Source organism: Sus scrofa, chromosome 1, assembly GCF_054392235.1.
Source record: "Sus scrofa isolate SSC_HxYL_T2T_F1_AM1 chromosome 1, Sscrofa_HxYL_maternal_Yorkshire_Landrace_v2.0, whole genome shotgun sequence".
Lineage (NCBI taxonomy): Eukaryota > Metazoa > Chordata > Mammalia > Artiodactyla > Suidae > Sus > Sus scrofa.
Window position 1 is genome coordinate 163215068 of NC_139383.1, and position 144179 is coordinate 163359246.

Here is a 144179-nt window from a genome sequence, read left to right on the forward strand (position 1 = left end):
GATCATTGTACAACTATAAATGTAATAAATTCATTGAGTAATAAAAAAAATAAACTACTAAGCATAAGAAGAGGAGAGGACAAATGCAGAACATTGAAAATGGATTTGAAATTAAGGGGACCAGCAAGAAGAAACAATTCTGCACACATATAGATGTATATATCAAAATATACATATATCAAAATAAGGGGAATCACTAGTCAAATAACTATGGTGGTCACACACATAAAAAAGAAAAACCAAGCCAAACATAACACTAAACATGGTAAAATCAAAAGAAAAGACAACAAAAAGAGGAAGGGAAGAAAAATACCCAAAATAGCAATGCCCCCCCAAAAAAATATAAGTAAATGACAATAAATATATATTTATCCACAATCACATTGAATGTAAATGGATTAAATGCTCCAACTAAAAGAAAAAGACTACCTGAATGGATTCAAAAGCAAGACCCATACTATGCTGTCTACAGGAGACCCACTTCAGACCTAACGACATATATAGACAAAGTGAGGGGATGGAATAAAATACTGCATGCAAATGGAAATTATAGAAAAGCAGGAATAACAATACTCATACCAGATAAAATAGATTTTAAAATAAAGAAGGTCACAGGAGACAAAGAAGGATGTTACATAATGATCAAAGGATCAATACAAGAAGAAGAAATAAAAATTTTATATATATATAAACCCAGAGAATGTAAGCTGGTACAACCACTATGGAGAACAGTATGGTGGTACCTTAGAAAACTATACATAGAACTACCATATGACCCAGCAATCCCACTCTTGGGCATATACCCGGACAAAACTTTCCTTGAAAAAGACACATGCACCTGCATGTTCATTGCAGCACTATTCACAATAGACAAGACTTGGAAACAACCCAAATGTCCATCGACAGATGATTGGATTAGGAAGAGGGTATATATACACAATGGAAGACTACTCAGCTATTTTAAAAAATGTCATTTGCAGCAACATGGATGGAACTAGAGACTCTCATACTGAGTGAAATAAGTCAGAAAGAGAAAGACAAATACCATATGATATCACTTATATCTGGAGTCTAGCATATAGCACAAAGGAACCTTTCCACTGAAAAGAAAATCATGGACTTGGAGAATAGACTTGTGGTGGCCAAGGGGGAGGGGGAGGGAGTGGGATGGACTGGGAGTTTGGGGCTAATAGATGCAAACTATTGCCTTTGGAATGGATAAGCAATGAGATCCTGCCCTGTGGCACTGGGAACTGTTTAGTCACTTATGATAGAGCATGATAATGTAAGAAAAAAGAATGTATACATGTATGTGTAACTGGGTCACCATGCTGTACAGTAGAAAAAAAATGTATTGGGGAAATAACAAAAAAAGCACTAACTATATATGCAACCAACATAGGAGCAGCACAAGATATAGGACAACTACTAACAGTCATAAGAGGGGAAAATTGACAGTAACACAATAACAGTGGGGGACTTTAACACCCCAGTTACAGCAATGGACAGATCATCCAGGCAGAAAATCAGCAATGAAACACAGGCCTTAAGCAATACACTAGATCAAATAGACTTAACTGATATCTACAGAATTTTTCATCCCAAAGCAGCAGAATATACTTTCTTCTCATGTGAACCCAGAACATTCTCCAGGATAAACGACTTCTTGGGCCACAGATCAAGCCTTGATAAATTTTTTAAAACTGAAATTATTTCAAGCATTTTTTCTGATCACAATGCTATGAGACTAGAAATAAACCAAGAGAAAAAAAAAAAAACAAACTCTAAGAAGCTAAGGAATATGCTACTAAACAACCAATGGGTCATTAAAGAAATCAAAGAGGAAATTAAAAGATAATAGAGACAAATGACAATGAAGATACAACAATCCAATATCTATATGACACAGCAGAAGCAGTTCTGAGAGGGAAGCTTTTATAGCAAAGCAATCTTATCTCAGGAAAGAAGAAAAAAATGCAAATAAACAACCTAACCTTACACCTTAAACATGTAGAGAAGGAAGAACAGACAAAGCCCAAAATTAGTCGAAGGAAAGAAATCGTAAAGGTTAGAGCAGAAATTAATAACATAGAGACAAAGAAAACAATTGAGAAATCAAAGAAACCAAAAGTTGGTTCTTTGAAAAGATCAACAAAATTAATAAACCATTAGCCAGCCTCATCAAGAAAAAAAGGGAGAGGGCTCAACTCTATAAAGTTAGAAATGAAAAATGAGAAGTACCGACTGCCACTGCAGAAATACAAAGTATCATGAGATACCACTATGAGCAACTGTACACCAGTAAAATGGACAACCTAGAAGAAATGGACAGATTCCTACAAAAATACAACCTACCAAGACTGAACCAGGAAGAAAAAGAAACTATGAATAGACCGACCAATCACAAGTACTGAAATTGAAAATGTGATTTAAAAACTTCCAAAAAACAGGAGTTCCCATCGTGGCTCAGTGGTTAACGAAACCGACTAGGAACCAATGAGGTTGTGGGTTCGATCCCTGGCCTTGCTCAGTGGGTTATGGATCCGGCATTGCTGTGAGCTGTGATGTGGGTTGCAGACGTGGCTCGGATCCCAAGTTGCTGTGGCTCTGGTGTAGGCCAGCGGCTACAGCTCTGATTCAACCCCTAGCCTGGGAACCTCCATATGCCGCAGGAGCAGCCCAAGAAATTGCAAAAAGACCCCAAAAAAATAAAAAATAAAAAAATAAAAACTTCCAAAAAACAAAAGTCCAGGACCCGATAGTTTCACAGCTGAGTTCTACCAAACTTTCAGAGAAGAGTTAACACCTCTTCTTCTGCATGATTTTTAATGCTGTTGGTACATGAGATTAAGACGATGAATTTAAAGTTTAAATAACACATATCTCTGGCCTAGGTCTAATAACAGCATTAGAAATATGAAATTTATAAATTATATGAAATGTAATTTATATGTAAACAATATGCATTTACATATAAATAATTATAGAAATGAAATTATGATTAACATGAATCAAAGAATTCATGAAGTTGTTTCTTCAACTGACCAATAATATTCAATAAATTTGCTTGTTATGTTTTTACATAATAAACAAAACCTCTCAAAAATCATACAGACTTTTAAAAAAATGTTTCAAGTTAATATGACTACATCTCTAAGAAATTTTTTTGGTGATAAAATTCAAGTAAACATTTTTTGGCTTTAAAGTATTCACTATACAAAATTTTAAAACAAATACAAATATAAAAGAATAGTAGTGAACTCCCTGTTACTCATCACCCAGCTTCAATATTTTTCCAGTCATGGCTATTATTCTTTTCTTACTCTCACCCAACACCCCACCTTCCTGTTTTCGTGCAAATCCGAGATATATCATTTCATCTGTAAACAGGATAAGTACTTAATATTTTAAATTGTGCCTGGTTAGGATATCTTATGAAATCAATAAATGATGAGTTTAAATTTTAAAATGTTTTGAAAACTGAATAAGAAATGAATATTTGAAGTAAAGTTGGACTGTCAGTATTCATCCTACAGGAAAAATGACAATTTTCAAGAGATTAGGGAGTTATCATTTTGTAATCAATATGCTTATGGCAAAATCATTGCTATTAATTCATTAGTGACTCAATAGTATTAACCTGGCTTAAGCCACTGGGTATTATCTTTTTATTGCTTAAATCACAGCTAATTTCAAAACACTAAAACAGTCTTGTATATATTTAAAATAATAACCTGTGATTTAATTTCTTAAATTTATTTACTAATTCAAAATGGGTCTCTATCCATTGATCAAAACCAGCAACATTTTATAATAAGTATAAGCTAAGCCTTTAAATGACAAAATACAAAAATATATAAGTCATAGTCCCATTCATTCCACAATAATTTATCAGTCACTTATGATCCAGTCAGGAATGTATTAGAGGCTCCCATCTTCATGGAGCTTATAATCTGGTGGAAAACAGACAAATACGAAACAGAATTATAAATCTATCATATAATATCACCCAGCAGTAAGTCCTATAAAGAAAGTTAAAGTCAAGGAAGGTGGCAGTCATTGACTTGGGGGAGGGCCAGTTTGACTTATGGATTCCTTGGGAGGAAACCTGTGTGTAGTAACTTGAATGAGGTAAGGGAGTGAGCCCTGCAAGGATACTGGAGAATATAGCAAGAGCAAAGAGCAAAAGCTTTGAAAGGGAAACAAAACACATTCTTAAAGGCACTGCAGGAAGACCACTGAGCTCACATGGAGCAGGAAGGTAGAAAGCTGGAAGAGGTGAGGTCTGCGACATCGTCAGAATCCACATTATGTAAGAACTGATAGGCTATGGGGTTTATTCTGTTTTAGTCTATTTTCATTTATTTTATTTTATTCTATTTTATGGGTTTTATTCTGAGTGTGATGACCCATTAAAGGATTACAAGCAGGGAAGGGAAGTGATCTCATTTTTAGGTTCAAAAGAGCACTCTGGCTTCTATATGAAGAATTTACCACAGAGCAACCACTATGGAAGCAAAGAGATATATTGAAATGCACCTGAAGTGTCCATAGAAGAAACAAGAGCTTGGCAAGGGTGGTGGACCCAAAGATAATGAGTTGTCAGACTTAGATTTTTCAAGAAGACCTATAGAGCTTGGCGATGGACTGGATACAGAATTGTGTGGGCAAGAAAAGGTCAAGGAAGACTTAGGTTTGTCACCTGAGAACTAAGTAGATGATGATGCTCTTTTAATCAATAAGAAGAACAAGGGGAAAGTAGATGTGTAGAAAGCAAATCAAGAATTCTATTTTGGTCATGTTAATCTTGAGATGCCTATGAGAGTAGGTTTGTTTTAATGAGAACATCAGAAGGGGGTTGGGGCTGGACAGCTGCAGCTCAGATTCAGTCCCTCGCCAGGGAACTTCCATATTATGTAGGTGTAGCTGAAAAAGAAAAGACAAAAAGAGAGGGAGAAAGCATGGAGATGAATGAGGTCACCTAGAGAGGGAGGGTAGATGGAAAAGAAAATCGGCCTAAGGACTAGTTTCTGTGAAGATGAGGACCTGAGAAGGAGCAAGCAGAGGGAAAAAAGGAAAACCAGAGAGCATGCTGTTTGGAAGCCAAGTGACGAAGGTGCTTCCAAAAGGATGGAGTGAATACCTGCCCCCAACGCTTCTGCAAAGGCAAGTTGAGAACCGAATGTTGATTACACATTTTTCCTAGGAGGAAGGTCACTGGTCAACTGCCAATGGTCCTTTGAGAGGAATGGCAGAAAGGAAAAAATTCTTGAAGAAAAGTAAGTTAGAATAATAGGATAAAGGAAGCAGAGAAAGGTAACATAAAACTTCCGAAGACTTTTGGTAGAAATGGTACCAAAGAAAAAAATTATTATTTGGAGATTTGGTGGGTTTATGTTTGATTTTTTCTTTTTCTTAAGATGAGAGGAAACAGAGCATGTTGGAAGGCTAATTAGAATGCTGGTGTAGAGAGGAAGAAAATGGTTATGCAGAAAAAAAGATAATTTCAGGAATCTGAAGGAATAGATGTGAGTGTATGCATAACTGATTTCTTTGCTGTACACCTGAAACTAATGCAACTTTGTGAGTCAACTTTACTCCAATAAAATTTACAGAAAGAAAGCAAAACAAAACAAAAGAATAATTTCAGAGGAAAGCCATTGAGTAAGCTAAAAGACGTGAGCTCTAGGCACCGCAGTCCATCCAGAAATTCAGGTATGTTCATAGACCGTAGAAAAGGAAACAAACAGCATGCTCACTTGGGTGGTCTGTCTATTGCCATGATTCTTGACCAACAGATCATGAACATCAAGTTCTCCTTTCAGAACCACCCCTTATCCCCCTGCTCCTAGCACCACGCAGGAGGTTTCAGGTACATCAGCTGCAAAGCAGGGTCCCCAAAGTAAATGCAGCAGCATGACAAGGGTACTTTTTGGAAAAACAATTTCTCAGACCCTATCCGAGACTAACTAAATCAGAGACTCTGGGGATGGGGCCCAGTGATCTGTGTATTAACAGACCTTCCAGATATGCTGATGCATGCTAAAGTTTGAAAGTTACTCTTCCAGAGTATCAGGGAAAAGCTGTGCAGGCAGTTTCTAAAACTACCCCTAGCCCCAAGATTTCCAAGCAACAATTCCTCCCAGATTCACAGGCTTGCTATGAGTAGGGTTCTCTGTGTAAGTTCTTATTACCTCCCAAACCACCTCCCCTTTAGCAGGCTTCAAGAGCAATCCTGAAGCCTCAATGGATTAAAAAAAAATTATCCTTCCTATTCTATATTCTTGCAGTGACCATATTCATACCTGTAAACACTGTTTCTATACTAAAAAGCAAAGTTTCTCATTTTTATGAAAACTCAATTTGACTTAAGCAAAGAGCTATTTGCAAATGATTTATTTTTCTATTAGCAAGTCCATTCCAGTCATCAATAGATTTCATATGTCAGGAAAATAAAATATGTTTATCTTTCAGGATATTAAGGGCTTTTATCATAATTATCTATATCTAAAATATCACTACAAGACCAGGAGTATTTTCTTTTTCTGCCACTGCTATCAGGGGAGGAAACATGGATATCAATTCTTTTGCCAAGTCAAGGAAAATGAATGAATCTGTCTTCTCACCACTCAGAGTAGGGTTTGCATCTTGTTTTCCTAAGACTTCAGCAAATAAATTCTTCTGGAGGCGACACGGTCTGTAGAGATAGGTGAGTACACTAAGTATCTGACATATGATAAGCTTACGATCTCAAGACAGTATTTAAAATTAATTCTGGTTTCTACTTGGACTGATCACATTTTTAAATGTAAAGAATAGCTCTCTTCTCATTTTAAATGCTAACGCTCATCTCAGTGGGAAGTATTATAAACTCTGGTTAATGTGCTTCCTTTATAACGTGAGCACCACCTTTGTCATATTAAAATCCTTTATAGAAAGATAAGATTAAAAAGAACTCCAGCGAATATAATTAAAAACTTGGACTATATGTCTTCCAAAGAACCAAGTGATTTCCGCACTGTGGGGAGTCCTATATGCTTTCCCACCGAGGCTAAGTTCATAAGTGCAGTTGAAAGGATCCGTGCTGATCATAATTACATTTTAAATTAGCCAATATTAGCACTGCGCCAAATAATTCACATAGCATGGTTTCCATGTTAGACAATCAATTACCATTCAGATGAATCCATGCAAAAATCCATAATTTTTACTTAAGATCACAGTTTTTTATAATTTAACATATTATTATAGCCGAGGCTTCAAAAGGTCAGGCAGAACAATGAAGAGCAATTTCCAGTTAGTAAATGCACCTTTACTGTCACAAGAGGGCGAGAAAGCTGATTATGTCCACATGCATGACAGGATCAGAATTTTAATTTATTTTGACATTCGCCTTCCAGAATACTTTAAAATAGGGAACAATTCTATTTAAGAGCTGTCGAAAATCCACACAAGGTGTACCATGCTGATACATGTCTCCTGTTTGGCTCCCCTGTGCTGACAAATCCATCGGGCAGTTGTAGGAGTGGAGAAGAAACACCACAGGACACCACACCAGGCAACTGAGTACCTACTAGGAAGCCCAGCCGACAAGTTTCATACTTTTTCCAAATGTGAGAATTTAGCAGCACCCTGCTGCCCCCAGGAGTTCTACCTATTGCAACGGCACAGGAATCATTCCATAAAATTCTGTGGTTTCTCATCTCCATGCCAATGTATTTGACTTGAAGAACTATCTTTCTTTCAATATAGAGAGTATGCTCTGAACACCAAACTAATAGGTTAAATGTTGTCCCTCAGTTCCTATGATACAGCGAAAAGAAAAACAAACCAATTGTTTTCATACATAAAGATAAGAATCTTATTTCTGATCAGGGAAGGTAAGATTGACAAGATTTCTCTAAGATTTTAAAATGAGCCATCATCAGAACCTCCATATTACAGAGTAACCTGGAAACAGACCCCACCTGGAGTGTGTGTCTACAACAAAGGAGACAGGAGACAATAAACTATGGATGAGTAAGAGAATTAATTGCATGAGGCCGCTAAGCCTGGATATTTAGACCAGAGAGGGTGGAAATTAGCAAAGTCATGTACATAAAACTGCCCCACCCCCAGACCTTGACTCTGAACAGTCAGAGCCTCTCCTTGGAACAAAGCATCATCTGGAAAAGCCCTTGTTGAAACACTTAAGTCTGAGGAGGAAAGACAGTCAGTCATGAAGAACTCCTGACACATTAGCTGCTGTTTTCCTTCTGTGAGTTCTGAGGACCAGCTCTGGAAAAAAAAGAATAGGAGAAGAGGAATGATCAAGGCTATGAGACCCAATCTGAGAGGGACAAGCTCAGAGGCACATTTTCCAGAAGGCGTGAACTGTGCAGAGGTGGTGAGCACGACCAGACCAGACAGGGGAAGATAATTTCCCTGGGGAGGGCTTGAGCTGTAGAGGGTTAGACCTGGATGTGTGGGCCAGGCTACTTGGGTTCATATCCAACCTCAGTCTGCTTACGAGAAGCAAGGATACAGCAAATCTTAAACTCTCTGTGCCTCCGTTTTCCTCATCTGTAAAATGGGAGTAATAACAGCATCCCCTGTGAGGAGAAAACACCTGTTTGGTGTTGCTGCATTTGGAACTGGCATTTCACAGTGTGACAACACTGTCACACCAGAGTCAATACATTTAGAGAAGGACCTCAGCGTAGGATTTCTGCTCCCAGTTCCCACTTTTCTCTCCTTGGTCACCTTTGAAAACAACCCCTTACAGTTGAATCCATGAAAAGTTAGTGAACTCTGCCCCCCTCCTACTCTGAGTAACAGGGGCTTGCTACCCTGCTCCCTCTCCTGCTTGCTCTGACCTGGGACAGAACTGCCCTTCCACGCATAACTGCCTCCCCCCACCCCTGTTTCTGAGATCTATAAGTAGTAAATCTTGTCACTGCACCTCCTTGTGCAAATGTATTAAAATTGTCCCTTCAATCCAAACAAATTGGGGCTTTCACTTCCCCTAAGCAGGAGCTTGGATGCCGAGGGGGCTACTGATGGCCCCACGTGGGTAGCTTGTGCAGGTCATACTCACGCAGCAGGTCACACTCTTAAAATACTAGCTACAGATTATTAGAGAAATGCAAATCAAGACTACAATGAGGTATCACCTCATATCAGTCAGAATGGCCATTATTAAAAAGTGTACAAATGACAAATGCTGGAGAGGCTGTGAAAAATAGGGATGTACGCCTATGTTCATAACAGCAGTATTTACAATAGCCGAGACATAAAAGCAATCTAAATGTCCATCAGAGATGAATGGATAAAAAATGTGGTGTGTATATATATATATATATATATATGTATATATATATATATATATAAAATGTATATAAAATGTGGTGTGTATTATATATATATATAATTACTTTGCTATAAAAAATGATAAAATAATGCCATTTTCAGCAAGATGGCTGGACCTAGAGATTCATACTAAGTGAAGTAAATCAGAAAGAGAAAGACAAATACAATACAACATCACTCGTATGTGGAATCTAAAATATGACACAAACGAACCTATCTACAGAACAGAAACAGACTCATAGACATATAGAACAGGCTTGTGCTTGCCAAGGCGGGCAGAGGTGAAGGAAGGATACACTGGGTGTTTGGGATAAGCAGATACAAAGTAGTATATATAGAATGGATAAACAACAAAGTCTACTGTATACAGTACAGGAAGCTATATTCAATATCCTTTAATAAGCCATAATGGAAAAGAAAAATATATCAGGTACTGGCCCCCCAACCCACTCCTTATAAACACACACTGGGTGGCCATGAGGATCCGAATTGTAAAGCCTTCAATCCACACTTTGTCGTGGTTAACAACCACAGAAGTGATGCTCTTGTTCTCATTATTACCTGAAGTTGCCTTGCCTTAAAATTAAAGACACATGTCCTGAACCTGGTACCTAGTGTAAAAGAGAGAAAGGATGAAGACACTGGTTTTTTTGGTTGGTTGGTTGGTTGCGGGGGGCGGGGTGGGGGGGTTGGTTGGGGTTTTTTGTGTTTTTTCATAATATATTTTAATTGTTATTTCCCCAATAAAAAAAATTTTTGTACTGTACAGCATGGTGACCCAGTTACACATACATGTATACATTCTTTTTTCTCACATTATCATGCTCCATCATAAGCGACTAAACATAGTTCCCAGTGCTACATGGCAGGATCTCATTGCTTATCCATTCCAAAGGCAATAGTTTGCATCTATTAGCCCCCAAACTCCCAGTCCATCCCACTCCCTCCCCCTCCCCCTTGGCCACCACAAGTCTATTCTCCAATGATTTTCTTTTCTGTGGAAAGGTTCCTTTGTGCTATATGCTAGACTCCAGATATAAGTGATATCATATGGTATTTGTCTTTCTCTTTCTGACTTATTTCACTCAGTATGAGAGTCTCTAGTTCCATCCATGTTGCTGCAAATGGCATTATTTTGTTCTTTTTTTGTTTTGTTTGCTTCTGGTGTTTGCTTTTTCTCCTGGCGTCATCTGGTTATGGTAACTCCAGTAAACTGGCATTAGTTGGGGAATGTAGTAAACCAGGTGGAAAGTGGTTTGGGTTGAGTTTACTTGAGTCACTAGATGAATGTTTCTGCTCTCAGCTTTCCTCTGCACAATTTCCTGCTCTTGTATTAAAAAGTGGCCAAGGCACTAGCCAGGGTTGATGCACCTCCCTCAGCACCAAGCCGCCAGAGGGGAATGATATGGGTGCCGAGAAGCATTAGGCTCATTAATTGCTCAGGATTACTAGCTAAACTCTTTTTCACTCCTGGCTCGCCTCTTTTGTTTGTGATGTGTTTTCATTGCTGTTGCTTCTTTGGGGATTTGTATTTTATGGGAAAGAAAAAAAATGTTTAAAACCCTTAAGAAATATTTCAAGAAATGCAACTGTTTTTAGGTTACAAAAATGTACTAAATCATAAAGACACAAAATAAATAATACATAATAAATACAAAGGTCTTTCCTTCTATTTTATTTAAAGAGCTTAGGATTTTGTCTTTTAAAAACCAGTGGAGAAGAAATGAGTTATTCCAAGCTATGAAACACAAACAGGAAACATGTAAAATATACCACATATGGCAATTTGGAAAAGCAGGTAATTTTTCTCTAAAGTGTAATTCTCTGTGTTAATAAACACTGATTGAGTGCCTCCTGCATGTCAGGTACTCCCGTGGGTGCTGGTGATAGAGTCATAAACTGAAGCTTATCTTCCAGGACATGTATCTGTATAGGGAAGGGGGGGGGGTGGTAAGGAGATGGAGGTCAGAATTCAAGGAAAAATAGGTAAAGTACCTAACACAACAGATGGTGATGATGGCTATGGAGTAAACCTCAGCAGGCAAGGGCAAGAGGGAAAAAACCAAGAGTTTGATGAAATAGGGGGAGGTTACAATTTTAAATAAGGGGCCAGACATGAACTTGGCCTCAGTGAGAAGGTGGCATTTGAGCAAAGGCTGAGGAATGGGGGTGGAGGGGGTCATTCAAGGCAGAGGACACTAAGGACAAAAACCCCCTGAAGCCAGCACAAGCCTGGGATGCTTGACACATGGCCAGGAAAATAGTGTCACTGGAGCAGAGGGCACAAGGAGACAACAAGTCCATAGGATATCAGGGGACCACATAGTGTAGGGTCTTAAATGCCACTGTAAGTCTTTTCTCTGAAGGAGCAAAGAAGCCCAGGAAGGGATGCAGGAGAGAAGGGGAGTTCCTGGGCTGATGTCCTTGAGCACAGGGAAGAGGTCTAGGGTGCAAAGCCAGAAGTGGAGACAGAGCAGGTTCGGCAACAGTTGAACAACAGTTGAAGATGCAAGTGCATGTGTACGGTTCTCCTGCTGGTAGGTAATGGATAATGAGAACTTGTGGAAATTCTCTTCTGATTACTTTTATTTTCTCGGTAATATGATAGTAAGCAAGGTCACCAGCAAAAATTGACACCTACACATAAAAATGCCCAACCACACATTTGCCCAGATAGTCAAGGAGCTCTGATTTATCCTAGAGAAAATATGAAAGTTAAGGTTCAACATCAGAAATAACACTTTAATGAAGATAACCTGTCCAACAGTTCAATCAGAAGAAACTGAAAAAATTGGAGAGTAAGACAGCCTGGATAGAGAGGAAGGACACAGGTTCTGGGAAATGTGCAAAGGGTGACAAGTCTCTGTGATCCAAGGGCATATGTCTAGGCCTCCACCAAGACAATTCTGATGTGTGTTCAGTTATCTGATGACCACTCCTGCGTCTCTACTCAGGAACATGGAACACTGGCTTTAGCCACAAGATATGAAACTGTGGAGTCTACACACTATAATTTTTACCAAACAAAAATGATGGGAAGCTAACTAATGCCTGGTTCCTCTTCTCAGAGTGATCTCAAAGGAAGCATTATTTTTTTTTTAATTTTCCCACTGTACAGCAAGGAGATCAAGTTATCCTTACATGTATACATTACCATTACATTTTTTCCCCACCCTTTGTTCTGTTGCAACATGAGTATCTAGACAAAGTTCTCCACGCTATTCAGCAGGATCTCCTTGTAAATCTATTTTAAGTTGTGTCTGATAAGCCCACTGATGGGAGGGGGAGGGAGTGGGGGGGATCGGGAGCTTGGGCTTATCAGGAAGCATTATTTAAACATTATTCACAATGTGAGGAGTCCACCCTCATCTCTGGCCTCATGCTCTCCTCCCCTCCCCCACCCACAGCATCCCCACCTGCAATATTCCCCACACAAAAGCATCCCCACAAACCTGCAAGCCAATTTATCCAATTTTCTTTGTTGAGGTGCACTTACCTATGCTCAATATTTTTATGAAGAGCAATTTCCAATCCTCCTATCAGTTTAAACATTACAAGTATAGTTGTGTTTTCCCTCTCATTTGCCTGATTTCGTGGCAAATAAGACAGAAAGGGAAAGTGTGACCTTCCTTTCAAAGGCCCTCCATACAGGCATGAGTCATAAGTATCTTCAGAAATCAACCACCAAAGTCATTTTCTTGTCCGCCTTCAGTTAAGGCTCACTAACCATCTTCTAAATGTTCTCAGATGCTGTTTGCCAAGCTCCCACACTGTCAAATAACTCATAGAGCGCTCTGCGGGAACTGTACTAACAATTCCTATTTTTAGCATCTTTAAATGGAGCAAGAGTGTTTGCAAGTATGACCCAGGGTCTCCAAATATAATTACAAACTGTAATTGATATTGTGAACTCTAAGGGTTTCACTGTATGATCTAAAACAGTCCTCGAATGTTTGCCTTAAAAATGTTATCAGGCCATTGCAAGAGATGACACAGAAATACCAATTAATTGCTAGTATTAGTACTTATAACCCACTTACCACCTAGTTGTGCTTTATATTTACACAATAGAGTGACGGAATTTTTTAAAAGTAACTTTGTATTTAGGGTCATATTTTATTAACTTCTTCCATTTCCACCACCATCATACCTACATAAATCAATTGCAAAATATATGGTCCTCGTAATTTCATTTATGGACCATCAAGCTTGCCTTTGAAAGATAAAATTATTAAAGAGCTTTCTACTAAAGTTCCAGAAAAGTAGGATTTGAAAATAATTAGGTAGCCAACCAAATCATAGCGATGATTTCCATTTTTCTTCAGCCATTAATGAGACCAGAAATAATTGCCTTTCTGGCTTTCTCCAGATGATTAGAAACGTTTCCAGGCTAACGTCCAATTTCCTCAGCAACACTTGGGTCCAATACAGACAGAACTTGGGCATTTTTCGGGTCAGAATCAATGAACACATGAAGACAAAGCGGAGTGAAAGGCTTATTACAGCGGCTTCGATCTGCCAGTCTTTCAAAGATGACATATTTTAGGACCCCAAACACACAACTGTGCCAGCAGAGATTTTTTTTTTTAATTAGCTTTCTGGTCTAACAGCAATAATGGAGGGGACAGAACCTGAGTCACTACTTAGTGTGCTTTGGATCCTTTGAAAACTGACTTTTGTTCTGTCGTGAGCCGTGGCACTGACTGCCCTGAGTTACTGCCCTGTGTCCCTCCACAGGACCTTCACAGAGTGACAAATCAGCTGTGGGACAAACAGTTGCTAATTAACAGTGACAGGATATTGACTGGAATAACAACGGTTTGGTGGAGGCCAAAGAAAACTTTGAGGGCCATGAATTTTCATTACATTCAGAGGTGATTATTTTCTTAAGATTCCAGCTTGATCATTATCTTTCTACCACAGATATTAGAAAAGCCCCTTTTGGAAAAATTTTACTGTTTCAGCTTAGATGGAGGAAATGCATGAAATGCACCATCACCAATCAATGGTCAATCTCGCCATGAATCAGTTCTACTTCTAGGAGAATCTTTAAAAAATGCATTACTTACAAAACATCGGGATCTCCGGCCATCAAACTGCGTTTTTTTTCCCCAAAGGATATCACATGGTGAATATCACACTCTAAATTCTTCAGCATAGACCTTTTCCTCTTCTTTCTGACACTAGCCTTTAAGTAGCTTAATGCTACTACCGAAAATCACAGCTGGAGTTCCCATTGTGGCTCAGTGGTTAAAAAAAAAAAAAAAAAAAAAAAAAAAAAAAAAAAAAAAACCCGACTAGTGTCCATGAGGATGCGGGTTCAATCCTGGCTTCACTCAGTGAGTTAAGGATCCAGCATTGCCCTGCAGGTCACAGATAGGGCTCAGATCCCAAGTTGCTGTGACTGTGGTGTAGGCCGACAGCTATAGTTCTGACTAGACCCCTAGCCTGGGAACTTCCACATGCCACTGGTGCAGTCCTATACAGACAAAAAAAAAAAAAAAAAAAAAAAAAAAAAAATCTCAGCTGAATACTTGTTTCTGGTCCCTCAAGTACCCAGAAAGCTCCAGGTCCCTCAGAACAACTACCTTAAAATGAAGAGGGTCCCCAAGTCATTTCATAGGCCCCAGAGAGAGGGTCAGTCTGACTTCGCAAATCATTGAATACTACATACCTGTACAAGAAATATTTGATTCCTGCTTTTTTTGAGATTTTTTGTTTTAAGAAGAAAGGTTCAGTCCATCCTAAGATGTTCTAGAAGTCACCTGAATTCTAGAAATACGACCGAGAATAGTCGCTTTCCAACTGGGTCTTATAAAGCCCTCAGGTTCTTCTAAAATAACTGAAACAACCTCACTAGGGAGGAGGCAGGGAGAGAGGAACTGCAGGAACACCCTGTCTTCCTTTACCCAAACACCTCCAGGGTGGTGGTCCCAGTCCTGACCAGGTGTCCTGGGGGCTCCTCAATCAGCAAGGACACCTCCCCTCACCTGTGAACAGATGGCAGTTTATCAGACTGACATCAGCCCTGAGCGGACCGGCTTGCACTGTACTGGAGATGGGGTTCCAAGTAATGTTAGTCATCAAAAAGTATTCACAGTTAAAAAAAAACAAAAACAAAACAAAACTTTAAAAAACTACGTTCATCTAAAAAGAAATGCTTCCATTTTTACCTGCTGCAATTGAGCTACACCACACCTAGTGAAAACCCAATAACTGTGACATGGTATACAATCAATTTCCTCCACTATTTATAATAAAGTTACAGCCTCAGAAGCAGAAAAAGCTTCATATAGCCAACTAGTTCAACTACCCACATGACCTTTGAATTCCCTTTACCACCTCCCTGCTAGTTAACAACCAAGACTACAGACAGCTTCAGAGATGGGGGTGTCCTAGGGATAAGGAACAGCAGAGGAAGAGATCCTAATGCAGGGACATGCCTGGCTCATTTGAGGAAAAACAAGGAGGCAGTGTTACTGGTATGGGGTGTGTAAGAGTGAGAAGTAACAGTGAAGGTCAGAGAGGCAACCAGAAAGGGGTGAGCTGATGGTTCTTCTCAGTGAGATAGAAGCAAAAGGTTTGGGGCAAATAAGGAACATGAACAGACACATCTTCACATGATCATCTGGCTGTGAACAGACAGAAGAGAGGACAAGGCCAGAAGCAGGAAAACCAGTTGGGAGGATAACCCAGTAACCTGGGCAAATTTTGACAGAAGATTCAACCTGGGCATTAGCAGAGGAGAAAGTGAGTAGTTAAATCCCCAAGATACATTTAAGGTAGAACCAATAGAATTCTGGTACATGGAACATGGTCCCTGTGAGAAGAGTAAAGCACCCAGAGTTTTATCTCAAACTGGAAAGATGGCACTGACATTTACTGAGCTGAGGAAGCCTAAGGGATGAGCAGGCTCGCTTGGATTGAATCAGGAATAATCAGGTTTCAGGTGCTCATCCGAGTGGACACATGAGAAAGGGACAGGGATAGGCAATGGGTGCTCAGGGGAGAGGTCAGGTTGGAGGTTTAAATGGGGACCCCTCTGAGTCTGAGCCCCGGGGCCTCCATCACCCAGAAGAAAGGGAAACAACCAGCAGGGGAGACTGAGAAAGAAAGGAGGGAAACCAGTGCCCGAGCCAAATGAAGACCACGTTTCGAGGAGCACAGAACAAGCTGCTGCCTTGGATGCTGCTCTGGCCCCAGAATCTGAGAATCAATTCCCTCACAGGACACAGGAGGTGGGGCCTTGATGGGCAGCCTCGCGGCAGCATCCATAACTTTAGGAGGAGAGGCGCGGTCCGAATGAGGCATACAGGCTGTTGGGAATCTGTGTCAATTGTACATTTGTAACAACTTTGCAAATAGGTATTAGTCCACCTCTTCATTGAGGAAACTCAGGTTCTGAAGAAGTAGGTTAAAATCCTAAGGCAATGGAACCACAGCTCCCGCCACAGCACGTCCAGTTTTTGCATCTCTGCTTCCATTAAATAAAACCTGTGGTTAATAAGAATATCGCAACAACCCTAATGTCAGTAATATCAACTTCAATCCTGTTCATCTCTTCTGAGAACTCATCTCTCTCTCATCCTTTACTGCACTGCTATTTAGAATTCTACTTTTGTCCTAATAAATTTTCTTTTTTATCATTTTTTAGAGTATAGTTGTTTTACAATGCTGTGCCAATTTCTGCTGTACACAGTGACTCAATTATATGTATATATACATTCTTTTTTTCTAATCAATTTTCATTCTGTTAGAGTCATTTCATTATCCCTGCCTGTTGATTTTCAGAATCCTGATTCTGTCATTATACATATTTGTTATTTTCCCTTATTTTAGGTAATCCAAATATGTCAAGTGGATATAACTGTTTTCCCTTTTGTTTTCCTGAGGATTCTGGTACTTGCATTTCATCTCAATTTTTCTTAAAAATATGTAAATGTCTAGAACTTTCTCTCTGATTAACCTAAATTCTCACACTGTAATTTTTGCCTCCTTCTCATCTAGACAATACTTTTAAGAATTCTGGTCTTTTCTATAGATCATGAAATATTATTAACTCTGAAAAACATCAAATGAAGGTGTTAGCATTCATCATTCTTCCCAGTTTGTCTTTTTAGGGCATGATATTATAAATCAACTATAATTTTTAACATGTAAAAAAAGAAAATCAACTTTTATTCATGTGTGATTTATACATATACTTATGTATATAACTGAATCACTTTGCTGTACACCTGAAACCATCACAACATTGTAAATCAACTATACTTCAATTTAAAAAGCCTATATGGGAGCGCCCATCATGGCGCAGAGGAAACAAATCCGACTAGGAACCATGACGTTGCAGGTTCAATTCCTGGCCTCGCTCAGTGGGTTAAGGATCCTGCAGTGCCATGAGCTGTGGTGTAGGTTGCAGACGCGGCTCAGATCTGGCGTTGCTGTGGCTCTGGCGTAGGCCAGCGGCTACAGCTCTGATTAGACCCCTAGCCTGGGAACCTCCATATGCCGCGGGTGCATCCCTAAAAAGACAAAAAAAAGACCAAAAAAAAAATCCTACATATATCAAAATATATGCAAATATATTTGTGCAAACTTGTATACTATATGTGAACACGGAAGTCCATAATTAATATAGATGAGAAAAATTATGAATTGATTGAGGGAAAATTGTTAATAGTGGTTACCTTTGGAGAACGTCATTGTAGGAGAAAAAACATGACATAAACTGCCATTCTCATACACATGTCATTTAAACATTTAAAGGACGTTTTTAAATAAAATGCTATTTCCCAACCTACTTTCCAAAGAGCTTTGCTGTGAAGATAAAATTGGATGTGATATTCCCCTGTAATATTATCTCAAGTGCTATAAAATTCAGTATATTTTTATTATTCCTTTAGCATGAATAATAACATATTAACAAGATCCCTTAAAAACCAAAAAAAAAAAGAAACTAAATAAGGTTACATAAATAGAAGAGTAATCAGCTCAGATAACCATTCTGATCATTCTGATGGCTGACATGGAGTTAGCATAACAGATTTGTAAGAATTAACAACCCAGAGTCATTAGGAAACTCCTTGTGTTTCACTCATATATTATTTTCTAGCCAGTGAAACAATGATAGATTATCAAAAACTGCAGTAACTCTTACACTTAGAAATAAATTTAAATTCTCTATTTGTTTTCACTACTTACTAAACTGTTAGTAAGACGTTTACTCCATTTCACTCCTAAATTTATCATCCAGAGAAGGGCTATCCAGTGCCTTCATTTTCAAGCTACATCTCAGCTGCCTCTAAAATTCATGCATATTTTATGAAAACCGATATACAAATAATTTCATACAAACATACACACACACACACACACACAGAGAAGATATTCGACCCGTCCTTGCTGCAGTTCTGAAGAGCCCAATATGCTTCAGCAATATGCTTGAAAATTGGTTTTATCGAAAGCATAAAATAAAATGTAAGAAATCAATACTGAAGCAGATTGCATAACTCGATGGCATAGTGCCTCTTGTCATACATGTGTATATATTTGGGGAACAACCAGTTCTCCTATTGGAACCCCTATTAGTGCTTAGACCTCGCTGAGTCTTAAGTCATTAGAGTAAGAGGCACATCTGAAAGTACTGTAGAAATCAAATTACAACTTTGAAATTGTCAAAAAAAAATAAGAGTATACAATTTTACTCTTTTTAAGGCAATTATAAGAACAAGAAGCAATTTTTACAATGCGATTTTCAGTTTGCTTGGCAATCATTATCAGGAAAATAGAACCCGAGATGGGAACTTCTCTGATAGTTACCAGAATAACTTTGTAAGTTTTAGTCTAATAATTGATCTTTTTCCCTACCATTCATCTAATTTCTTTTAGTTTTTCAACAAATCTGAAAATTACACTTTATACTTCTTTAACGACATCCTTAAAATTAAATTGAAAAGTCGAATCAGTGAAATACTTTCATAAAGAATAATTTTATCATTCATATTATTAATCTAGTGTATATATATATGTGTGTGTGTACATATATATATTTCCTATACTTTGGTGTCTTAGAGGATTAGTCATTTTCAAAGTTTTCATAAGTTTATAATCAATAAGATTTCAAGGGACAAATAAATCAATAAAAATTTCTAGTGTATCAACTTCTACAAGTCTTTTCTAAATATGAAAGATCCTCACTTTTTTTATGGTTTAACTATAAAATAGCAGAAAATACCTGATGGCCAGTTAAAGGCTTGTTCCCCCCTGGATCTATGTGACAGCCAAGAAATAACCAAATAAGAAGTCTTCCCCAGGAATAAAAATGCACTCCTGGTGTTTACATTCTAGAATTGCCCCTGGGAAGCAGTGTTCTACTTACTCAGAGATTGTCAGTGAAGCATTGTTAATCCCACAGACAATTTAAGCACTCTGATATCTTATTAAATTGCTCTATAATGAAAAAATAGTGTTTAAAAGATTATCCGAATGTGCCCAGATACCCACCGAGTCAGGGATAATTTAAATATTAAGACAGATTATGACCAGCCTTCACGGAACTCTACCAAGAGGAGAAATATATTTATGGAAAAAGGCAGGATCTGGGCATTTGACAGAGAATAGAAAAACCAACTGTTATTCCTATAAATTTCCCTAATGATGGGATGGGCAGTGGGAGGAGATAGGCATTGGTCTAAAACATGAATACACTAAAGAAATGTTTGCCTTTTTTTAATCTCGTTTTCTGTGTTTCCTTTCCTTTAGGGACAAGAACTAGCTCTAGGACAGAGTCTCAATCACTAAGACTCACTCTGCAAAATCTCTCTGATGTTGAAGAATGTCATGGTTTGCCCTGTCGTCCAGAACGTTGTCAGTCATTCAGTTTACGTCTGACCGGCCAGATTCACCCACCGTCAAATGAGAGATTACGTGTTGGCCGAGTTAAAGCAAGAGGTCTAGGAGATTCCTAAACCAAGGTATCCCACTGGAGCAGAAATCAGGGCAATCCAAGCAGATGGAAGTCTCGTGGGCACCACGAGCCAGGTGCAATGAGGAAATTACCACGACACTTTAAGGGCAGAAAGGCAGGGGACATTTGACTGTTTGACACTGGTTGGCACGCCAATCAGTGAGGACAAAGATCAGTGAAGGAGCTTGATGGAGGTCCTTGTTCCCCTTCACTGAGCCTTCACATCAAGCAGACTTGAGAGGAGAGCTCAAAGAAACTGTCAAGTTCCCAAAAACTGCTCAACCTTTACACTCTTAAGTGTCGTGTGGTCTGAGTTGACTGGAGACTTTTTATCTTCCCAAAATGGTTTCCTGGGTTTATTCTAGACAGACTAGAGGACCCCGAAAACCCTTTGGCACTTCCCTTGGTTTCCTCAGAAAGACCAATGACAGAAATCAATTAACAAAAGGGATATCTCTTCTCCTTTGGTTTCTGAACTTTTTAAAATCGATGTAATAGTCTTAGATTACTCTACAGATGGGCCCATCCCATAGAGGCATGGCTAAAAATCTCTGTAAGGAATCACTGCAGTCCTAGCCAGGTTTGGTTGGCCCTAAATAACTCAAGAGGTAGCTGAGGAAAACCAATACCATGGGATGAATGTTTTTAAGTCAGGCTAAAAAAGAATGCAGATGAAACCAAGGTAGACATAGGAGCAACCAACTCATGGATTATTGCTAGGAGCCTTGCACACCCCTTCTGCTGCCACCTCTGTTCTCCATGCACAGCCCTTTCTGCTATCCACAGTTATTATAGTCCAGAAGATCACTTCTCTGTGTGACTCACTTCACTCAGTATAATACTCTCCAGATCCATCTATCTTGCTGCAAATGGCATTATTTCATTCTTTTTTTATGGCTGAGTCATATTCCATTGTATATCTGTACCACACCTTCTTTATTCATCCTCTGTTGATGGACAATTGGGTTGCTTCCATCTCTTGACCATCATGAATAGTGCTGCAGTGAACACTGGGATTTACATACCTTTCTGAATTATGATTTTTTCTGGATAGGTGCCCAGGAGTGGGATTGCTGGATCACATGGTAGTTCTATATTTAGTTTTTTTGTTTTTTGTTTTTTTTTTTTGTCTTTTTTGCTATCTCTTGGGCCGCTGCCGTGGCATATGGAGGTTCCCAGGCTAGGGGTCGAATTGGAGCTGTAGCCACCGGCTTACACCAGAGCCACAGCAACGCGGGATCTGAGCCGCATCTGCAACCTACACCACAGCTCACGACAACCGGATCATTAACCCACTGAGCAAGGGCAGGGACCGAACCTGCAACCTCATGGTTCCTAGTCGGATTCGTTAACCACTGCACCATGACAGGAACTCCCTATATTTAGTTTTTTAAGGAACACTGTCCTCCATAGTAGTTACATCAATTTACATTCCCACCAACAGTGCAAAAGGATATCACTTATATGCAGAATCTAATTTTAAAAAGGACACTAAAGCACTAATTTATAAAACAGAAACAAACTCACACATTTCAAAACCACTTGCATGGTTACCATAGGTGAAACCACTGGGGGGAGGGAAGAACTGGGAGGATAGGAATAACATATACACACTACTGTATAAAATAGATGATTAACAAGAACGTACTATACAACACAGGAAAATCTACTCAATAGTTTGTAATAACCTATATGGGTATATTTATATATATGACTGATTCACTCTACTGTACACCTGGAATTAAAACAATATTGTAAATCAACTATACTCCAATAAAATTAAATTTAAAAAACAAAATTAAAAGAAATCTTTAAGTCACCTATGACATGGAATTAGTGAATCCTGAACTACTGCTCTTCAGGAAAAGACAAGAATATATTCCTTGAGTCTCAGGTATATTCATTAAGAAATCCAATATATCCTGACAGTCTTCTACATTCAGCTGAGTCCTTGCAAGGAGGATTCACTCTATCCTCAAGTTTAGGTCTTGTTTATTTTCACCTCCTATCACTGCAGCTACTGTTGACAGAGTTTTCCCCAAATCTGTTTATTTTTATAAAAGAATGCTTTTCGACCTACTTTTATGTCAAATAGAATCATGCTCAAATTCGAGGAAAAAACCTGCACTGTAAGTTCACATGCACCTTCTGTTTATGAATATCCCAAACATCCTAAACAAGGTAACTATCCTATGAGACTGAGCATCCCAAAGAAATGTCTGGTACATTAATATTAGAAGAGAGAGAAAATCTATACAAAGGAATACAAGGAGTGGCTTGGGAGAGAAATAAGGGGGAAAGCCTCAAATACCTCTCCCAGCAATGTGGACCCTCACAAGCTTCTCAGTAGCCCCACTTCCTTACCATCATTATCTTTTTAAAATGCAACTTTTATCTAAGAAAATAGAAAGAAATAGAGTTGCTCTAAATAAGTACAATGATTGGAACACATGTATTGGAAAATAAACTAAAAGGTTAAGAACACGAATGAAAAATTCTGAAAGCTAGGTATAAAATATGAAAAAAATCAAGGAAGTATGGATGATTCAAATATCTTTAAAGTAAGAAAATTAAAATATTTTAAAATGAAAAGGGAGAAATTAAGAGCATGAAGACAAGCCAAGTGCATTTAAATTTAACAAAGAAGTGGAAAAGTTTTGAAATAGAAAGTAACTAAACATTTACAAAAGAAATTAAAAATAAGAAATGATAAACAATAAAGGACTGCATGAAATAAGTGAAAAATAAGAAGCAATATGAAATGGGAAGCAAATTGGTAATAGAAAAATAACTAAATAATAGCAGTTTCAATAAGGTAAGTATACCCAAAAAAAGGTGCATATATAGAAGTGTAAATGAAAAGGCATTTCACATCTTTTTAAAGCTTTATTGAAGTATAGTTGATTCACAAGGTTGTGATAATTTCTGCTGTACAACAAAGTGATTCAGTTATAAATGCACACACATCCATTCTCTTTCAGATTATTTTCCCACATAGATTATCACATAATATTGGGTACAGTTCCCCTTGCTATACAGCAGGTCACCATTGGCCAATCATTCTATATACCTCGGTGTGCATATGCCAATCCCCAACCTCCAGTCCAGCCCTCCCCTCCTCCACCTGTCCATTTTGGTAGATGTTTTTCAAAGTCTGTGAGTCTGTCTCTGTTCTGCAAATAAGTTCATTTGTATCCTTTTTTAAGATTCCACATGCTTGGTTTTCTAATTTGCAAACTAACTGAAGTAACAATTTGTTGAAGTGAAATAAAGAAATCATGGCTAACACCTCAAAAACGTGTACATTGAATGTGTAACCACAGAAATCATTGAGCTCAATCTCCCTCTTTAGCATATAATCTTGTAGAAGGTCCCAGAAGCAGGATGAAATGCACAGCCCTGATTTCCCCTCCCCTGCCCTTGGCACAGACTGGGGCCACCACACATCGGGTGACTCTTCTGGAACACTCCTGCAAATCAGACCAGCATAATCCACAAGAATACCCCTGACCAAGCAGGAAGGCAAACTCATAAGTTGGTCCTACACAAGGAAGAGGGCTCCAAATAGAATACTTCATGGAAAAGAAACCAGCACAGTGAAATTTCCACATAAAACTCTACTAAGGGGTTGACACTTTCATGATGATTATTTCACCAATGAAAAGTGTTCACACACAATCCTAATTTTTTAAGTCTATATCAAGCAACATCAAATATTACTGAAGCAAGAATAGAAAGGTAATTTGTTTCAATAACATTTATGAGAATCATAGATGGCACCCATTTCAATTTATTAAATGAAATCACTAGTCCATAGCACCCCAAATTCAGAGAACCAACACACACACACACACACACACACACACACACACACACACACTCCCTAAGCAAAACTATCCTGGGATCAAGAAAGTAAAAATTCCAGGCCATGGCATGGATGAAACCAAGCCAACAATTCAAGGAGCAGATTATGGGTATAAAAAGACAGGTGATGTTTCTCTTTTTAGTCCTCTCTATACAGAGGATCTAAATGTCTCCAAGGAGTCATAAATGAAATACATACACACTCAAAATTAGGGCAAAATAATATATGACATATTACTCAATTATTTATACTACTTTCAATGTAAGATTTAATAATGCCTTTTATTCATTACGACACTATCACGTAGCCTGAGCTGGAAAATAACTTTCTTTCTCAATGACTATATATTCGTTGTAATTCTCCAATGTAAGAAACGTAGCTAACAGCCACCGTGATTACCCTTTCTTCCCATAGTGAGAACACACAGGTGAGTAAAATGTAGAGGAACAACCATGAAAGTAAGGCCCTTATCACACTCTAAAAGAGATGTGCACTTTTAACTTCCTGGCACTTTAGCAATTACTCTCAATTTCCTCCTGCTTATTGACTTATTCTTCAGTTTTTCCCACTCGAAGGGAAGCTCTGCATGGTCTGAAATTGCACTTTTTCATTTTAAATTTGTCCTTTTTCTCATGGGTTAGTATGCTTTGCAGCTCAGCAAGCCAGACACACGTGTGACCTGTAGCTAATACCCACCCCTGAGGAATACCCCACCATTGACTGCAATGCTGGTCACCCTCCCCTCCTCTGCCACAGTCTCAGATCTTCATCTTGCACATGGGAATAAGAATATAGCAAGTCCTACAGCATTGCTTTGCAAAGATTTAATGCTCATGAAATCCATGTGTCTCTATCTTTTGATTATTATCTTATTAAGTGAACAGTAAGAATTCTAGAACAACATTGTATTGAATGTGCTCTACAATGTGGCGACCTCATCGTCTATTTCATTATTTTAATAATCAAGATATAATCATAAAATGATAAGAAGGCAACTACAGCTCTACTGAGGTAGAAGTGGATGCAGAACATGTGATTATGATTTTGGGGGCTAGTGCTCCAGCAGTGGTTAAGGGGTAGATAAGTCTACAGTGGCGGGGGTGGGGGGAGGTGGGCTATGCCAGTTCTGTTTTTAAACAAGCTGCTTTCCTCATTTGTCCTTGATTTATATCCTTTCTTACTTAAATGTAAGATGTTAGTATCAAGTCAATGCTGTAATAATAAGCTGATAATTCTGTCTTCACATTTTTCAAAGCTGCATTCAACAGTCCTTTGAAAAACATCCTTGATTTTCCATTAAAATTCAATTTGTTGATTTATGTATTTCAAGATGGAACTTCAGAGATCATTTTAAGAAATCAAAAGCTCTATTTTTTGAGACACGGTTCTTTGAAAAGCTTCTTGATCCATTGGGTACATACTGGTTTTCAAATTTGGTTGCTGTTTCCTTTAAAAAATATAAATTCCCTAAGATAAAAAAGTATTCCTGCATGGGTTCACTTTGAAGACAGATCTTTTCAATAGCACATTCTTAAAATGGCAAATTCATCTTTTAGCTGATCTAAAGAATTCAAAGGAAGTTAACATATGCTTTTTTCAAGATCATAAATGTTTCTTTTTTCACACAAGGATCAGAAAAAAATCTTGATTGCCAAAAATACTTTTTAAATTCTACTATATATGTATAGGTTATGGGAGAAGAAAAGGTCAAAGTCATAAAATTTTTGACAAGATAAAATAGATAAAAGAGTACACTTTAGATTCATGGTAGTTGTGGCCACCATGTAAACGTTAAGTGCCCAAATTAAATGTCATCGGACTCTTGGGTCAGTGTTTACTTTAGAGTTTCACTCCTTTTGTAGGATTCACAAAAGAAAGACAGTGCCTCAAAAGGTTCCTTGGTCTAAACGATTCCTCAGAGGAAAACACCTAAGAGGAAGATTACATTTTAAAGAAAGAAAACCAAATCTACAAAGATAAGGCAGAACCATCAGATGCATCTGTAGAAGTGAATATCTAGTCTGAAAAAGGTGTATTCTTTTCTAAGAATTGTTGTTATTTAAAAAAAAAAAGTGGGATCCCTTAGATGTGAACTTGTTTAGTCCTGATTCAAACAAACAAAAAGAAACATGTGCAGAGCAATTGGGGAAAATCTGAATCCTGACAAACTATTACATAACATTAGGGAATCACTGCTAATTTTTAATTGTGATAATAGTAGGTAATAGTAGGAGAACTTTCTTCTTAGAGATGCATGCTGGAGTAGTTGTGAAAGAACTGCTATCATGTCTGATATCTGCCTCAAAATAATCCCCTGATGGAGGAGAGTATTTAAGAATTTAGATGAAACAAGACTGTCATATGCTAATAGTCACTGCAACTAAGTGAATGGGACTTATTGGTTCCTAATATCTCTAATTTTATACGTTTGGAAGTTTTATTAACAAAAATGCTTTTAATATACATTATCCCTTCTTTAATATTTTTCCCTGGGATAAATACTACAATTCAATTTGAAACAGCCTAAATTATATTTGATGACTTCAATCCTTTAAATTTGAGACTGGGTTGGTTCATTATTAAATAAATCATCCTTAATATAGCACTCTACCACTCCTAGTAGGTAAATTGCACAAAGAAAAATTCGCAATGCTTTCTTTTCATTCTTAAAAAGTAGCATAACCTGTCCCATCATCTACTAATATGATATACTTACAAGTGTGCAGTATGCTATGTGCTTCATGTACTACCACTTGCAAACAAGTTGGTTAAAACATACTAGTATATAAATATAGATATATTCAATAACCTGTAAAATAAATATATTCTTATATAATGAAATGCAAGGAGATCAGTGCCCTGAGATGTAATACCATCCAAAGCCCATTATCCATAAACTCACTTCTGAACTGCACTTCACTTTTTCATTTAATCATCCATTAGGGAGAAGCTTTCAAAAGAAACAACAGTTTACTAAGAATTTTCTGCTAGGGTATTTTTTGTCTTTTTTGACTCAACTTTGATGCTCCCTTTGGCACTTGACTTCATTTTTTTCTCTAGAAACACTAAAAAAAACCTCACAGAAACAGGACTTGAGTGACTGTTCTTTTGGGGCGGAGGGTTTACTCTTGTGAGGATGTGAAAAGTTCAAGATATGGCTGCTCAGAAGGAAATCTGTTGGAAACTCTGAGCATGTAGGAAAGAGTGGGCTGGAGAAACATAGGTAGGAAAGTTGGTTCAGACTTTTTAAAAATTTTTATTGGAATATAGCTGACAATGTATCAGTTTCAGGTATACAGCAAAATGAATCAGACTAGATAGGTAGTAGGTAGGTAGATAATCTCCATTCTTTTTTCCCATATAGGTTATTACAAACTATCCATTTTTAAACTATTTTTAACACTCCTTCCCTCACACTTCTAGTTCTCATTTATACCCAGTCATCTGGCTGCTGACTCTGTGCTTGTTTCCCTTCTTAACCATGAGTTTCTTATTTAGGGATAACTATATTCAAAATCACAGCTTGAGGAGTTCCCTTCATGGCTCAGCAGTTAATGAACCAAACTAGAATCCATGAGGATGCAGGTTCGATCCCTGGCCTCGCTCAGTGGGTTAAGGATCCATCATTGCCATAAGCTGTGGTGTAAGTCGCAGATGCAGCTTGGATCTGGCATTGCTGTGGCTGTGGCGTAGGCCCGCAGCAGTAGCTCCGATTTGACCCCTAGCGTGGGAACTTCCACACGCTACAGGTGCAGCCCAAGATACTCATGTTGCAACAGAACAAAGGGTGGGGGAAAAAATGTAATTGTAATGTATACATGTAAGGATAACCTGACCCCCTTGCTGTACACTGGGAAAATAAAAAATAAAAAAAATACAGCTTGATGTTAAGCAATAAAGAAAATAAATGGTGTTGATAACAATTATAGGAGTAACTGAAATTTAATATAATCTTTTAGCACCCACCAGCACAGGAGTTTGGAATCATAAGTACCATCAAATCATTTCAAAATGTGCAATTTTTTCCCCTATTTTCTCTGATTTACTTACAGGTCCTCTATTTTATACACTTGAATGCTGCTGCTAGGGGAAAAAAAAAAAACAATCCTAATGGGTACCACTGCACATTTTATCTTTTTTATTTTTATTTATTTATTTATTTTATTTTTGCTTTTTAGGGTTGCACCTGTGGCATATGGGAAGTTCCCAGGCTAGCATCTGAATGGGAGCTGCAGCTGCCAGCCTATGCCCACACCTACAGCAACTCAGGATCCAAGCCATATCTGTGACCTACATGACAGTTCACGGCCGTACTTAATCCTTAACCAACTGAGCCAGGGATCGAACCCACCTCCTCAGGAATACTAGTTGGGTTTGTTACCACTGAGCCATAACAGGAAAGCCGCACATTTTAAACGAAAACCAAATAAAGGGACAGGTCTTAAAAGTTGAGCAGAAAATCTGAGTTTTTCCTAGGAATTTTTAATAATTGTGTGCTACAGTTAGACTTCCTAGTTTCAAACACATTGATTTACTATGCAACTCTCCCATTTATGAATGGAAAAAAGATACATCATTCATTTAGCTCATCACCTGCTCCATTTTGCGTGTACTGTAGCCTACAAAAATTTATGCATTATTTTCATTTCTCCCTATGTTGCAGGCCACTGCAGGAAACAAACGATAGGGATTCATCATGTAATCAATATCTTGTACATTAAAACCTCAGCATCTCTCTATGCAGCCTCAGAACATTTAATCACTGTCACCAGCCAGGTGTAATTCTAGAACATGCAGTGTACTCCTCCATCAATATTTTATGTTTCTCTTTAGAGGTTTATTTCTATAACCTCTGAAACACCTGGAAAGTAGCCTCTTCATTGTTCTTTGCTTCTGTAGCCATTAGTACAGCATTTATCTCCTGCCTCGGAATGAATCTGAACTTGTGATTCTTGGTTTAACCTACAAATATAGGAACATTTTTATCTTGCCCTGGTACCTGTTTCCAAAGTGCTCCATAGTGGTTTGATCTTGTGAAAATTGTTTGAACAGTGTTTGAATTCTTAAGAGCTTCTCAGAGGAGTTCCCATAATGGCTTTGTTGTTTAAGAGTATCTTGTCACATCCATTTTTAAAGGTAGATTAATGACCATGGAAAGAAGGTATTCTCACTGAGGTTTTCCTGAACACTTATCAGACTCAAGTAAATAAAACTGAAACCACACAAAGTAAAAGTAAGATTAAGTCTAAACTGCCCTTTGATTTCAAATAATGCAATAGCAACAGAAATAAAGAGCTTTTTCACTAAAAAAAAAAAAAAAAAAACTACTTCCTTAGACCAGAACTCTCTCAGTAGCATGTGACTAACAGTTAACTCTATTTATTTTATTTTGTTTGTAATAAGAAAAAATAGAAAATGTTATACACTTTATTTCTTGACTTAAAAAAAAATCCACATCATTGTTTTACCTGACAATTATTTGAAGGTAAATCAACTAAGATAAGTGATGTTTTTATGAGTCCATTTGCCCTACACTAAGTAGCTGGACAAAATACAAAGCATCTGATTCATGAAGCTGGAAACATATTGTCCTTACAGAAGGAGAGGATGGTAATTTACTATATGCAGCTAGGAAAGACACACTTTACAAAACAGATTTGCAGTTTTTAACCTGGAAACTTAATAGCAAAAGCAATCCTGCTTTACTGTGCTTCCCTTCAAATCCAAAAGAAAGCAGTATTGACTTTGTTACAAAACAGAGCAGGCAATATTTTATATCACCATAGTCAATTATGTCAGGCTGTGTAACCTTTTCCAGCTATTATAATCTTCAAATCTTTCTGTACTAATGTTACCAACACAATACAGAAGCGGCTTCAAAGCCTCTTTGCAGGGCTCGAAAGAGAAGACAGCTGGTGCTGCTCAGAGAGTAAGCTGAGATGACCAGATTTCTAATTTATAAAACTGGGGCAGCACGCGTCAGGGGGACATCATCGAGGCTTTTGTGAAAATATATCGCCAGCTATTTCCTTTTGTCAGGTAAAGACTTGTTTACCCAACATAGAAAAAGGAAAAAAAAAAAAAAACTCTAAGAGGTTTCGTTGAGAGAAGCAGGGAAAAGAAAACAACCCCCCAAACCCCATCTTATATTAGCAAGAAGACTACAAGAATCAATATTCACATTCAAACCAATGCTGTGCTCTGATGCACAGATTTGAGAGAATTCTATCAACATGTTTGATCGAGAGACATACAAATTCATCAGTCTCACCTCCAAACCTTCCAAACTAATGAGACCTTGGATATAACAAAACAGTCACTGCAGGAAGGATGTGATACAGCTGTAAAAACCACAGCTTCCCAATTGTTAGTAACTGCTGATGATCTCTTGCTTCATTCTGAACGAGGCTCCATCGGATGTATCTTGTGAACTCTTTAACTCCTGGTAACTCCAGAAATCCACCTTGGAAAGGGCAGAGACAGGGTAACGGAGGTTGAAATATGCAAACTAGGAGCATCCGTCTGGCGATGAGGGTGGGAGTACTGGCAACAGAGACAACATATTCAGTTTATTTAATAAAATATTTCACACCGTTTTATGGATTGTCTCAACTTTTCATTAGTTTTGCGGATAGCTGTTTCCAAATGCCAACTCACCTAAGGCCATCTTTGGTTTTCGCAAATCAGGAGAATGTTGAGCAAATGTCAGTTTGTCCATTTCAAAGAAGAGGAAATTCAGATTCAAACAAGCTGGTGCCTTTTCTCAAGTCACACAGTTACAGAGCAGAGGATCTGGGACCAGAATTCTGCTCTTGTAACCCTTAGATGGCTGCATTTTCTTCTAACTTCTTGCAATGGATTTGGGGAACACCAAATATTAGGATTACACATTCATAATCCTCTAGGGGACCGTGTTTCAGACATTTTCCCAAAAGAAAAGCAGAGAAATGCTGCTAAGGTGTATATGAACAAGATAGAACAGTGCTTTTCATAGAATGATTCTGAGCCGTTTAAACCATACTGTTTTGTTCCTACAGACAGATTACTTACAACTTATATAACAATTCCCTTGATCTTTAGAAAAAGGGAAATGTAAAACATCCATCATGACTCATACCAGGAGCTCTGTTTTAAATGCAAATGCCTCATGTGGTTATGTTTAAACTCTGCAATATATTAATGTTCAGAAGCCTAATTGAGAAATTAGTTCTCAAACATTAGACTCACAATGGGGTACCAAAACAGATAAGCTTTATTTAGCGCTCAATATGAAGGTTTTCACACGATATAATGAAATAGCCAAGATGAAATCATGGCCTGAGCGTGTGACACTTTTCGAGATATTTTTCATGCAATGATAGAGGTGCATTCCTCCTTACACTTTTATTTTGTTTTTCCATACAGCTTATAGCCAGTGCCTCAGCTCACATATCAAAGCTTCTGCAATGGACTGTTCTTTGGATAACACCACCGTTATTCTATGACTGTCAAACAACAAAAATATGAACGCAACACTGAAACTGACTGTGGTCCTACTTACAAATTGTCAGCATCCTCTGGAAACAATGACAGCTCTTAACTTGATAACCAGCGTATCCTGTAAAGAATTGTCTTTGTCCTTCTATCTTACATTTTTATGATCTTAATTGAAACAGTATATCCTTCATGTAGATACTGAACCCAATGTCCAAGACATGTAATATCAAAGAGATGATTCATTCACAGGGCATTACAGTATTGGAAGCATAATGGTAAGTCTACACCAGGACAGAGAATACTAGTTTTGCTACATCTTTGACCATAAGAATATCTGCTACCAAGCCTCATCCTGAATATGAAAGTTGTAACATCCCATAAGCCAACTTGTAAAATAAATATCATCGGGCTCTAGAATCTGATGACCTGGGCTGGTCCTACTCATCTGCCTCTGCAGTACCCTCTTCTTCCCTGTTCTGTGGACATGCCCTTAATTTGAGTTAACTCCACATGCACATATATTTCAGTACTTCTCATCAGTTTAAATTAGAATTTGCAGATATAAATGTGCGAGGATTAAACATAACCTCCACAAACTCAATGCTATTGGAACAGGTGTGCCACTGTCAGACTATCAAGTAGGATGTGAACATTTTCATGTCATAGTTGAACATGGATGCCCTCTCGAATCCTCATGGTAACGAGCTGATTTAAGGTGTTAGCTGCCATGACACCATCGGAAAAGATAATCAGATCCTGAACCCCCACCCTTAAGATCACCAAAATTTTACTCCACCTCACTAGACTCCTCATTATCCATGATTTTATCAGTCTCCTTTACCTCATCTCAACACTCCTCATAGTTCTAAGCAGAAATGATGACTACTTCCATGTCTCTATCAGCCATTTATCACCCTCCCGAGTTTGGTCATACAAGACTAAGGGATCTTTCTTCATCCTTCTTGATCTAAACATAAAATGCCTCAATTTCTGTTCTTTGACTCAATATTTGTATATATCACAAAATGATCATCTCAGTAAGTCTAGTTAATATCCATCATCTCACATAGTTACAAAATGTTTTCTTGTGATGAAAATCTTTAAGATTGACTCTCTTAGCTACTCTCAAATATGCAATACAGGAGTTCCCGTCATGGGGCAGTGGTTAGCGAATCCAACTAGGAACCATGAGGTTGTGGGTTCGATCCCTGGTCTTGCTCAGTGCGTTAAGGATCCGGCGTTGCTGTGGCTCTGGCATAGGTCGGTGGCTGCAGCTCCGATTCGACCCCTAGCCTGGGAACCTCCATATGCGGTGGGAAGCGGCCCTAGAAAAGGCAAAAAAAGACAAAAATATATATATATGCACTACAGTCACAGTCACCATAGCCAACATGCTATACTTTCCTTCCCCGTGATATATTTATTTTACAGATGATCATTTCTATCCCTTTACATTTCTGTGGTATTACTACTCAGGGGGCAGTGAATAGATAGAGAATGAATTCATGGATGCCTAAATGGAAAAGATAAAGAATGGCAGGAAATACTGATTTTTATCATTGGTCGAGAGTTGATTATATCACGCCTCTTCCCCTCACACAACTGCCCAAGACTCATCCCATGAGGTATCAGTCCCATGTCCAAACAGCAAAAAAGAGGTTTGGTACCTAAGGAGCAGAAGGCTACCACTATTTCTCTTTGGCACATGGAGTGGCTACCGTGAGTGATCCTATGCCACCTGATGTATGATGCTTTTCTACTGATGCCAGGATGCCCTTTCTGGTCTAGGTCCTCCATTGGATGTTAAACTACAGTTTGTTTAATCTCACACTCTCATGCTCAGCTAGGGCCCTATTAGAGGAAACACTTTACTAGGATGACTGAATTGGAGAAACTTCCAGTGTCAGTTGTGTTGGAATCATTTCACTCCTTGGCCTCTAGAGTTTGGGTCACCAGCCTAGACATACACTTTTCTCAACAAAGTTATATTTCAAGTGGTTTCATTCCTTTTCCTGCCACTAGACCTCAGCCAATGTTACCATAATTCACTCTGCCAGCTCTGACAGCCGATCTTGGAGAGAATTTTGGTACCTAACCTCCATAAACATTCTGGGGTTCCCAATATAAAGTGATCCACTCCCCAGTGACCAGCTTCATACATTCTGTCCAATAAAGTCACAAAAAAATTGTTATACCAAATCCCAGAAAAATGGCTGCTAAGCTGCAAACTCTTGCATAACTTGGAGAAGTGTTTGAGTAACACTTTCAATATAAAAGTACCTCTTGTTCCCATTACATAATCACAGAGTGAAGAAACTTAAAGTACGGACATGTTTTCAAGTTAAAAAAAAAAAAAAAAAAAAAAAACCTCTGCAAAAAAAAAAAAAGATACACGAACCTGCTATAAGTATATTATGGTCATGTAAACAGCCACTCAAACTTTCCCAGAGAAAACAATATTGAAAAATGAGTAGCTAAGAACTCTGATTTCATTTATTTTTCTATCTGGAACTTTCTATTTATAAAATGAGTTCTAGTCATTTTCAGCACCCTCTGGAAACAAGGCAACTCTTAACTTGGTAACCAGTATATCCTGTAAAGAACTGTCTTTGTCGTTCTGTCTTATATCACAAACATGGAGTTCCCATTCTAGTCTCCAGCCATAGAGCTCCAGAACATTGGTCTATGGTGTTTCCCCAGAGCCATTTTTTTAGGGCCTCACCTGCAGCATATGGAAGTTCCCAGGCTAGGGATCGAATCAGAGCTGCAGCTGCTGGCCTCTGCCACAGCTCACGACAACGCCAGATCCTTAACCCACTGAGTAAGTCCAGGGGTCAAACCCACATCCTCATGGATACTAGTCGACTTCATTACCACTGAGACACAACGGGAGCTTCATGTTTGTGATTTTTAGAAGGAGTGATGGGCACACACACTGAAGCCCCTTCCTCGGCTCCTTCACTCCATGAAAACCCAAATGCATGAAATTGTCTGGGCTGGAATACAAGCCAAGACTAGGAGCAATCCATTTTTCAAAGTGGCACTTTTCTACCTGGAGGGATTTAGAGTTTTCAGGACAAGTAACACACTACACATTTACTTGATGTGGCAATGAAATATCTGAAGCGAACAGAAAAGAGGAAGAGAGTTTTGATCCATCTGGACCCTTTCCATTCTCCTCCTCCTTCCCAGGGTGAGAGCAAACTGAAAGGAGGATCATGTCAGCAAGGCCACAAAGAACTCTTGCATGGTGGAGCTGAATAAAAGCTTGAAGTGACATCCTAGAGGGACAACGCAAGACAAGGTGGACCTTTCAAGGTCACAAAAGAAAAACACTTGATGCCAAGATTTCTGGAAAGAATGTGAGTTGGTTAAAGAAACCTTGTATTATTTCTGCATTGACCACCTTTAGCAACAGGGTTTCACCTCACCATCCACAGAATGAGTAACCATAGGAATGCACTTCCAGGATTTATTACCCAGGCATTGTGTGTATGAGGGACACGGGCTTGAGAAGAAAGAGCACACATGCAGTCACTGCCTGACCTCTATTATGCATAAGTCATTTAGCCACAGACATAACTTTTGTTTAAAAAAGAAAAAAGTCTGAACATAGCATATAATTGGAAGAGAAAAATAAGAAACAAAAACGCTATAGCCTTGGAGGGAAATACTCTTTGGGCCTCTTGATATTTCCATAGCACTCACATCACAGGGGCAATTCAACCCACAGGAAATTTTGTCTCCTCTGCATCACCACTCAAACCCTCCTCTCTCAGTCTACATTCCTCTGAAAGTTTTGCCTCTAGTTATCTTGCCACAAGGTGAGAAAGGAAGAGGTATAATATTTATTTATGTCACAATTTCAGTACTAAGTATAATTTTTACATCTTAAATATATTAAATGTTAGGTAATCTCTGCAAAGGCAAGAGAGTGAATTTTATACTTTAAAAAAAAAAGATACGCAGACCCACTCACTCAATTATACATATGCTTCAACTATGAACTTAGAACACTAAAACAATCCTTCCTTTATCATGCACCAAATGTGGGAAAGATCTTTTTTGACATATAATACACAGGAAGCCCTGGGCTCTTCTATTATCTCAAGGAGCCATGTGAGTTTCTTTTCAGATCACCCCACACCTGTTTTTGCAGCAGTCACATAAATAAACAACACCCAGCCTCCATGGAAAATGATAGAAGCTTTGTCAGCAAAACTTCCTGAAGATTCTCTTTTCTTGTGAAAACCTACCATGATTAAAAAGTAGAGACAGGATCTGTGAAGAAACCTTCCCAGTCAGAATCAAACACTTGCACAAAGGTTTGAAGGGCTCAGTCCCTGTGGGGTTGCCCACAGACCAGTCTGCTGTGCTTCCATCACCAAGCTTTCACCCTGGTCTCCCTTTCTCTCTCTGTCATTTTATTTCCACAAAGTGGAAATTCTTTGTCCACAAAAACCTAAGTCAAAGTAACATTTTAGTAGAAGAAATAATATGGCCAAATTAAGTCTAACAAGGGAGTCTTTTAAGAAGAAACTGTAAGGTCAGCTGAAGAAGCTATCATAACCCAGAGATAAATGCATTTTTTACTAAGTTACACAAACCTCTTTCAGGAGGGCACTAAAATCTGGATGACATCACTGACAAGATGTCTGGCTTTCTTGACATCTAAGGGAAGACCACCAGTAAATCATCAGGATGGCATTTCATTTTAATGTAGATTATTGAGCCATAATTCCTATTTTCTAAGATTAGAAACCAAACCAGACTTACCCCTACATTCTAGTCCCAGTGGGGAACCCGAAGGAAAGGTTCTGGCTGCAACGCTAGAGTCCTGCTGAGTTTTGTGGCCCTGTTGAATGGGTGATTCTAGGACCAGTGGATGGTCCACTGGTTAAGTAGGACATTCTGATCACAGAGCTTGAGATATCTGAGTGCAATGAAGAGGAATCACCACAAGCAGAGCCTGGGAATCCCTCAATGTTTATAGCTCTCTCCTGCTCTAATTAGAAACTCAAGGTAACTTACCCTGTTACAAATAGGATAAAATCACATACCTTTTCTGTATAATTGAGAACTCAGTCTCTAGTCCAAAACCCTATACATAGAAAACCTAAATGATGAACAGTATAGTACATGAACACACAGAAGCTAACTAACGAACCAGTTACCCAGAGAAAAGCATTCTCCTTAGCAAAGTTCACTGTGCAGGAAGTTTGGGTTTGGGTCATGGAAAGAAAGGATCGTAGTTGTCAAGGACCGTCCACTAAAGCCTTGTGATAGAAACTGGTTATCATCTGGTAAGGAGGACTCTTCCATCTTTAATAGGAAAAAGAACACTTTTTAATTTACTTTCTTTATCCTATGTGCTTTTCACTACCCATTGAAAAACATTTTCTATATTGTAATTACTTCAAAAGCAAACAGATCACTACTCCTCTTGGGTTAAGCAATCTGCAAAATTAAACTGCAGAATATGAATTAGGTAGCTGGAAACAAGTTATCTCATTTTACATATTTATATATACACGTATGTAATTAATACACATACATACATATAATTAATATATATACACATAATATAATTAATATGTATAATGAATATTTATATATATATATATACACAATGATTATGTACATTTAGCCATTTTAAAAAGTTTTATCTTCACTTTACGTAAATTCAAAAGCCTGCCCTACCAATACAACATGAAGAAGGAAACATAAGAACATTCAGTTTTGGTACCTCTGCTATTTATGTAGTCATTTATTTGATCTCAGTGGACGATTTCTATTTTTAGGTTATTTGCATTCCTCCACTCTACACTGCACTGTGGAAAATAATGAGTTTCCCTGAAAAGGAACTGTTTACAAAGCAGCTGTGTTGGACTGAACTATGTCCTCCAAAGCCATGCTGAAGCCCTAACCCCCCAATGTGACTGTATTTGGTGAAGGGGCCTTTAAGGAAGAAATAAGAATTAAATGAGGTCATGGGGAAGGGGCTAATCCAACAGGGCCACTGTCCTTATAGGAAGAGGAGAAGACACCAGAGGCCCCTCTCTGTCCACACACACAGGGGCACAGGCCCTGTGAGGACCGAGGGAGAAGACGGCCATCTGCAAGCCAGGAAGAGAGTCCTCGCCAGAAACCTACCCTGCTGGATCTTGGTCTTGGACTTCCAGGTTCCAGAATTGTGAGAAAATAAATTTCTGTTGTCTAAGGTTCCCAGCCTGTGGTATTCTGTTACAGTAGCCCAAACAAATAATAAAGTAGCTGGTGCGTGCCCTGAGGCTGGGGCAGAACAAAACTACTTTGCTGTGTGTTCCTGTGAAAAGAACGATGGTGATCCGTACTTCACAGGGAGGACATCATTTCCATTTACAGCAGAAACCCATTAAAAATAAACACAGGAGCAAGACATGACATCCTGTTCTATACTTGGCCATTTTGTTTATGTAAGGGGATAAATAGAATAGAAGTCAGCTAAGGTATCTAGACTGCTTTGACTTAAATATTGATAAAGCAGAAAAACCACACAACCAAGGTGAAAATTCACAGGTGAGTGCAGCCAGGCCTAGAATGTGAGTCATCTTAGATGTGAAATCCATTATTGGAAGAGACAAGAATATTGAAAGAATTTATAAGGTCTCATTTAACTTACATCTAAAGTTTCTTACCATTTCATTCTCTTTACTTGCTTTAAGTGAAGAAACTGTTCATGGGTTCAAGAAGAAATAGTTGACATTTCTGTTGTTTTTACTGTTGAAAGTACTAGAGCTGTGGGAAATGAAATTCAATATTCCATCCCAAAGGCACTGATAATTACACTCATGCCAAGAAAAACTCAACTTCCCAAAGTAAGTGACCATACCCACTCTTTCCTGGGGGAAAGTCCCATGATTCACAAACACTACAACTGTAAATCAAACACTTGGCAGCCTCCTTTTCACTTGTGGACTAAGTTTAGTTAGGGATACACAGTATTTTTTACATTTATAGTTTCATTTTCATCTTATTTGCTGTTTAAATAATTGCATGTGATTGCACACAATATAGATTTTTGTCTTCTGGTGAAAAATCAGAAAAGATCCGGCAACTATTCCTGAGGCTGAGCACCAAGTGTGCCTTTATTTGGACCAGATCCTCCAAGTCCTCAAGGTCCCAACCAAGACCACTTCCCTCCTTTTCTCACCTTCCTGGCTCTTTGAGGCATTTCATGTATAACCATGACTATAACACTAGGAGGCATTTTTTTAAGAAAACCAGTGTACTGGTCTTCCGTTCCTAGTAATAAATACTTCTCTTTCTATAAAACAATCTAATTGGAGATAGCTGGACAGCTGGAGCAGGGAAAAGAAGAACCAGCCATCACAGATTTGAGCCTGGAAAGCACAGCCCAGGCCAGTGAGGCAAAGCAGAAATGGTAAAGACAGAAAGATGTGTATGGTAAGGCAAATATTTATATACTTAGTGTATATACTCGGAACATACGGTCAGTGTCAGAGGTGGGGTGAGAAGAACATACTGCCTTATTTATCAAAATTATACTAGCTAAAACCCAGTAGATTCTGGAGTTTGGGCCAGGAAATGCATATCTCAGCCCACTATCCAGTTCTAGATTTAAGAAAGGGATTCTGTGGACTCCAAGTTCACAGTGAGTGAAGCCAGAGCTCCAAATGGAGTGTCCGAATGGATCACAGCTCTCCTCTGTGAGGGTGGGTCCAGGAAAAGTGAAGAAGTGGGGGAGGAGGGAGTACTAATGGGGCCCACACACACCAAAAAAAAAAAAAGGCAGAAATATGGAAAGGGAACATTTCCCTAAAGATTCTGAGCACATCCCTAAAAATAACATAGCACAAAAAGAGAAGAAATGATGCAACTAGAGATTACCATACTAAATGAAGGAAGTCAGAAAGAGGACAAAAACCATATGATATCACTTATATGTGAAATCTAAAATATGGCACAAACGAACCTATCTACAAAATAGAAACAGACTCATGGACATGGAGAACAGACTTATGGTTGCCAAGGGATGGGGGAGGGAGTGGGAAGGATGGGGAGTTTGGGGTTAATAGATGCAAACTATTACACTGGGAATGGATAACCAATGAGGTCCTACTATACAGCACAAGGAACTACCTTGTGGGATAGACCATTATGAAAAATTATAAATATTTTTTTAAAAAAAGAACATATATATCTATATGACTGAGTCAATTTGCTGTACAGCAGAAATTGGTACAACACTGTAAATCAACTAGCCTCTAATAAAAAATAAATAAAACTTTAAAAAGAGAGAAGATAGCTATAAATTGTTAGCATTTAAAAAAAAGACTCAAGACTTAAGTACAGCCACATTATTGTGCAATCATCACCACTCTCCTTCTCCAGAACTTTTTCATCTTTTCCCCAAATGAGACTCCATACCCATAAAACAGTAACTCGCCATTCTCAACCTCTCCCTTCTCTCCTCTGTCTCTATGAGTCTGGCTATGCTAGGAAACTCAAAGAAGTGAAATCATGCAACAGGATCCTTTTGTAACTGGCTTATTTTACTTGGCATTTTAAGATTATGATGTTAGAAAGACAAATACCACATGATATCACTTATATCTGGAATCTAATATATGGCACAAATGAACCTTTCCACAGAAAAGAAAATCATGGACTTGGAGAATAGACTTGTGGTTGCCAAGGCGGGGGTTGGGGGGAAGGATGGATTGGGAATGTGTGGTTAATAGATGCAGTCTATCGCCTTTCGAATGGATAAGCAATGAGATTCTGCTGTATAGCACTGGGAACTATGTCTAGTAACTTGTGATGGAGCATGATAATGTGAGAAAATAGAATGTGTACATATATGTGTAACTGGGTCACCATGCTGTACAGTAGAGAAATGACAGAACACTGTAAACCAGCTGTAATGAAAAAAATAAAAACAAAAATCATTATATAAAAAAAGATTATTATATTTCACCATACATAATTGGCATGTGCACCCTGGGGTATATGGAACAGTTGGCTAACAGGGACCTTCTGTATAGCACAGGGAACTCTACTCAATATTTTATGATAACCTATGTGGGGAAAGAAACTGAAAAAGAATGGATTGTGTATAAGTATAACCGAATCACTTTGTTGTACAGCAGAAATTATCACAACATTGTAAATCAACCACACCTCAATAAAACTTTTTTTAAAAATTTTAAAAAAATAAAGAAGAAAGTAATAATGTCAGTTCCTAGAGAAATGGCCAGTGTAATTTGCTATTAATTGAAAAGAATAAATTACATTCAAAGCAAAAAAATAAAATAAAACAAATTTTAAAAGACTCAAGCAATCACTTTCTTTATGAAATAGGAACAGAAAGTCATAAGGGAAAGTAAACAATAGGCTCTATTGAAAAAAAGCCAATAGGACAGATAATGGGTAGAATAAGGAAGAACTGCAGAAATTTTCAAAATAATAAAGAATGTTAAAATGGACATTAGAAATAGTACACAGCTAAACCGCTGCTATGGAAAATTGAATTTGGGATGCTAGAAACAGATATGAAATAAGCTGGTCATATACAGAAAGCATTGTTCCTGTGCAGGAGCAAGTATCCTAGAAAGGCGACCATGACTGTGCTTGGGGCAGGAAGGATTAAGAAGGTCTTTATGATGCAGAGAAAAGAATAAATAAATGAACAAGGGGAAGATGTGAAGGACATATAGCCCAGGAGCTTCCCAAAAACTATTCAAATAGGAGCCACACACCAGGCAAAGTCAACGCAAACAAAACAGATGGACCACAGTGATTTTAATGGCAAGGTTTAAAAAAAAAAAATCTGCAACACAAAGAAAAGAAGTTACCTGAAGAGGAAAAAGTTGTTTACATATTTCTTTACATATTTTATCTTCTACACTAAATGCCATAAGACAATAGAGCGATATATACTATATTTAATGACTTTTAAAAATTATGACCTATAGACTATTCCTTTCACAAAATGCTGAAAAACTCCCTCTAGCCAATCAAGAAATGTACCAAAACTAAGACCCTAAGAATAGGAAATCAAAGTTAAAAATGAAAAAGAAGGGATTGTGGGGTAAGAGTTTCTGATAAAACAATCACAAAAGTTCTGTAGAACATCACCACCTGACAGAATTTATCAATTAAGGAGCTTAAAATTATTGACAAACATGCCTTAATCAAGACTCAAAGCAAAATACTTCATTATGATTGCCATTTCTTGTATGGAAATAATCTTGCCCTTGAATGCAAACCGTCCCTCCAGAAATGCTTATTCCCCACAGAAGTTTACTACATTATTCATACTCAAATTAGGAAGTAGGTCTAATGGTTAAAGGCAGTGATTGTACACAGAGGTTTATCATATCATTCTCTCCCTTCTTGTAGGGGTTTGAAATTTGACATATCAAAAAGTTTTAAAAAAGAGAAAAAGACATTGGGGGGATGATTACTACCGATATTAAGAACAAAACCTTTATGTATACCTTTTAAGCCTTAAAACAGTTACCTTTCCAAAATTAAGAGGGGTAATCTGCTCCAGTTAAAGAAATACAAGTACGGAATTGTCTCCATGAGAGTTCAAGATATTTTACTAACTAAACTGGGTTGAAATTAAAAATACTCTTCTCATAAAACCACCAAAGAAAAATACATATGTAGCAAAGGACAAAGCAAAGTTACCCAATTTATCCTTCCAGGTAGAAAATACAAAGGACTTTTCCTAAACTTTTTTTAGGAATTTTTTTCCTAAATTATAAATGTTATGATTACTTATTAAGTAAATATAAAAACTGACTATTAAAAATGTTTCAGGAGTTCCTATTATAGCTCAGAAGAAACAAACCTGACTAGTACCCATGAGGATGTAGGTCATCCCTGGCCTTGCCCAGTGGGTTGAAGGATCCGGCATCGTGTGAGCTGTGGTGTAGGTTGCAACTGGTATGACTCAGATCTGGTATTGCTGTGGCTGTGGTGTAAGTCAGCAGCTGCAGCTCTGATTTGACCCCTAGCTTAAGAATTTCCATATGCCATATCTGCAGCCCTAAAATAAAATTATAGGGAAAAACACTGAAAGAAAATTTAACATAAGACTCTTTAAATAAGATTTTATATTAAAAGAGAGAATTATCCATTAATATTTTCTTCTTTCTATGTGTCTGTATTTTCCAAATCCTCTTTAATTAATACAGTAACATTTATAATGAATAAATTATTTTAATATCTGGGGTTTTTTTCTTACCCAGCTCCTTACTACAGTTGAAGAATAGTATGGACTAAAGGTTTGTGTCCCCCCAAAATTCATATGTTGAAATCTAATGCCCAATGTGATGATATTTAGAGTTAGGACCCCTGGGAGATGTCTAGGTCATGAGGTTGGGCTTCTCATGAATGGGATTAATGCCCTTTTAAAAGAGACCCCAGAGAGCTCCCTTGTCCCTTCCGCCACATCAGGACACCATGAGTATATGGTCGTCTATGAATCTGGAAGCGGACCCTCACCAGACACAGAATCTGAAGCACCTTGACCTTGGGCTTCCAGCCTTTAGAACTGTGAGAAATAAATTTCTGTTTTTTTTTTTTTTTTTTACGAACTACCCAGTCTATGGTATTTCTGTGATAGCAGCAGAACATTCTAAGAGAAAAAAAGATTTTGTAGTGAAAACGAGATTATATTTTGTTCTATTTTTATTCCTATCCTGTCATCAAAAAAAATGTATCCTCTTTGAAGCAATTTGGTACTGAAATGAAATAAACTGGGTACAAAAATATACAATTGCCAATGGAGCTTTTTTTTTAACCCAGACACTTCACAAAAGCAAATAACAGCCTCATAATGTGAGGAGTATACATTGATAATGTTGAATTTTCACAGATTGAAATTAAAAGTGCCATAAACTACAAAGGGTTTATTTTCTCTGTTCTCTTTCCATTATTTTGGTGTCATTTCGATTATCACTGAACCTGTAGTTGCTTCACTCTTTAAAAGCTCACACCAGAATTTAAAAAAAAAAAAAAACTCATTTGTTTCATAATGAGAAGCCTTCAATCTTTAGTCCAATGATCAGATTCAAAACTTGTATTTTCTACAATGCATACTATCATTTTAGCATTTTCCTTGATAAAGTGTCTACCTTATGATTTGCCTCCGACTGCAAACTATTTTATTATTACACACTTTTTAACCTTCTCCTTGTAATTATTTCTTAGGCCATTTTAATTTTCCACTGGTCTCCTTTAATTCCCCTTTATGCGAAGGCTGATAGCTTGCCTGATCTTTCAGGAATTTATTAATTTTGCTGTAATCTCTGAGCACCTGCTCTTCCCCTGACTTGCATTTCCAGAATTTTTTCATCCTCACTTTTTGCATCTCTCCACATTGTGCTCCAGAGGGATTTCTCATCCCTGTTGTCCTCGGGAATCACTTTTGTTCCCATTACAAAGCTAAATCAATTGGACCCCTTCACTGCCACTTTAGCAAACTTGTTCTTGGCCAAACATTTCTAATTATGGCCTAGAGGGCTCCTAAAAATTAAGGTTGGAATCACTCCATTTCAAGAGTGCTACAAAGCATTGTGAGCACAAAGATCTCTGCCACATACAAACAAACGTTTGGCTAAGGTCACTCCTCTCACATAAAGGCTTTTCCACATATTTTCAAAAATTTGGACTCAGTTCTGCTGGCTCTAGTCTCAAAACTAGAAATAGACAAGAGATTAGAACATTCTGGGAATGTCTACTGGTACAGAAATGGACACTGGCCAGACCATACCTAAAAACTGAACTCTGATCCACAGGCTGCAGCAACCAGTCTGGGAAGTCAACTTACTTTCTACAGTGACCAGTCCAGGAAGTTAACCTACTATCTCCAAGTCAGACTCGTAGGTCAGACCATTATCTTTAGCAAAGGGTCCAGGAAGCTAGACAATAACCCCTGTAACAATCAGCCCTAAACAGCCAGGACTTGGTCAATAACTGAGAGCTTCCCTACTCTTAGCCCCCACATGCAACTTCAGATCAATCAGAGAAACCCCAATATGCAGCCCTAACCTATCGCACAGGCTACCCGGCTTCTAGGTACCGCCTTCAGCTTCCCTATGACAGTACCCTCCATCAGAGAACACCTGCAACCTTCCCTTTTCACTGGAGAGCTTCTCCCACCCCCAGCCTGCCTCTGAGTCTCTGCCAAACCCAAGGGATACTGGCCAGCCCCCTCGCTAGTCGGAGCTCTGAATGAAGAGCCATTGTTGGTTCTCATTTGAATGGTCTTCATTTACATCCAACTTAGGTTTCTAAACCTTTGCTAGAGAGAGTTCCCATAGTGGCTCAGCCGTTATGAACCCAACTAGTATCCATGAGGATGTGGGTTTGATCCCTGGCCTCGCTCAGTGTGTTAAGGATCCAGTGTTGCTGTGAGCTATGAATTAGGTTGCAGACATGGCTTGGATCTCATGTGGCTGCACCTGTGGCGTAGGCCGGCAGCTGCAGCTCTGATTCAGCCCCTAGCCTGGGAACTTCCATATGCCTCGGGTGTGGCCCAAAAGCAAAAAAATATATAATAAATAAATAAATAAAAATTAAAAATTGAAAAAAAAAAAAACAGAAAACTCTGCTAGAGCTTAACTTTTAGATATGATGTGAAAACTAAAAGATCCACCGTCTTTTCTATTTTGGTATTCCTAGAGTCACATGGCTTAAACTCCTAAATTTTGCCACATACTTCCCATTGAAATTGTACTTATTATAGTGGCTTTGGACTTAACATGAAATAATTATTGCCTTTTTATCCTAGGTCTGATGTATAGATCTACTGGTATTTATTGAGTGTGCCAGGTGTTGGGGCGAGCACAGATCAATAAGATACGATATTAACATAGGTGCTCATGGTCTAGTGCAGAGACATTCCCGGAATGTTCTAATCTCTTGTCTATTTCAGTGAGTATCATCCCGTTGCTTTTATAGGTCAAATTCAGTACAAAGCAATAGGAATATTTATATCTAATAGGGAAAGAGTGGGTTTCCCCCCCAGGTCCGTACCAGCTCCCACCTGGAGAAGCAGGTAATGAGGCCCAAAGAGGCAAAGGCTTCCTGAATTAGTACCAACACCCTAGGACCCCATCCAAAAGGTTCCAGTTTCCAGAAATAGTCATCACCAAGCTACACTGAAAAGAATCCTATCACCAGGTGCTTGGTGGAAACATAGAACTCTGCATCTTTAACAGGAAGCTTCATTTTTATTCTGGCCAAATATAGGGCTTTCCTTGGGGCTAGGAACAAAATCTCTGAGCACAGAGCCTTTGTCAAAGCTTGGAACTGGCTCAAATGAATGGGAGGAAAGCCCTTTTTACCTGAAACTCTTCCCATCTAACCTGTGGGCAATGCTGATTGTTTCCAGAACAGACCTTGTCCCCTGCAGCCTCTTGGCAGACTTTCCTGTGGCTACTCAGAAGTAACAAGACCCCCACGGGAGGACCACTGTCATCGGGATTAAGCGTAGTGCTCCACCACTGCTGGAAGGTGCTCAGAGCTACAGTTTCCCACTGAGAACAAGAAAGATTTCTTCCTCCATCACCCACCTTAGTTATTCCACCACTTGTGAGAAAGGACCACTTCTCCATCTCCATCTGTACCCATATCCATATCCATCTATATAATGGTGGTGTGTGTTACCGCAGCCTCCAGGCAGGGGGACCACAGATCAAGCAGAATAACAATGAGGGTGAACCAGCCTTAAAAGTAATAATAATAATAATAAGTCATAGCAATTAAGAGGAAGAGCTATGTGACAAAGTAGCGTGCAACTCAATCCTGGGGTCCTGCCGACTCTGGAGCTCTGATGTAAGAGAATTACTAATTGCCCATGTGCACGGCCCACGCATTTGCTTTGGTCTCTACTTAGCCTGACTGGAATGCAAAATCCCCTGTTTGGTGCAGCTGTTGGCAGGCCTTCTCATTATGTGTAATGTAGGGGTTTTTTTCCCCCCAAAGCCATATACTTCCAGAAGCGTATTCTTTCAGCTGCCTAGTTAAAAAGGAATATTTGTAAATCTCAGTTACAAGGCCCAGCATGGGCATTCACGGCTATGCAAATTTCAGATCAAGCCAGGGAATAACATTCACCAGGGCCAAATTCTAACAGGAAAATATTGTACAAAGCATTCCAGTTACCTACAGACTCCTACAGTTCCCCTGGTGGTATTTTTGGAGGTATATCTGTGGAAATTATCTAAGTTTTGGGTTTCCTAGTCATTAACACAGGAAGATAGAGTCAGGGGATTTTTATTTCATTTTTTTTCCTCTCCAGACGAATGACAATCTCCCTTATTTTTCAAGACTCCTGGGAAGAATGTGCAAGGTTCCCTCTGGGATGCCCACTTCTTAGTGGTCTTACTATGCGTTTATGCTGGTACTAAGAGAAAAGCTTCTGCACTATAAAGATTAGAGCACAGACCCTGCTTAAAAAGGATACATTTACACATACACATGAATCATAATTTGACGGATTTAACTTTATACCCTTATACCCACAAATGGGAACAGGATGAGATAATTCAAGATCCTTGCACAAGAAAATAGAGACATCTCACTTTGTCACTTACAGTCTCATATAAAGTGTGATTTCTAACCCACCCTTTTAATTGCAAGAATTGATTCAAACTCCCCTTCCGCTAAGGCTGCACCAAAGCAGTTTAGATGCTTCCTGATTCTTTATACACTTGTACTTGGTAATTAATCTCCCAAGTATAATAGAAAGCTAGGTAATACAAATACCCAGGTCCCCTGAAGCAGCCAATGGAGCAGGTAATACAGGCGAACAGACCAGCATCTTGAACCTGATTGGGAAATGAGGGTGTGGAGCAGGGTAGGAGGAGCGATGGAACCAGACAGTTACAAAATCAACCATGCATCCGTTCCCTTTCCCAGGAAAGCAGAATTCAGTGGCTAGATTAAAAATGGCCAGGAAATTTTATGGCCAGCTTATTTCCACAATGTAAACATTATTAAATGAAAAGAAACAGGAAACCAATTCAGTTCCACGGTGAATGTAAATAACAGTAATGGGCAATGCAGCAGCACACCACATATGACCTCCTGGGTCTCAAATGCATAAACCTCCTCTGCTTATGATGACAAATGCTCCAGGGTTTATTACCACCAGGACTAGCAAAATGGCATAGGAAATTGAACCACTTCCAATTCTTGACTCTTGTTCATTCTTTTTGGATGAGAATGGGGGATTAGAATTTTGCTTGGGTTTCAAATTCTTTCCGAAAAGGCAATAGTCTAAGCTGGGGAATAATTATCATAGTTGTTATCACTGATTGATTCAGCAAAAACTGGAAAAAGCAGATTCTTTTAAAAGCATGCGTTCTTTATAAATATTTTTAGAATTATAAGAACCAACTAATATGATAATTAACATGCTAAAATAATAGCAGTTCTGTGGATCTAAGAATGGTTCCCAGATCAAGTATTTGCTGATAATTACAATCTCATTGTTAAATCATTTGTGTAAAGGGAATAAATTTGAAATGTGGTCAGTCATCACACAGCTTATAATTTGTGAAGAAAATAAAACATTTATGAAACAATAAAGACAGCACAAATACCTTAATTGCATCAATAGACTGCATCAGTAATCTTTTTAGAGAAAGGGGAAATTTTTAAAGAAAGACGTTTTCAGGAGACATTTATGAAAGAAGTTAGGATGTCAGCTAATTCGTGAATGATAAGTAAGATATACAGAAGGGGCAGGGAAATATTCCAGCTCTGAAGAATAGTAAGAGTAAATGGAAACCATAAATATGCTTGTGTAAAATATTAGCAAACAAAAAATCAATAGCTTTCCTCTATACTTGCAATAACCAAATAAATACAACAAAAAATTCCATAAGATTTTTTGTTGTTGTTGTCTTTTTAGGGCTGCACCCCCAGCATATAGAGGTTTCCAGGCTAGGGGTAGAATCGGAGCTGCAGCTGCTAGCCTACACCACAGCCACAGAAACGCCAGATCCAAGCCATGCCTGTGACCTACATCACAGCTCAGGACAACACCGGATCCTTAACCCATTGAGCAAGGCCAGGGATCAAACCTGAGTCCTCATGGATACTAGTCAGAATTGTTAACCACTGAGCCACAACAGGAATGACCATAAGATTTTTTTTTAAGTATAAAACACAGAATAAATCTCTCAAGAAAAAAAAAACTAAAAACAAAACAAACAACAACAACAAAAAGAAATGTGCAAGACCTAGATGATACACAATCTGCAACTTTTCTGGAGGACAAGTTGAATAAATGAAGGGAAAAAGCCATTCCTGTATGAGGTAACTCAACACCAATAGTGCTGATCATATCCCTTAAATTAACATACACATTCAGTGCAAGTTCCATACAAAATATTTACAGGATGTTTAAAAACTTGATGGGTGAATGTGAAAAGGCATGTAAAAGGGAAATGCAACATAAATGGCAAAGAAACTTTGGAAAAGGAGGGAATACTTGCTTAATATACTTAAAACCTGTGGGAAATTCAAGAGCTTGAGTAAAGATGCCAGAAATGAGAAACAGATCAATGGAACCAAGAAAATATTCAAAACAGTCCTGGTTATTACAGCTGAAAATGTGAAAAGGTGGCCTTTCAAAGCAAAGGAAGGGATGTACTACTGAATTTACCCACATAGTGTTGGAACAATGACTATAAATTTTTTTTCAAATAAGTAATTTAGATCCCTGCATCACATTAATAATAATATCAATTCTCAAGGTATAAGGGATGAAATGTGAAAAACAAAACTCTGCTAGTATGGGGGGAAAAATGAGGAAATCGCTTATAATCTTGGGGAGAGACAAGGATCTTCCTTAAACGAGCCACAAGAGAAGCAATAAAGAAAAAATGGATAATTCTAACCACAGAAAAACTGTAATCTCCATTGAAAAAGACAAGCCCAGTCCGGAATAAAATGTTTACAAAATATAACACATACAAAGAACTACATCCAAAATTTTAAACCTTCCAGAGAGCCCCCCCCCCTCATCCATTATCCCATTATGAACATAGCTCAGAAATCAGTAAGGCTCCTTCATTCTTCTCCTAGATGTCAATTTTCTGGGACACAAGGAGACCCCTATAATCCCTAGAGCCCAGATCACCAGTAGGAGTTGGGGGGAAAAACCCAATCTGGAACAGGAGGCTTGCAGAAGGCAGCACAACTCAGAGGGCACAAACATTACACTCTGGAAGGGTAGACACATGCTCAGGGCGAGAGCTGATCCTTTTTTTGCCACCACTGCTGGGAGAAACAGATTGACATGAGCTGCCCAAAAAAGGCCCTATTGGATACAGTTTTGTTTCAAAAACCCAATGAGATATGGCAACAGGTATGTCATATTTCCAAAGCAAAGAAAAAAAAAAAGCAACTAAAATGGAATTCTGCCCTGGTCCATCTAATATTGCACAGGAAACTTGCTAATGGTTGGTCCAGGAAAACCCCATTCATTCAAAGGTATATAAAATAAAAGGAAGTAGCAAGGTATTCAAGCAAAGATGCAGTAATGAAAAATAAAACAAGGGGGTAAGTCGGTGAAACTTATTAACAGATGAATAATGCTCATCAGAAGAGAAAATTGTAGCCCAAGAACAGAAAAATCTGTGACCAGATGTTTTATGAGGAACTTAAAAGTACAACCCCTAAAATGAAACCATAGAAATATGAACCTTGTAGTATCATAAACACTAAACACACACACACACCAAACAGAAAGAAGCAGAGAGCTCATTGTAAAATGCTTTCTAATATATGTAAAACCAGAAAATGAATCAATATATCATGAAAGAACTAAAACCAAACTTACCCACCAAATCAATAACTGTAAATGAACTCAACCACTTTACAAAGAATGTTTGTCTTAGAATCAAAGCTGTATATAAAAGAAAAATCTAAACAGAACTGAAAAAGTTGACTAAAAAAGGAAAAGAAAATGAAACAAAACCAAAAAGAAGGATGATAGAGAGATCATGATCTTATTAAGAGATGCCATGAAATACAAAGCCAAAAACTCTGCAAGATCAAAGAAAAAAAAACTACAAAGACACAGATGGATACTTCAAATCCCAGAAGGTACAATTCACTGTGAAGATAACTTAGGAATATCTATGCTCTAAACAGCATGGCCACATGTCTATAAAGCATGTAGAGGAAGAGGGACAAGGAATAGGTGGAAACAAGCTAGGAGAAAATGCTAAAACAAGTCCAGAGTGGAACACAAGCAGATAAAAACATGTCAAGATGTAAATGCTTTAAATAATGTAATAAGTTATGTCTAATTTATACAGAAAATTCTGAAAACAGTGAAAACATCTTGTCAAGTACTTACAGGCCATTCATGAAAGCTACATATTTGGCCCCAAAAGCCTTCATTCAGAAAGTGCCAAATGAACCACAAGAGTCTGGCAAGTAGACTTTTTGCTCTCAGGAGCTTCCTTCCTCCCCTCCTATCACGCCCATGAGTTACAGGGCAAAAGATGTCATTTAGATGATGAATCAAGTGACCCTAAAACAGGGGCCTCCTCCTGAATCATCACTGGTCCCCAGGTAATCCCATGAGCCCTTGAAAAAGAGTTTGGTCCCAGCTGAGGAAGAGGAGGCCAAAGAGAGGAGGCATCAGGGGAAGATTCAGAGCACCAGACAGGGAGAACCCAGCTGGCGTGGAGATGGAGGGGACCATGGGGGGAGCATGAGGAGGAAACTGACTCTGTCAAGAACCAGTGAGGCTGGAAGAGGACCCTGGGCCCTAGAGGACAAGCTTCACTCTGATTTCAGCCTCCTGAGACCCTGGGCAGGAAACCAGCTATGCCCCCAGCACTTCTGACCTTCAGAACTGAGATGGTAACTGAGTGCTCTTTTAAGCTGCTAAATTTGTAGTGATTTGTCACCTAGAAATAGAAAAGGCACACACACAGTCACTTCTGAAGAGAGGAAAGGGATTGACTGGAGTGGAGATTTAGATTCATGTGCATTGTTTGAATTTTTTACAACAGAAATATATATATATATATGCCACACTCATGGCATGCGGAAATTCCAGGGCCAAGGATCAAACCTGTCTCACAGCAGCAACACCGGATCCTCAACTACTAGGCCATGAGGGAATGCCAAAGGAATATATTTACTTATTACATATGCGTGTTCATTTCAAAATGATAAAAGCAAACACCTTGAGACAGTGTGTAAAACACCAGCTTAAACTGGTTTTGCCTCCTATAAATGGATTGCTTATTAATCAATAGCACCAGCTTACACTAGTTTTGCCTCCCTAAATAGATTACTGATGAATCAAATGTGTAATTTTACAGAGATAGAACTGTGCATGTGCAAGCCAGGAACCCATGCCTCAGGATGATCCTGGAATCAAGAGGCTACAGTCTACGGAACTGAAAGAATAGAGATGTCATCATCGGCGCCCTTTACAAAGCAAGAAGCTCTTCAGGGAGAAAAATCAGGTGTATATAGATTGAGGTCCAATCAGCTTCCAAGTGTGAAATTCCCCTAACCTCTTACTTTAGCCCCAAACCTTGGATGGAAGAAACAGATTTGAGAGTCTTGTCTTCGGTCTCCTTGCCCATCTACTTCCATAAAGCTCTTTTTCTCCAAAGTCAGTGCCTAGTATTGGCTTTTATGTGCATCAGGCAGCAAGACCTTTGCTCAGTAAGCATTCAGCTCAAGAAGTAAAATTAAATCTGAACCTGAGAGTAGAATGAGAACAATGAAAGATACATCTCTCTGGCTTTAAATAAATTTATATGAAGATTTGTTTGGTTAGGCCCATTTATTTTGTTCTAAATCTACTGAACTGATGGCTGAATGTATGGATACTCTATAAATTTGAAATATAGATGGATCTTGAAAGGAACCAACAAGGTTTTCTCGGAATTTATATGAGAGTACTTGAGAGTGTGGGAAATATTTCAGCCGAAGAAGTAAAATATCAATAGCAATAAAGAGACTTGTCTTTTTGGCCCCCACCCCGAAAGAGTAAATCATTTATTTGACCACTTCTTATAGTCCAATACTGTTAAAGTAGAAACAATTACACTTGGCAGACAAATTGTACTGCCATTTAAGAAATTACCCACACATGCGTGCATCTTAGCAATCATGATTTTCTGAATATTTTCATACTCTTCATATTTGAGTCACACATACCAAATTATGTCAGACTATTCCAACCATTTAAAAACCAGTAAGAACATTTATAGTCCCAGTGTTCTCAAAGATTTCAGCCCACCACTCTATGGCATCCCAGCTTGGTAGTTTTAATGCAGTTCCAATATATTTAGAGAATTTAAACTGCATTAAAATTTACAGATTTAAGTGATAACTTCACATATATTTTATGTTTCACTGTTTAACAAGTTAATTTGGAGTTTCAAAATACCCATACAAATAGACTCCATAAAGAGACACTTTCCTCTCCACTGGATTATGACTTTTCTCACACATGTTTTCTGAAGAGCAAGGTCCCAAGAGATTTCTAACAATGGTTTCTCTCTAATTCATTTTCATAGGCATTATCCTCACTTAATTAATGCAATTCAATCCTTTCTGAGTTTTGTCCTCACATAATGATGCAAGAATGAGCCAACTTGTTACCTATTCATTTATACAGGGCCTATTTTTCTCACACAGAAATGCTAACATAGATATTAGGTTGCAAACAGGGTAAGCAGGAAAAATACTTCCTTTTCATATTACCTTGTAAATTCCACTAAACAATTAGCTAGAGCCAGCTTAAAAAAAAAAATGTTTTTAGGTCATTGGATAGCAAAATAACAGGAAAATTTATAAAAACCTAGGAAACAAACAAGAATGACTAAACAATACAAATCAGTAAATTAATAGAAAGTATACCCTAAGTCTGGATATATCCTAATTCACTAAACATTAAGAAAGACAGGAATAATCTTGAGTTGCCCTTTCCTATGGATTCCCCAGCTTCCTTATTGATTTGATTGTTTGATTTAGTTGATTTCTAGTCTTCCCATGATGATTTTCTGCTGCATTTGGGGACACCACAGTTGTATTTTCCATGAACATATGTTCTCAGATATGAAAATCATACTATTTTTAAGGTATATTTTAGGTTTTCTTGATAGGTCAGTGTAGATACTTAGTTATCTCTTGTTAAAATCAAGCATGTATTATACCTGGTATCTAGTAAGCATTGAGTATCATCTGTTAAATGTATAAAACTAATAGACATCCTATGATTCCAAAATCCGAAGTCATTAAAACTTAATGTCAATTAAGAATATCCAACTAGGAATTCCCATTTACTCTTGTTTTTATTTCTCTCTGTAATTCCACTAAATTCAGAGACCAGATTTTAGATAATATTAATGCAAAATTTCAGATCAGAGAAGAAAGCAATGGTTGTGCTTCATATCAGAAGTAACACACACACACACACATACACACACACACACACACACACCAGAAAGAAGCAGAAAAGAGACCTCATTGTACAAGATCTTGATATCCTGAAGTGGGATCATTCAGGGGTTGGGCATTTCTCCTCACCTCTAGTGCCTTGTTAATTCCAGAGTTCCATGGCCAATTAGGACAGAATGAGGTAAGTGAGTGGAGAAGAAAGATGGAGAAGAGCCTTGAGCTTCTTTTAAAGAGGCCACGAAAGTATACTTAAGAAGTAATTTTTTGAAAAAGATATGGACACTACATAAGATTAACCTGGAAAGTTTAAGCTCCTAAAAAAAACAAACAACAACAACAACAACAAAAAAAAACCCTCATATACTTAACTCTAATTATATTTTTAACTCCAATAGAGTAAAAAGATTTTTTTTCCACCTACTTGCAGCCAGATAGGAAGGATGGGAATCAAAAGTTCTAGTCCACACTGATGTGGAGATGGCAGGGAGGCATCTGGATACAAAGATTTATAGCCCAGGAAGAAGTTTACGCTGCAGTCAAACTGGGGGCTGTGAGCGCAGGGAGAACTAGATGCTGTGACATAACCCAGGGAGAGAAGGTACCAAGGAACAGGAAGCCCAGCGTTTGGCCTCAAGCACTCCACTGTTCAGTGATGACAAGGGGAACAAGGAGAAATCAATGTCTCCATCTAAGAAGGAGCAGGCAGTGTGGACCCAACTTGAAGGAAGCAGCGGGAGTGGGGCTGAGGGGAGAAAAGGGTCCTGTGTGTCATGTTGAGTGTGTTGAGCATAAAGGAAGTGTTTTAGGTTCAACAGCAAGACAGATTGAGAGACCAGAGCTGTTTCAGGGGAAAAGTGGGAATGGCAGCCAGACTAGGGGACACTCCGATGAAAGGAAAGAAGCATCACGCCCTGCCTCCAAGGATGCCTGCTGCAACCGGCCCACCTTCACTCCTGCCCCTTCAGTGTCTTCTCCCAGCAACCCAACTGTCCTGAGTCTTGTGGGGCAAGTGCAACTGACGGTGCTTTGAGGAGAAGACTATGAGCCTTAGATGAGTGGGTTTCAGGGGCATTCAGGGGCTGTGCCAGCCACCTCTCCTTCCTGATCCAGGTTTGGAGGTTCCCCCAGCGACGGACAGTATCTCTGAAAATAACTCTGGCTGTTCCTACCACCCTCTGAGCCTAAATATACTTTGCAGTTTCAATTGGTTTTATGGGCATTTATCAAAGTGATTCTTGTCCTGCCAAACCCTGATCAAGATTCTGGCCTCAAGCTACCAGGTTTACAGCAGAAGCCAGGCACAGGCAGTGCTGCACCAGAGCCAAGGCCTGGCTTCCCCACATGGTGGCAGCCAGGGGAGGGAGGGCAGTGAGCAGCTGGCAGGCTCACGGCCATTGTGTTCTGGCCTTTGCTGCCCTCCCCAGGCATTCTCCCTTCCTCTGTTGCTCTGAGGGATGGGGTTGTAAAGGGGAATGGGGAACCCAGTCAAACCTCACAAGAGGTTTCAGAACCAATTCAGAAACTGTGCACACTAAGTCCAGAAAGTGTGTGTTGGATGAGGGACCCCTCGGGCTTAGGTTAATGGAAACCTACTCCTAGATGGGGTTGGCAGAGTAGAACAAGTGCCCCATGGTGGAAACTTGGGGGGGGGGGGCTGAAGCGACAGACCAAACATGGGAACTCAACACAAGCCCACCCGCCTCCCTCCTCCAGTTCCACCCCCATCCCAGAGGAGGGCAGGGACTCCCAAGGGCATCAGGGTGCTGGACAGTCTTAGGGGGGGAATCTGGCCGAAGTGCAGGAGTTGCCCTAAAATGGTTTCTCTCTTCTCAATTAGGGGTAGAGGCCTGGCAGCGAGTTACCAAGTCGAGATGATGAGCACAAGGACACAGCAAGGAAAGATACCTCACCAGGAACTTGAGCTTAGAATGGTGAGAAAATACATTGTTTTTGTGCCACTCCCAGCCCCCCCATCTCCACTTCAGTGAGGACTAGAACTTTTTTTTATTACTCAATGAATTTATTACATTTATAGTTGTACAATGATCATCACAACCCAATTTTATAGCATTTCCATCCCAAACCCCCAGTGCATCCCCCCACCCTCCAAACTGTCTCCTTTGGAAACCATAACAGTATCTGTTCTGCAAAGAAGTTCATTCTGTCCTTTTTTCAGATCCCACATGTAAGTGATAGCATTTGATGTTGGTGTCTCATTGTCTGACTGACTTCACTAAGCATGATAATTTCTAGGTCCATCCAGGTTACTGCAAATGCTGTTCTTTCCTTTTAATGGCTGAGTATTACTCCATTGTGTATATGTACCACAACTTCTTTAGCCACTCCTCTGTCCATGGGCATTTAGGTTTTCCATGTCTTGGCTACTGTACAGAGTACTGCAATTAACATTGGAGTACATGTGTCTTTGCAAGTCATAGTTTTCTCTGGATAGATGCCAAGGAGTGGGGTTGCTGGATCAAATGGTAATTCTGTTTTTAGTTTTCCGAGGAATCTCCATACTGGTTTCCACAGTGGTTGTACCAATGTATATTCCCAGCAACAGTGTAACAGGATTCCCTTTTCTCCACACCCTCTCCAGCATTTATTGTTTATAGACTTTTGATGATGGCCATTCTGGCCAGTGCAAGGTGGTACTTCATAGTAGTTTTGATTTGCATTTCTCTAATAATACATCTTTTCATGTGTTTTTTGGCCGCCTGTATGTCCTCTTGGAGAATTGTCTGTTTAGATCTTCTGCCCATTTTTGGATGGGGTTCTTTGTTTTTTTTGGTATTGAGCTGCAGGACATATTTATAAATTTAGGAGATTAATCCCTTGTCAGTAGCTTCATTTGCAAATATTTTCTCCCATTCTGTGGGTTCTCTTTTTGTTTTGTTTAGAGTTTCCTTTGCTGAGCAGAAACTCTTAAGTCACATTTGTTTACTTTTGTTTTTATTGTCATTACTCTAGGAGGTGGATCTGAGAAGATATTGTTGTGGTTTATACTGGAGAGTGTTTGGCTATGTTTCCCTCTAAGAGTTTTACAGTATCCAGTGTTATATTTAGGTCTTTAATATATTTTGAGTTTATTTTTGCGTATGGGGTTAGGAAGTGTTCTAATTTCATTCTCTTACTTGTAGCTATCCAGTTTTCCCAGCACCACTTATTGAAAAGATTGTCTTTTCTCTATTGTATATTCTTGCCTCCTTTGCCATAGACTAGTTGACTGTAGGTGCATGGGTTTAATTCTGGGCTTTCTACTCTGTTCCACTCATCTATATTTCTGTCTTTGTTCCAGTACCATAGTTTTGATGACTGTAGCTTTGTAGTATAGTCTGAAGTCAGGGAGCCTTATTCCTCCAGCTCTAAACGTGGGAATTCAACATGAGCCCATACAGCTCCTTCCTCTAGTTCCACCCCCATTCCAGAAGGAGGGCAGGGACTGCCAAGGGCACCCAGGGCACTGGACAGTCTTAGGTGGGGAATGTGGCTTAAGTGCAGGAGTTGCCCTAAAATGGTTTCTCTCTTCTCAATTAGGGGTAGAGGCCTAGCAGCAAGTTACCAAGTTGAGATGATGAGCACAAGGACACGGCAAAGAGAGATACCTCACCAGGAACTTGAGCTCAGAATAATGAGAAAATACCTTATTTCCGTGCCACTCCCTCCCCACCTGCCATCTCCACTTCAGTGAGACTAGAATTCTTGATTCCCATCCTCCTTATCTGGCTGCAAGTGGTTGGAAAAAAAAAATCTTTTTACTCTTTAGAGTTAAAAATATAATTAGAATTAAGAATGTGAGTTCAGTTTTTGTTTTTCGTTTTTTGGGGTTTTTTTGGTAGCTTAAAGCTTCCAGGTTAACAATGTAATATTATAAAAGGAATATTTTTTTAAATACTTTTTAAAGTTGCACCCCAAAAAATTAAATACCTAGGAATAAATCTGACCAAGGAGGTAAAAGACTTATCTTCTGAGAACTATAAAACATTATTCAAGGAAATTAAAGAGGATTTGAAGAAATGAAAGATATCCCATGCTCCTGGATTGGAAGAATTAATATTGTTAAAATGGCCATACTACCCAAAGCAAACCACAGATGTAATGTGATCCCTATTAAATTACCCATGATATTTTTCAAAGAACTAGAACAAACAATCCAAAAATGTATATGGAAGACCCAGTATTGCCAAAGAAATCCTGAGGGAAAAAAACAAAAAGCAGGAGGCACAACTCTCCCAGACTTCAGGCAATGTTACAAAACTACAGTAATCAAGACAGTGTGGTACTGGTACAAAAACAGACATATGGACCAATGGAACAGAATAGAGAGCTCAGAAATAAACCCAGACACATTATGGTCAATTAATCTTCAACAAAGGAGGCAAGAATATAGAATGGGGAAAAGAAAGTCTCTTCAGCAAGTGGTTCTAGAAATACTGGACAGCTGCATGTAAATCAATGAAATTCAAACAGATCCTCACACCATGCACAAAAAATAAATTCGAAATGGCTCAAAGACTTAGGAGTTCCCATCACATGGCAGCAGAAACAAATCCGACTGGGAACCATGAGGTTGTGGGTTCAATCCCTGGCCTTGCTCAGTAGGTTAAGGATCTGGCATTGCCGTGAGCTGTGGTGTAGGTTGCAGACGCAGCTTGGATCTGGCATTGCTGTGGCTGTGCTGTAGGCTGGCAGCCGTAACTCCAATTAGACCCCAAGCCTGGGACTCTCCATATGCCACAGGTGTGGCCCTAAAAAAAAAAAAAAAAAAAAAAAAAAGAAAAAGAAAAACATAAGACAAGACACCAAAAAAGTCCTAGAAGAGAACACAGGCAAAAAAACATTCTTTGACATCAACCATATAAATGTTTTCTTAGGTCAGTCTCCCAAGAAATAAAAACAAAAATAAACCAAAGAGACCTAATCAAACTTACGAGGTTTTGCACAGCAAAGGAAATCATAAAAAAATGAAAAGAAAGCATATAGCATGAGAGAAAATAGTTGCAAGTAATAAAATTGACAGGGCTTAATCTCCAAAATATGCAAACAACTCATACAACTCAACAGCAAAAAAAGAAAAAAAACAAAGCAAAACAAAACAAAAAACCCAATCCAAAAGTGGGCAGGAGACCTAAATACACATTTATCCAAAGAATACATAGGGATGGCCAGCAGGCACATGAAAAAATGCCCAACATCACTAACTATTAGAGAAAAGCAAATCAAAACTACAATGAGGTACCACCTCACACCAGTCAGAATGGCTATCATTAATAAGACTACAAGTAACAAATGCTGGAGAGAGTGTGGAGAAACAGGAACCCTCCTACACTGTTGGTGGGAATGTACATTGATATAACCACTACAGAAAACAGTATGGAGATTCCTCAGAAAACTAAATATAGAACTACCATATGATCCAGCAATCCCACGCCTGAACTATCCAGTGTATCTATTCTTTACAGCTCAATCCCAATCTTAAATCTCCGCCAAGATATAGCCTGAAAAACTCATATCTACATGCACTCTAAACATTATCTTTCTCAATTCTCAATTTATGCAGGCAACAAATATATTAGAGAACATACTGTGTGCCAGGTACTGTTATAAGCTCTGAAGACAGAAGAGGGACCAAGAGAAACTATATTGCTACCTTTAAAGAACCAATATACCCTGATGGGCTCAAAGTAGACATAAGTATTTTAAGAAAATTAAAAGTTCTCATAAGTTATATAAAAAATAATAATCCACTTAAGGAAATCTTATGAAAAATGATAATCCTATGATCTAGAACTGCCTGTTCAACATGGTAGCTACATACCACATGGGACTATTTAAATTTAAATTAATTAAAAGTGAATAAAATTTAAAATTCAGTTACTCAGCAGCAGCAGACAAGTTTCAAGTGTTCCACAGCCACATGTGAAAACTATATTGGACAGCATGACACAGAACGTTCCTATCACAGGAAGTTCAGTTGGACATTTCCCATCTAGAGAAGCCTCCCGTGCTTGCAGGCATGAAATAAGGATTTTGTCAGAGACCTATTAACGGATAGCTGACTTTGAATACTAACTCATAAAAAAAAGTCTACCGTACTTTAAAAATTCAGCTGAAACGCAGTTTCTAAATAATGATTTCACGCAAACACACACACACACACAAATACAATACACCTTCAGTATAAATTTTTATATGTGACCCTTTATATTTAGGACACAAGATGAAGAATATGCTCTTATTGCCTCCATTCCTGAGATGTCATTAGACTGATGAATTAAAAAGATCCACAGTAATTTTTTTATATGAGAGAGAGATTTTGCCAAGGATTATTAGACTGCAGACACAGGAGATGTGAATGATGAAACACAGCAGGAAAATCACCAAACGTGCCAGAAAAGAAGGAGGAGGAGACACAAGAATAAAAAGAGCCTATAAATGTTGATTCCCCTCTCCACCCTCAAATGCTAAGTGCAAAACATTCGACAGCCTGTTTTTATAGAACAAGCCACAGAAAAAGGTACTCTTCCCTGGGGAAAGTGGGCACAGTGTTAGGAAGAACCAGGACAGCCATTACAAAGGACACAGCACCAGGCCAAACCATGTAGCTTGGCATTTTAGAAAATACCAAAAACTAACCCATGCATTCTGAGGTCTGTTTGTTAGCACCTCATTCTTTAATTTGAATGGACAAGCAGGCATCGGACACTTGAGGAAATTCTGCAACATGAAGACCAAGATTTAAAAAAACAAAACAGAAAAAATATATATATAGGAGTTCCCATCATGGTGCAGAGGAAACAGATCCAACTAGTAACCATGAGGTTGTGGGTTTGATCCCTGACCTTGCTCAGTGGGTTAAGGATCCGGCATTGCCATGGGCTATGGTGTAAGTCGCAGATGCAGCTCAGATCTGGTGTTACCTTGGCTGTGGTGTAGGCCGGTAGCTATAGCTGGAATTGGACCCCTAGCCTGGGAACCTCCATATGCTGCGGGTGTGGCCCTAAAAAAGAAAAAGAAAAAAAAAAAAAAAGAACAAAAAGATCCCAGGATTTAAAAAAAAAAAAAAAAAGGAAAAAGGCACAATTCAGGCCACAGAACTTTTTTTAAAAAGTCTAACTTGGAGACCTCTTAGAAGATATTCCGAGATATTCAAACCACAAATAATAATAATTGCTATGAAAAAGGAAAAATCAGAGAATCAGAAAAGTCTCTTAGAATTGCCAACAATGTCAGTAGGAAGCCAGGAAGAAGATAAATAAAAATATCACCTAGGAAAACAGAACAAAGAGAAGAGATGATAGTTATTCAATAAAATAAAAAAGAAATCCAGTTTGTTCTCCACCAAACTCACAGATTCCAAACAGAGATCATGGAGAATGAAGAAAAAATTACACAATTTTTACAACAGTGAGATGAAAGAAAAGACATTAAGACTTCCACAGGAGTTCCCGTCGTGGCGCAGTGGTTAACGAATCCGACTAGGAACCATGAGGTTGCGGGTTCGATCCCTGCCCTTGCTCAGTGGGTTGATGATCCGGCGTTGCCGTGAGCTGTGGTGTAGGTTGCAGACGCAGCTCGGATCCTGCGTTGCTGTGGCTCTGGCGTAGGCCGGTGGCTAGAGCTCCGATTCAACCCCTAGCTTGGGAACCTCCATATGCCGCGGAAGCGGCCCAAGAGATAGCAACAACAACAACAAACAACAACAAAAGACAAAAGACAAAAAAAAAAAAAAAAAAAAAAAGACTTCCACAGAAGATAGAGGAAATCACACAAAGGAGAAATAATCAAATTTCCCATCTCTAGTACTGGATGGCAGGTGGCAATGTAGCCACATCCTCAACTTTGTGATGGGAAAGTCATTCTCAACAGAAAAAGTCTTTTTAAGTCTACCACTAAATGGACTATAAGTGCTGAACAAAGAGGTTTTTAAACTGGGTAGGACTTCCAATACTTATTGCTTTCTTAGGAAGTTAAGTTAATTAGGGATTTGGCAAAAGGAAGGACTAAGCCAAGAAAAAGGATAAGAAAGAGGAAATCAGGGAAATAGTAAAGAACAGATCCACCTGTCAGAGCTATGAATGGGGTCCCGGAGTGGGATTGTGTAGCAATCCTCAGGGGCAGTCACCTATATTCAGAGAAAAATGCAAAGGTCACAGAGAAAGGTCTCTGGGTAAAAGGCAAATCAACGAAATAGTATTACATTGATTTATTTAAAAATGAGACCCTGGAGTTCCCACTGTAGCTCAGCAGGTTCCGGACCCAACACTGTCTCTGTGAGGATGTGGGTTCAATCCCTGGCCTAGATCAGTGGATTATGGATCAAGTGTTGCCATGGCATAGGCTGCAAATGAAGCTACAATTCAGAATCAAGAAATAACAATGTAAGGAGTTCCTACTGTGGCTCAGTGGGTTAAGGATCCAACTGCAGCCACTCAGGTTGCTACACAGGCGGTTTGATCCCTATCCCAGAGCAGTGGGTTAAAGCATCTGGCATTGCCACAGCTGGGGCGCAGGTCACAGCCATGGCTCAGGTTTGATCCCTGGCCTGGAAATTTCCATATGCTACAGATGTGACAAAAAAAAAAAAAGAAGAAGAAGGAAAGAAAGAACAATTTAAACACGTTAGCAATATGGAGTTCCTATTGTGGCTCAGTGGGGTAACGATCCCAACAAGTATCCATGAGGACAGGGGTTCAATCCCTGGTCCCACTCAGTGGGTTAAGGATCTGGCATTGCCGTGGGCAGTGGTATAGGTCACAAACATGGCTCAGATCTGGCGTTGCTGTGGTTGCGGCATAAGCCGGCAGCTACAGCCCCTATTTGACCCCTAGCCTGGAAACTTCCATATACCGCAGGTGTGGCAAAAAAATATATATATATAATATATATATGTATATATATATATGCAATATAAAGAGGTAAATACCAGAGCAAAGTTTGATCGAGTTGAAGATGGTTCCCTCTGAGAATTGGAAACAGAGGAAGGAAGGATGCTGCTATTTACTATAATGCCTCTGTACTACATGATTTTTTTAACCGCATGCATGAAATACTTGATCAAACTTGTATGTTACTCTATTATAGTAATAATAGCAATAGTTTTTATTGTTGACAAAGCCAAAAATTCAAGGCAGGCAGTTTGAAAGCCACACCCTTAACTACAAAATTAATTAGATGCCTCCACTAAAATAGATTTGGTGAAAGGAAATTAGCAAAAAAATTTAACATGCAGCATTTTATAAACAAGTGGCCTTCAAGTGTGATTCCTAAGCCAGCAGTATCAGCAACACCTGAAAATTTTTGAGAAATTTGTTCTAAGTATGACATGCATGTGGTTAAAAATCAACCAGTCCCTGTTAAGGACATGCTGAATCAGAAATGGTGGGGAGAAGCTCCAGCAATGTCTTAATAAGCCCCCTTGTAAATCCTGATGCCTTCTGAAATGCAAGAACTGCTGTGAGGGACATAGAAAAAAAGCTCGGAAGAATAGATACCCAAATATTAATAAATAAAGCCCTGGGAAGGGCTTCTGTATTCTTGGTTTTTAATTGTCAGGTGTTACTTTGATAATAAATATAGTTTATAGAGGGGAAGTGCAAGTATGTATATGTATGCATATCTGCATAGCAAAATATAGAACTTTTCCAGAGCCATCAAAGTACTCATTTAAATATGCTTACTCACCTCGAAAAAGAGATGGGAAGTTTTAGATATATGTATTTCCTATACTCTGGAGGACAAAGAGCCAAGACGAAGCTGAACATATTCAGATACAAACATATCAGAAGTTGAGTTAAATTCTAAATAAGTTCATTTACAGTAAAGTATTTCCCACAGCCTCTCTCTCTAGCATGACAATATTTATATCTCTGACATTCCTAAATGCCACATCCATACAAAAATACATTGGTGAGAAAATTGGTAATTAACCAGGGCAGATTAAATTTATTCCTCACAAATTTCATTCTAATTCTGCCCAAAGAGGCCATATTATTCATCAAGTAAATTTACTGTACTGTTAACCATCTCTGATTTTTAAAAAATCAAAGTTTAAATTAACGTATTTAATCTCCGCTTTTTTTATCCCTGCTTCCATTCAACTCAACACCTTTTGGATCATATTCTAAAGTAAAGAAAACTTTTAGGTGAGAGAATTTCTAACCTAAAGGTCTAATAAAAAGTTCTACTTCTAATAAAAAACCTATTTGTGCATAAAATATTTTAGAAAGAATATAGAAGAGACAGAAGTAAAAGGAGAAAAGGGAAAGAACAGATGACAAGGATGACTTACTGTGATTCAAGTTCAAATTAAAGAATAAAGCAGATATAAAATGAAAAGAATGCAGAAAAAAGACAGGAAGCCTGAGTGTCACCAAAGAAATTTGACGATAGAATCGTAAGATAAAACGGACCTGGAGAAAATGGAGATTTAAAAACCATCATTATATTTGATTTATATAATCCAGTTAAACTACCAGTTAGAAAAACATCTGGTGCACATCTAGTTGCAATTTTTTTTGTAGCTGCTCTCTTTTCAGAAGATTTATTTGCAACTGTGCTGTATGGTTAAAATTCCATAACAAAGGTGGATGTAAGTGTAAGTATTTCCCTAGCTCCAATTCTGAAAAATTCTCTTTCTCCTCTTTAGAAAAAGGTCTCCTCTTTAGAGAAGAGCAGAAAGGTCTGAGATAATTTTTTAATAATGTATCAAAGGAAATCAAAGTAAATACACTTTAACTCTCCAATGATAGTGCACAGCATATTACAGGTCTTTTTTTAGATTACTCTCTTTTCTAGTCTTAAAGAAATACAGAAGAATTATTAAAATGTATGTGTGTTCACGAAGGTGCTAGGCACTGTACAATGTACTTTCGATTTTACTAATGAAATAAAATCATGAAACATTAACGAGCAGTCTATTCTAACATATGTGCAGGAACACATCAGAGGCTTTTTCCTTGTATGACTATCTCTCTCCTGGCTTTAATACAAGGACCACTTTTGTGGTCATTATTAGTTTTTTGTTTTTGTTTTTTGTTTTTTTTTTGTCTTTTTTGCCATTTCTTGGGCTGCTCCCATGGCATATGGAAGTTCCCAGGGTAGGGGTCTAATCGGAGCTGTAGCCCTGGCCTACGTCAGAGCCAGAGCCAGAGCAACGCAGGATCCAAGCCGCGTCTGCGACCTACACCACAGCTCACGGCAACGCCGGATCGTTAACCCATTGAGCAAGGGCAGGGATCGAACCCGCAATCTCATGGTTCCTAGTCGGATTCATTAACCACTGCGCCACGAAGGGAACTCCCATTATTAGTATTGAAACATCAATTCAATCTGTAACTACTAACCTTTAAAAGCTTTTAAATATAAGTGAACATTTTATAACAAAACTATAGGCAAACATTACATAAAATTCAAATTGCAGGAGCTCCCATTGTGGCTCAGCAGTAATGAACCCGACTAGTATCCATGAGGATGAGGGTTCCATCCCTGGTCTCACTCAGTGGGTTAAAGTTCCGGCATTGCCATCAGCTGTGGTGTAGGTCGCAGACAAGGCTCAGATCTGGCATTGCTGTGGCTGTGGCTGTGGCTGTGGCTGTGGCCAGCAGCTGCAGCTCCATTTCAAACCCTAGCCTGGGAACTTCCATATGTCACAGGTGCGGCCTTAAAAAGCAAAAACAAAACAAAACAAAATTTTAAATTAAAAAAATAAAATTCAAATTGCCCTGCATCATTTAATTAAAATTTTTTTGTAATTCATGCAATTCCCCTTCAAGTCACCTTACAGACAAGAACATTTCATTCACTCACATTGATCCAATAACAAGGCCCTGAACCTGACACACAATAGGACTCCAACAAATGGCTGTTGTACCAAACTGAACCCAGGTCTATGAAAACCATTTTCTTATCTTTCTGTATTTTATCTATTCATCTATTTATCTATCTGCTATGGACTGAAAAGTTGAGTCCTACCAAAATTCCTCTGTTAAAATCTAATCCCCAATGTGATGGTACAAGGAGGAGATTAGGTCATAAGGGTGGAGCCCTTATGAATGGGATTATGGTCCTTATAAAAGAGACCCCCCCCAAAAAAAAAGAGACCCCAGAGAGCTCTCTCCTGGCCCTTCCACCACAGGTGGACAACAGCAAGAAAATTACCAAGAACCAGGAAGAGGGTCCTCATTGGTCGCTGAATTTTCATATGCCTTGATCTTGGACATCTAGCCTATAGAATTGTGAGAAATAAACGTCTGCCTCTTAAGTCACCAGTCTATGGTTTTTTTCATTAGAGCAGCTGGACAGACTTATTGAATAAAATTCACTTCATTTTATTTGATCCTCAGGTGTTTAATCATCAGCACTTATGATCACAAACGTATTTCTCTGCTTTTTTTTTTTTTTGCTCTTTAGGGCTGCACCCATGGCATATGGAAGTTCCCAGGCTAGGGGTCAAATCAAAGCTTCAGCTATTGGCCTCCACCACAGCCACAGCAATGCCACATCCAGGCCACATCTGCAACCTACACTATAGCTCACGGGAATGTCAGATCCTTAACCCACTGAGCAGGGCCAGGGATCGAACCCACATCCTCATGGATACTAGTCATTACTGCTGATCCGCAACAGAAACTGTCTGCCCTATTTTTCAAAACCCTAATTGAAAATGTCATGAATTCTTTTTCCATTGCCCTGCATGAAGCCCTCCATCTTTGGCAGGTCAAGTTGTTCTGCAATATTGGGGACATATTATACTAAAAATATACATATTCTTACAAAACTAAGCATACTCTTACCATATCATCCAGTAAACACATTCCTTGGCATATACCCAAAGGGGCTGAAAACATATCCACACAAAAATCTGCACGTGGATGTTTTTGGCAGCTTTACTCATAATTCCCAAAACTTGCAAGCAAACTTTGGTACATGGATGGATAAATAAATGGTACGTCCAGACCAGGGAGTATTACTGTTATTCAGCAATACAAAGAAATGAGCTATTAAGCCATAAAAAGACATGGAGGAACCTTAAATGCATAGACTAAGTGAAAGATCCCGATCTGAAAAGACTACATACCCTGTGATTCCAACTATAGGATGTTCTAGAAAAGGCAAAACCATAGAGAGAAGAAGAACAACCCTGGTTGCCTGGGCTTTCAGGGAAAAAGAGAGGGATAAGCAGATGGAGCACAGAGGATTTTTAGGGCAATGAAAATACTCTGGATGATAACTAAAATTGTGGATACTTTTAGTTAAACCCCATAGAATGTACAAGACCAAGAGTGAACCCTAAGGCAAATATGGACTCTGGGTGATTATGATGTGCCAGTGTAGGTTCACCCACTTCAGCAAAGGCACTGTTCTGCCAAGGGTGTTGATAGTGGGGCAGGCTGTGCGGGGAGTGGGGGAGGGGCAAGGAGGTATGTGGGAAATAGCTTTCTTCCTGCTCCATTGTACTAGGAACTTAAAACTGCTCTTAAAGTCTACTAAAAGTGGGGGGGGGAAAGGTACTGATTGTTGAACTGAAATTCAGGTTTAACAGCTGTCCCATATTTTCATTTCATCATTCATTTTATCACTAAATCTAACAATCCTGTTGGAAAAGCATGGACACTTCAAATTACAAAAATCATCACAAAGACTTCAATACACTGGTCACTTCGTGAGCCTTGGCAGGTGCCCCACCGACTCCCACCTGCCAGACACCCCAGTTTCTGAAAGGGTGGGCGGAGATGGCTGTATGAGTTCACTCGCCACAGTCTGGCTCCCTCTAACACCAGAATTTAAAAGGAAATTTTTACATAAATGTCTAGTCTCTTAAACTGACACTCTTTGTTTGTACAAGGTTTACATCTGATCACTGGGGTTTTGTTTACATGTGGGTTGGTTCCAGTCATTTCATGAAAGCCCATGAAATCAGAAACTGGGATTTCAAATGTTTGAGGGCTCACCAGTAACCCAAGGTGACATTGAAAAAACGTCCTCGATAAATGCCCCTTAAAGTATTCTCCTCCTGTCTCAGATATTTTAAAGGTAATACACCTGACCTTTAATGCAACATGCTCTCTTCCCATTAATGGGACTATTTCTTAAAAGATCATTTACATGATGTCAGTATAAATTTACTATTTTATTTACTCAAGCAGCAATCTCCACAAACTTTGCAGAGCCAGGATGAAAATCTCTCTATTTCTGAAGTCACCTGTCAACACAGGGTTGAATAATTACATTTAGCAATCTATAACCCCAGGCAACTTCAGTTGCTACAGCTCTGCCTAGACTGAGATTTCAGGTATCGGCACATCACCAAGATAACAATAAAGCTCATAAAACTGAACCTATTATCTGCCAAACACATCTCTGGATACTTGCATCTTAGAGAGAAGTCTATTATAAAGATAGTGACACACATCACAGCCCCCCCCCATTCCACTACACACCTACAATATTATTATTGACGGGAAGCATCAACTAAGGCTTGTCATCAGCCATAATCGGCCGATCTGCCTGGGACATATTTAATTTACCGACATAAAACATTCTCATTTTCTGCCTGCCTGGGTTAGGTGTATGCCTGAAAGGTCACAGAGTATTAATGCCCACCCCAGGGGCTGACTAGGGGTCACTGATTACAACCAGACACTGGAAATTCTTTGCCACACAAAAAAACCTATTATGAATACGAAGGGACTTTCAAGCTATTCATAGACTTTCTTAGTTGATTTTACTTAGAGGCTTTTCTCAAATCCAAAGCCAAGATAAAACAGCACAGTATGGCATGCATTTTTAATGACTCTCGAGCTAGAAGGTAAGTCCATGTTCAGTGCACATTAACTCTCATTAGGGTTTTCACAACTGGCCTCAATCCTGCCTTTGCCCACCCTGGATGAGTACCTTGAACACACCCATGGCAGGCAGGGCTGAGAGCTTCACAATTTCCTAATAGCCAACTGGAATCAGGGAAAAGTACAGGTGACTTCAACTGAGTGAGGCCATGTGTGGGGTCCTATCCTGGCCCTCACCCCTCACTACCCCCCAAGCAAGGCAGAGACAGGTGGGGGGCTTTATTATTTATTCTCAGGGAACTGGGAAGCCCATTGGGGAATCACTGGGCTGTCAAACATTAAGAATAAATACTCTAATTAGGCACCAGAGTTTGGGTCTCCAGGGCTTCTGAAAAGAAACTCTTGAAAACACGTTTCGCTCTTCAGCAAAATCTAAGAATTCAGACTCAGCAACGTCACCCCTACCTCACCCTTGGAGTAAGATAACACAATGCCTAGGAATAAAAAATAAAGTTGGCCATCAAGATACAGGCTGGCAATTTCACGCTAGTCTAAAATGCACTCCATCACAATAAATGACACATCCTATCATCAGCGCCTTGGACATGATGGAGCAAATGAATCCATAGCATTTAATGAAGGAAACCATCAAGCCCCACTCCCACATCCACCCCTCATGATGATGAGCAAATACTGTTCTTTGTGTCTTTGGAGAATGCCTACTGGTATTTGAAAAATCCCACCAGAGGATAAAATATGTTATTAAAAACAAATGAAAATTAGAGTTCCCACTGTGGCTCAGCGATAAGGAACCTAACTAGTATCCATGAGAACATGGATTCAATCTCTAGACTCTCTCAATGAGTTAAAGATCCGGTGTTGCCATGAGCTGTACTGAGAAACTGCTGCCAATCTCTGCCACCCAGTGTCTGGGGATGTGCATCCACCACCCCCATTCCCTGAGCAGAATTCCCCCCCATCAACAGGGTGAACAGGAGAGGACTAAAGCAACTTATTCCAAAACTGGCCAATTCCTCCAAATTCCCCCAAGCTCCGGCCACAGGAAATCCCAGCTGCTATGACCTCCCATATGGGTTGGGGTGATTCAAGGGCAGGACAGGCCTCTGATCCTCTGATTTTTAATTTTATTTATTTATTTATTTATTTTTGTCTTTTTGCCTTTTCTAGGGCCGCTCCCACAGCATATGGAGGTTCCCAGGCTAGGGGTAAAATCGGAGCTGTAGCTGCCAACTTTCACCAGAGCCACAGCAACTTGGGATCTGAGCCACGTCTGCGACCTACACCACAGCTCACGGCAACGCCGGATCCTTAATCCACTGAGCAAGGCCAGGGATTGAACCTGCAACCTCATGGTTCCTAGTCGGATTCGTTACCCACTGCACCATGATGGGAACTCCACGATCCTCTGATTTTTAATAAAAAACAATAATAGGAATGATTCTATAGCAAATCTTTACCTCTTCTTCAATAAATAACAATTTCTCTACAGACAAGTTCATGGAAGAATTATTTTTCGTCTGTTAAGAGAGTTTCCAGGAGTTCCCACTGTGGCTAAGGAGTAACAAATCCAACTAGTATCCATGAGGACTCCGGTTAGATCCCTGGCCTTGCTCAGCAGGTTAAGGATCCTGCATTGCCATCACTTCCAATAGCCCTTTAAAAATCTACCACTTAGCGGCCAAAATGAAGGCTCTTGTGTGATTTGAAAGTTCTCTCTTTTCACTTTTCTTACTTAAACAAGCACTTGCTGCAGACCTACTACTCAGCCAATCTTGTCCCAGATTCTAAGGCTATAGGGATGTGTAAGTTGTAGTCTTCCTCCTACATTGGCTCCCAGGAGCCGAGTGACAGTGGGAAGGAAGTAGTTAAAATTCCATGGAAAACATGAAGTGAATGGATAAACAAAGTGGAGTGCTGCCAGGCAATGGAATATTACACGGAGATGAGAAGAAACGAGGCTTCAAGCCAAGACATGACATGGAGGAGACGTCAATGCAAATTACTAAGTGAAAGAAGCCAAGTGAAAAGGCTACATACTGCAATTCCAACTACGTGACATTCTGGAGGAGGCAAAACTATGCCGACAGTAAAAGATCAGTTATTAAGACATAAAAACAGATTTGTGGTTGCCAAGGGAAGGGAGAGAGGGAGGGGTGTATTGGAAGTAATGGATTAGCAGAAGCAAACTATTATATATAGAAGGGATAAACAACAAGGTCCTACTGCATGGCACAAAGAACTGTATGTTCAAAATCCTCCAATAAGCCAAAATGGAAAAGAATATGAAAAAGAATATGTGTGTGTTTGTGTGTGTATATACACAATACATATATATATATACACACACACACACACATCTGAATCACTTTGATGCTCAGCAGAAATTAACACAACATTGTAAATTAACTACACTTCAATAAATTAAACTTAAAAAAAAGATCAATGGTTGCCAGGGTTGGGGGGAGGGGAGGGATGAATAGACAGAACAGAGAGGGGTTCGACGGCAGGGAAATTATTCTGTACAATGCTAGGATGTTGGATACATGATATTATATGTCATCGAAACCCACAGGCGTACAACACAAAGACTGGACCTTAAACTATGGACTTTAGTTTATGATAATGTATCAATGTTGGCTTATCAATAAAACACATAGTGGAAGACATTAGTGAAGAACATGTGGGGAATCTCAGCTCTCTATGGTCAATTGTTCTGTAAACCTAAAGTTGTTCTAAGAAATAATGTTAATTTAAAATAAAAAACTATATAGGAGAAGCCACTTTTAGTACCTGGTTTTCCACCAATTCTGTCAGTTAACAACAACTAATAGCAACCATTCTATGTTTTATAGACATAGTGGCACTTAATATTCACAGCAATCTGTTAGTATGCCCAATTTGCAGATGATAAAACTGAGGCAGGGAAGGTGAACTGTTTGCCTAAACTTACAAAGTTTGTTGTTGGCTGGCCCAGGTTTGTTGGACTCCAGAACCTAGGTTTTAACCTCAGTCATCCACTTATTGCCTCTTCCCGAGAGGAGGCCACTTAAATGCTTGAGAAAAAGGGAACTGATTAATCCCACCTTGGGTGGGATGGGAATGGAATCCTTGAGCCCTTCCTGTGTCAGGGTTAATGTGATTTAGACCACGTAGGACTGGACATCGGCAGACAAACTGAAGTCCATACCCACCATGCCCCAAGATAAAATAGATCAAGCCTGGGCTGAAAATGTACAGGTAATTAGGAAGCAGTGACTCTTCAATACTGAAATCTTTACAAATTGCTGTTGATCCAGGCAAAGAGAGAAAAAGTTCTCTTAAAAATAACAATAATTTACAAGCAATAATCACTCTAAATAAATGACTGGACAAATTTAATGACTTGAAGCTAATCTTTAAACTATCAAGCTATGACACCCCCCAAGGCTGTCATTAGTCTTCCCAATGCAGTATGTACCAATATCCTACTAATACATAATGAACCAGTTCCAAGTAATTCCTATTCCAGTAGTCTTGTCCATCCAAAATGAAATGTAAGATGCCAAACATCTAGTGGTACAGAGGGATGTTATCTGCATAACGATGCACGGTCACAGGGTCAACCCAATACCCAGGCAGTCACTCCCACTGCAAAGAGAAGGAAGGAGCAAAAGTTAATTTGCTTTCCAATGTTAAAAGACAAATCGTGATTTAATCTAAAAAGTGGCTTAACCCATATCTAAATTTCAATGCACTGCATAGCTCTTATTTATATTGTTCAAAATTATAATTATTTGCCTTAAATGTTTCCCCAGTAATATTTGATAGCCTGAGTTAGGCTATAACTTATTTACACAGCTAAACTTTTATTGTCTCAAGCAATAAACCTACATAAAATTACTCATTAGACTAAGCATGAATTAAGGCATGAGAAAATGTCATATCACTTTTTGATTCTACACACCTATCAGAGTAGGAATTTGTTACACACTGTCATTAAACACATCTGATAAATTAATAAGAAATCAAAGGAACCCAGAAGTGAGAGGGGAAAATGCGATTCCTGCAAACAAAAACTTACTTGAATGTTTTCCTACTTCTGAGAAATTTGGGGTCAGCTCTTGACAGTGTTCATATGATTTGGTCCCATATCCTATGGTCAGTTCAGTTTGCTCCTTAAATGGAAATCATAAATACATGCATTGACTTAAAGTGTCAGCCATGTAAACAAGGGATCTCCACACTGCCAAGGCTGACCAAGTGCAAATAGGCTTAAAAACATGATATTTTTTTAAGTTTTTTTTTTGGGGGGGGGGGCTGTACCCACAGCATCTGGAATTTCTCAGGCCAGGCAGGGATCAGACCCACACCACAGCAATGACCCAAGTCGCAGCAGCGACCACACTGAATACTTAACCTGCAGAGCTACCAGGGAACTCCTAAAAAGTTTACTGAAAAGATGAAGGGGAGAAAATCATGCTCTAAAAATGTTTTGGAATCCTCAAATCCATAGGGAAAATATATAAATTAAAATATCTTTGCAAACAGACATGAAAAGAATTTGTACACAACTACAGCATCTTGATACTATTTAAACAAAAGTTTTCTCAATGTTTAAAAGAATATAATACATTAGGAACTGGTTTTTCACCTTTAGCTTAAGGTTGAGAATTAAACCACATGACAAAACCAAAAGCATTTTCAAAGATAATTTAGAAGTCATGCCAATTTATACAGGGAGGTAATATTATCATATTACCTTCTCTTAATTGATAATAAGCTACATTCATTACATACAGACGTGTTTCCTCTTTATCAACAAAGAGAAATCAATTACACCATTTATCTAATTTCTTTATTCACACGCTTCTTTTAATTTCTGACATATTTTTCTCTGAAACAGTTGCAAGGCACTTGCAAACACACCCAAGTTAACACAGTTATCACATCTCAAGCATTTGAAGATATAAGCAGTGGAGGCACTGTCAGTATGCAGTGCCCTCTGCTGGCCAATTTATGTAACGTTGTGATTAAGCAAAGTTCTTGAGTATTGATGTTAAAGTGGGAAAAAGAAAGGAAAAAAAACTAAGATATTTTTCGGAATTAGAAATATAATTCCAGAGAGTCATCATTCACTGCTGTCATTCATTTACTGAACAAGTGTTTACTTTATTGAACAAAACAAATGGAATGCTACCTTGTGCAAAGAAATTTCCATTGCAAAAAACAGTGTTTAGTGCTTGTTTCGGCAGCACATATACTAAAAATAGAGAGTGTTTAGAGAATTAGGCTTATTACTCCTGCTGAAAGTTCCAGGTCAAAAGGTACCCCATCTATAATCCCTTTCTCAATGTACTTGAACTCCTTCAATATTCCACAGCCCCTCCTCAGCTACACTAACCACCTGCGCTGTAATCTCTTACCTGTGTCTTCTCCATTGGAACTGTGAGCTCATCCATGGCAGGGGTACAAGTGGCTCATCTTTGAAGCTTTGAACATTATAAAAGTTCCATTAAGGTCTGTCTGATTTTCTCGAGTGCTGCAGAATTAGGGCCAAATTGCACAATACTGCAATAAGCTTCCTGGTGATGGATGTAGACAGACGTCCTGGGCTCCAGAGCATAACAGGATTTTTAATAGTAGTAAGAGGTGAGGAAGAAAAGAATATGTGTAACATCATAAACCTCTGATACTGCGTTCAATAATTTTAGAAACGAAAACAGGTACAACACTGTGCTCAGACTGAGATGGGTTCCTGCCTACAACCCCCATTTGGGTTTCAGGCCAGATTCTCTGGTTCACCAGAGACCAGCAAGTGGGGGCGGGGGGTGTGGGGGTGGGGGGAGAAGGCTTGTGGGACAAGGTAGATTAACCTCTGGGGGAGGAAGAGGCAGACTTCAGTGACACAGGTTGGGGAGGGAGAGGGGGATAAATGGGCCTGTGGGACTAGGACAAGAGCATTCTGGGCTCCTCTTTAGGACTCAAATTGATTGCATTTTAACTGGAGTGAAACAGAAGTCACTTTAATAAATCCTTGAGATTCACATTCTGCAAGGTGCTGTAGGAAGATAGAAAGATAACCCAGATCTCTGTGGATGACCATTTAAACCATACACCCAGAAGCCTTTCAAGAAACAAAACCTAGAAATAATAAACTGTGTGATTTGACTACATAAATTAGTTTTTACCATGCCAAACAATATCACCTAAATGCCAAAACATAAGTGACAAATTGCAAACGTTTTTTCAACATGCATGAAAAGGCTAAAGTCTTTACTATTTAAAAAGTATTTATGCAAACCAGAAAGAAAAATACTAACCATCTACTAAGACACATGGGCAATTTTCAGAGAGAAAGGAAATACAGATTGCCTTTAAGCATATGTAAATATGCTCAACCTCACTAATGACTAATGAAATGCAAATAAGATGCCTTTTAATCTGAAAACTCTCAAACTGTAAATGTAAAAATATTTTATAATCTTTGTTTATTAAAGCAGGTACAGGCAAACAACCTTTCTAACATATTGTTGGTGAGAAAAAAAATTCCTACAACTTTTACGGAGGACAGTTTGGCAATGTTTATCATATCCATCTTACATAGACGCCCACTTGTATCTAGGCATTCATCTTACACATCAATTCACGCTGGTACAAAGATATTCATTGCATCATACGTTGTAACAGCAAAAGAGCTGGAAACAACAGAAATGTCCATCACGGGGGCTAAGTCAATAAATCCTGGTACCTCCACCTATACTGAATTTGTAGCAGGAGTAGAATTAGATGCACCAATAATGGAAAGATTTCTGAGACGCTATTTGTTGGAAAAATGAGCAGAGTCAAGAATATCATACCTCCTCATCTTGTGTTTAAAAACAGATAGTCATGCTTGTTTATCAACAGCACTGCTGCTCTGAGAAGTGAGGAATGATCTCTGGGAAGTGGGACTGGGGAGGAAAGAGTTGGGTGGGGGGACCCTTAGTTTCCACTTTATAGTATGTACTCTGGTATTGCTTGGTGATTTTTAACCATATTCTTATTTTACTCTTTCAAAAAATAAATGTTAAAAACTACAATATAAAAATTTAAAAAGAACTCTCTTCGGAAACTCTGCATCTACAGTGTGAATTGCGTAATAATGGACATAAGGAAGTCATTCCGTCATAGCTTTTAATTTGTCAAATGTAGCCAAGAGAAGAGGGTTGTGAGACTGAGAACAGGAGCTCAGGGCTCCCAGAAAGGGACACACGCAGATGCTTAAGAATGAAACTGGGATGCAGGGACTTCAGCGGCCACTTGGCTCTCCGCTCCACCCCCCACCCATGGGCCCTGCCACCCAGGAGTGGAGCACACCTGGCAGAAGAACTGTCCGAGGGTTCAGGGGCCCAGCGGTGCTGGGGGCCTTTGAGTGCAGTACAGAAGGCCCCTCTGGGACACTGCCAGCCATCAGCGGCTCCAGGGCTTTAACTCTGCATTGGCCTATGCCCTGACTGTATGGGACAGTGATGACCCTGTGATTCCCATGGAGCTGGAGGAACTGCATACCAAGCAAAAACTCTTGTACTGTGTGCTTTCAGGAAAATAAAACAGAAGAACAAAAATTAACAAATATTATCCAGCACCCTCCCTTCATCTCCGTCAAAGCAACACCTATGCCAAGAGCTGTTCTGTCCTTGGCACTCAACACCAAGGGTCTTGCCCAGATATTAACACAGAATCCACAAAAATACACAGCACAGGCCTGTCCTCCACAGCGCTGGCCATTGGCTACTGCAACCTCCACCACCAGTTTGAATATGTGATGATGGAATCTTGCCAAGAGTTCAATTGCCTGGTTCCCTGGACAAAATGTGTCCATTTTACAGCTAGTAATCAAATACATAAATTGTATCCTTTATTCTTTAAGGAATTTACCATTCCATGTTCCCTCTGAAATTTTGGTCACTTCTCCACCATCAACCCCTCCACTGCCTCAAAAAAAAGACCATGTTTAAAGTAGAAAATCTGTCGTGGCTCAGCAGAAACAAATCTGACAATATCCATGGGGATGCAGGTTTGATCCTTGGCTTCACTCTGTGGGTTAAGGATCCGGCATTGCTGTGGCTGTGGTGTAGGCCAGAGGCTACAGCTCCAAATCGACCCCTAGCCTGGGAACCTCCATATGCCATGGGTGCAGCCCTAAAAAGACAAAAAAAAAGAAAAGAAAAAAAAAAGAAAGTGAAAAAAAAAAAAACAGAAAATCTTTAATTTGTAGTTATTCTAAAAACCTTCAGTTGGTTTCTTAAAAAGGTGATGATGCCTTGTTTTCTTTTTTTAACTTGTTCTTTTTCTCAAATTTTAATTAGCATATTGTTGACCTACAATGTTGTATTATTAGTTTCAGGTGTACAGCAAAGTGAATCAGTCATATAAATAAATGTACTATATAGGTTATTACAAGCTATTGAGTAGATTTTCCTGTGCTATACAGCAGATTCTCATTAATCATCTATTATATACAGTGGTATGTATATGTTATTCCTACCCTTCCAATTCTTCCCTCCCCTCAATAGTTTCACCTATCGCATGACTCAGAGCCTTGGTGGGTTGATGTCACCACTGTTATTTATGTATATGCCTTGTCATATTTATGGGATGACACTATCTAATACAATGTACCTAGCAGGATCTCAATAAATACTAACTGAATCAATGAAGTGACTTAGTGGTTATGACTGCAAATTAACTAGGCACTACTCAAAATTATTATTGAAGAAGTATCCTGGGGTAAAAGAAGGCATTATGCATAAAATTATGACCTGTTTATTTACTCACCCATTCACAGGGTAAGCCCTCCATGTTTGTCCCACCACTTAAAATAGAACAAGTCTACTTTTTTTATTTTTTTTATTTTTATTTTTGGCCCTCCCAACACTTGGCACATGGAGTTCCCTGGCCAGGGACCAGATCCCAGCAGCAGTTGAGACCTATGATGCAGTTGCAGCAATTCCGGATCCTTAACACATGGTGCCAGCCTAGGGATCGAACCTGAATCCCAGTGCTTCAGAGATGCTGCCGATCCCATTGCACCACAGCAGGAACTCCAAGTCTCTCTATTTTAGCTCATACTGTTCTCTCTGCCAGGAACGCTCAACACTCCACCACCAACAACAACTTTCAGCATAATCCTTGAATCTACCCAGCGCAAACCCAAATCAAAACATCTGGAACTCAATGGACAGTAAGCACCAAAAATGCAAGAGAGAAAAAAAGATGTCAAGAGTAAGATGTGAATATAAGACTTTATGACATCCCAAAAAAAAAAAAAAAATGAGTTCCCATAGTGGCTCAGTGGTTAACAAACCTGACTAGTATCCATGAGGACTCAGGTCCGATCCCTGGCCTCGCTCAGTGGATTAAGGATCTGACGTCATCATGAGCTGCGGTGTATGTCACAGACACAGATCAGATCCCACATTGCTGTGGCTGTGGTGTAGGCTGACAGCTACAGGTCCTATTTGACCCCTAACCTGGGAACCTCCATACGCCACAGGTGTGGCCCTAAAATGAAAAAGACAAAAAAAAAAAAATGCAGCAATGACATATTGCTGCATTTATCAGCAACCAAAATTGACTTGATCCATAAATGACATTCTGCTAATCTTGGGCCAGTAAAACCCATTTTCCCCTTAGCCCCACATGATGTAAATCCAGAATTTGTTTCTTCTGAATCTTCCTTAAAAATATCAAGGTGGTACCAGGGGTTATAAGAGTTGGCCCTTGTCAAAAAGAGATATTCTCCGACCTGGTACCTACCCATCTTCTCTGACCCATCATTTTGACCCCTGGCCATAGCCAAAAACATTGCAAACATTTATTAAGAACATACCACGTGCCACAAGCATAGTCATTTAAGCCTCACATTAATCCTCCAACATTGGCCCTTTCACTGCCCCATTTTAGGGATGAGGAAACTGAGGCTTAGTTAGACTGAGTGATTTACCCAAGGTCTAACAGCCAGCACAAAGCAGCATCAGAATTTGAATGCAAGCCCATCTGGTTCCAAAGTCCAAAATCATAAACATTAATTTATCAATATTAATTGATACTGCCAGTGGTTCATCTATCTGTACTCAGAAGTGAATTCCTGGGTTTACCCCCACTATGCATCTTCTCTCATTGCCTCCAAAATCACCAACCACTGTTTTAAGATTCAGGGTCCTGACTGTTAGAATCTTTTTCAAGAATGGTCCTTAGATTAATCTCCAAAATTTATAAACACCTTCTGCAGCTCAATACCAAAAAACAAACAACCCCATCAAAAAATGGGCAGAAGATCTAAACAGACAATTCTCTAAAGAAGACATACAGATGGCCAAAAACACATGAAAAGATGTTCAACATCACTCACTACTAGAGAAATGAAAATCAAAACCACTATGAGGTACCACCTTACACTGACCAGAATGGCCATCATCAAAAAGTCTAAAAACAATAAATGCCAGAGAGGGTGTGGAGAAAAGGGAACCCTCGTACCCTGTTGCTGGGAATGTACATTGGTGCAACCACTTTGGAAAACAGTATGGAGATTCCTCGGAAAACTAAAAACAGAATTACCATTTGATCCAGCAATTCCACTCCTGGGCATCTATCCAGAGAAAACCATGAATTGCAAAGACACATGAACTCCGATGTTCACTGCAGCACTATTTTCAAAAGCCAAGACATGAAAACAACCTAAATGTCCATGGACAGAGGAGTGGTTCAAGAAGATATCGTACATATACACAATGGAATATTACTCAGCCATTAGAAGGAAAGAAATAATGGCATTTGCAGCAACATAGATGGACCTAGAAATTATCATGCTAAGTGAAGTCAGTCAGACAACGATACACCAACATCAAATGCTATCACTGACATGTGGAATCTAAAAAAAAGATGCAATGAACTTTGCAGAACAGATACTGACTCACATACTTTGAAAAACTTGTGGTTTCCAAATGAGACAGGTAGGGGGTGCTGGGGATTTGGGGTGGAATGACAATAAAATCCGGTTGTGACGATTGATGTACAACTATAAATGCAATAAAATTCATTGAGTAATTAAAAAAAGGAAAAAAGAAAAGAAACAGGCTTAAAGGTAAATAACTGCTATAGTGTTTAATGGAATCAACTAATAGTTAATTGTTCTTTAAACTTTTATATCATTGTATTTAAGATTTTAATGTGAATTTTCTTTAACCACTAACCAAGATTTTACTTTAGGACAAAAATCTAAGAGGATTTCTATCTTCCAACAAATTGTCTACTAGCCTTTTAAATAAATGTGATCTTAAAAAAAAAAAAAATGGTCCTTAAGTTGACACAGTCCTCTTTTTCATCCAAAGGCTTATTCCCAAAATAGTAAACATTTTGAACATTCTTTCTTCTCTATATACAGATATTAACATCCTAAATATCAATGATGATTGCTTGTTAAAAAGGAGAAGAAAATAGAGGCAAAATGCTCTGAAACTTCTGCCTGCGGAAACCTATCAGCAGAAGCTGAATGATGATTAGTAAATAAAAAGGCCACATTAAAGAAAATAGGTTTAATAAAATGTTGATGAGCTCCCTTTCTCCAAAGGTTAATAACCGGGAACACTTCCAAGCTGGTATTTCATGGGTACCTCAAAGTTGTAAACATGAAACTTACTTCCCAAACTCTGCGGCTCTTCATCAACCAGAATTCAGCACGCCTTAAATCAGCACTACCTTGTTGCCACCAATGGCAATTTTTTTTAAAAAATCACATTTACATTCATCATGAACATAAGCTGATCAGGAAATGCATTTCTTCTAAATCATCTTGCTCACAAAAGATGATTCCCTTATGAGAATTATAATTCTATAGAATTATTAGGTTTTTTTTTTGAAAGAGTATCAATTTCTCCTCTGGGACATTTGTGTCTTTGGTATTAAAGAAAGAACTAGATTAATCCTATATTAATCCTGAGAACTGTAATCCTCTTTATTTTCAAATCTCCATCGGGACTGCGTGAGCAGCATTTACACAGTCTCCATCCTCTTCTTTCTGCCCACGTTTTACACAACCAAAAGGATTTTTTTTCCCAAGGACTCAACCATCTTGCAATCCCCGAAGTCTAACGAATCACTCCAAAAAGAGAGTGAACTGGACTTCAGAGGGGCTCCCAGCCCTGCTAAACTACTGCCAGATAACCCCAGCCTCTCATGCAGGAACTTGAGAGCTCCCGGCCAGTGGCTGCTGCCAACAACAGGTCTCGGTAGAAGCCTTCACTCCAGAGCAGGAAACTCCTCCTTGGTTTATCAAGCGTAACTGCCAGCAGGCATCTGCTATAGGTAGGGCATCTCAAAAGTGCAGTAACAGAACCCGAGCTGGCAGAGACCTCTCTGAGATAATTGAATCTGAGTGTCTGGGAACTCAGTGCTTTGACTCTGGATGGCCAGCAAGCTTGACCCTCTCTCTTTATTCAGGGCTGTAACTGAGTCAAGTCTTGTAATTACACCTGGACTCAGGCCAACCTCCATCTGTGTCTTACAACTGGGACACAAATGAGGGAAGAAGATGCCTTTTCATTTGCAGGACCTCTTGCCAAACTGGCTGGTCCCTCAGTATCAACAACTTTTATGATATTATGATTATAATGATCATCCCAGCAAATGACTCCAGAGGATGGATGTGAAGGAGTATAGTGCTGTTCCATTTCCCAAGGACCAAAGTTCAGCAGACTTTCCAGGACTCTCAGGGGAATTCTCAGGCAGGCACACACAGGCACCTCCCTGAGAATCTGCTGGAGGGAAGAAGAAAGTAACTGTTTCATTCTCTATCATTCAAACCAAATTTCAGTAAAAATTCTAAAGGAAAATTGGAGGAAAATGCTTTAATTTGTAAAAATCAATTTCAAATAAATTATCCATGTACATAGTATTCATTCTAATGTTTATATACAAAATGCTAGCTTTGAACTTCCATGATTTTATTTTGTTCTGACCCTTTTAAAGAGCAGAGTTGTCCTTTCTAGAAGCACGGGGAAATGATTAGTGATGAAATCCTTCTGCCTTGTCTGAAGGCTTCAGGGGAGGTGGTCTGCACACACCATGTCAGGAAGGAACACATTCAGCCTTTGCCCAAACCCCAAATTCTCCATTATAAACATTCAAGGAGAAGCTTAATCCTTTGCAAAAAGCTCGCTCTCTCTCTCTCTTTTTTTTTTTTTTTTTTTTTTTTTTGGCTTTTTAGGGCCAAACCCAAGGCATATGGAAGTTCCCAGGCTAGGGTTCTAATTGGAGCTACAGCTGCTGGCCTACACCACAGCTCACAGCAACACTGGATCCTTAACCTGCTGAACAGGGTCAGGGATCAAACTGGCATCCTCATGGATCCTAGTCAGATTCGTTTTGGCTGAGTCATGACAGGAACTCCCTCTACCTCTTTCTTACCTGCTGAAGGCATAACAGCCTCTTTCAAGGTTTTGGCTGAATGAATAACTAGTTGCATTTGTGCTGCACCTGGGGCAAACAGGATGGCGCCCATCAGCCCCTCAGAGGGTTGCCCTACAGAAGGGACCTGGGGGGACCCTCCTTGCCTGCCCAGTTGGTGGAGCTGGATGGGAGCTGCACCTGCCAGGCAATTAGCTCAGGCCACTGCCACCCACCTGTTCTGTGAGAGGAGGATGGCAGGGCTGGATCCTAAGAAGCCCCAAAGAGTGGAGACCCCTGATAGGTCTTGGCATCTGGCAGTGGCACCACATACACTGGGGACCCCTTGGGAGGCATAAGCACCACCCAGCAACCTTCTCCCAAAACCATGCTAATTCCTCTCTCCTTTTCCCTACCCCCCACTTCCTAATGGACATCTTGGTGACCTCTGACCTTAACTGATGCATTATTCCCTGCCTTCTCCCAGCTACCCTTCAGGTGCAGCCCCTTCAGTTTAAGGCTCCTAGGCAGGGGGCAGCACCACACCTATTCATGACACAGCCCAGAGAAGCAAGAAAGGCACAGAGTGGTGCCAGCCCTGAAGAGGACCTGTTCTGCTCCATCACCTATGATGACAGGATACTTCTGGAAGACCACATGGGTAGCAGGGCATTGCTTCCAGTTGGGCATTTATCTGTTTGTGTTCTAAGAAAACCACATCCTTACAGGAGCCATGTGACAATCAGAAGTCTTTAAGAAAGGGAGTCAGTCTCCAAGAGCTGCTCCTGATTATATCTGTATTTCATCCTCGATGATCCTTAATCTCTTTTTAGAACAGAGGTGTTCAGTCTTGGCTGTGGAGAGGCTCACCTGGAGACTGCTGAAAACTCCTGAAGCCCTGGCCACATACCAGCCCAATTAAGTCAGAATTGCTGAAGGGGAGACCCAGGTTTCTGTGATTTTCAAGGCTCCCAGGGGATCCCAAAGTATAGCCAGGGCTAAGAACCATTAGTTTAGAAGAAACTCCCTTAACTAGATTTTAACCCCTTTGATCACAGCAGTTTTACATGTGCCGCAATACATTTCTTCACGTAAAGATCATAATAATAACAATAATAACGCCCTCTATTGAAAATTTACTCTGCCAGAAGCATGAGCTACTTAAAAGCTAAGGATGACTATTTCAATCAAAATGAGGTAAAACATATGCACTAGAAAAACCAATGGGACTTCATGTTTGCAAATATCTACAAACTGACATATTTCAACATGCACAGAAGATGTCTGGGAAGATAAACATCAAACTTCTAAATATGATCCCATCTGGGGTGTGGAATGAGATAAGAAAGACTGGCCTTTTATTTTTTTAATATTCTTCATCTTTGAAATTATTACAATGAAGATGTGTTTTGAAATTTAAAAACACAAACTCAATAAGGAGAATTTCTTTGCAATTTGGGATCTTTGAACCTAACAGAAGTTATGACTAGGGATTTACAAACCAAGGCTTACCCAGTGACAGAATATGGACAACCAGAATAGTAAAGGAAATAATAACCACTGGATCACTTGCAAGAGCAAAATTCTGGAAGATTAATATACACTCGGGAAACAGAAAATACACTTCTTTTTATTTTTTATTTTTTTTGTCTTTTGTTGTTGTTGTTGCTATTTCTTGGGCCGCTCCCTCGGCATTATTGTTGTTGTTGTTGTTGTTGTTGCCATTTCTTGGGCCGCTCCCGCGGCACATGGAGGTTCCCAGGCTAGGGGTTGAATCGGAGCTGCAGCCACCGGCCTACGCCAGAGCCACAGCAACGCAGGATCCGAGCCGCGTCTGCAACCTACACCACAGCTCACGGCAACGCTGGATCGTTAACCCACTGAGCAAGGGCAGGGACCGAACCCGCAACCTCATGGTTCCTAGTCGGATTCATTAACCACTGCGCCATGACGGGAACTCCGGAAAATACACTTCTTAATAGTAGCCAGATGTATTAATTGAGAATAGGCAAGAGTCTGCATTTATGGTTATACAGAACTATCTGAAGTTAAAAGTCAGAATAGTAAATGTGTACTAGATTTGGACTCAGGCAGAAAGGTGACCGAGAGGGAAAGAAACCAGCTGGGCATGCAAAGAGACGGGGCAGCGTAGAGATGCAAGGATTCAGGCCACCTGAGTTGCTAGCTAAGTCAGTCTCTGTCACAATTCCAGAAGTTGTGAGGAAGAGGAGAAGACAAAGGCTTTCAGCTACAGTTACCACTTAGAAGATGGAGAGACAGGAAAGGATCAAAAGTGCCTTTACAGTCAACACTCAGGAGTCAGGAGCACGGCTGACCGGAAGACGTGGCCCTGGACAGCAGAACCCACCAGGAGACAAGACTACACATCAGAGGCTTGAATAAAGTTCCCTTTTTTTTCACTTTTAAAATTTTTAATGAAAAGTATATGTATTAAAGGTGTACAACATGATATTTCAACATACATAATGATTAGGACAGTCAAGCTAATTAATATATTCATCTCCTCACACATGTGCTTACCATTGTGCGTGTGTGTGTGTGTGTGATGAAAGCAATTGAGATCTACTCTCTTAGCAAGTTTCCAGTATTCAATACAGTATTATTAATAAAGTATGATCACCATGCTATTCATTTGCAGCAACATGGAAAACATGGAGGAATTACACTAAGTGAAATAAGCCAGAAACAGAAAGACAAATAGGAGATGATTTCACTTCTATGCAGAGCCTACAAAGCCAAAGTCATAGACACAGAGAGTAGAGTGGTGGTCACTGTGGGCAGGGGGGGTGGGAGGAGATGTTAACAGAGGGTGCAAAGTTGCAGCTTTGCAGGATGAAAAAACTCCTTTCTTCTTCACCACGATTTGGAGGAGCGCTTGGAGGGACTGGGAAACCATAGTGCTGTCTGGCAGAGAAGCCAGAAGCTCTAACTCTGTGAAGGTTGAGGTGAGCTCTAACGCAGAAGGACCACAGAGACCCCATAACCAGGGACCAGCTCCCAGAAGCCTGGGGCAGCTGAGACCTGAGACAAGGGCTGAGCACAGGGCAGTATTTCCCAAAGGAAGTTCACCAGCTTTAGCAACACCTAGAATGCTTTTAAAAACACCAACTCCAGGATTTCTTTCCAATCCTACTGAACCAGAATGTCAAGGGAGCAGGGCCAGGGATCTGAACATGTAACAAATATCCAGGTGATGCTCAGCTGAAATGGTAGTTCCCAGAATGAGCCATGGCAGATAAACCCAGGAGATGCACTCGGCTTTCTGAGTGGTTGCTGCGCAAAGCAGTCCTCAGTGACTGGCAGGCAAGCTCTGTTTGCCACAGTGAGAGGAAGTCAAAGTGCCCCCCACACACAATCTGTCCAGTGGTACAAATTGCACCATTTTTCCAATATGCTTTGATGCGCTATTTTGATTCTTCCTATTTCTAGAGCACTCCAGCGGGTACTTTTAATATCTTTACAGAGATGATTTAAATAAGTCATAGTAATGTAAAGATCCAACAAAAAAAATTTTGTGAGGGGAAACAAGATGAAAGCAATAGAAAATATCCAATTTCTTTGCCTAGTCTCAATCAAAGAGATATTTCATTGTTCCTCGCTAAACTCTCTCAGGCCAAACACCCTCCATAATACCTGTACCATCTTCCACATCATATCCACAGACTCACAGTGCAATGATAAGAAATCTTAATTTCAGTAATGAACCATTTACTTCTACTGAGAAAAAAATCTAATTTATAGTTAAAGTCTTCTTCTAAATAGGTAGATTAAATAGCTTCTTTCTAAGCAGCTGAGGAAAATTATATACAAGGCATTGAAGAAATTTGTTAGAAATGAATGATTGAAGAATGCATAAAGTAGAACTATAATTATATTGCGAGAATTATTAGTTATAATCGAGACTTAGGGAACATGCATTGATTTGAAGTGTAAGGATGTCAAGAAGGGAAGCACAGGAAACTGGAAATTCCTTGTCAGGATCCCTGCAGCTCTGACCTGGCTCACAGGAGGTGGGGTGGGGGAGGGTGGCTGGGTGCAAATCATCTTCCTGAATGTGACAATTAATTGTCCATGTGCACATGACTGGGCCACAGGGTGCCCAGATAGTTGGTTAAACGTGATTCTGGGCGTTGCTGGGAGGGTGTTTTTCTAAATGAAATTATATTTGAATCAGACTCAGTTAATCAGATAGCCTCTCCCAATGTGAGTGGGCCTGACCCAAGGCATTGAGGGTCAGGACAGAACAGAAGGGCTGTGGAAAGGAGAAGCCATGCTCCCAGTGACTGTTTCTGACCTGGGACATCAGTCATCTCCTGCCTCAGGACTCAGGCTGGACCTGGAACTTCCACCACCAGCTCCTCACATTCACAGGCCTTTGGATTTGGATGGAACCATTCCATCTCTCTCCAGCTTGCCTTACATATAAATATATAAATACAATACTATATAAATACATCATGATACATAATGATTTATAATAACTATATGCATATATGTATGATAAATTTGTACTATAATAAATAGGTTATGGTATATGAAAATAAACAAATTATTATAATAAATTACAAGAATATTTTATGTATATATATGATAAATGTATATCCTATTTGTTCTGCGTGTGTATGTGTATATATATATACCATTAGGTGTGTGTGAGTGTGTGTATGCATATGTATATATCCTATTTGTTCTGTGTGTGTGTATATACACATATATATCTTATTTGTTGTATGCATGTATTTACGTGTGTGTGTGTGTGTGTGTGTGTGTGTGTGTATCCTATTTGTTCTGTAGGATATATATATCCCAGACCAATACACTGAGTGTGTGTCCTAATTGGTAAAATAAAAAAATCACATCACACGTCCTCAAGGTCCCTTTCATTTGCACATCCAATGGGATCTGAACACTAAATGCTCCTTTGATTCAAACCTCTTTGGAAAAAAACACTAAACTAGAAATTCAATGTCTTAATGTAACCAATTAGTAACTGTGTGACTTTGAGAAAATTATCAGCCCTCTCTGATGGTTAGTTTCTCAGTAAAACAAATTACTAACAAACCCACTGGTACTGTGAGAGCTTTCCAGGAACTTCCTTTGTTGGTATATAAACTCACTTTGCACTTGCCACTTTTTGACCTTGGCTTAAACTCTTCAAAGCCTGTGGATTTTAAAAACAGACCTGGCAAACTGAACTTCTTTGAAATGCAGTGGTTTGAAAATTAGGACAAGTGCAATGCTTCAAATTAATACTATGATTGAGTTTTAGCAACATATTTTAACAAATGGGAGGATTACTTCTGCTTGGGTCCCTAAACAAACAAACAACACAGACCTTTCATCAAATTATGGAGTTGCCCAGACATGTTCCCCATCTGTGCTGTTGCAGCTGAACCATTAAGACCCCCGGTGGAGGGAGATGTTTCTCCCTGGACCAAAGCAGACAAGCCCTAGCATTAACAGAGCCCTGGAACAACCCCCATTTTCCTTCTGTGCCACCATCTTTCTTCAGTGCTAAGTTACAAGTCTTTACTTCCCTAGTTGACTAAGAATCCTCCTCTTCGTCCTTTGTGGGTGTTTATTCATTTAATCAATTATGTATTAGGTGCGATGCTTTACTCAGCCAGTGTCGTGGGTGCTCGGGATATACCACTGAATAAAACAAAGCAGGATTCCTGCCCTCTACATTCTAGTGGGGATGATACAGACAACATAATAAATAAGTAAATAATAACATGCTGTAGAAGGGGCAAAAAGCAGAGCAAGAGAACCAGCACTACCTCCCTTAAATATAAACACAAAGGATAACTGGAGATCTCTCTCTCTTTTTCTCTCTCTCTCACTCACACACACACACACACATACACTCCTCCAGTCCCTTCCCATTGAAAACGTCTTTACCTACAATACTACTTGATGTCATATGTCACCTTTGAGCAAGAAATTCTTCTGTCAGTTTCTTGTTTCCTCTAGTCACCAGGGCCTGAGACTCCCACCTCCACCTCTCTGTGCTGAGGCTGGCATCTCTGCATTTAGTTGGCCCTGATCCAGAATGCAAAACCACTTTCAGATTTCTCCACACTACTAAAATGAGGGGGGTTTTATGGCCTTCCAAAGCCAAGATATGATCTCTTTTATAACCTGCTCTTTCACATAAGCTTCAATATGACTTCATCTCAATCTGGAGAGGGAATTGGGAATTGGGAATATTGAGGATGTTTTGTTTTTTTTTTGTTTTGTTTTGTTTTTCATAACATGCAAGTAAAGTGATCAATCATTTTTCCAACCCTAAACTAATGATGAGTTTTGCCTTAAGCAGTGTGCTTCTCTGCTGTGATTTAGCTGATTTCTTCAATAATGTTTCCTTCACCTGCTAGGTTGGCTGCACCACTGTGTCCTGGAACATTTGATTGCTTGGCTTGCGTCTCAGACACGCATCCACTGAACTTCCTGACTGCTCAGATCCTAGTTCTCTCAGCTCCTTTCCTCTCTGGTGTGTTTCAAACTTCAGAGACTTTGAACTTTCATCTCTTTCTGAAGTGGCCATAACCTGTTATATGTAACAGCATTAATGCTGACTTGGATAAAGGATGAGCCCTGAGGCAGGCAAAAGTCCTGTAGTTCTGAAATCCCCACTAATAAGACTGCCCTGCAGTTAAACGGCTATAACCAACATAATAGTCTAGCCACATCCATTATATAGAAGGACGCCCACTGCTTTATTGACTGGCAGAAAACAATTCTCATTTCATGAAACAATAAAAATTAAATTGAGTGTAAAATCTCCCAAGGTCACTGCCTCTAACCTTCTAACATCGGCAATGAGGGCTATAAACCCCACCATGGACCATTTGATCTGGGAGAAGCCAGACAATCCACTCCTGGGCTGCGTGCATGGAATCCCATCAGTGCTGGGCTGGGTGCTATCCCCATGGCTCTGATGGGCTGGAAATGGCAGGAATGCCACTGCCCCCACGTCTGGCAGATGCCTTCCTGACAGCAATTGCCACCTGCCCAGCCCACTGAGTAATGCGGCGGGTCCCTGTCTCATCCTGAGACATTTCTTTGGCAACCCACACTCTTGGTGGCATAAGAAGTGATGGCCCCTGGTGCTGACTGACCCTTCAGTGTGAGAGCCAGCCACCCTTTCTCCTCCAAGTGACCCTAGGACCTGCCACAGAGAACTCTGAGATTCTAACAACTGACAAACTCATAGTCCCCAGTTTCTCCCATCCTAAAGACCCATATTTCTTTTGCAAATACAGGTAGCATAGGGCAAATATTGAGTGAACTCTAAGATGAAAAGGGGAACTGAAAGGTAATGTAGCCCAACTCCCTTCTTCCCACCAGCAATGCCTCCAAAACTAACCCGGCTAAAAGTATGATAATTATAAAAACACAAGAAAATGCTTTGATAAAATAAATATATAAATGCAATGAAATCCCTTCAAAATCAAAGCTGGCTTTGTGTAGAAATTCACAAGCTGATCCTAAATGCAAGTTTTTATAATGCACAGGACCTAAAAACCACCCAATAATTCTGAAAAAGAAGAACACAGTTGGAGGACTTACATCATCCAGTCCCACCATAACTGTATTAAGTCGTTGGAAACAAGACAGGGCATTACTGACATAAGGACAGGAACACAGAAAGGCCCTAAATAAAACTTTTACATTCATGGTCAATTGATTTTTAACAAAGTTGCCAAAGCATTTCAACATAGGGTGCTGGGACAACTGAAAAGCCACATGCCAAAAAAAGAAAAGAGAAGAAAAACAAACTCTTGTCATACACCATACATAAAAATTAATTCAAAATGGTGTGTATATTTAACTGTAAGAGATGAAACTGAAACTTCTACAAGAAAACATAAGAGAAAATTGCAGTGACACCCTGGGTTAAGCAAAAAGTTCTCAAATATAACACCAAAAGCATAATATATAAAATAAAAAAAAAAACAAACTGAACTTCATCAACATTAAAAATGTTTGCACTATGATAGACTGTGCTAAAAAAATGAAAAGCCAAGCCACAAACTGGGAGAAAACTCTTGCAGATCATACACCTGATACAGGAATTGCATTCAGAGTAAAGAACTCACAGCACATTATAAGAAGACAATTCACTTTTTCAAATGGGAAAAAGATGTGGACAGATATCTCAGCATGGAAGATACACGAAAGGTTAATGAGCACATGAAAAGCTGCCCCACGTATTAGTCATTAAGGAAATTCAAATTAAAACCCCAACAAGAATGACTACACACTAGAACAGCAACTGTCAGTAAGACAGGCAATAACAAGTGTCTGCAAGCATATGGACAAACTCAAACCCTCACACATTATTGGTGAGGATATGAAATGATGCAGCCACTTTGGAAAAGAGTCTGGCAATTTTTTTAAAAGTTAAACATAAATTTACTGTACAACCCAGCAATTCAGCTTCTAGAATTTTGCCAGACAGAAATGAAAACATGTCCATACAGACACGTATGTGCCATGAGTGTTTGTGGCAACAATATTCATAATAACCAAGAGCAGGTGAAGGAATAAGCAAAATGTGGCACATTCACATCATGAATTACTTTTCAATTAAAATAAACGAGCTATTGATACATGCTACAATGCAGATGATCCTCCAAATGGTACACTAAATGAATGAAGCTGGCCACAAAAGGTTATACATTGTATGATTCCATTTATCTGAAATATCCAGAAAATGCAAATTTATAAAGACTGAAAGCACATTAGGGGTTGCCTAGGGTTGAATGGAAGTGGGGCCAAGAGTTAACTGCAAATGAGCAGGAAGTTATACTTGGAGGGAGGGAAACGTTCCCAAACTGGATTGTGGTGGCTGTACAAGTTTACACATTTATTAAAAATAACTTGATTGTACACTTACCATGGGTGGATATTATAGTATATACAATATAGCTCAATGAAGGTGTTTAATAAAAAACAAAATCTAAAATCTCTATATGTGATATGTCTCAAATATTACATTACATATGCATTTTTTTTAAATAATGAAAGACAATACTTCCAAAATATTAACAGTGGAAATTTTTTGTGTGGAATTATAGGTGATTTTTGTTTTCTTCGTTATACTTACCTGTACTTCTCAAGTACTCGATAAAAACCATATATTCCTTTTATAATCAGAAAAATAAAAAAGTTCTTAAGGGAGACAGGAACACTACAAAAAGTAGTATCAGAAAATAGAAATGTAACAACTTCCTCTAAAATATGTTCTAGCACTGCAACACTCAATGTTAATCATCAGTTCTACAATGTTGGGATAATATCAGTTCCTAAAAATATATGAAGATATAATTTGCCAATAGTGCATCTTACCCCCACTACCAAATGTGAAATCTAAGCATATAAAATCTGACCCCGATCAGCCCTCTTCTTCCATCTCAATATTCCACCTTTGCCACTGAACCAGCCTCACTTCCCCTTGCTTTACTTCAGCCCATTGTCACTTCTGCGAACATCCTTCTGAATTTTAGGACAGGAGTAAAAAGAAACTGCTGATCTCCCCTGACCGCCCTTTCAGAGCGCTGGGCAGAACCGAGAACTTGGGGCGGTTGGCAGCCGGTAATTAACACCAGTACACCCGGCTATTGAGGGAAGGAATCCGGAGACATCTGACGGGCCGCGGGCTGATGGAGAAGTGAGGACGAGGTCCCGCCATGCTCGCCCTTGCTGACCTCTGCAACCACCCGCCAGGGCAGCTCACTTCCAGCCCGCAGCCCGTCTCCCAAATGCAGCCCCTGCCTCCAAACTGCAGTCCGCGCCCTCGCCTGCAGCACGGTCTCCCTCCTGCAGCCCCCGCCTCCCGTCCCCTCTGCCTGCAGCCCCACTTCCGCCCAAATGCAGCTCCCTGTCCCTGAGCTGACAGACCTAGAGACACGACTTTCCCCTTGACATTGAGGAGGCCAAACTGAGTGCAGAGTGTGCTAATTTCTCATGTGACTGTAGTTCAGGACATGCCACCCCAAATATGCCACGGTGGCATACTGATTATTTTGAGCTGAAGGCACTTGAAAAACGGCCAGTGTTGGGGAGGCTTTCTCTGAATACCCTCCTCTGCCTAAAAATAGATCCCCCTCTAAGACCTCAGTTGTGAAAAATCCCCTTTCCAGAGGATGCACCCCTTCATCTTCCCTAAAAATCATTTACTCTCCCCTGAGTTACTACCATCCCCTAGCAGATGGTATATACACTCTCAAATCATTATGCTTTTTTGGATATTCACTTTTTTCCTAGGATTTCGCCATGTATTTAATATTAAAATGAATAAGTTTGGATACCTTATCTCAGGTTAATCTGCCTCCTATAAGTTTATTCTGCAAAACCAGCTATCAAACCTAGGAGAGAAGAGGGAAAGTGTTTCCTCTCCTGCATGAGGGTGAGTTGCATCAGAAAATAATAAAGAGACGACTATGGCCTCCTAAGCATACGATGTCACCATTCACAGCGCCAGTCCAGCCTGGGGCCAAGTCACGAAGTACACAGATGCTGCTAACAACTCCTAACTTCATCAGCTAGAACAATTTATCACCAGGGCAGAATGTCTAAGACCAGACTGAGTGTCAAGCCAAGTAACAATTTTAAGGCCCTGGGAGACCATTATCCTTTCGGCTGATCTTAGTTTATGGTGTGAATGGAAGGTAAACTTGGCCTTGCCTAGCTTGGCCCATCCAGAGCAGGCAGACTCCCCCACACCCTCAGTCCAGGCAGCTTTTGTTTTCTTTCTGCCTTGGCATGCTGCTTGGAAAGAATTAACACCAGTCCCCAAACTGGGTGCTCACATAAACAGTCTGGGCTGTTTTTAGCAGGAAACAGTCACCTCCACAAAAACTAAATGGGTATAAATTGCTCATTCTTAGGAAAGGGAGACACTGAAAAACAAAGTGCAATTTTTACAGCAGCCTTGTTGTTGAAATAAAACTTTACCAGACTGTAATTTTTTTCTTCTTCGTTTTTTTTACCATTTCACTTTCTTCACAGACTCACAGTACTATAAAAACATCCCAGGTTAGATCAGCATTAATCCTAATCCACAGTGATTTATTACTGCCAGGAGCACAGAGAGAAGGATAAGAGAACAATGCACCTGACTTATTGTTTCACAAAGTCTATGGGCCACATATAAGTAGCAACATATATCCCCAGTAACAATCAGCATTCAAACACTATGAATATTTTGTAAAAAATAAAATAAAGTGAGTTGACGGTTAAAAGTGGAAAAGCATCACCATAGTGTTATGGAGGGGATGCTGAGCCAGGATCTATTAAAACCTTGATGTTAGATCTTGAATTTTCACCTACTGCCTGTGTTCCCTGGATCAGGTCATTTAAGCTTTTGAATTCACATTTCCTCATCTATAAAGTGGTATAAACTCTCACCCTCCAAAACATACGGTGCTGTCATAAGGATTAAGTGATGTAATATAATACAAGCACGAGGATACTAAAAAGTGCCACACAGATGTATAACATTTTATTTTGAATGCATTTTTCATAAAGTTTTCCAAAAAGAAAAAGAAAAATCTTGCAACTCTTCTTTGCTGCATTTCTTAAATGCCTCGCCTAATGTTAACAGATCTGGTGAGTTCTTAATGTGGATGAAGATTTAATGTGGAATTTTCATATTAAAACATTAAACTTTTCTCAATGATGGCATTTTAAAAAAAAAGAACTTGGCAGTGTTTGTATACTGATAATAGACATTCTGAGCTGTGTCTATTCATTAAAATAAAATTTTCCAAGACAAAAGCTGTGAGTTCTTTATGCATTTATAAGTGCTTAGTAACATGTGGCAACTGTCTGAAGATTCATTAGGATAAAGTTAGAGTATTAATATGTTCAGGATCTCCTAATTTGTTAACTAGGAATAACACACTGAAAGCAAGCTGCCCTAATCCTTTAATTTACTGAATGGCTAGCTCACCCTACCATAGCAAGGAGTCATCATTTTTAATTAAGAGTGGGATGAAAAAAATTGTAATGAATATCCCTTATTCTGTCACATTTTTAACTCTTCTGAGAACAAAGAAAAATAATTATCTCTAGATTTTTCCTTCCTCAGAAATTTTGACACTCTACATGACTTGTCACAGGTCAACAGTGCAAGGCCTGTCCGTGGTCAAAATTTCAAACTGCAGCATTTCTTTTTCATATCCTCAATTTTTTATATCATTCTCCCCTCTCTCATATGTAGCCACAACCCACAGCCAGCATTCTAGTATCTTCTAATCATCTTGGTCTCACAAACTCCACACAGACCCTCCTGTGACGCTGGTGGGCATCCCCGTGGCTGTATTTTCAAAGAAGGTGTATGGTGAGGGTTCTAATTAGTGTAAGGGGTGATGACAGCAGCCTTTCCATCCTGAGCAGGGGAGGACTGTCAGTGTATTGGTCAGGGTTTCCCAAGGAACAGAGCCAAGAGACCCATAGAGATATGCAGAAGAGGAGAGGTGTTACATGAATTGGCTCAGGCAGTCATGGAGGCTGAGGAGTCCCACATTGGCTATCTGTAAGCTGGGGACCAGGAAAGCCAATAAGAGTAATTCAGTCTGACTCCAAGGTCCCAAGACCCAGGAGTGCTGATGTTCAAGGGCAGGAGATGGATGTCACAGCAGAGAGATTGTGAATTCTCCCTTCCTGCTTCTATTCAGGCCTTTAACAACTGGGTAATGCCCATCTTATTGGTAACTGCCCAGTTTACAGGTTTGAATATTAATCTCTCCCAAAGACACCCTCACAGACACCCCACAGATAACATTTTGCTAGCTATCTGTATGAGCATCCCTTAGGCCAGCCAACCAGACACCTAAAATTGACTCTTACAGAGTGGCAATGCTCAGATGGAAGTGAACATGTAGCCACACTTCTGAGATCACTCTAAACGGCCACCAACTAATCTGATGATGGTAAATAAAGCCATCCATGTCTTAATTTATCTGAGATTTTTTTAAAAAATAAAACATTACAGTCAATTTCAATTTTATTTTATTCACTTCTCTTATCCATACTTTCTTTCAACAAGCATTTAATTAGTACCTACTATGTCTCAGGCATTATGATAGGTGCTGGTTGGCTAGGAAATTATATAGCACATAGTTAGAAGATCTGTTACTTTATCTGAGTGTAATCATATAAAATAACATCTAATACTGCACAAAAATTAACTGCTGGATCCCATTATGTGATTTTTTATTTTACAAAGAACTAAAAGACAGACAAAAGCAAAATTTCAATGTTATGGAGCTCTTCCATTCTGAGGAAATTCACGCTTAAGCTATTAAATTTGTGTCAAATACTTTCCCAATGTTTTGTTTGATTTTTAATTCATTTGGTGTGTTATTCATTTTTATTTCTAATTCAAATTATCCTTGAATTTATGAAAAACAAATACATTCAGGGAAAAGAATTGGCTAAATTGCTTAATATTCTTCCAGATTACAAGAGAGAGCTCTGTCCTTGACAATTAATCCTAAAGCATCTTTCACTTTTTAAAACAGGATGGACAGCATTCATTTCCCACCTATGTCATAAATGGTATGCTATGATGAAGGTTCAGGGAAATAATGGGGGGAAGGGTAAAATAATTTTCCATTCCAAAATCAAATAGCCCTAATCCTATATGAAAAGGTCTGAGCAATTGGAATAGGAAGCTGGCAAAGTTTGTGGGTTTGTTTTTTGTTTTTGTTTTTGTTTTTAATGTAAGTTTGATCCTTCACAAGAGGCGAGATTCTTCGGCTTTTCGCTTTGTTGCAGGGCTTAAAATAGCCTCCAAAAATAATAGACATGTCTCTTTTCCTTGAAGGAATAAAACAGTCCATGGAGCTCAAATGTGTATCTATGTAAAAGCATAAATAGAACAAATTAAGAGCTATGGTTGTATCCGCCTTGTCCTATCATTGCCTTATACACTTTAAAGAAACTCAGGAAAGTCAAATGCCCTGGCACGCTTCTGCCCACACCCCTCCACCTCCTAAACACACGTGCAGATGCGCACACGCTCACGTGCCTACCTGAGACAAGCGCACGGTTTTGAGCAAGAGCTCTGCTGGCCGTTTCCTCGGCTTGGAATCTCTTCTGCCAAAGAAGTCACACCACTTAAAAGTCTCAAGTTCTTTCAATGCGGAGTTTGGCAAGGATTGCGGGCCTGGCTGTGCCAAAATTGTGCCCTGATGCTCAAGGACCTGAATGGGCAGCAGCTGGTGCCTGTGAGCACGACCGGAGCACCGGGGCCTCCTCTCCCTGCGCAAACAGACTGGCAAGAATGCAGAACTCGTCTGCGGACTCGATGGCCAGTTTGAGGTCCAACCGCCAGGCCTCCCCGCTGCTACTTGACCAGGGCCACCCATGCCCGGCTTGGTTATCCACCCCACGCGGACATCACTGAGGCCAAGGCAGCCGCAGCACCGCGACGTGGCGATGCACAGCCCCTGGTCCTCCTTGGGGCGGGTCCTCAGGGAGCAGCTGGGCTGCAGTGCCTCTTCTTCCCCGCCTTCCCGGGCCTGGGGCACAGAAGCACTGCTGAGCCGGCCTGCAGAGCTCAGTGGGCCTCCAGAGCCACGAGCGCCTATGGACGCTGGTCCTTGTGGCCACGCCTGCGGCCGCGCTCCACCACCATCAATTAGGGCGTGACCCCAGCGTAGCCCCTGCTGGCCTAGGCCTGCTCCTCCCATCCCACCAGGCAGCCTTGCAACTGACTCAGATCCTTGCCGGAAGGGCCTGGGCCTCCCCCAGTGTGGTGGGAGTGTCCAGAGGACATGACCAGAGACAGCCTGTGCCAGGTGTTCCAGCACTGCTATATGGGTAGGCCTTCCACGGAACAGGCGAGACTTACCCAAGTGGAGGCCCCATGAGTTCAAGGCCAAGTGAGGGTTCTTGGCAGATGGGCCAGAATGACTGCAGGATGCAGGGGTTGTTTGTCTTGGGGGTTCGGTTGCAAAGCATGTTTGGGACGGTAGCATCAGTGGCTGCCATCTTAGGATGATTTCTGTGGCTTAAAAAGGCTTTTTGGGTTTTTGTTTTCGCAAGGACCAACCTGCAGTTACCCCAGCAGGCTCAGAGGGCCTGCCGCCTACGCAATGGCTAAAATATGGTATGTGAAAGAAACTACCCACTTTGGATCAGGTGGGGTCAGTAACAGGACCTGGTGGTCCAACCTGGCTAATCACTGGGAGGAGGGGAACTACGATAGGAGGCAGATACCCGGGTTTGGAGAGGATAGGTTTAGCTCAGTCACCTAACATCCCTACCTAAGAGGTGGAGGTGTGTGGTGGGTGGGAGCCAAGCACCTATGGCAGCTGCAGCCCTTGCCCTCTTCCCTGGTGTGGCTCCCATCAGGTGGAGCCCTTCTGAGCTTGTTCTCAGGGGATGCTGGGCCCCCAAGTGCTCAGTCAAGTGCCTTGCCCCACTGGCCTGGCGGCAGGGCTCTCTATTGTGGGAGGGAAGCCAAGCCACACCCTGCTGCCTCCTTTTACCTCTCTCTGGATTTGTTACTATTTTACACACTAACAGCTGCTGATGATTGTTTACCTTGAAAAAAAAAAATCAAACACTTGGAGCTTTTTTAATTTGCTATCCTCTAGTACATCTGTAAGATAGACCAGTAGTAAGTAAAAAATAATTTCTTGAAATATTAGAGCAAAATCGAAAAATGTGATCCCAGCTCTGTCTTTGCTCACAGGCAAGGGCAGCTCATAGGATCAAACAAGAGAGCAAATATGGTTATAGGTCCAGAAGACAGATAAGGCCTACAGCTTCTAGATTAGAAGTCTGGCTTTTCAAGAATAAAAAGGTAATTGGATAACTATTCTGTAATTTTCATGTTGATTCAGTAAGTTAAGATTTTCCAGGACTGCTGGCAGGAAGGATCTAGTTGGACTCACAGAGCATATTCCAGGCTGTGAATGTTCCTGAAACACCAGGCCTCTGAGACCAAGAGCCTCTGGGAAAGCGCCCTGCCCTAGACACCTGTGAATATAGCCTAATCAGAATTTGCTGATGGTTTCATTATCATCAGTCAGAAGATTAAACAAATTATTCCTTTGTTGTAACAAAACACAGAAATACCAGGCCAGAGAATGAAAATCTGCTTTTTTCCGTCCTTCCCTTGGTTTCGCTTACCAAGAGTATTTCTTTTCATACAGGACAACTGGTTAAGGATCCACCAGACTCCATGTTTATTTCGTCAAGTTTGCTCATGCAGATGAAAATTTTCTTTTAAAAATCATCAGGTCAAAATTTAAGGACCATCTGGAACAGAGTGTCACCTACATTTGAGATTAGGGATGAACAAATATGTTCGTCTCCCTGTCTTGTTTTCTATCTCCTCGGAGCAGAGCAAAAACATCACAGAGGCTTCCGAGGGTGACTGATTTGACAGGTAGCTTAGAAATGCAGCCCCAGTGCAAAAAAAAAAAAAAAAAAAGAAAAAGAAAAAGCCCGCAGCCTCCACAAAACCAGGCTCTTCTTTCTCATCTTTTCTTGACATTTTGCTCCTAAAATTAGCTTTTTGATGAGAAAATTGCTGTGAGTCATACCAAAGCTAGTTAAAGGTGAGGCAAATGCCTGAGATTGAAATTGAGTTGATTCTCCTTTGCTGTGCTGATGGTGCCTGGTAATTGGACATTGGAATTAGAACCACTGTGACCTTTCACAATGAGAAGGAAAAAAATTCGATTCAATTTGCTGGAATTTTTTCTATATTTAAAGCACTTTTTTTTTGAATGGAGTAATTTACTCTTCTTTTTAAATCAGCAATACCAACCAGCCTGTTTCTCCTGTGGCTCTGCACAGTTATTCAATCATTCTAGTTCTTAAATCAATAAAAGTCAATCTGTTTCTTGCTATCTTATCACCTCTCTCTCCGCTACCAACTTCCCACCTCCGCCCCTCCCACACCTGCTGTTTCTAGAAGTTAGTGTGATTCACCTTCCCTCCCTTTGCTGTTTCCACCCAACTCTTAGAGTTTCTCCTCCCCAAATAACATCTTCCCTCTATTCCTTCATCTGGTACCATGTCTTCAGTGGCATGTGAGCATATATTGGGATTATTGTTTGAACATGAGGTGAGGGAAGAGACACGGAGTTCCAGGTACCAGTTATGCACCCAAAGTAAGAACAGATTATGATTTTCTCCACAGCATTTCGCTGAGGTCATATAGCTCATCCTTTCAGTTTATTTATTTCATCATCTAACAAATGTTTATTGACAGTTTACTGGCTGCTGCTGCACATTTAAGTACTTTGATTCGGTATCACTCAAGACAGGAAAAAACAATCCCTGCACTCATGGAACTTATAATCTAGAGGGCAGAGAGAGACAATGGAAAAAAGAAGTAAACTATAGACATGAGAAAAATATGTAAAGTATGAGAAGGTACTAAGAGCTATTGGGGGAGTTCCCGTCATGGCGCAGTAGTTAACAAATCCGACTAGGAACCATGAGGTTGTGGGTTCCATCCCTGGCCTTGCTCAGTGGGTTAACGATCTGGAGTTGCCGTGAGCTGTGGTGTAGGTCGCAGATGCGGCTCGGATCCCAAGTTGCTGTGGCTCTGGCGTAGGCTGGCAGCTACAGAGCGGCCCAAGAAATGGCAAAAAAACAAAAAAACAAACAAACAAAAAAAAAGAGCTATTGGGGGGAAAAAAGGACCATGGACTAGCAATTAACAGAAAGCTTCTAGAAGGAACGTCATTTTAATAGGACAAGATTTAGGGATGTACTAGTCAAGCAAAGATTCAAGTTGGCAGTAGGATGAGCAAGTCTGATAATAAGGAGATAGAGCTAGATTCAGTCATTCCATAAAGATAGCAGCAAGACAGAATATGGATTTTTTTTAAAAAGAGAGAGAGAAGAAGTCCAAGAATTGAGCTAAAGGCACTTCAATATTCAAAGGCCAGAGAGATGAGGGAAAGTGTTAGAAAAACCAGAAAGTCTTTCCCAGGGCAAGGAGTGACCAACTGCATCAAAAGATATTGAGAAATAAAACTAGATGAAAAAAGAGAATTGGCCAATGGATTATCAAAATGGACATCGTTGACAAGAGCAGTATTCAAGTAGAAACACAACTCCGACTACCTGTTACACATATAGAAATGGAACCACATCAAAGCCTCCATTGATAAACAGACCAGTCAGATAGCCCTGGGTTCACTTCCCAGCAGCCCCATCCCTTCTGAGCTGTAAGACTGGGAATAAGTCCCTTAAATTCAATGGGTCTTCATTATAAAATGGGAAGGTTGCTAATACCTTAATTTAATTGGGCCCTAATCACGTGCTAGGTACAGCCCTACATGTCTTAGTTTATTAACTTATTTAATCCTCACAGCAGCCTCCTAAAGTGAGAATCGTTACTTCAACCACTGAACAGATGAAAACGCAGATACCAGAGATGTTAGTGATGGAGACCAAGAAACTTCTTGCCCACAGACTCCTGAGATGTCTCTAGGGACCCTAGCCTCTTGCTATTCATATCTCCCATCAAGTAAGAGCTAGATCTCATGACTCACTTCTCACAAATAAAAGATGGCCAAGTGATGGGATGTCACTTTCAGGATTAGGTTATAAAAGTTCTCTGGCCTCTGCCTTAATAGCCCTCTCTTCTCTCTCGCTCTCTTTTTTTGCTCTCTCTGAGAGAAGCCCAGTGTTTTGAGCTTCCCCACTGAGTGTCTCCTATGGCAAGGATTTTTGTCTCTGGCCAGTGGCCACCAAGGGCCTAAGGCCCACCCACAGCCACATGAACGAGCTTAAAAATGGATTCCCCACAGTCGAGCCTTCTGATGAGACTGCAGCTCAAGCTGACATTGTAACTGCAGGCTGGGGAGGCTCCCTGAGCCAGAGGACCCAACTAAACTGACTAGATTCCTGACCCATGGAAATTGTAAGATAACAATGAATATTGATTTTGGCCACCAAGATAAAAAGGGCAGTTAGGATCTATTTAGTGTTACAGCATTCCACTATTCTCAATAAGTTCCTCAGTTGCCTTTACAAAGTCCCCAAGTCAAAACGAGATAGAACATTGAGGGAGAGGACTGCAAATCACACTTGTTGTAAAGATGCTGGTCTCCAGGGTGATCATGTTACCTAAGCAGCAGCCTCCCACTATTCACAAGGCACGTGGATAAACAGAGACACTGCCCCTGAGGCTGTTGTCTTCTGAATAGTTACAGATACCAAAGTTCTTCTCATCAGGTCCCAGGATTTCATGTGTGTGTGTGTGTGTGTGTGTGTGTGTATGATTTCATGTATATAAAAATATAAATATAAATATATATATTTAGGGCCACATCCACAACATAGGGAAGTTCCCAGGCTAGAGGTAGAATTGGAGCTGAAGCTGTCAGCCTACACCACAGCCACAGCAATGCAGGATCCAAGCTGAGTTTGCAACCTACACCACAGCTCATGGCAATGCTGGATCATTAACCCCCTGACTGAGGCCAGGGATCCAGCCTGTGTCCTCATGGACACTAGCCAGGTTCATTACCACTGAGCCACAACAGGAACTCCAATTTCATATTTTAAAACACCTCTTAGAAAGCATTTTTAATATTAGATTTAAGGGGTTTTTTTTTAATCTAAGCTGTCTAGCACAAATCACACTGTGGATTCTTCTCTCGTGTCAGACATTGGATTATTAAAAATCAGCAAAATAAGCCTTGAGGGACAAGAAGGGCAGGAGAGTTCATAAAAATTGTTATGATGTATTAATCAGTAGGATAAGAATAATTTGCTTTCCATGGAGAGTAGTTAAGCACAACAGACTGATTATACTGTAAAATAGCTTTTTTTAAGCATCACCTGACTTCCTCCTTTCTCCTAGCAGCTGCCTTATTGAGTCCCTGCCCTATACGTCCACCCTGATCCTCATGGTGTCTGAAGTCCATAAAGAATAAAGCCCTGACATGTGGGGGGCTGGGGAGGAAGGGAGTAGTTTAATGGGTATAGAGTTTCAGTTTCATAAGATGAGAAAGTCTTAGCATCTGTTGCACAAAAGTGTGAATACACTTAAAAATGGTTTAAATGGTCATTTTATATTATGTGAATTTTAACCACAGTTTAAATAAATAAGCAAGCAAAGGAGGGCTTGTATGAAGTAGAAGACCCAATGTTTTCATAAAGTTCTAGAAATTTCTTTCAAAAGGAGTTCCCGTGGTGGTGCAGTGGTTAACAAATCCGACTAGGAACCATGAGGTTGCGGGTTCGGTCCCTGCCCTTGCTCAGTGGGTTGACGATCCAGCGTTGCCGTGAGCTGTGGTGTAGGTTGCAGACGCGGCTCGGATCCAGCGTTGCTGTGGCTCTGGCGTAGGCTGGCGGCTACAGCTCCGATTCGACCCCTAGCCTGGGAACATCCATATGCTGCGTGAGCGGCCCAAGAAATAGCAAAAAGACAAAAAAAAAAAAAAAAAAAAAAGAAAAGAAATTTCTTTCAAAGATTTTTCTTTATAAAAGAATATCATTATCACAGACTGTAAATCAGAGATGCACAGTCTGACAGTTAAAGTGTCAGAAGATCACAGAGAATATACTAAATGTTCTACTAAAGATACAGGTTACTGTAGAAGTTATAATTAACTACATTAAAACGATTTTCAGGGGTCAAATCCAACGTACTTCTTAGAGTAACAATGATTAGATAATATAAGTTGAAGAATCATTTAAAAAGCTATAGCCCAGATGATAGATAAGGAAACTGAAGACAGAAGTTTAAGTCAAGGAACTGGACACCAACTGTTTCTAGAAGAAAATCTATTATTCCCTAGAATACACATTCAAAACACATGTAAATCCAACATGATTTTTAAATACATATAATCATGCTTATACACACACACAGAGGAATAAGACATGGGCCTCTAAATCAATTGCCATAGATCTGATTATTTCTACAGTTAAATATTCATTTAGTAAAATATGTAATATAGTCTAGGCAAAATTGTTTTGTAAATGATCTCTGAGGATTTCCTGTCATGGCTCAATGGAAATGAATCTGACTAATATTCATGAGGATGCGGGTTCGATCCCTGGCCTTGCTCACTGGGTTAAGGATCCGGCGTTACTGTGAGCTGTGGTGTCAGTCGCAGATATGGCTCTCTGATCTGGCATTGCTGTGGCTATGGTGTAGGCTGGCAGCTACAGCTCCCATTCAATCCCTAGCCTAGGACCCTCCATGTGCCTCCGGGGCCCTAAAAAGACACATAACACACACACAAAAAAAGAGAGAACATGCTTAATTAAAATGTAAAAAGTAATAAATGATCTCTAAATAACCACCTAATGTAAATTATTCAAACAAGACAAAACTTGAAGGAAAGGCAGCAGATGGAAAAGTGGTCACAGCGATAGGAAACTATGATGACCAAAAGTACGAAGCTGTCCGGCAGCATTTTTAATGTCAGTTTCATCAGTATCTCCAAATATCTAGGGTTGGAGCAAAGCTCAAAACCAGATGTTCTGCTCATGTGAAATGCATTAATGCTGATTTTTAATTCTCTGACTTTGGAGTGTTTTTTTAAAAAAGAAACTTAAAGCCTAGCATAGTCCTAATTTGTTGAATCTATACCTCTCACACATGAAATTTTCTTTCAAACAACTTAATTTCCAAATGACTTCACACAGAATTTATTTAAATAGAACATGAGCTTATAAGGTGTTGCACAAAATATACATTTTACTAGTTAGTGAAAAAGTCTTGAGAATGTATACCCTGAGTTCAAATAAAGATGAAAGGATACTATACTTGAAATAACAATGACAACAATTAAAAATACTTTAGTACTAGATGGCCAAAAATCACATGAAAAGATTCTCAACATTGCAAATTATTAGAGCAAAGCAAATCAAAACAATAATGAGGTATTATCTCTCACAGTTCAGAATGACCATCATCAAAAAGTCTACAAACAATAAATGCTGGAGAGGGTGCAGAGAAAAGAGAACTCCCCTACACTGCTGGTGGGAATGTAAATTAGCACAACCACTATGGAGGTTCCTTTAAAAATGAAAACTAGAACTACCACATGATGCAGAAATCCTACTCCTAGGCACATATCTGGAGAAAACCATAATTCCAAAAGATACACATACCTCAAGGTTCATTACAGTACTATTTACAATAGCCAAGACATGGAAGCCACCTAAATGTGTATCAACAGAGGAATGGATAAAGAAGATGTGGTACATATATATAATGGAATATTACTCAGCCATTAAAAAAGAATCAAATAATGCCATTTGCAGCAACATGGATGCAATCAGAAGTTATACTAAGTGAAGTAAGTCAGACAGAGAAAAACAAACATCATTATATCACTTACATGTGGAATCTAATTTTAAAAACAATGGAAGTGAATGTATTTACAAAACAGAAACAGACTCACAGACATAGAAAAGAAATTTACAGTTACCAAAGGGGAAACACTGAGGGCTACATTAAGAGTTTGGGATTAGCATATATATATATATACTACTATATGTAAAATAATCAGTAAGGACCTATAGTATAGCACAGGGAGCGCTACTCAATATTCTGTAATAACCTATATGGGGAAAGAATCTGAAGAAAATGGAACATGTATATGCCTAACTGAATCACTTTGCGGTACACGTGAAAGTAACACAACATTGTAAAGCAACTACACTCCAATAACATATTTTAAAAAACACTTTAGTCTTAAGTGTATTTTAGAATTAAATTATTCAAATATTTAAAAGCAAGTTAAGTGCAAGGATCTGGTACAGATTGTTGCCACTGACTTGGCACTCACTGTTATTAAAATGTCTACAAACCTGACATGAATGTGAGGCCCAGTCCATCCCAAGCCACAGACTTCACCCCTAAATTTAATAATTAAGATCAGAAAGGCAGAACCAACAGATACAGCGAGAGGAAAGAGTAAATAAATTAAAAACAAAAAAATATATTGTTTTTAAGTCCTTGAAAATGTTAAACTATTAGAATTAGGAAATGCATAGAAACGCCACAAGGGGGTGCTGCTGGAAAACCAAGAGCCCTTTCTTGGCCACACCAATAACATAAAATTAGGAAATAACCTAATTTTCACCTTACTGAGATATCAAGATAAACTCGGACATTTCACAAAAAGAGGGGGGAGATTTTAAAGTAGGAATAAATTCAAGAACATTTATCCAGAAATAGAATATCACATATAAAGACAAGCATCAAAAGGTAAGCAGAAAGAAATACTAGTCCTTTATTTCCCTATTTTCTCACACTGATTTAATCATTTTTTAAAAAAGAAAAAAAAAAAGCAGTCCCTTCTTTTCAACAGACCATTAAACTTGAGATATATTTACTCTTCATTCTCTTTGGGGAACAATCCACTTTAAAAGCTGCTGGAAGGCTGAGTACCCTGGGGGGAGTCTTTCATGGGAACAGCCCCCCACTTACTAAGCAGCTTCCAATTACCTTGCACATCATTCCAATTCAAAGTGCTGCCTTTTACTGTTACATTCTCAAGGGCTAAGTAAAAAACAAAAGCAAACAAACAAAAACCGAAGGTTTAAAATGCAAATCAAGTTTTGAAATTCTGAGTCAGGCTTTGTTGTACTCAGATTTAATTCCACTTTTTCTAACTTGCCCTGAAGTGAAGGCATAAAAGAAAGAATCACTGAAACTTAAGGACTAAAAGTTATAAGCTTCTTTATGATTTAGCTTAAAAACGTTCCCATTCACTTTGCTGTAGAGCAGAAATTATCACAACATTGTAAATCAACTATACTTCAATGAAACTCTAAAAAATGGAAAAAAAAAAAGCTTTCCCATGAGCAATAATACAAAAAAACGAGGCTTCTCTCATAGTGCCAAGTTTTTGTCTTTTTAATAAAAGCATTTATTTGATTGATAAGACTGTGATACCTTGATATGATTATTTTTCAAGAATCAATTTCAGGAGTTCCCTGGTGGCCTAGTGGTTATGGATCCAGTGTTGTCACTGCCATGGCTTGGGTTTAATCCCTGGCCTGGGAACTTCAGCATGCCATGCCAGAGATCCAGCCAAAAAAAAAAAAAAAAAGAATCATTTTCAAAATAAGCCTTCAACTTGCTAGCCTTATCCTTCTATCCCACAATCAACTGTGACTTAGCTATTCATTCTTTCCCCTGCTGCTGTGAACTTTAGTGGACAGAGTATGAAGGAAATAACAGTAAAGTAAAATGGGTGAGAGAGCTTAGCACAACATAGAAGCTAAATAATTACCAGTTCCTGCCCAACATCTCAGGTGCGCTTCCTTATTTGAGTGGGGGCATTCCACGTGCTCACACCCAAGAATAGCTTTGTCCATAGATGTTACCCGCCCCCTTTCTCTGTGCTGTGGTACAGAACTCCTATCCAGGGATGGTTCACCATAATGATGACTGCCAGACCCTCCTGAGCAGTTTCTTACATGCTGCATCATGAGTGGCACCAGGGGGGCTGCAGATGGTGTGAAAAGCATGGTCCTTAAGCACCAATAGCTTAAATAGAACTAAGCCTTGTGAAACATCCAGCTGCAAGTCTGGAGGGTATGCTGTCAAATACTAAAGGAATGGACACCAGGCAGCATGGCACGGAGAGAACATGGGTTGCATAGTTAGACAAACCTTGGAGTGTCTCCAAAAAGATATGTTCATGTCACAACTCCAGGTACCTGTGAATGTGAACTTATTTGGAACTAGGGTCTTTGCAGATGTAATGATGTTAAGGATCCAGAGAGGAGGTTGTCCTGGATTTAGAGTTGGCCCTAAATCCAATGACTGGTGCCCTTTTAAGAGGAAGGAAAAGGATATTTGACACAGATGGACAGGGACACTCATGTGTACATGGAGTGGACATCAGAGTGACATAGCTAGAGGCCAAGGAAAGACAAGGACTGCCAGCACCTATGTGCAGCTGGGAGAGACAGAGGCATGGAGCCACCCACCTTCCATCTCCAGGAGGACTCAGCCTTCTGACACCTTGATTCAGATTCCTTGCCTCCAACACTCTGAGATGATAAATCTGTTTTTTAAGCCATCAGGTTGTGATCATTCACTACAACAGACCAAGGAAACTAATACAACTGACGTGGGTTCAAATCCCCGACCAGGGCACCAGACATCAATGTCTTCCTCTCTAAACTAGAGTTCATAATATTTATCTCATGAGGAGATGAAAGCACAATTTAGGTTTTATGTCACTCACGCTCCATCTCTTACAATCTCTGCAAGCTTGGGAATGAGAACTAACACACTGAGTCTCAGTTTTCTCATCCCTAGAGTGGGAATGGAAACAGTAACTACCCTGCAGGGTTAGCGTGAGGACCACAGGAGATGGTACACAGAAATCACAGGCACAGAGAGCAGCGGCAGCTGGAAGACGCCTCCGAAAACGTAAGAGGCACGCCTGGTCTGTTGTTAGACAGTGGTTGCCATGGGAACTGAGTGGCCAGGAAGATGAGGACAGTTTGAGGTAACAGGAAATTCTACTCAGGGAGTAAAGGTGAAGGGACCTGGAAGCCCTGGTCCCATTTGGATGGGTCACAGGGAAGGAAGGGCCTCTTTCTAGGTTAGATGCAAGATGTGGTAGCTCAGGAGTGTAAGTAAAGAAAGAATGGAGTTGAAGGAACATATGCACTGAGAGGCCAGGGAACTGATCTGAGAAGAAGGTTGGACAGCATCTTCCTGATGCCAAAGTTAAAATGCACTAGACATCCCACAGACACTTTAGAAGTGATGCACTGATAAATGTGTGTAGAAAATTTGAGTAGAGAACTAACTCCTAAAAAGGGGCTGATCAAGAAAGATTAGTCCAGTGGGACAGACCAGAGCCATGCTCTCCAAACCTCTTGGGGCGAAGGACTGGTTTACTTCTAGCCAGGCTGGGGCTGCTATAAAATACAATAGAAAACAACAAAAATAAATTTGTGGAACATGGAATAAAAAAGGCAATGACTGCACAATTTTTTAAATTATCAGATTCAAATATACACAAAATTACTCTGTCCAATTGTCATGAACATTTGGAAACTCTTACCCTCAGTGGCTCCCGATCTTATCAGAGAGGCAGCAGGAACAGCGGATCCTCAGACAACACATGGAGCAGCATTTCCCAGGAGGGAGTGTGAGTGTCGAATGGGCAGCAAAAGAGGAGAAATAGAGAACAAACCAGTGGGTGCAAGAGGCAGGGGTGGAGGTGGATGAAATGGGTGAAGGGAATCAAAACGTACAAACTTCCAACTATAAAATAAATGTCTGGGGATGGCATGTACATCAAGTTGACAAGAGTTAATCATACTGTCTTGCATAGTTCAAAGTCACTAAGAGAGTAAATTTTTTTTTTTTTTTTAGGGCCACAGCTGTAGCACATGGAAGTTCCCAGGCTAGGGGTCAAATCAGAGCTGCAGCTGCCAGCCTACACTACAGCCACATCCAACGCCAGATCCAAGCCACATCTGCAAACCTATTCCACAGCTTGCAACAACACTGGATCCTTAACCCACTGAGTGAGGCCAGGGATGGAACTGGCATCCTCACGGATACTAGTCTTAACCCATTGAGCCACAATAGGAACTTCAAGAGAGTAAATCTTAAATGCTCTCATCACAGGAACAAAAATTCTGTAACTATGGATGGTGACATATTAAATTAGACAGTGTGGTGGTCATTTCACAATATATACAAATATTGAATCCTTATGTTGTCTACCTGAAAATAATATGTTACATGTCAATTATGCCTCTTTTTTTAAAAAAAGGAATAAAATCAGAGAAGGCGCCCAGGGGGCTACTGTTATCTTCAAGGAAGATGAAGACAAAGGTGAAAATGCAAGTGAGGAAGAGAATCAGACACAAGATATTTGGAAAAGTAAACTGATGGAGAGTGAGAATGAGCTTTAGCTAAAGAATGTCTGCCTCCAAGGCCTTCATGAGATAGTTAAGACTGACCTGTTTGTAAAAATGAAAGGAATAGGAGAAAAGTGTGATAAGTATAAGAAATAACCACATTCTTGGAGCAACCACACTTCAAATACTGTATCTTCTGCTTTTTTGAGGCTCTACAACCCTGTATGGTAAGTCACCCCATCTCCCACCCTCACAACTGGCAGAACAAGAGGGTTCCTTCTTAATTTGGGCCTTGGGGAGGGACAATTATAGATTGACCATCCCAACACTGTTACGTTAAAACAAATTTTGTGGATTGAAAATAAAAATTATCATGATAGAGAATTTTTAGAAGGAAAACTTGGGGAGTGGGGGCGGGGGGAGCTGTTTAATAAGACTCCCTGGCCACAGGAGGTCAGTATTGCTTCAAAGCAAAAGTACCCTAAGTGCCTTTGGGGGTATAAAGGTCTTAAAAGAAATCATTACATTTTCTTCTTAAAAAAAATGTTAGTTTCAATATATCTGATTTTTAGACTTACTGAGTGACAGATGGTTACAGCAAGTTTAAAAAAATGAACTTGCTAAAAAAAATAAACTTGTTAAAAATATATATTTTGCGCAAAAAAGGAACTTGGATCTTCCTCATTCAAAAGCAATAAGAGAAATTAAGGGAACAGAGAGATACATGTATAAAAAAATACATGCATCCTCTCAAATATGTATCTATAGGTACATAGATATGTATTCAACTTGACCCAGAGCTTAGTGCCAAAAAAAGTAAAAACTATTCCTTTAATTACTTATTCTATCACTGGAGAGGTCAGGCACACACGCATAATATCTCTTGGTAAAAATACAAAAATAAAATAAATAAATGCTCTACCATAGACAATAAAGGCAGAGGTGCTAGTATTGGTGGAATCATTTGCAACATCTTCGTTTTAAAATTAGGAGAATTGGAGGGCAAAGTCATGGGAGAGGGAAGGAGCATAGAGATCACCTTGAACAGAGGGATTAAAAACCACAATGAATCTATTGGGAAAATCACATCCAGACGATTGTGGCCAGTTGTTGGATATGTTGTGTAATTTTTGTTTGTTTTTGTCTTTTTAGGGCCCCACCCATGGCATATGGAGGTTCCCAGGTTAGAAGTCAAATCGGAGCTGCAGCTGCCAGCCTACACCACAGCCACAGCAATGTGGGATCCGAGCCATGTCTGCGACCTACACCACAGCTCACGATGTCAGATCCTTAACCCACTGAGTGAGGCCAGGGATAGAACCCATGTCCTCATGGATGCTAGTCCAGTTCATTAACTGCTGAGCCACAATAGGAACTCCCTATGTTGTGTAATTTTGATTCATGAATGTTGCCCAAATTCCTCATTTACCTGAAACATTCGGCTATTCATTCATGCACTGCTCTGGACAGAGAAATGGACAAAGACAGAGAGACTCAGACCTCATGGAGCTGTGGTAAGTGAGCAAAAATATGTGTGAATATATGATTATACATTGTGATAAAGGCTCCAAAAGAAAAGAACAGAGTGGCCATTCAGGACCTCTTAGAGGAAGCGACATTTAAGCAAAAACCTGAGGACCATCTGGGCCAAGAGCTGGGAGCCAGTATTCTGGGTCACAGACCCTAAGCCAAGGTGGACAGTACACTGCGAGTGAGAAGGAGAGAAAATCCAGGATCTGAAGACATTCAGTTGTCTCTCACGTGCAGTAAGAAACCAGTGAGTGAGAGGACTCGTGATCTAGTTTGTATTTAATAGGAAAAAAATTATTTTGGCTGCTGTGTAAAGGGATGGGGTAGGAATTCAGCAAGAGTAGAAGTAGGGAGACCCACATGTGGTTAGGAATTCTCTGTGGTAATCCAGGAAGACCATGCCTGAGAAGATGGAGGGAAAAAAACGGGTTCCAGACATTCAGAGGGAGAATCAGAAGGTCTTATCAGTGATCAGATTGGGGTGGGGTGGGAGGACGGCAAGAGGGCAGTATTTCTGTCTACTCCGTGTGTACGCATGTGTGCTTATGCCTCTACTGCTGACAGTTCTACAGTTCCTATAAAGAAATGTTAACCTTTCTTCTTAAAAGTATAATTATTAAATTTTTACTGTTTAGACAAAGAACCATCAAATAATCATGTATCATTGTTTTGATTCATGTGCATAAGATAATACCAATTGAATGCCATGACTTTTTAATGTAAATGGAAGCAAAACTATATTCAGCCAATGCTTTTAAAGTTTAATAAAGAAAAATGAAAAGATGATGATCATTCCCTTGCAATTCTGATTTTATATTCATTGTTCAAAGTCTCTGTTGATTTTTTTTCTCTTAGAAATCTTCATAGGAAATGAATATATTGAATCCAAAAATATTCATCTCCAAGTCTATAAGCTATAGTCAAATTTCATTTCTATTCTATGGGAACAATTTCAGCAACAAGCAAGCACTTTGATAAGGGTATCTGTGTCAGCCAGACAACTATCAGGAGGAATGATGGGCCTGTGGATCCATCTAAATCTTATTAAAATACAAGGACTAACATATATTAAATGAGCAAAGCTTTACCCTAAATTAGCCCTGGACTTTTCTAATGAAAATGGAGGTTACCTGAGCAAGCTGGTTTCCATCTGGCAGAACCAGATCATCCACTCTTGTGGGTAGAATCTTAAGGGAATAGATTTCAAAACATGTTAGGTGCCAGGTGGAGCGTGCAGAAGACTACAGGTGTGGGGCTTTGGGAAATATTTTTAAATTATAGAACAATTATAGAACATAATGATATTTTTAAATTATAGAACATAATGATAAAAAGGCAGTTAACTATAACAGCTATAATTTTCCCATAAATGAGTTTACCACAAACAGACAGCTAGTCTCTGCTAAGTGCCAGAAGTAGGTTTAGATCCACACCTTTAAGCTTGGCAGATACCTTTGGCTGGATCTGTTTACATAGGACTCTCTCCATGTCAATACCTTATCTTTGTCATTGTCTCAATTTTAAAGAACAGGCCTAGGACTCGTCACACCTCTCTTCTTCAATTGTTGTAGAAACAAATCAGGATGATGGCTGTAAAGGGCTTTGAAAAATTAAAAGTACAATACAGTGCAAGAAAGGGTTATAATCAGTTGTGATTTTCTTTCATGATTCATCTGTTGCATTGCATCGTAACTATAGGCTTTATCTAGCGAGAGTGTATCATACAATTATAATTATACATTTTATATTACATAAGAGTATCACATTGTTTATTGTTAGTACTCAACAAGGAAATGAAGGCTAAAATCTCCTTAAAAGTTTTTTGTTTTCCTTAAACTATGGCTATTTTGGTTTAATCCCAAATCCTGAAATCTGATTTTCTAAGGATGGGATGGTGGCATATGTACTTTTACAACTCTCTGAGTGATTCTGACCTGCTTCCAAATCTCTGCATTGCCTTGATGACTATTAGGTAAGAGCGCCTCTGTGGTAAATATATAAATGTAATTTATTGTAATGTACATACTTAAATTGATCTTTAAAAAATAACAATCCTTATAAATTAGCACGGTAAGGAATGCAAATAATCTACCAATAAACCCACAACTTTCTGTAGAATTTTTTTTTTTAAAGCCATAGCATCTAAGCTATTCCTCTGCTCCTCTTGCCACTCATTACTGTAGCATCTCTGACACACTTAAAATGGGGAATCTCCAGAAAGCGCCCGGTTCACAGGTGATTGAGAATATATCCCTGAGCTGGAAGCTACCTTCCTCAGCTCCAGCTCCTTCCAGTGCTGGGGGCTGTATGGAGCCCTGGCTGTCATTGGTGTCCCCATCCAGTGATACCTGTAGAAATCTCAGGGCGCCAGTGTCCAGCATGCTGGGTCCTCCTCTGAGGAAGTCACTGCTTGGTGGAGATGTCACCAAGATCTCAGCATACCAGACCCCTACGCGTGCGGGGGTGATGTGTTGTGCGGGCCAGTGACGTGGAAATACACACGCACGCACGCAAGCATGCACGGACACGCCCCTCTAGGTCACACTTCTACGCTGGTTTCCCAGAAGTGCTTCCTTATGCTCCCAGGGCCTCTCTCAGATTTGTAAAATTAGCGGTCTCTGTTTTTAGTCCCCAGACTTGAGCCCCTCCCCTAGTGGAGGTATGCATATAGAGAGGCAGAAGAAGACCTGAGATTGAAGGGAAGAGGGGGAGGGGCTGGGTGACAACTGACAGCTCCATTGGAAATTCCCTCTTCTAATCTGGAGCATTTCTATCACACCAATTTTGGCTCAAATCTCTCCTCTCCCTTCTTTTCTGGAGCTTCCCATCAAAAAGTCTGCTCCCATGAGTCTGGCAGAAAGGCTTGAAATCTAGCTGGACCACAATTTAGAGGCAGGCTGTGACCTCCTAATGTCATTCCCAGAGTTTTCTGTTTGATATGGGAGGGAAACCTAACAGATCCATAATATTGTAAGGAAAATTATGGCAATGTCAGTTTTGTTTACAATTACACATAAAATTTAGTCCATGTTTTCAAAGAGCTGTTCCAATATTTAGTTTTTATTCTTCATAAAGGTATAACAATTCTATAGTGTTATTCCTTTCCCTCTCTCCTCCACCCAAGCACAACTTTCTTACAGAGTTGGAGCGTTCTGACCAGCCCTCTGGAAAACCATCCAGCCCTATGGGAGTCCATTATGCAAGCATGTCTTTAAAGCCTTGTTTGTCAGAGCTGATCTTTCCCGAGGTGACTGAGTCTCCCAGATCTGTGACGGTACCCACTTCAGACATTGCTGGTCAAGCAAAGCCTCCGCTTGTGTCCCTCATTTATGTGGAACAATTTGCAAGATGACTTTCCATCACTGCAGGATGAGGGATAGTGGGGTTCACCTTGCAGATCTGCCCATATTGAGAGTTTTGAATCAGGCTACCCCCATGACATAGTTAGCATTTCATCCAGGGAAAGGACAGAAGACTCCATTTTGGTCTAGTAACTTCATCGGGCTACAAGTCAGGTAAGACGCAAATATATGATCTCAAATAGATTTTTTTTTTTCAATTCTTTCTTTTGAGTTAATTTTGGTCTTACAGAAAAGTTGCAAAATGAGTACAAAGAATACCCACATAGCCCTCAAGGAGATTCCAAAATATTGACGTTTTATCATGTTTGCTCCATCATCCTCTCTCTGTCTTAATAAGGACAGTATGCTTTTCTGAAAAGGTGGAAAGTGAGTCACAGACATAACGACTCCCTACTCCCAAATACTTGCCTGGCTAACCACACCACCATTATCAAAAGCAGGAAATCAGCAGTGATACACTGCCTGTATCTACCCTAGAGATCGTAAAACAATTTTGCCAGTTGTACCACCAATATCCTTTGTAGCAAAAGAAAGGGAGGCAGAATTTTAAGGCTTTTGGTAAGGTCCCAAGGGTTCTGAGATTCTTTCTGGTAACAGGGAAGCATAAGAATTGTCACAACTCAGTACAGGCTTGGTATTTAGACCTTGAAATCTGCTATATTCTTAACAGAAGAGTAAGAAATGAAGACCCAGAATGTTATTATGTGCCTTTTTTAAATTGAAGTATAGTTTCTGTACAATGTTATTATATAGCTTACAGGTATATAAAATAGTAATTCACAATTTTTAAAGGTTATACTCCATTTATAGTTATTATAAAATATTGGCTACATTCCCTTGTTGTGTAGTATATCCTTGAGCTTATTTTATACCTAATAGTTTGTATTTCTTAACCCTCTACGCCTATACTGCCCCTCTTCCCTCTCTTCACTGGTACCACCAGCCTATTTTCTGTATCTGTCAGTCTGCTTCTCCTTGGTCATATTCAAAGTTTGTTGTATTCTTTAGATGCCACATAAAATGATATCATATAGTATCTGTCTTCTCTGTCTGACTTTACCATGCATAATGCCCTCCAAGTCTATCCATGCTGTTGCCAATGGCAAAATTTTTTTTATGGCTGAATAATATGACACACACACACACACACACACACTCACTCACACACACACACACACCACATCTTCTTTAGTCTTTATTTATCTGTTGATGGAAATGTGGGTTGCATCCACATCTTGGCAACTTCAAATAATGCTGCCATGAACACAGAGGTACATGCATCTTCTCAAATTAGTGTCTTTTTTTCAGATGCATTCCCAGGAGTGGAACTGCTGGGTCATATATTTCTGTTCCTAGTTTTTGGAGAAACCTCCATACTACTCTCCACAGACAATCCATATTCCCACACACAGTATATGAGAGTTCCCTTTTCTCCACATCCTCACCAACATTTGCTATTTGTGTTCTTAATGATGGCCATTCTGACAGGTGTGAGGTTCTGATTTGCATTTCCCCAGTGATGAGGATGCTGAGCATCCTTTCATGTGCTTGTTGGCCATGTGCATTTCCCCTTTGGAAATAAGTCTCTTCAGCCCATCTTCTAATTTGTTTTTTCTGATGTTGAGTTGAATGAACTGTTCGCATATGTTGGGTATTAATCCCTTATCAGTCATTTCATTTGCAAACATCTTCTCCCATTCAGTAGGTTCTCCTCTTGGTTTGTTAATGGTTTCCTTTGCTGTGCAAAATCTTTTAAGTTTAATTCAGTCCCATTTGCTTATTTTTGCTTTTGTTCCCTTCGCCTTCTAGGACTTTTATGATTTCAGGTCTCACATTTGGGTCTTCAACCTATTTTGTGTTTTTCTTCCTTTTATTTGTGGTGTTTATCTTCTAACCAACTCCATTTAATTCAACAGATCCTTGTGGATTGCCTGATACACCTAAGACACTATCTTTGGTTCAGAGGGATACAGTTTTATAACATGCAGTCTCAACACTTCCTGTGAATTAAAATGTTAGTAAATAATCCATAGCTAAGCGGAAATAAAATAGTAAAAGGAGAGATATACTAGATTATTGAGTCCCTACTGTTTGATAGATGCCATATCAAATGATTTATGTGCATATCTCATTTATTTTTTCCTAAATAGGGTGACAATAGCATTATTTTCCCTGTTTCATAGATAAAGACATTGAGGCCCATGAAATCAAGAAATCCGCCCAGCAGTTCCACACAGTGAGACTCAGAGAGGAAGTCCCACCTCCAAAGCCCACACACTGCTCCTGGAGGAGAATTAGAAACATCATGTGAAACAGCCAGGAGGGGAAGAGACAGAGGGAATGAGAGACAACAATTAGTGGAGGGGAGGAAGCCTTCCTGCACCTCAAGGGCAAACCTCTACTTGAGCACAGACTGAAGAGCAGAGAGGATTTTGATGATAAAAATGAAGAAACAACCCAGACAGAAGGGAAAGCCAGGGGCTTGCAACCCCTGTGTGCAGTGCCCTATGCTTTGACTTAGCAAAACAACCAGATTAAGTTCTCATGACAGAACAGAGGAAACACAGTTTCTTAAAAGTCTGAGTCTGCCCAAAGGGCATCACAGGAACTTCAGAAGCCCAGGAGAGATAATTCATGCCGTTAGGCAGGAAACAGCTTCCCCGAGCGCCCCCTCCCCCCTCCTCATCAAGCAGTGGTTGGCAGGCTAGCTTTTTTTTTTTTGTCTTTTTGTCTTTTCTAGGGCCGCTCCTGTGGTATATGGAGGTTCCCAGGCTAGGGGTCCAATCAGAGCTGTAGCTGCCAGCCTACACCACAGCCACAGCAACATCAGATCTGAGCCACGTCTGCAACCTACACCAGAGCTCATGGCAACTCCAGATCCTTTAACCCACTGAGTAAGGCCAGGGACCGAACCCGCAACCTCATGGTTCCTAGTTGGATTCGTTAAGCACTGCGCCACGATGGGAACTCCGAGGCTAGCTTTTCACTGCGAAGCTCTTCCTGATTTCTTTTTTCACAGGGAAGGCTCACCCATTTAAGCTAAGGAGTGTAAGATGTTACTGGGAAACCTTTTTCAAATTATCTATCTCCTTAGGATGCAGGTCTGTTAAGTGTGGACAGAAGCAAAGAGTTAGGACTTGCCTGCCTCCTGCCTGTTGGTCAAGCAACAAATTACAGTTACCTTGGAAGCGATCTGGTGGGGTAACCTCTCTATTTCTGACGTAAAGAGGTGTTGTTTGTTTACGTTTGCATCTTCTAAGGAACTTATGCCTGAGAGCTTTGGCAGGACACTCTATCCTGGACAAAGATTGTACTGATCCCACTGTCACTGACTTCAGAGAGATTATACTTGGAAGGAAGATTTGTTTATATTTATATGACTATAATGGACTAACTGAATAATTTTACATTGTAGATATTCAAATTACCTTTCTGACCAAGATCAGAGTATTGTGGAAGATGCTCATTTCGAAGTGATAAGGGCTTTAGCTTTAAAAGAAAGGTGTGGTGGTGGTTATTAAGATCCAAGCTCACGGTTTAAAACATTGAGAAGCTTTAGGCACCATTGGCCTGTCACGGGCTTAACCACTTCCCCTCTTTTCAGAGACCATGAGAAGAAAAAGCTTCCCTGGCTTGTTTCAGCTGTGAAGATTTGGGAGCTCCTGGTTTCCCTCCCCCAGTGCCCTGAAATACTTCTGTCCCTCCAGTTCATGATCTCTGCCTTTTTTTTTTCAAGGTAAAGTGCTCACATATTAATGTGAATGAACGACAGGTGGTTATTAAAAACATGCTGTTTTATACAGGTGGCCCAAGATCGCCATCTCAGTAGGGGCCAGATAGATTTTGTGAGAAGCCCTCTTTGCAGTGAGTTTCTGTGCCTTTTCAGACATGTCTCACCAACACAGAGCAAGGATAAGAAAAAGAAAAAGTTCCCTCTCGTGCACCCAACATTGATAAAGATATTAACTTGTGTTCCCCCTTAAGTCAGGGACAACTAGTAGCACTTCTTTTCTTCAACTGTGTATTGGGTACCTAAGCAATGCAATTAAAGAGAGAGAAAGAAGTGGTGTAAAGGTGGAAAGTGAGAGAGAACATGTCTACAGAGTTTCTTATGTGTAGATAATACATCTCACCATTAAAAATGCAAGGAAAATTACTAAAGAGATCAGCAATAGCTTTAGAATAAACAAATAATAACCAAGTGCAAAATGTATTAGGAAAAAGGCCCCCCCAAAGTGATAAACTGCAAGATGCATAGGAATCAATCTTAAAAAATCAGGCAAGATTTTTATGGAAAAAAACTATAGATATCATTTAAGGACACACAAAAAAAAGGTTTTAAATGGCCCTTTCCTTAGATAGAATGATTTGTAAATATATCAGAATTTATCTAAAAAAATGAAACTCCATGGAGTTCCCGTCGTGGCACAGTGGTTAATGAATCCGACTAGGAACCATGAGGTTGTGGGTTCGGTCCCTGCCCTTGCTCAGTGGGTTAACGATCTGGCGTTGCCGTGAGCTGTGGTGTAGGTTGCAGACGCAGCTCGGATCCCGCATTGCTGTGGCTCTGGCGTAGGCCGGTAGCTACGGCTCCAATTAGACCCCTAGCCTGGGAACCTCCATATGCCGCGGGAGTGGCCCAAGAAATAGCAAAAAAAATTAAAAATTTTTAAAAATAAATAAAAATAAATAAAAAATTTAAAATGAAATTCCAAATTTTAAAAATCAACAGGGTTTTTCTCATAATCGGATAGATATATTCTAAAATTCATAAATAAGAGTTCAAGATCTTCTAATAACCTACAATGGAAAAAATCTGAAAAAGAATTTATATTTATTTGTAATATAGTTATACTATATATATTAAACTAGATTACTTTGCTGTACACCTGTAACCAACCCAATAACGTAAGTCGGTTATAGTTCAATTTAAAAAAAAAAAAAAAAGAAGAAGAGAAAAGAGCCAAGAATAGCAAAGACATTTCTGAAGAAGAGAAGTTGTGTTAAGAGTGAGAACTGGCCTGATAAAAGGAACTGTTACAAAACCACAGCCAGTTGGGAGAGGGGACCAGGAAGCAGCTCAGGGCTTCAGGGCGGCCAGACACACACTGGCCTTTTCAACAAATATGAAACAAATGATTGTCCATAGGGAAGATATTACATCCCAAACTCTCATCATATACAAAATTAATTGAAGATCTATTAAAAACCTAGGCATGGAAAGCAAATCCATTAAAACATTTAAAAGGAATAACAGAGCAAGATTTTATCACTAGGGTGGGAATGGATTTCCTATACAGGATTTATTGAAAGAAAAAATAAAGATCTTGCTCCAGGAATTCCTCAGCTTGTAGCTGCTTTACTTCAACATCTGCTTTCATCTCCAGTGGCCTTCTCTTCTCTCTCTTATAAAAACACTTGCCACTGGATTTAGGACCTGCTGGATGGTCCAGGGCCACCTCTTCTCCATATCATTGATTTATTTACATGAGCAAAGATCCTTTTCCCAAATAAGTCTACATTCACAGGCTCCAGGAGTTAAGTTGTGGACATATGTTTGGGGGGCCACCAACCCCCTGCAAATATTATCAATAATTTACAGATACACACCTCAGTAACAAAATGATTTAAACAAAAAACACCCATGGGGATGGTAAACATCATACCCTCCTCTGGGAATGGAGAGGGGGAGGTAGGAATAGGAGAGGACCTTACAGAGGGGCTCAAGGTGTCTGTAACGTGTCCTCATTTTTATTTATTTATTTATTTTTGTCATGTTTTGTCTTTTTAGGCCCACACCCATGACATATGGAGGTTCCCAGGCTAGGGGTCCAATCAGAGCTGTAGTCACCAGCCTATGCCAGAGCCACAATAATGTGGGATCCGAGCTGCATCTGCGACCTACACCACAGCTCACAGCAACGTCAGATCCTTAACCAATGAGCGAGGTCAGGGATCAAACCCGAGTCCTCATGGATGCTAGCTGGGTGCATTAATCGCTGAGCCATGACGGGAATTCCTGTCTTCGTTTTAAACCATCAGAAGCAAATATGGCCAAACTTTGAGCTTCAATAGGGATGACTGGCCATGTTTGTGTAGGTCATGTTCATCTCTGTAATTTTCTATAACTATTAAATACTTCATAGTTCTTAAAAATTAAACAATGCAAAGATGTTCTGTCCCTTGGCTCTCTCAAGAATTTGGAGACCTTACGTTTGACAAGTCCTGGCCCAACCTCCTGCACAAGCTATTATTAAGAATCTCTCACATATTCAGGACCCTCTCAGCCTTCTTCAAACTGAGCTGGCTGGGAGTCAGAACTCTTCCAGCTTACCTAGCTCACCTCTCAAAAGATAAGGCCTCTCCTCCCTACCATTTCACTTTTTTAGATACTTTTTCCTCACTAAGAACAAGTCTGCTCCAATAATGACCATATGCTCTCCAAATATCAAAGACAAATCAAAACAGATACATAAGCAAAAAATTGCAAATCAACAAGGCCTCCTCGTGACGTTTTTGTGTTTCTACCAAATAATGTACCTCATCAGGCTTTAAATCACCTTTTATCTTTTAAAAAATGAGTACCCTGGCCTTAGGGAATGTGCCTGCCTCTCACCACTTCCATGATCTCAGAGTTATTTCCCTTAGGGGGACATGACAGTAGCAGAATCACTGGCACAGTCTCTTCTATAGCACTGTTTTCTCCAAATACACTTTCTATGGCATCACCCCAGAAAAACTGATGGAGAACATGATTGTCCTGGCCACTGCCACCTCCAGAGAGTGACCCCCAAAATGGTGTCACTCTTCTTCTGCCACCCAGTCATAGAAAATCAAGACTATTCACTGAGATGTAATTGCTGACATTTCAAAAAATGCAATGGCTGGAGTTCCCGTCTTGGCACAGCAGAAATGAATCTGACTGGGAACTATGAAGTTGCAGGTTTGATCCCTGGCTTCACTCAGTGGGTTAAAGATCTGGCATTGCCGTGAGCTGTGGTGAAGTTCGCAGATGTGGCTTGGATCTGGTGTTGCCATGGCTGTGGTGTAGGCTGGCAGCTGCTGCTCAGACTAGATGCTTAGCCTGGGAACCTCCATGTGCCACAGGTGAGGCCCTCAAAAGACAAAAGACGAAGAACAAAACAAAACAAAACAAACATACCAAAAAAATTATACACCATGACCAGGTTGGGTTCATCCCAGGGTAACAAGGATGGTTCAACATACGCAAATCAATCAGCATCATACAACACATTAACAAAAAAAAAGTCAAAAATCATATGATCATCTCAATAGACGCAAAAAAGCATTTGACAAAGTTCAACATCCATTCATGATCAAGACCCTCGCCAAAGTGGGTATAGAGGGAACATTCCTGAATATAATCAAAGCCATTTATGATAAACCCACAGCAAATATAATCCTCAATGGGGAAAAACTGAAAGCCTTCTCACTCAAATCTGGAACAAGACAGGGATGCCCACTCTCACCACTGCTCTTCAACATAGTTTTGGAAGTCCTGGCCACAGCAATTAGACAAACCAAAGAAATAAAAGTCATCCATATAGGAAGAGAAGAGATCAAACTGTCACTGTATGCAGATGACACGATACTATACATAGAAAACCCTAAGGACTCAACCCAAAAACTACTTGAACTGATTAATCAATTCAGCAAAGTAGCAGGATATAAGATTAACATTCAGAAGTCAGTTGCATTTCTGTATACCAGCAATGAAACATTAGAAAAGGAATACAAAAATACGATACCTTTTAAAATTGTACCTCACAAAATCAAATACCTCGGAATACACCTGACCAAGGAGCTAAAGGACCTATATGCCGAGAACTATAAAACTTTAATCAAAGAAATCAAAGAAGATGTAAAGAAATGGAAAGATATTCCATGTTCCTGGATTGGGAAAATCAATATTGTAAAAATGGCCATACTACCCAAAGCAATCTACAGATTCAATGCAATCCCTATCAAATTACCCAGGACATTTTTCACAGAACTAGAACAAACAATCCAAACATTTATATGGAACCACAAAAGACCCAGAATCGCCAAAGCAATCCTGAGAAACAAAAACCAAGCAGGAGGCATAACTCTCCCAGACTTCAAGAAATACTACAAAGCCACAGTCATCAAAACAGTGTGGTACTGGTATCAAAACAGACAGACACACTGTATGCAGATGATATGATACTATACCTAGAAAACCCTAAGGACTCAACCCCAAAACTCCTTGAACTGATTAATCAATTCAGCAAAGTGGCAGGATATAAGATTAACATTCAGAAGTCAGTTGCATTTCTGTATACCAGCAATGAAACATTAGAAAAGGAATACAAAAAAATGATACCTTTTAAAATTGTACCTCACAAAATCAAATACCTCGGAATACACCTGACCAAAGAGGTAAAGGACCTATATGCCGAGAACAATAAAACTTTAATCAAAGAAATCAAAGAAGATGTAAAGAAATGGAAAGATATTCCATGTTCCTGGATTGGAAAAATCAATATTGTGAAAATGGCCATCCTACCCAAAGCAATCTACAGATTCAATGCAATCCCTATCAAATTACCCATGACATTGTTCACAGAACTAGAACAAACAATCCAAACATTTATATGGAACCACAAAAGACCCAGAATCGCCAAAGCAATCCTGAGAAACAAAAACCAAGCAGGAGGCATAACTCTCCCAGACTTCAAGAAATACTACAAAGCCACAGTCATCAAAACAGTGTGGTACTGGTATCAAAACAGACAGACAGACCAATGGAACAGAATAGAGAATCCGGAAATAAACCCTGACACCTATGGTCAATTAATCTTTGACAAGGGAGGCAAGAACATCAAATGGGAAAAGGAAAGTCTATTCAGCAAGCATTGCTGGGAAACCTGGACAGCTGCATGCAAAGCAATGAAACTAGAACACACCCTCACACCATGCACAAAAATAAACTCCAAATGGCTGAAAGACTTAAATATACGACAGGACACCATCAAACTCCTAGAAGAAAACATAGGCAAAACACTCTCTGACATCAACATCATGAATATTTTCTCAGGGCAGTCTCCCAAAGCAATAGAAATTAGAGCAAAAATAAACCCATGGGACCTCATCAAACTGAAAAGCTTTTGCACAGCAAAGGAAACCCAAAAGAAAACAAAAAGACAACTTACAGAATGGGAGAAAATAGTTTCAAATGATGCAACTGACAAGGGCTTAATCTCTAGAATATATAAACAACTTATACAACCCAACAGCAAAAAAGCCAATCAATCAATGGAAAAATGGGCAAAAGACCTGAATAGACATTTCTCCAAGGAAGATATACAGATGGCCAGCAAACACATGAGAAAATGCTCAACATCACTGATTATAAGAGAAATGCAAATCAAAACTACCATGAGATACCACCTCACACCAGTCAGAATGGCCATCATTCATAAATCCACAAATAACAAGTGCTGGAGGGGCTGTGGAGAAAAGGGAACCCTCCTGCACTGTTGGTGGGAATGTAAACTGGTACAGCCACTATGGAGAACAGTTTGGAGATACCTTAGAAATCTATACATAGAACTTCCATATGACCCCGCAATCCCACTCTTGGGCATCTATCCGGACAAAGCTCTACTTAAAAGAGACACGTGCACCCACATGTTCATTGCAGCCCTATTCACAATAGCCAGGACATGGAAACAACCCAAATGTCCATCGACAGATGATTGGATTCGGAAGAGGTGGTATATATACACAATGGAATACTACTCAGCCATAAAAAAGAATGACATCATGCCATTTGCAGCAACATGGATGGAACTAGAGAATCTCATCCTGAGTGAAATGAGCCAGAAAGACAAAGACAAATACCATATGATATCACTTATAACTGGAATCTAATATCCAGCACAAATGAACATCTCCTCAGAAAAGAAAATCATGGACTTGGAGCTGCCTGATGGGAGGGGGAGGGAGTGGGAGGGATCGGGAGCTTGGGCTTATCAGACACAACTTAGAATAGATTTACAAGGAGATCCTGCTGAATAGCATTGAGAACTATGTCTAGATACTCATGTTGCAACAGAAGAAAGGGTGGGGGAAAAAATGTAAGTGTAATGTATACATGTAAGGATAACCTGACCCCCTTGCTGTACAGTGGGAAAATAAAAATAAATAAATAAATAAATAAATAAAGCAAAAAAAAAATGCAATGGCTAAAGAAATGCTATGACAATTTCTCTTAATCAAGTATTTTCTCTATATTTCTCCTTACAGCGATTCCCTCCACCCCCACCTCCCTGCCTCCCTGCCTCCCTGCCTCCCTTTGTCTCTCTTTCTCTCTCTTCCCACCTGCTGCCCCAGGACTAACATTCCATTTTAAGTTATGGGGAGACCAGGGAGTCTAGAATTATTTATATGTTTCAATTATAAAGGTAACATGATCCTTTTAAAAATCACAGTCTTTGAGAGTAATCATGATTAACAGTGCAGGCTTTAGAATCAGAACATTAATTTGATTTAAATTTGCTATTCCAGTGACAGTGAACAAGTTACTTCTATAAGACTTAGTTGACAATATTGAGATAATAGCCCCAACCATGAATTTGATACAGGCATTAAAAATAATAATTATGCATCTGGTATATCTTAGCTAATGTTAATATGAGACCCTGTAAGTCAACCATCAGTATTCTTCTTATGCATGTTTATTGCTTTTATTGACCTTCCAGAGAAAACTATGGCCCCTATGCTGTAGGCTGCATTGCATGAAAATTATATTCGACATATGTAACCAAAATAAAGACAAGCTTCTGATGTTTATTTTCTATAAAGTTGTAATTAGAGGTATGTGGACTTTTCAGTCTGCTTTTTCAAGGAACAAAGTGTAATCATTGTTTTCAATGCTCTTGCTCCAGCAAAGTAGTGATAATCTTCACTGTCCTCGGGCTGTGCAGTTTTTAGCAAGTGGCTGTTGCATAGCACAGAAGGAGAAAGCAATAAACTTTAAAAGAATGAATGTGCAGAGTTCCCGTCATGGTGCAGTAGAAACAAATCCGACTAGGAACCATGCAGATTCAACCCTTGGCTTCGCTCAGCAGGTTAAGGATCCAATCCAGACGTGGCTGGGATCTGGGATTGCTGTTGCTGTGGTGTAGGCTGGCAGCTATAGCTCCAATTAGACCCCTAGCCTGGGAACCTCCATGTGCTGCAGGTGTGGCCTAAAAAGAAAAAAAAAAAAAAAGAATTTGCACATTGTCAGAACATGGGACTCCACTTGGAATAGTAAAAACTATCTCCCTGCAATGTACTAAAATTGTGAAGTGCTTACCTGGGAACACCCTTCAGTGAAAGCTACTTATTTGGGCTTTTCCATGATCATCAATGACCAGTTGTCTATAATTTGGAGAACATATTTTCCTACAAGAAAGAAAATTCCCAAAGCAACACCTCCACCTTAAAAGGAACGACAAACTAAAGTTTCTCTGTGAAGGATGCATATTGCAAATTTAGAGTAAGGCTTGGAACGATGTCAACTGAGAGATCTCTACAACATTTTTAGTCACATTTTTTTCTTATTACAGAGTAATACATTTGTAGTTCAGTAAATATAAATAATAAATATCCAAAAATAATATAAATCAACTGTAACATCATCACCTGGATAGAACCACAATTAATTTAGCCATTTTGTATAACTTTTCAGTGTCTTCTGGCTATGTATGTGCATGTGTGGGTGTGTGGATGTATACTCTGTGTGTGTGTGTGTGTGTGTGTGTGTGTGTTGTTTTCATTTCCTATTGTTGCTGTAACAAATTACCACAAACTTGGCAACTTACAATACAAATTTAATAGATTAATGGTTCTAGAGGTCAGAAGTTCAATGCGGATCTCATTGGTCTGAAATCTAGGTGTCAGCGTGGCTGTGGAGCCCTTCCATCTCCACAGCCAGCAGTGGTCCATTGGGACTTTCTCACACAACCTCCCTCTTCTTTGGACTTTCCTGCCTCCCTCTTTCACCTACAAAGGCCTCTCTGACCACACTGGGCCCACTCATGTAATCCAGGATAATCTTTCTCTCTTGTATTCAACAGATTAGCAACTTTAATCCCCTTTACCCTGCAACACAACACATTCACAGGTTCTAGAGGCAAGTGTGGACACCTTTGGGGGTGGGGGAGGCACATGATTCAGCCTGCCACAAATATATTCTGCATATCCTTCTAGTCCTTAAATATTTCACTAACTTTACTTTCCTTTTTAATTGCTACAATGCATTTTATTGCATAGATGGATCCACTGTAAGTTATTGTACTGTTTTCCTGCCATGAAGATACTTAATATTGCTATCATTTGCAGCTCCTTCCTGGGCAGTAAAAATGATGAGACTTTTAGTTGTAAATGATATTATATGGCTATTTGTATATTTCTCAGAGGGCAATGAATAAGTTTCATGTCACCACACTGGTGTGAACCAAGGTTTCCTGATGCCCTCACAGACACTGACCATTATCTTTCCTCTCTAGAATCTGCCAAAATGGCAAGTGGAAAGTTACTTTCCACTTTTATTTACCCTCTTTGACTTCTACTGAGGATGAACACATTTCCACATTTATATTGTCTACCCAAGGTACCCTGGTGTGACTGAGTGTCTCTGATGACTGGACTCTTGTTAAGTCTGCAGTGCTGTCAGCAACCATGACAATGAGACTTTTCTCTCTGTTTTTGGTTGCCATGAAGCATATGGGGTTCCTCAGCCATAGATAGCTGTGAGCCATGGTTGCAACCTATACCACAACTGTGGCAGTGCCAGATCCCTTAACTCTCTGTGCTGGCTCCAGGATTGAACTTGTCCTGGCGCTGCAGAGATGCCACTGATCCTATTGCACCATAACTGGAACTCCAACAATGAGACATTGTGGGGGGTTCCTTCACGCCCATTGAAACCCTTGGACTTGACTCTCTCTCTACCTCATGCTCACAACATCCTTAAATCCCCACACTGCTTCTGCTCTTCAGTGTCCTGAGATGCACCCTCTGGGTGTGACATGATTTCTGTGCCCAGGGTCACTGGGGCAGTAAGTTCACTTGATACAGGGGCACTGGTGGGGAGAAATTCCTGGGCTCCCATTCAATGGACTCTGAGTGGTACTCCCTCTCGGACAGCTCCTCCTCTGTGTCATGTGAACTTTGCATCCTTAGATCTTCTACTAGCATGTTGCTGCATGACCCTCCTTGACATCCTTAACAAAATGAACTGTTACAACTGTATTTCTAAACTGATAGAGAATTCCAGTTGCCTGAAATCTGGATTTACTGGAACTCTTGTCCAGCGCATTATACCCAACCCTTATTGTAAAGACTGTTCTTATTAGTCGTTATCACTTATTGTTCTTACATGCCTTCCAGAAAAAAACAAAAAACAAAACAAAAAAACAATTCCAATGCAGTGAGCGGTGCTGTGCAAATATGACACAAACCAGTGTAACCAACACCAAGAGAGCATCTTCAGGGGCACTGTTAACTTAGGCATGGCTAATACACCCATGGCATTTCTCTAGGTTTCATATTCTTGAATCTTTCTCTCCACTTTTATTCACTGAAAGGAGTGAGATACAGAAATGCAAAAGGAAATCAAAAACAAAAACACAGTGAGTCTCTATATTTGGAACTCATCCCAGTGTCAAAATAAATGAAAGAATGTTGTGCAAAATTCCACACAATTGTTCAAATTGTTTAATTTGAACAAAAATCAACAGGCCTCCAAAACTCTTACATCCCAACAAGAGGCAAGCATTTCACCATAAGTCAGGAGTTGGAGAAAGTCAGGCTGCAGTCAGCTGGAGATAGGGAACTGGGGACAGTCTGGGTCCCCAACCCTCAGTGTTAATGACAGTCCTGGTTCAGGTACACATGGTGGAGTTGGGTGGCCATTGAGGACTGGGTCTCAGACATGTTTCTGCACCACTGAGAACCTGAATTTTCTGAAATGTATCAAATCACAACCTCCCTAGGACACCACCAGCTGTTTTAGAACACCTTCCAGCTGCAACCCTAGGGCCTCAATGTTCCCCCCTTGCAACTATGTAACCATTTCAGACCCAACCAACCCTTCTTAGAAAGCACCCTCACTCTTTGCCAGCTCCAGTGATAATTCTTACAGAAGTAACTATGGCCTTGCCGTTTTTGCCTTTATCTTCATACATTCCTCCGTTTTGTAGCCCAAAGGAACACAATTCAGAGGTTTCCTGAATCCATGCTTCCTGGGCTGCAATCCTAACAAATCCCAAATAAATGCCTCTTTATCTCAATCAGGTCTTCATTTTGAAACCATTAGTTAACAGCATCATCAAAGATTATTCAGCCCTGAGTTGTGATGAATTCTGTTTCTCTGGCTTTAGAGGTTTTGCTTCAAAACCAATCTGACATTTGACTACTCCCCTATAGATAAATTTCAAAAGCTAAAGTAGGCACAGCCTGCCCTGACTGTATGTTTCTGGATGGTATCATATCAATATCTGAATGTCACATAATGCTGACTTTCATAATTTCCCTGAAAGAATGTATTCAGTCCAGATGTGAACTTGAGCAGGCCCTGTACACCTCGCAGAGGCAGAACCTAGCAGCTGTGTGGACAGGGAGCCAGCTGACCGGGGGGCTCCCAGGCTCAGCCTCCAGATGGCTGTGTGTTCACCCACCCCACCCTCCACACACTTCCCCATCCTTATCTTACAATGAGAGACTAAGAGTGACTTTCTCCGGGGGTGTTTCCAAAATTAAATAAGTCAATACACACGCAGTGCTTCTGGGTGTGAGCAGTAAATATTACTTTAGCCAATGACAAGAATGCATGATAAAGCCTACTGAGTATTTGACTTGTCAGTTTAAAAAAGCTGCCATGAAAACAGCAATTTCTCATATAATTAGAAGCTAAATGACCACAGGCAACAGAGTTTGACTTACAGACATCACCTACATACCTGCAGTACCTTCAAGATAAAGGTTCTGAAGAAGGTAAAATATTTCCTTTACCTACCTACCAACCTACCTCTGGCCATCGCCCATATGTAACACCTTCTGACTTATCAGGAGATAGTCTCTACCTGTGAACTCAACCTAGTGTGTGTAAGTATTGATTTAAATACATTATTGAGGAGTTCCCATCGTGGCGCAGTGGTTAACAAATCCGACTAGGAACCATGAGGTTGCAGGTTCGGTCCCTGCCCTTGCTCAGTGGGTTAACGATCCGGCGTTGCCGTGAGCTGTGGTGTAGGTTGCAGACGCGGCTCGGATCCCACGTTGCTGTGGCTCTGGTGTAGGCCGGTGGCTACAGCTCCGATTCAACCCCTAGCCTGGGAATCTCCATATGCCGCGGGAGCGGCCCAAAAAATAGCAACAACAACAACAACAAAAGACAAAAAAAAAAAAAATACATTATTGAGATGATTTCACACATCAATCTTTCAGATTAGAATTAAATAGAGTGGCTTTTTTGATTCAATTCCTCATGGCATCTTCCATCAACTACTCAACAATATTTACTCAGTACTGAATACATATTTTTATCCCTACCTACTTAGTTGGGGCTACTGTTAATCCAAGTAACATCGTTTAAGTGAAAAGCAGAATATTTTCATTATCATGTTTCATTTTCTGTATCTCAATATTTTATTATCATTATACTTTCATGATCTCAATGCATAGATCATTCCATTGTAACAGCATCAAAATCCATAAAACATCTACTCACCAGAGGAGAAGAGGCATCCTCTCATAACAGGATGCCATTTCTAGGAATTTGGTCCACATATTAATCCTTGGAAACACTCTTCCATTATGGGCCACCTCTCTTGACCTCTTGTTCCTGGTAGCGTTGGGTCCTGAGAAATATCTCAACCATCTATTCCTTTAGGTGAAGCTGGAAACATGTTAGTGGATCCATTCATTCACTCATTAAACCAGTATTAGCTGAGCAGATGCTATACCCTGTGCTCTCCTCTGGGCAGTGTGGAGAAGCAGGTGGGTGCAGCCTAGTTCTCACACCTGAGGACTTCTCAGTCTGGCAGGTGAGGCAGGAATGTGAGATGGGGAAAGACACAGGTACAGGGAGGGAACCTACCATTCTGGCTCTGTGGACACAGGTCACACATCTGCAATGAGAGCTCTTCATCAAGACTTCATAGCATAAGACATGACTCCCTCCCGAAGTGAGGAACAACGGCATAGACGGTCCCCACCAGATGGCCGTGGACAGTTTACGAAGGTGGACGTGTAAAGAAAACATCCTCCTCCCCCTTCATCACACCGCCACCCGCCTCACGCCTCCAAACAGCTCAGGGCGTTTCTGCAAAGAGGTTACCCTGGTAATGCTGAGAGCTCTCCCCTTCTGTTTGCATGGCAGCAACTGTTACTCCCTTCCCCAGAAGAAATTTTGCCACACTCTTCAAAAGCAATGAAGAAAATATCACTGCTGGCAAATGAAATGTGTTCTCCTTGGGAAAATGATGGAAAACAGGTCTTTGAAAGTGAAACATTTTGTATTAAAAGAGAATAGATAAATGTCAATTTTCGAATTCTTCCAAATGTAACATCAGAAGACATCTTCTGCAGAGGACCTGTCACTCAAGGGCATGTTCATGGCCAGAAAAAATAACAGAGGGAAATAAGAACAACAAGTACTACAAAAGTATATTGCTTATTGCATTCCAGACCCATCATCATGCTAAGTGATTTAACTCTTTCAGAATTGAAAGTCAGTAGTATCTTTATCCTATTTCAGATAAGGTGACTGAACTCAGGGTTAATGTAAACCAGAGATACTTATGCCAGGACCACGAAGACAGAAAGGGAGGCATAAACAGAAGAGATCAGAAGACGACAGAAAAGCAAGGAAATACCAATATATGGTGTGACATGACTTCACCCCAATGGACTCTAAGCCTAAATGAGTAAAACATTTATCCAATAGAATATATCTAAATAAATTACCTTTTTCTTTTCATATATAAATAGAAACATGAAAGAGACAAATATCATGACATCAGTAAAGATTCTTGTGGTGATTTTTTGATGCATGAACTTGGCAAGGCTACAGCCCCCAGTTATTCAAACACTCCTCTAGGTGCTTCTGTGAAAGTATTTTATAAACATGAACTGAGTCCATAATCAGTTGATCTCAGTTAAGGGAGATCATCCTCGTGAATCTGGGTAAGCCTGGTGCAGTCAGTTGAAAGGCCCTGAAATCGGAATTGAGGCTTCCCTGAAGAAGAATGCTGCCTGGGTACAGCAGCTTCAGCCCATTCTAGAACTCTCAGCTTGCCCCCTACAGACTTCAGACGTGATCAGTCAGCTTTACCATCGCATAACTCAGTGCCTTGCAATAAATCTCTTATAATTTCTCTCTTGAATCCTGACTGATACAGTTCTGAAAATGTTCATTGCCGTTAATGCATAAGAATGAATTAGCAGGGCGTTCCTGTTGCGGCTCAGTGGAAAAGAACCTGACTAGTATCCATGAGGACATGGGTTCAATCCCTGGCTCTGCTCAGTGGGTTAAGGATCCTGCATTGCTGTGAGCTGCAGTGGAGGTCACAGATGTGGCTAAGATCTGGCATTGCTGTGGCTGTGGCTGTGTTGTAGGTGGGCAATTGCAGCTCCCATTCGACCCCTAGACTGGGAACTTCCATATGCCTCAGGTGTAGCCCTAAAAAAGCCAAGAAAAAGAAAAAAAAATGAATTAGCAGTCACATATTGTGTGTGTATAAAAACTAGTACTACAAGGTGTATGTTAAGTGGATTAAAATTTCCCCTGCATTCTGTTAAGTGATGAACTCACACTCTCTAAGATGATAGACTCAGAAAATCTTTCAATAAGCCAAAGTAAACTTTAAGTTAAAATTCCATTGGAATTTTCCTGAACAAATTCTGCTTAGGCAGTCTTAATAAAGTTCCTGAGTGTTAAAAGAAATAGAGAGACAGAGAAAGAGATACATAGAGAGAGGGGCTTCTTCCCTCTGATTTAAAACATGTTTTAACACACACACACACACACACACACACATCAGAAAGTACCTCCCTTATCCCCACAGACATGCTAATTTATTCCAATGGCATTAACAGGAAACTTCTAGCTTTGTGACCTTGGATAAGTCACTCATCATCTGTGGATCTCAAGTGGCTTATCTATAAAATGGGGATAAAAAAGTGCCTGCCTTGTAGGGCTATTAGGATCATTAAATTAGTAGATATTTTGAAATGCTAATGATAGGGATGGAGTAGGATAGTTACACAGGTAGTTGTAGAAGTCAGTAGGTGACCATAGATAGAGAGGGATATCTAAGGAATCTTGGGGGACCACTGTAAGTTAATAATCACTCAAGAAAGCCATCAGAACCCCATGGAACAAAGCAGGCTTGATTAACTATAAAACAATAAATAGAAGCATGAGATATGCCTCAAGTTATTAAGTGAAAGATAAAATGGGGCTTGCATTCAAGTTCAACAAGATAATGATCCTCAGGACTGAAGGCAAGAATTTAAGGGAGAGCTGACATCCTAAAGTAGGAGACCCTCATTATATGGAAACCTGAGATGATTCAACATATTTTAGCAGATGTTACCACCTTTCTGCTGATCTGAATGAGTGCCATGACAGTCCTAGTTTGACCTCTAGTATAGGGTCAAATACTCTCTTACCCCAGTTAGAAGGAGGAGGTAATGATGTAAGTCTGACATTTACTCAAAGAATAAGGAAGAAGGCAGTCTTTCCCCCTCATCCATTTTCCTTGGATTATAAAAATCTAGCCCACCTAGTCCTTGGGGCAGAGCCTCTTTCCCTGCCCACTTATATCCCTCACAAGCCTCCTATTTTAATAAACCTATTTCTTGCCTATCACTTTGTCTCTTGCTGAATTCCTTCTGTGCTGAGCCTCAGTAAGTCCTGACACCAGGTGAGTAATTCTAATTACAAAACTGTGGCTTCAAGTCCCAATCTGGGTTTTGGCTGAGTTCGAGTCAGAGGTGTTTCTGTTTCACTTGGAAGAGTCTCTGGTACATGGTAAGCAGCATGTGTTTGTGGGCTTGGGAAGCTAGTAAGGACTTCACAAAGGAGCTGGCACTAGAAAGAGTGGGATTAGGGACAGAGCCTGAGGTATAATCCTGAATAATGGGGAAAGCCAGTTTGAGCACAGTTTAGAGGCGGAAAGGAGGAGAGCTTGTTATTGACCCTAATTAAACCAGCTTGCCTGCCATGAAACCCCTACAACTAGGAAAGAAAATGAGTGCCAGACAGTGGGCAAAGCAAATGATTTTTTTTTAATTTCCTAAAACACCATATTCAAGGTATCTTAAAAACTACACGTTATGCACATCAAAAAGATTTTTATGGTTAATCAAGCTTGGAAAGCGGTATTAAATCAAGACTAACAGATATCTATAAAGCAGATTCCCCAACATTGTTAATCTGTTAACATGCTGCCACCAGGGCGCCATATGCAATAGTTCTGAAAATGGGTGATAGAACCTTCTTGCTCTAGAGCATCTCCCAAGTGTTCTGAGGGACACGCTTCTGGAAATGCCAGTTGTACTAACTGTGTTTTCTGAATTCTGATATATGGGTCCCCACCTACCAGGAGAGAAACCACCCTTCCCACCGCTAGCTAGTTCCCAAGGATAGCAAACTACGCACCTGGAACTCACCCTTCTCACACAAACTAACCAATCCAGAGTCCACAAACCACCACCTCCTCTACGTGTCTCTTACACTCCATGGAAATATCCATGCCCCAATCACCTCAGGGTCAGCCTCTGCACGAGATGGTTCAAACGATTCAGTTCTGAGTCTGCTTACCCTGCCTTGCCTTTCCTGAGGAAACCACAATAAAGGCTTCTGCCATGTTTGCCTGGCTCCTTTGGCTTCCTGACCCACCCTGTGTTCTCCCATGTGGTCCTTCATGGCACGGCTTACCACTCCTCTTGAGAGTTATGAGGAAAAAACTAGCTTTTCAGTAGTAATTGCTGATCTGTTGGTTTCATGATGCCTGAAGAATAATTAAACCTACATTTTTAAAACGTCCATGTTTGGCAATGAAGAGCCTTTAAAGACTTCAAAGCAGAGGAGTATCATGATTATGTTTTAGAAGTATTTATCTTACGCATCAGGTCTATACCACATTCCAAATTCCCAGAGCATCTTTAGGGCCTCGGGAAGCCCCCAAAATAAACTGAATGTTTCATTGAGAGAGGCAGAGGGGTCTGAGGGGCCTGAACCCCCACCTATCTAGTCCTGATAAACTTGATGAGTCTTTAATAAGAGTTCAGAGAATCTCAAGGAGGTCTATCCCTTTAACCCAGCCTGGATATCCAGGAATGAGGACCATACTCCACAGTTGTAGGAAAGGTGATGAAAAGTCAGCCAGCCGCAGCTTTTTCACCATGTTGAGATAATTCTAGAGTTCAATAAAGATCTTTGAGTCACCTAAACATTTCAGTTGGAGGCACACAAGAATTAGGAGACTGATTCTGCATCTAAACACTTGACCTCATCTTTTTTCATCTGCAACAGCAAGGGGGTTAAATCAGTTATTATCTATAATACTACCAGATCTGAAATTCTGTGGTTCTGAATTACTCTCCAGAGCTATTAATTCCAGCAAATTTTATAATCCTATAAACTGCTCTAAGTCACAAATAGGATTGATGTAAAATTATTCTATCACTATGTGTTTTTTTTTTTTTTCTCTACTATGCCAGTTCTCCAGAGTGCACTTCTCCTTTGTTAGGTACAACTGCCCCTACTATTTATTGTAAGCCAAATAAAATAAATATTTTATTTGGCAAAGGAAATATACTTTTTCCTAGCTCAGTGCCAACCTTCATTCTGTACCTTGCCCCATCATTTAATCAACTGTAAGCTTTGTTGGCACTTGGAAAAGACATTAGGGAATTAATGACTCATCACCCCACCAGAGACCTTTTAGGTCAAGAGGACACAGGCTGCATCCCCTCCCCCTAGAGAGCACTTGGCAAAACTCTAAATGGGAACTGTGATGACCCGTGTTTGAAAGTAAGGAAATGAATCATAGGACTTGATCAAGACCTACTAGTTCCGTCTCCTAAAGAAGAAACAATGATAAAACCGATGGCTGCCTGATAAGGAAATTGGAGCAAAGAGTAGAAGACAGAAATGCATTAGTCTGGAGTTCCCTTCGTGGCTCAGTAGTTAACGACCCAATAGGATCCATGAGGATGTGGGTTTGATCCCTGGCCTCACTCAGTGGGTTAAGGATCCGATGTTGCCGTGAGCTGTGGTGTAGGGATTTTGGCTTGGATCCTGCATTGCTGTGGCTGTGGTATAAGCTGGCAGCTGTAGCTCCAATTCGACCCCTAGCCTGGGAACTTCCATACACCGTATCTGCGGCCCTAAAAAGAAAAAAAAAAAAGAAAAGAAAAGAAATGCATTAGTCTGATATCTATGGAAGAAAGAATCTTACAATTTGATAGAAGGTGATTTGCTGGCCTGTCTTCTTCACAGGTGGAACCTAAATGTCACAGGTGATATTTCAAATTAATATCTTCCTTAGTCATTAAACATGGAGCTCAATACTGTATCCCTTGACAATTCTTTTTTTGTCCATAAGGAAAACAGAAACCCAGGTGTCACAAAGCTACCAAAGAAACATGATCCTTGCTCAAAGATGTATTTGTGGAAAGGAAAAAATGTCCTATAGTCAGGAATATTAATCTGCCTAAGCAAGCCAAAACTGGAGTGCATGATTACACAACTGGAAGGAAAAGATGACTGACATTTAGCTTGGCTGATGGATTATTAATCATGAGAAAGAAAGGTAAAAGCAATAATAAAGAAGAAAAGGTTTGTTAGTAGGTACAAACTATTACATTTAGAATGGATAAACAATGAGGTCCTACTATGTAGTACAGGGAACTATATCCAGTCTCTTGGGATAGATCCTGCTGGAAGATAATATAAAAAAGAGATTGATGACGGGGTTAATCTTTTGTACAGCAGAAACTGACACAGCACTGTAAATCTACTACCCACTAAAAAAATATATAAGAAGAAAAAAAAATATTTGCTTCATTGCTCTGCAGCATGGAAAAGCAGGTAGAAATGACAGCAGTGACCATTAGTAGATGTGGACCATGTATTTCCTATTCTCTAGACATCCTAGCACTATAAAAAGTGTCTTGATGAAAATATTCAACAGTTATAATCAAACAATGTTGTTGTTACAGGCCTGTAGGGAAAAACAAATAAATATATAATTATTGAACATCTACCTATAACCGAACTAATCACTTAGTATCTACACAAGTAAATGATTTTTGTCTCTAAGAAAGTTGCTATCAAATGAAGGAAACAGCTAATGACAACTCATGATAATAAAGGTGCTATTGCAGAAGTATAACTAAAAAGAGTGGGAAGTGTTCTTACCAAGGACCTCATGCCAAAGATGAAAGATAAGCTCAGCTTTAAAGAGTGGGTAAAATTTTGATAGGCAAATTGAGAAGAAATTCATTCTGGGAAGATGGAACTGAGAGAGCAAAGGTGTTCCTTAAACATGGTTGACAAAAGTATGCTAAATAGGATCTCCAGGTAATTGTCCTGCTAATCCTGATGAGGTGGTACCTTTAGTGGAGGCCATGTCCTTGAACAAACTCATTGCATCTTCACATGTCTTTTTGCCAGCTTCACAGGTGAGGGAACCTCCTGCCACATCCGATAAGGGTGTCACCACTTAGATTCTCAACCAGTCTCTCAGACCTTCAGGAAACCAGATGCCATTATGTTGAGCATTCACTGTACTGGTCAAGGGAAATTAGTTCAAATTTAGTCCTGGCCAGAGTTGGGTTTTAGAAGACAGATGGCACAGTGTGGCATTACCTGGATGAGCAATCATAAGAGTGAATAATTCAGACACTGCTTCAGGGACTCAGCTCAGGCAGCAGACTCCAGCCCAGAAGGACTTTGGGAAACATGCCTGACTTCTCAGAAGCAGCTCTTGATCTCATGTACGAATCAAACTACATAATCTTTCTAGGAAAATAAGATCATTTCTAGTAAAACATTAAAATAAAATCGGGGAAGGTGTCTGAGATTATTTTCTTTAACTGGAATGTCAATATTTTCACATCCTCTGAATTTTTTTTTTTTTTTTTTTTGTCTTTTTAGGGCCATACCTGTGGCACATGGAGGTTCCCAGGCTACTTCGGAACTGCTGCCTCTGGCCATAGCCACAGCAACACCAGATCCAAGCCACATCTGTGACCTACTCCACAGCTCACGGTAATGCTGGATCCTTAATCCACTGAGCGAGGCCAGGAATCGAACCCTCATCCTAATGGATACTAGTCAGAACTGTTTCCACTGAGCCATGATGGGAACTCCTTCTCTGAACTTTAAATGTTATCTTAATTTTTTCAAAACCCCTCAAATTGTTGTTTCAAAGTGTATTAAAGAGGCTTTAAAGATATACTCTGTTAAATGTGGCTATATCTGGAAAGAGCGATTATGGGGTAATTCCACTTTTTTATTTTCAAAGATTTTGAACTGTTTGAATTTCTTACAGAGCAAATATATGTATCAAAGTTTACATAAATATATTTTGCAATAAAAAAGTAATCTTCAAAGGTTGAGAAGTTCCTAATTCATTGTTTCGTATAAAGCAAGCTCTTTGAATATCTCTGGGCAAATGTGTCTTACTGTGTATTTTTGCCTACACTGTGATGCCATGCACTTACAAGTGCTCAATAAATATTAGTTGAATAAAATTATACAAAAGGAAGCAGCAACTGTCTCTGCACCAGGAACACTGTCTAAAGGCCCACCTATCACTGTCTTCTCATTGTTACAGAGCTGAATTCTGCCTAAAATGAACGGAAAATGAGGGAAGGAGAAAACGACCGAATGGGAATCTCAAAGGAGCATGAGGGGGCACTGCCCCTTCGCAAACCCTCCTTAAACTAAGTAATTCTGAAAAGTAACCGTAATTGCCTCTTGGTGGTGGTGGTTGTTTTTTAACCAGCCTTGGTGCAAACCTGTATCTTCCTGCCTGCTTCTGCCGCCAGCTCTCCAGCTGCTGGGTCCAATCCCTTATCATCTCCGCGGCAGCGTCTGGTGTCCCGGCCGCCCTGATGGTAAAGCACGTAGGTACCCTGAGTCCTGCTGTCATGCACAATGAAGGGTGGCCTCCTCTACAGTGGAATGAAGCACAGTTTCAAAAGACCCATGACCACTGCCTGCTTCCCCGCCCCAGCCCCCGCAGATGTTTCCCTGGGCGCATGCTCCACAGGATTGAGTCACCAGCATCGGAAGGCTCCCAGCCCAAGCCTGGCTGCTTTGTTCAAGAGTCGGCTCGGCGCTAGCAAGTGCGCTATTTTTATTCAAACTTGGGCTCAAAAATAAAATTATGCCGAGAGGAAAAGAAATGCTGAATTTGCTTTCTGGAAAGTCTGAGATGAAAGGTTCCCGAAGTCCTGCAGTTATTAGGAGGTCAACACTGAGTGGTTCAATCAGCAGAGCCTATTTTGCATTGGGGTGGGGGTGGAATCAGCCACCTGATCGCTAGCGGCAGCCACCTACACATGGTTACATGGTCAGTAGGATCCTTGCTGCCCCCAGTGCTGGGACCCAGACCTGCCCAACTGAAGCACATCCAAAGCAGAGCACTGGGCCGACTCAGGTAGGATCAGTGAGCTTGGCTGTGTCCCCTTGGCTCCCTCCTAGCCAAGACCACCTGTTACCTAATCCAGAACGCCTAGCACCCATGGAGTCCCTAGTCCCTGCCGAGGTTTGAAAAGCCAGGGGGAAAACCCTATGTGCCCAGAACTCTTAAGAAAGATATAATTAATTCTTTAACAATAGAATTTTAATAGTGTCCACAGAGCCTCCTTTCCCAGCATTCCCTGGCAAGCCCCACCTCCTCACTTGTTCATTAAAATGTATACTTAGGACCTAGTTCCTGTTTATATCATTTGAGATGGTGGTTTACAGTTTGAAAATATGAGCCAAGAGATGGCCTAAATCTAAGCTGGAGGTTAAAGGGGATAAAGAGTGGATGTGGGGATGGTGATCCTGAAATGCTGAATCAGAACCCAAATTGCCATGTCCATCCAGGGAGAGTCCCTGGTCTCTGGATAGTCCCAAATGCTTGAAGGTCTCTGTGTCAAGGCCCTCAGAGTGCAGGTCTGGGAAAACACCCCAGAATCCAGACAGAACATGCAGAAGGAATGAAATGTGTCCACATCTTTCTTTTTCTCCCACCCAGTTATGGCAGGACTTGCTAAGGTCCATGTTTGACCAGGAAGGGTAGGAATACTTATAGCACCATCTTAATTCGTGGATGGGCCAATGAACCTGTGTCTGGGATGGAGTCTTGATCAGGAAGTCTGCATCTTGACAGCCTCCCCTCAGCCCCTAGGCCCTCACTTTCTGTCCCAGCCCCATTTCTCTGCCCCCTCCCCTCATCTCCACCAACCCCCTGTTTTCTCAACCCCTCCCTGGGGAAGAGAAGACATATTTTATACTCTCTGAAACTATTCCTATGATGAACTTTCCCTTTGCCTCTAAGTCATAAAATTGTAAGCCAATTTTACTGCTTATGCCTGGGTTCTGACTGTAAATCTGTGTATGTTTTAAGGTAATCAAAAGAAATATCTAGAAAGAAGAGAAGCAGCCAGTGACTTATGACACATCCTGCCCCCTACCACAGATGATGAGCCCACTATCTTAGAAGCCTACATCCAGAGCAGCTCATCCATGGGTGGAGGGCTCCTTGGCCAGGTCCCCAGACTACATGGCTATTTTCTTTCTTCCTTCACATTCCTCCATTTACTTATTCCTGCCTCTTCGTTGGGAATCCCAAGACTTCCAGGTGCTAGAACCACAAGCGCCATTATTCCCAGAATCTCTTCTGGTCCTGTGTCATCAGCTACCTCCTCCCCATGCTCTTCCCTGCAAGCCCAGTGATAAAGATGCAGCTAAAACACAGACCCAACCGAGGGATCTAGGAGCACAAGGAGAAAGAAAGAGGTGCTGGGTCACTGATTCCCTCCATTTATTGAACTAATTTGTCAATCTCTAGAGGAGTTTATGCAAATCCTGGGATTCACAGGCCAATCAGAATACTGCCTCTGTGCCCACTTCAAGAAATGCTATATTAGAAGTTAAATAGTATCACTTTAAACAACCATGGAGCATCAGTTAAATTAAAAACGGCAGACACAGAAGCGGAAACTAAATGGTAGGGCTGGAGCAAAATGCGGTCTTTCACATAATCATGAATAAGTCTATGGGTCTTTAAATATTATTATCCATATAAATTATCCAAGTACTGAATATCCAATTATTATCCAAATAAATACAGTTTTAAGATACTGTCATATACATTGAACATCTCTTAAAAGCTTGTCTGTGGATTCCAATTTGAGAAGCAGAATTATTTATTATTCCATTAGGAGTCATAGATCACTTACCCCAGAAAACTGAACATTTTGTAAAATATGTCAGGACATATTTTCATAAATGCCTCAAGCCCTGCATGGACCTTTGATTAAGGACTCCCACTTTAATAAAATTCCCTGAAATTCCTTCATCTGCAGTTTACTGTGGAAACACAGGTTAATTTAAATCCTGTAGAAGCTTAGAAAACACTCAGGGAGTTCAATGGACTCTTTGATTTTACTAAACCATCCTTGACTTCCTGAAGGATTACCCCAAGGATAAACACCTCTTGAGGAATTTCAGTTCCAGAACCAGGCTCACTGGGTCTTTGACCCCAGTTCAGCTCAGCTTCGCTAAAAAATCCCAGCAAAGACCTCCAAAGCTTTAAACCCTCTGGAGTAGTTTGTACATCACAGCGCACCTCTAAGCCATCTGAAGTTTAATGGAGAAATGCAAAGCCCAGCAGAACAGAATTCTCTCCAACAGAAATCCAAAGCCAAAAAGACTTTTTTCCATGACATCGGAATGTTTTGTGAGGTCAAGTTTTGGGTTGAGACTCCCCCAGGCTGGTAACTGGAAGGCCCACACCTTCTGGAATAAATGACTAAAGCAGCAATAAGGTAAGGGAAAGAAAAGTTATTTCCTAAGCGTCCCCCAGGAAATGTTTCCAAGTTCAGTGCCAGGTATACTTGGAAGAAAGGAACCTCAAAAATGTGAAAGAATATTTTGATAATAAACATGTAGCTAATCACAACATGCTTTAAAAAAGGAATGCACATTTTATACATTTTACACATTCAAATAATTTTCACAAATAACATTAGTCCTAAAATTGCAGTTTTGAGCATCCATGTGATACTCTCTTTTCCTCATTTAACTCTTTAAAGGTGTGGCCAGGGAATGATTTTTTTGTTTGTTTGTTTTGTTTTGTTTTGTTTTTTTCCTTTTTAGGGCCGTACCCATGGCATATGGAAGTTCCCATGCTAGGGGTCAAATTAGAGCTGCAGCTGCCGGCCTACAGCATAGCCACAGCAACCGGGGATCTGAGCTGCAACTGTGACCTACACCACAGCTCGTGGCAATTCCAGATCCTTAACCCACTGAGATAGGCCAGAGATCAAACACATATCCTCATGCATACTAGTTGGGTTCATAACCCACTGAGCCACAGTGGGAACTCTCCTGGGTAATGAGCTTTAATTCTGTACTTTAACACAGGCAAGATGATCTTGTGGGAAAAAACCACATGGCTGTGCACCAGGGGAAGTCTGTAGTAATCCTTGGGTGTTAGGGTGCTTCAATATGTCTTTGGTTGGGGAATAAAAATCAGAACTAACCTTTCATCCTTTCACTCTTCTTCTAAACAGGATTTTCCCTTGTGTCACCATCCTGTGTATACAAATGAAGTCAGATAAACTGAACTAACTCTTATTTTCCTGGATTATACAAATTATGTCAAACACTTCATTTTACTATATAATCATCAAATTTTATAGCAGGAGGTAGACAACTAAAATAAATGCACTATTGTCCACTAAAATGATTAGGAGAGAAAACAGATGTTCTGACATATGTGAGGAAGAAGGTAAATTTATACCAGGAAGAATGCAAATTACCAGCTACTTTTCAAATCATTTCAAAATATATTATAAACTGCCTATTGACTACTACTTAAATTAAAATTCTGGGAGTTTAAGAAATATAATCCTAGTATTCCTATTGAAACAGTGCTTTCTAAATAGCCCACAACCCTTACATCTACTTGGTGTTGTGGTATTATTTTATACTTATATGTAGCTGTAAGATTTTGATCACTATCTCTGAAGGAAAATATTTCAGAAGGAGATTTTTAAAAATGGTGCATGTGGAGGAGTTGCTACTGTGGCACAGTGTGTTAAGGATCTGACATTGTCTCTGGTGGTATAGGTTTGACCCCTAGCCTGGCCAAGGGGTAGGATTTGGCATTGCCATAGCTGTGGCTTGGGTTTGATCCCAGGCCTGGGAATTTCCATAAGCTTTGGTACAGCTAAAAAAGAAAAGAAAATGGTACATGTGAATATAGATTAAATACTAAAATGAACAGAATTGAGTGGGTAAAAGTTATGGATAAATAAAGGAAAAAATCTGGAAAGGGCAAAAAGAAGGGAGAAAGAAATAATTTAGGGTGCACAAAGGAGAGAAAGTGAATTAGGATAATTAACAAGACCTAAATGGAGAGAGAGATGGATATAAAGAGAGAGAGGATGGAGTAGGAAGCAATGCTCAGCAGGTAAACAGCACAAAGCCAAGAGAGGAAGAAAAGAGAGACTGACACGTAGAGGACAGAGGATCACAGGAGACGTACAGATGTCCCACTCAGTTGCCTTGGACAGCCCCAGCTGCTGTGAGTGTTGGCCAACCTGAGGTTTGCCCTCAGCCCTGAGAGCCACCTCCCCTGGAAATAGCCAGGAGGTCATGCCCACCCTCACGGGGACCCTGACAGGGAAGCTGTAAAGGCCAGTCCTCTGTGCTGTCACCCATGCTCTGCAGCAATGCTGTCTAACAGAAATGAATGCATCATTGTCAATTTTCCCATAGCTGCATTTTAAAAATATAACAGAATAAAGCGTCCAGAGATAGATAGGTATGGCCAATTGATTTTTGGTAAAGGTACAGGGAAATTTGATGGATAAAGAGCAGTCTTTTAACTATTAATCTTGGTACAACTGGCGAGCCATAACTTTGTAATAAACTAAAACTGGAAACCACTCAAATGTCCTTCAGTGGGTGAATGATTAAACAAACTGTCATGGAATAAAAAGGAATGAACAGTCCCTGGGTGAATCTGCAGGGAATCATGCTGGGTGAAATCTACCAATCCCCAAAGGTTACATGCTATATGATTCCATTGATATAACATTCATGAAATGACAAAAGTATAGAAATAGAGAACAGATTAGTTGTTGCAGTGGAGGGGAAGGAAGGGTGGATGCGGCTCTAAAGGGGTAATGGGAGGGAGCTTGGTATCTTGACTGTGGTGGTGGTTATGCTGTAAACTTGCATAGACACAAATGAGTGCACATGTAACAGTGAACTCAGGATAAATCTAGGTGATTTCTTGATGTAGATCTTCACTACACTTCTCTCAGATATTAATATGGGGGGAGGGCACACAGGATATCCCTATCTATTTCTTAACAATTTCCTGTAAATCTATAATTATTTCAAATTTAAGAGTTATAAAAATAAAAACATTTAAGTGCAAGGTTTTTCTGAACATTATCATAAAATAATCATTCCACATACACCTTTAAGGATTCTATAAACATGATTCCCTTGGAATTTCTTTTTTCTATTCGTTAAAATTTTGCACACATAAAATTTAAGAATATCATGACACTCTGCTACATGATAAAGGAGATCCACATGCATTTTAATGAAGTTTATAAGACTAACAAATATCTTCCATATTCTAATGCCATGAATTTTTTCCAGATGACAAATGATATTCATAACCACAATGATAATGAGATGACTCTTAACTCAAATTATTTTTTCATACAAAAGAAATTGGCAGTGGGACACCAATACACAGCCAGAAAACTAGTGGCTAATATTTTCATTAAGAAGA

At 39.9% G+C, this 144179-nt stretch overlaps 1 protein-coding gene and 1 long non-coding RNA gene across 2 annotated transcripts in view; both read right to left on the reverse strand.

The window, feature by feature from the left end:
- Positions 1-4515: 4515 nt before the first annotated feature.
- LOC146406825 (uncharacterized) lies at positions 4516-97443 on the reverse strand. Its single transcript, XM_085017760.1, has 2 exons — positions 96400-97443; positions 4516-6697 (listed from the first exon to the last, which is right to left on the reverse strand). The coding sequence occupies exons 1-2, from the start codon at positions 97345-97347 to the stop codon at positions 6665-6667; spliced, it is 981 nt and encodes a 326-aa protein (XP_084873886.1). The 5' UTR covers positions 97348-97443; the 3' UTR covers positions 4516-6664.
- Positions 97444-138176: 40733 nt separating this feature from the next.
- Positions 138177-144179, reverse strand: part of LOC146406826 (uncharacterized) — a 46560-nt gene continuing 40557 nt past the window's right edge. Inside the window, exon 3 of the long non-coding RNA XR_014840929.1 lies at positions 138177-138258. This is a non-coding gene — a long non-coding RNA (uncharacterized LOC146406826). The remainder of the gene's footprint in view (positions 138259-144179) is intronic.

What these genes read in the sequence shown, in the direction of transcription:
- LOC146406825 (XM_085017760.1), bottom strand. Translation starts at nt 97,347, where the DNA reads ATGCTACCGTCCCAAACATGCTTTGCAACCGAACCCCCAAGACAAACA. An exon ending in AAACCGTGCGCTTGTCTCAG is followed by an intron (nt 6,698 to 96,399) that starts GTAGGCACGTGA and finishes CTATCTCTACAG; the next exon opens with ACCGTGTCGCCTCCAGAAGA.